This window comes from Neofelis nebulosa, chromosome 15, assembly GCF_028018385.1.
Source record: "Neofelis nebulosa isolate mNeoNeb1 chromosome 15, mNeoNeb1.pri, whole genome shotgun sequence".
Classification (NCBI taxonomy): Eukaryota; Metazoa; Chordata; class Mammalia; order Carnivora; family Felidae; genus Neofelis; species Neofelis nebulosa.
Genome location: NC_080796.1, coordinates 4,531,182 through 4,653,077, shown reverse-complemented (window position 1 = coordinate 4,653,077; position 121,896 = coordinate 4,531,182). Strand labels below are relative to the sequence as shown.

Here is a 121,896-nt window from a genome sequence, read left to right as displayed (position 1 = left end):
GAGAAACTAATAGCCTTATGAGGGTTCACTTGTAGTCACATAGTCTTTCCTCACTCTTTTTCATTCTTTTGACTTTGTTCTCTGCTGACTGGATAATCTGAGAGTTCCTGTCTTTCAATTCACATTTTTTTTTTTTGCTTGACCCATTTCCTGTCAGTGATCACTCTTGCTTTTTTCATCTCCTTCATTATACTCTTCAGCTCCAGGATTTTTGTTTAGTTAGCTTTTACTATTTCCAGCTCTTTGTTAAGCTTCTCATTTTATTCATAGAGTGTTTTTCTGATTTTATTGAATTGGCTTTTTGTGTTTTTCTTGTAACTCACTGAGTTTCCTTAAAACTGCTATTTTTGAATTCTCTTTTGATTAAATTACAGATCTCCCTGTGTTTCCGATTGATTACTGGAATATTATTGTGATCCTTTGATGGTATAACATTTCCTTGATATTTTATATTCTTTGCAGTTTTGCATTGCTGTCTTTGCATTTGAAGTAGCAGTCACCTCCTCCAATCTTTAATGACTACCTCTTCAGTGTGTCCAAACCTGATTTTTTTGCTCCGGTGGGATGCTGGAAATTCTCTGCAGGACACCTGGTTTTCCAAAAAGGCTCTCTCATCCACGGGTGATTATCTTAGAGAGTGTTTTCCAGGGAGGGGCTCACCGATGTGGCTGAGAGGGAGGGGCTGGAGGCGCTTTATGGGCTATTGCTAGGTCCACAGATTAGACTGTAGTATGTCTGCCTGTTACCTGATGCACGGGTAGGCAAGACTTGTCCTCGGTCCCTTGGAATACGGTGCTAGATCCCCACAGCTCCTGCAAAGGCAGTTTTGCCCGTGGGTGGATGAGATGCCAGTTTGTTGTAGGTGGGGAGACGCAACAACGTACATCTTGTTCAGCTATGATACTGATATCGCTCTGACATATGGGTATTTTATTTTTTTCTTTTTTTTTTTTTTTTTAAATTTTTTTTCAACGTTTTTTATTTATTTTTGGGACAGAGAGAGACAGAGCATGAACGGGGAAGGGGCAGAGAGAGAGGGAGACACACAGAATTGGAAACAGGCTCCAGGCTCCAGGCTCCGAGCCATCAGCCCAGAGCCTGACGCGGGGCTCGAACTCACAGACCGCGAGATCGTGACCTGGCTGAAGTCGGACGCTTAACCGACTGCGCCACCCAGGCGCCCCCATATGGGTATTTTAAAAGTAGTTTTCCCCCTAAGATATTTCCCTGATTTCTTCTTTCATGTTATATGGACCTCCTGCTACTTTAAAACTTTGTTGAAATTAAGCATTCTTATATTTAAAAGCAAAGCCCAAAATAGAGCACACATCTAGTTATTACTCCCATGTCTAAGAGTCACTGCCTTTAGGAAATGAACTCTAACTTTTTAGTGTAACCTTCAAGGTTCTTCAGAATTTCTTTCCTGACTGATCTCTTACTACTTGCTTCCATGTATTTTATGGTTTTTTTTCCAAGTTCCTATAAGCTTATACTTTTTCCTTTCAAGGCACCTAGATGCCATCTGTGTAATTTTTGTGCTCACATTCTAATCTCTAAGAAAATGGTTTTCTCCCGTTTCTTTCCCTGGCGACCTCTGCTGTTTATTTTCCCTCTTCAGTAAAGCCTTTCTCGTCCTCACTTACAGCTTTTCACATGTCAATTCTTACAAATCACATTGTATTCTAATTGTATATTTACCTGTGTTTGAAGCAACAGATGAGTATTTCCTTTTGTACGGTTGGTACTTCAGCACTGTTCTCTGAATTAATCAAATTAAGTCAGATGGGTAAAATTCAGAACTTGATGAAAATTGTCTTTTTATTCTTTATCAGTAAAATTATTAGAAAACATTGGCTTTTTTATGGCTTTTTAATGGCTTTGTTTTTTTTTTTTAAGGAGGGAACCTGGTTTACATGTGAAGAAGTTAAAGAAAGGTGAAAATGAAAAAGGGACATCAAAAGGATCTGTGATCACACCAGTGTTGCAGAAGGCAGATTCCCTAACTGGTGGTCCACTACAAAAGAATGATGGCAGCCATTTCAGTGAAAAGGATCAGCATGAAAGCAGGTAAAATCTATAGATTCTTTATGTGCCTGTGAAGGAATTTTAGCAGTGATTACCTTTTGTGGAAATAAAATGCTGTAGTGCAGGTAGGTCCAAGCTAAAGCAAGAAATACTCAACATATCAAACACACTGCTTGAAAAGTTGTGATGAGGGTAAATGACTTTGTCAAGGAGCAGTTTGAGTAGTCACCATGAAGCATGGAAGATGAGTAAGTGTAAACAACTCCTTACAGCATTTTAATAGGGAAAGGTAATAGAGAAATGGATGATAACTGAAAAAGAATGTGAATTGCAAAGGCATTTTCTTTCTCTTTTTATTTTAAGATGGGAGCTTTTAGAGAATGTATTCTGTTGGAAATGATCAATAGAGATAGACATGGTTAGTTAATTTAATTTTGTTTGCATTTGCAAACATTAGGAAGTTTGTTGATTGTATTACATTATCTTTTAAAAATTATAGTAATTGTCTTTATTACTCTTATTCATGTGATTTTGTGCAAGAAGTTGATTTATTCTGAATTGGTTCCACAATGGGGTATTCTCATACAATTGAATGTGCAGATTTAAAAATATATATGTATGTATCCAAGTATATATATATATATATATATATATATATATATATATTTGTATATATGTATATATATAAAATATATTAAATTAAATTAATTAATTTATTAAATTAATTAATTTAATTAAATAATTAAATAATTTAAAATAAGTAAATCAATTTAATTTAATAATTTAATTAATTAATTAATTAAATATATATTTATATATATGGCTGTATAATTTCTTATATGTATGTATATGTATATTTATTATATGTATATTATATGTATAATATACATATTATATTTTTATGTATATGCATATGCATAATATACAAATTATATGTATAATTTCTTATATATGTATATATAAGTATATGTGTATAAGTTCTATATGTATATATTTGTATACACACACACACTTATCATAAATGTATGCAAACACTGAGGCCATTCTGAATAAAACTAATCCTTCCTTGATGATTTTACATATCCAGTGCCTTTGATAGTATCACAAATAGCTATGATTGTGTTAGGGACTTTAAAGTATCTGGTTCTATTAAATTAATATTATTTACGTTCTGGGGAAAGGGGAAGATTTTGTTTATTTACAATTGGAAAAGAAACTAGTAATCCATAACAGATTATTCCTTTTGGACTAGAGAGCTCTAAATTACCAAAACCATGCTTCCTGTACCAACAGTGCCATTGACACAGATTGTATGCTCAATAAGTATGTGTTAAATGTGGAATTAAACAGTGGAATGAATGAATGAATGAATGAATGCCTGTTGAGGAACTTCTCTAGAAGAAGCAAATCTTTAGTTTACTGAAAGTAGATTTCTCATCTTGCCAAGTATAAAGTCTCTTAAAAAATGTGTAAGATTCAGAAATTGTTATGTATCACTATAGCTAGAAATCGAATCATAATATAGATTCATTTGCTGTCATATTAGTTAGAAACACTGGAGTATTACTTTAACCACATAGTATAAAACACATGCTTTGAAGGCACATTCCTGGGTTTGAATTCAGGGTCTGTTCTTGGCCAGCGACGAGGTCTTCTTGGGAAAGTCACTTCGACTTTCTGTGCCTCATTTTCTTCCTGTGTAAAATACCTAATATAATAACCTACTTCATAGGATTGTTGTGGGGCTTCAAATACCTTGAAGACATGTAAAGTGCTCATAGTAATGCCTAGAGAGTAGTTGCATAGTGAATCTTCAACACGTTAATATCATGATTGTTAAAAAGGGGTTCTTTCATATAGGGACTTAACTTGCACTTTCCAAGTAGGTTTTAGTGCCAGTAAAAGTTTATTTTTAGTAAAATGACAACAACACAAACAATGGTATCATTCCTATCAAATAATGCAAGTAGCATTAGGATTTTCCTTTGCTTTTGTTAGTTAGTACCTAACTTTAGTACTTTGTTGTGCTCGCTTCAGCAGCACATATACTACAACTGGATACACCTAATCCCTTGTTAATATTAGCAGTAGTATGTTTTCTATGTTGTTTAATGTTACTCTGTTGTTTAATCCCCTTTGTAGAAAATTAGATTCAAATGCAGAGATTTTATATCAGAAACAATAGGTTTAGATACGCTTTGTATTTTAAGTATTTAATATTTGCCTGAAAAGAATTGTTTTTTTTTTCAGACCTGCAAAGAAAATTTCTAAGAAAAAGAACAAGGTAAGCAAAAGAGACAATGTAATTTTATTTTATTTATTATTTGTTTTATTTTTATTTTATTATATTATTTTGATACATATTTGTTAGGAATATTGTTCAGTGGCAAAAAATTACTTTATGAAAGATGTAGTGAAAAAATAGAAAATCTTCCTTTGTTGTAGAGACATTTGCTGTGAAAAAGTTATTTAGAAATACTAGCTATGGATAACAGTGTCTTTTTGATAAAAATCCGTTCTTTTAAAAAGTCTCTATGGTTTTGCTTTTAAATGTTCATTCACTTATTTTTAAAATGTATTTTGAGAGAGAGCACGCACAAGTAGGGGAGGGGCTGAGGGAGAGGGGGAGAGAGAATCCCCAGCAGGCTCCATGCTGTCATTGTGGAGGTCAACGTGGGACTCAAACTCAGGAACCCTGAGGTCATGACCTGAGCCAAAATGGAGTCGGATGCTCAACCGATTGAGCCAGTCAGGTGCCCCTGTTTTTGCTTTTATAAAAAGATGGCTATTTATCACTTCTCTACAACTAGTATATTTTATAAATATTTGGGGGACATTTTGAAATGGTATTATTCATTGGTAGGTCAAAAAGCAAATTACTTCTATGGATGATCTTGTCGACTTCATTCAGTCATCTGAAGCAGCTTCAGAGCATTGTGAGTTGCCTTACTCTAAGAATTTCATGTTGCTGATTGAACAACTTGGCATGGATTGTAAAGGTACGTATATTGCTGTAGTAATATGTGCACACCTTGCCTACTACTGCACCATAGAACACTGCTGTATTATAGAGCTGCTCATCTCAGAAATATGTTTTATATTAAAATAAAAGCAGAACTATTGTATCCTCTCAGCCAAAGAGTCATCATTTCTACTGTACCTTTCTTAGAGGGAATGGCACATCTAATGTGTTTGTTAACTCTGCTTCTCTTCTGTGCCTTCACCCAGTTCAGGTCATTATTTTTCTCCTAGATGACTGAAATAACTTCAGGACTGTTTTCCCTGCTGTTCTACCTCCCAGGACCTTGGTCTACACTGCAACCATAATTAGTATATGTTTTAAAACAATGTGTCTTTCATCATGGTACCCCCTTGCTTAAAGCTTAGCTAGTACTTCTCATTGCTATTAGGTTAAAGGCCACAGTCCTCTGGCTTCATCTTGTATTGTTTTACATCCTTCTTTCCGTCTGTGTCTTATCCACTGTTTTAGACATTTCTTCCTGTGAAAGAGCTTTTCGTTTCCAACATTTTTAGTTCATATATGAAGTTTAGTTCATATATGAAGTGTGTCATTTGATAGTTTTGACATATGTTTACACGTATGAAACGATAACCATAATCCAGACAGTTAACATATTCATCACCCTTAAAAATCTCATGTCCCTTCATATTCCCTTATTATGAAGCTGCCAAATTGTTTTCTAAAGGAGTTGTACGGTTTTCCATTCCCAACAGCAGTCTGTGAGAGCACCAATTCCTACATACATATTCATGAACACTTAGTATTGTCAGCTTTTTGAATCCTAGCCATTCGGATGGATATTTAGTATATATCTCATTATGGTTTCAATATACATTTCCCTAATAACTGATGAGCATATTTTCATGTGCTTGTTTGCCATCTGTGTATCTTCTTTGAATTGTCCAAATCTTTGGTTGTTTTAAAAATTTGTTTGTTTGTTTTCTTACTTGTTGAGTTTTCAGAATTCTTTGTATATTCTAGACACAGTTCCTTATTTTGTTTTCTTTTTTTTGTGGTTGTTGTTGTTGTTGTTGTTTCCACTGAGGCATTTTATTTTCACATATGTATTACATCCCTAGAAAAAGAATCCCAGGATTTCCCCTTCTGTGTGTTTTCATCTTCCTTCTTCATGGTCCATGACTGTAGCTGAGGTGGTCAGTATAATGAAACCAAACTGAGCAGATTATTCTGCCATTTTTCTAGATCTTTGCATTTTCCATCAATTCTGGGGCCAGTCACTCCATGCTTGCTTAACCTGCCTGTGAGTTTCACAACAATTTACCCAACTCTTTTGATCATCAATGATTTTAAATTCACCAGTGTAACCATGCTTCATCATCACAGTTAGAAAGTGGACAATGTCTTTGGAGCATGGCCTAGTAAGAACCTGGCGTTTGCTTCTCTTTTCAGTATTGTTATGCTTTGGGAAGCATCTGCCACGACATTCACTTGCATCATGATGGTGGCACAGAAAGATGGTGGAAAGAGCTAGGTACAGTTCCTTTCTCACCTCTCTTTTTTTTGCAAGGTTTTTCTTCTCCCACTCTGTGACTTTTCCTTGTCTCAACAGTGTTCTTAAATTTTTTTTCAACGTTTTTTATTTATTTTTGGGACAGAGAGAGACAGAGCATGAATGGGGGAGGGGCAGAGAGAGAGGGAAACACAGAATCGGAAACAGGCTCCAGGCTCCGAGCCATCAGCCCAGAGCCTGACGCGGGGCTCGAACTCACGGACCGCGAGATCGTGACCTGGCTGAAGTCGGACGCTTAACCGACTGCGCCACCCAGGCGCCCCTCAACAGTGTTTTTAAAGAGCAGTTTTTCTTTTTGGTGAAGTCCAGTTTACACATTCATTTGTTCTTGTATGATTCTTGCTTTTGGTTTTCATATCTAAGAAATATTTGCATAGCACAAGGTCACAAAGCTTTTATCTCATGCTTTCTTTTAGAAGTTTTATAGTTTTTAGGTCTTACATTTAGATCTATGACCTATTTTATATTCTTTTTTTATTTGTGAAACAGAGTATGGATACAAGTTAATTCTTTTGCATATGGATATCTAGTTGTTCCAGCACCATTTATTGAAAAGGCTGTGTTTTCTCCACTTTATGCCATTGTTCCTTTGTCATAATAAGTTGGCCACATATGTGTGGCTTTATGTATGGGCTCTATTCTGTCTCATTGATCTCTTTGTCCATCTTTGTACCAATATTATGCTGTTTAAATCACTGCCAGTTTATAAGGATTTTTGAAATCAGGTAGTGTTTGTCGTCCTGCTCTGTTCTTTTCAGTGTTCTTCCGCTACTCTGGATCCTTTGCATTTCCACGTGAATTTTAGAATCAGTTTGTCTGTTTCTTAAAACAAACAAACAAACAAACAAACAAACAACAACTCTGGTGGTCTTCTGGAAATTAAGTTTAGATTATGTTGAATCTACAGATTTATTTGGGGAGAATTGGCTTCTTGACTCTATTGAATCTTTTAACCCCTGAACAGAGTATATATCTCTCCCTTGATATAGGTCTTTTAAAATTTTCTCAGTAATATTTTGTAGTGTTTAATGTATAGGTCTTTCTGTCTTTTATGATATTAACTGTGATTATTTTTTTATTTTAAGTGCAATTGTAAATAATACATCTTAAATTTAATTTTTTTTAATGCTTACTCTTGAGAGAGCGACAGAGCATGAGTTGGGGAGGGGCGGAGAGAGAGGTAGACAGAATCTGAAGCAGGCTCCAGGCTCCAAGCTATCAGTACAGAGCCCGACGTGGGGCTTGAAATCACCAACGGTGAGATCATGACCTGAGCCTGAGCCCAGTGCTTAACCAGCTGAGCCACCCAGATGCCCTGAAATTTTAATTTTTGATTCTTTATAGCTAATATATAGAAATACAGTTGATTTGTGTGTAATGATTCTGTATCCTCCAACCTTGATAAGTTTATATGTATGGATATATTTAATATTAGAGAGAATACATGAGCAGGGGAGAGGGGCAGAGAGAGAGAGAGAGAGAGAGAGAGAGAGAGAGAGAATCTTAAGCAGTCCCCATGCTCAGTGCGAGCCTGACATAGGGCTCCATCCCATGACTCTGGGATCATAGCCTGAGCTGAAATCAAGAGACAGACATTCAACCGACTGAGTCATCCATGTGCCATAATACATTCATTTATTAATTCTAGTAGCGTTTTTCTTAATCCTGTCAGATTTTCTACATAAGCAAAGGTCATAAAATTCATTTTTAACTAATATTTTACTAACAATGGTAAATATTGTAGACTTGTAGCCAATACATTCTCTGTCACAACTAATCAGCTTTTCCATTGTACTATAAGAGCAGCCAATAGATACTGCATAAATTAATGGACATGGCTGTATTTTGATAAAATTTAATTTACCAAAACAAGTAACATGGACCATAGGCTGGAGATTGCCAACTTCTATTTTGTGACCATGTCCTTGCTAGTAGAGACAGTTTCACTTCATTTTCTATCTGGATGTCCTTTGTTGCTTTATCTTGTTTGATTGCATTGGCTAGACCTGCTAGTATAGTGCTGAACAGAAGAAGTCATTCAGTGAATGTCATTCCTGTCTTCTTCCTGATCTTATAGGAAATGCATTCAGTTTTTCACCATTGTTTATAATGTTAGCTATAGAGTTATCATGACTTGTTTTGTTTTGTTTTAAATCATATTGAAGTTCCCTTGTATTCCAGGATTGCCAAAAGTTTTTATCTGGAATGGATGTTGAATTTTGACAAGGAACTTATTTTATCTACAGAGATAGATACGGTTTTTGAATCTTAAACCAACTCTGCATTTCTGGGATAAACCCCATTTGGTAATAACAAATTATCCCTTAGCGTATTGTTAGATTCCCCCCCCCCACAAACACACATGGCTGTAGTTTAATTAATTAATTAATTAAATATAATTTATTGTCAAGTTAGCTAACGTACAGTGTATACATCGTGCTCTTGGCTTTGGGAGTATATTCCCATGATTCATTACTTACATACCACACCCAGTGCTCATCACAACAAGTGCCCTCCTCAATGCCCATCACCTATTCTCCCCTTCCCCCACCCCTCCATGAACCTTCAGTTTGTTCTCTGTATTTAAGAGTTTCTTATGGTTTGCTTCCCTCTCTGTTTGAAACTATTTTCCTCCTTCTATTCCCCCATGTTCTTCTGTTAAGTTTCTCAAAATCCACATATGAGTGAAAACATATGATATCTGTTTTTCTCTGACTGACTTATTTCACTTCACATACTACCCTCCAGTTCCATCCATGTTGTTGCAAATGGCAAGATTTCATTCTTTCTCATTACCAAGTAATATCCATTGTATATATAAACCACATTTTCTTTTCCCATAAATCAGTTGATGGACATTTGTGTTCTTTCCATAATTTGGTGATTGTTGATAGTATAAATGTTGGGGTACATGTGCCCCTATGAATCAGCACTCCTGTATCCCTTGGATATATGCCTAGTAGTGCAATTGCTGGGTTGTTGGATAATTTTATTTTTAACTTTTTGAGGAACCTCCACTCTGTTTTCCGGAGCAGTGGCACCACCCATGCATTCCCACCGACAGTGCAAGAGAATTCCCATTTCTGCACATCCTCACCAATGTCTGTTGTTTCCTGTGTTGTTAATTTTATCTACCCTGACCGGTGTGAGGTGGTATCTCAATGTGGTTTTGATTTGTATTTCCCTGATGATGAGTGACGTTGAACATTCTTTCATGTGCCTGTTGGCCTTCTGGATGTCTTCTTTGGAAAAGTGTCTATTCATGTCTTCTGCCCATTTCTTCCCTGGATTATTTGTTTTTTGGGTGTTGAGTTTGGCCAATTCTTTCTAGAGTATGGATACTAATCCTTTATCCGATATGTCATGTGCAGATATCTTCTCCCATTCCGTTGGTACCTTTTAATTTTGTGGATCGTTTCCTTTGAAGTGCAGAAGCTTTCTACATTGATGAGGTCCCAATAGTCCAATTTTGCTTTTATTTCCCTTGCCTTCAGAGATGTGTTGAGTAGAATTTGCTGTAGCCAAGGTCAAAGAGGTTGTGGCCTGTGTTCTTCTCTAGGGTTTTGATGGTTTCCTCTCTCACATTGAGGTCTTTCATCCATTTTGAGTTTATGCACGGTGTAAGAAACTGGTCCTGTTTCATTCTTCTGCATGTTGCTGTCCAGCCCTCCCAGCACCATTTGCTAAAGAGCCTATCTTTTTTCCATTGGATACTCTTTCCTGCTTTGCCAAGGTTTAGTTGGCCATACATTTGTGGGTCCATTTCTGGATTCTCTATTCTATTCCATTCGCCTTTGTGTCTCTTTTTGTGCCAATAGTATACTCCCTTGATGATCGCAGCTTTGTAGTAGAGGCTAACGTCTGGGATTGTGATGCCTCCAGCTTTGGTTTTCTTTTTCAACATTATTTTGGTTATCTGGGATCTTGTGGTTACATACAAATTGTAGGATTGTTTGTTCTAGCTCTGAGAAGAATGCTGGTGCAACGTTGATTGGGATTGCACTGAATGTGTAGATTGCTTTGGGTCATTATCGACATTTTCACAATGTAGCTTCAATGCCAACTTCGTGAAAGCTTGTCTTATCTCTCTACTGCTTGCAGTCCTGGATACTCCAAGTAAACTGTAAACATCCAGATCTGTGCCCACTAAAATGGCCATATACACTATTAGGAAACAGAATGACCCTTTTCAGGTCCCGGACGTAGTCATTTTCATTGAACCAGACTCCCATTCTTTCTCTGATACAAGTTCTGATGAAAGTGAACATTCATATATACAGCTGGTTCCAACTGAGAGGATATGCAGGTTTGAGAACTTGTGTTCACGTTACTCCAAGAGCGAATCAAGCATCATGAAATTTTCTCCCAAAATGTCAATCTGTGTAGGCTCAGTAATCTCCACTTCCTCAGATCACAAAAGATATCAAAATACTTTGAGGAATCTAACCTTCTTAACATTCTGTTTCTCCTTTCTTCCTTTAATCCTAAATGTCTAAATCTTCTCCTTACCTGCGAATGGTCTCTGGCTCATTTCTAACTCCTTGTCATGCAGCCAAAACATACGTTTGTAAAGTATAGCGGTGGAGGTAACAAATATTCAGACTAAAATAAGCAACCAGAGGAAAATCGAGAACATATTGTCCAATACCACCATGGGACAAGTGGTTCTCCTAGGGGTCCTTCTCAGCGTGGGTGTGGTGGACTTGATCTGCGCCAAGCTTCAGGGCCAGGTAGAAACTGCCGGTAAATGCAATAGGAAGGATTTCTGGCTGCCATCAGCCCAGAATAGGATGTGGGGAGAGGGGAAGGATGGGGACATCCCATGAAAGAGAATGCTGGCATATGAAGTCTCTGGCAGGACTAGGGTGAAAAGAGCCTGAGTAACTGAAGCTTAAGTGAGAGAAAGGGTCGCAAGAAGCTGGGAAGCGAAGTCAGAAGAAGGCTGATGATGTAGGTAGTGAGAAAAAGGTGGGGAGCTAGAACACAAAACTCATAGCAGGGGCGGAGATGAAGGGAGGAGAGACAGGTGCACAGGCATTGGGATTTCCCTTCCAGAAGGCCATGCCTCTGCCACTGCCGCCGCCTCCCGCTCCAGCAGAGCCTGGGGCCCGGCCCATGCCCACCTCAGTCTAGGGGGGTCGCCTCCTACAGCTACTCCCCCACCTTCAATTCCCGGCAGGTGGCGGACCCCGCCCCCACAAGGCCAAGTGCCTGCTGTGAGCCTGTGAACAAAACACCTGCTCTCCAGCCACTGCCAGGGTGGGGCGGGGCAGGGCGGGGCACTTGGGAAGCTGGGGGAGGAGCCACAAAGGCAGCAAGGAGCACCGCACTTCCCTCTTCTTTTTTAATGTATACATTCAGTGCTATCAGTCTTCATGTGAGTGCTACTAGGGTAGCACTACAAATTCTACTATGTTTTCATTTTCATTCAGTTCAGAATCCTTTCTATTTTTTTTTCTTTTTTCATTACTTCTTTGACCCAGGGGATATTTCGAAGTGTTCTGTAGTTCACAAACAGTTGAGTATTTTCCAGAGATATTTTTGTGCTTGTTTTTGATTTGATTGTTTTGTGGTCAGGGAACACACTATTATGACTTCAGGCCTATTGACTTCTTCCTTTTATTAAGGCTTATTTTTGACCCAGAACATAGTCTTTTTTGGTAAGTGTTCCATAGATCCTTGAGAAGAATAGTGGTGGCCAAGTCTACTATGCCCTTGCTGATGTTGAGCCTATTGAAATATCAGACTATAATTGTGAATTTGCCTATTTCTATTTTCAGTTCTATCAATTTTTACTTCATGTACTTTGAAGCTATTAACAGATACATGAACATTTAAGATTGCTCTTAATTGACCCTTTTATGATTATATAATGACCTGTTTACTGCTGGTAATGATTTTTTTGCTTGAAACTGTTTTGTCTGCTATTCATATAGCCACTCTAGCTCAGCCTTCTTTGGTCAAGTGTTAGTGTGGCATATCATATTTCTATCTTTTGAACAAATTTCTGTCTTGACATTTAAAGTGCATTTTGTATAGGTGGCATATAGTTGAGTCTTCCTTTTTTATCCATTTTGACAGTCTGCGTTTTAGTTGAGGCTTTTAGACCGTTTTCATTTACTGTGATTTTTTTTCAATATATGAAATTTATTGTCAAATTAGTTTCCATACAACACCCAGTGCTCATCCCAAAAGGTGCCCTCCTCAATACCCATCACCCACCCTCCCCTCCCTCCCACCCCCCATCAACCCTCAGTTTGTTCTCAGTTTTTAAGAGTCTGTTATGCTTTGGCTCTCTCCCACTCTAACCTCTTTTTTTCTTTTTTCCTTCCCCTCCCCCATGGGTTTCTGTTAAGTTTCTCAGGATCCACATAAGAGTGAAAACATATGGTATCTGTCTTTCTCTGTATGGCTTATTTCACTTAGCATCACACTCTCCACTTCCATCCACGTTGCTACAAAGGGCCATTTACTGTGATTTTTGAGATAGTTGATTTGAATCTGTCATCATGCTGTTTGATTTGCATTTGTCTTATCTGCTCCTTGTTCCCGTTCTCTTCTTTTTCTGCTTTCTTTTAATCGAGTAATTTTTATGATTCAGTTTTATCCATTTATTTATTTATTCACGTATTCATTTATTCATGTATTCATTTTTTCACTTATTTATTTAGGCTTCCTAGCTAGAACTTTTCAGTTTTGCTGCTTTAGTTGTTGGTTTAGGGTTTATAGTCTATGGCTTCAGCATCACAGTCTCCCTTCCAGTAATGTTATACCACATCGTATATAGTTTAGGCAAATTACAAGAGTTGACTTCCATTTCTTCTTTCCTAGACAGATCCTTCCTGGGTCAGCGGGATTATAGTTTTCATGAAATTTAGGAAGATTTGGGCCATATTTTTTTCCTGTCCCTTTCCCCTGCCTCTTTGGGCAATTGTATATTTCCCAGTTGAAGTTTTCTCCCAGGTTTCCAATGTTAAACTTCAGTCTTTTGTTTTGTGATGTCTAATATGTGTTTATTCCTACCCATCGTATTGTTCATGGCTAACATAATTTACATCTCTGTAAGTGCTATTTGGTTTTTAAAACTATAGCTTCTATGCCTCTAGTTATCTTTTCATGCTTTGTTTGGAGATATAGTTAAGTTACTTACAAACAATTGGATCCTTTAATCTTGCTCTTACGAATTATTGGCTGAATCCAGAGTGGTGATCAGCCTAAGGCAAATTATGAGTTTTTCTATCTTAGCTAATGTGAATAGACACTGTCCCTCGTGCTGTGGGAGCACCAGGCAGTGTTTCCTCTACTCTTTTCAGATTTTTTTCCCTTGATGACTAGGAAGTAACAACCATGTATGCACTGGTTGTTACTCTGCTGAATAGCCAAAGGGGACCCTGTGCAGATGCCCAGGGTTCTTTCTGTGTCCTGCTTTCTCCTCTCCTGGATGCTGACCTGTCGTCTCTATCTGTCTTGACTTCACCACACTCTCAGTTTTGCCACCTTGACACAAGGAGTATGGTGAAATCTACTTAAATAATTTATGTCTCCTGTGTCGTAGCCTGAAAACTCTCTCAAGGGAATGAGTTTGGGCATACGTGTTAGGCTAACGTGTTTTGTTTTCAGGGATCATTGTCCTTCATTTTCTGAAGATCTGTGTCTTGAAAATCATGTTAAAATTGTATTTTGTCTGTTTTGTTTTTGCTTGCTTCAGGTAGGAAGATAGGAAGATCAATCAGTATGGGTTACCCCATCTTGTCCAGAAGTAGATTACAGTGGAACTTCAGCACATGCTCTAGACTGTCGAGAGTGCTTGTCTTCCTCCTTTGCTTAATTGCCTCCTGCTCCTCCTTCATTCCTCAGTATAGTTATCTCTTCCTCAGGGACATCTATCTTCCTTGGGCCCAATCTAGATCAAGTTATGATCACAGAACTCTGTCTTCTAATAGGAACTATCTGAATTTAGAATTACCGTTTGAGTTGTCTTTCTCCTTCACTAGACTTTAAGCTAATCAAGAGCCAGGGGTCTTCTCTATTGTATCTGTAGAGCTGAGTATAACATCTTCCAATGAAGGTATATATTTATTCAATGTTTGAATGAGTGAATTGAAGATGCACAGGCCTGTATATGCAAAAAGTACTCATCTATTTTATTTCTGTTTCTTCTCTGATGCAGATTATGCTGGCTTCTTGAAAATCCAAGATATACGTGTTTCCTATGAGAAATTAAGGAAACTTAACAAAAATCACTGTAAACTTCTTATGGGAAAAATGACAAAAATGGAAAAAATGGTTAGTGCACTACAAAACGAGCTACAAGAAACCAAAGACATGATATCACGGTTAGAGCATCAAAAAGTTGAATGGGAACGTGAATTCTGCAGTTTGAGGTACAGCATCTTGGCTTTAAGGAAATATTTCAACTGTTTCCTTTTTTTCCAAAGATGTGTAGAGGCAGTTTTGTAATTGCTGACTTACCTTATGGGATTTTTCTGGAAAGAATACTTGTTTAGTGTTGTGAGGTGTGCGATTCTTGGAAAAAACACAGCAAGTTCTTAACAGTGAATACTTCTAATACTTTAATGTATATTCCAAATCACAATTTTAATGGCCATATAAAAGTCCACCATAGTCCAAGAAACATCATTATTTAAGAGATTGAATTCTGCCTGTTTTTCATCTTTCTGTATTTTAATTAATGCTGTCAAGAATGTCTTTTATAGAAATCTGTTTCTACATGTCTGGTTACTTACTTGGAATCAATTCTTCAATATAATGTTATCTGGATAAGGTATAAAAATTTTAAAAAAGGTCTCTGATCCATATTTTTAAATTGTTCTCAGGAAAGTTTATATTACTTTCTGTACCTACCAACAGAGTATAAAATGGTCATTTTTCTCAAGACAGTAAAATTCCCCAAAATTGATTCCGTTTGCTTCTTAACATGCAGGGGTTAAAAGGTAAAGTGGGGGTGCCTGGGTGGCTCAGTTGGTTAAGCATCTGGCTTCGGCTCAGGTGATGATCTCGTGAGTTTGAGCCTTGCTTTGGGTGGGCTCGAGCCCGGCTTTGGGTGAGCACGAGCCCCGCTTCAGGTGAGCTCCTCTTCTCTCACTGTCTCTCCCTCTCGGTCTGCCCGTCATGGGATTCTGTCTCTCTTTCTCTCTCTCTGCCCTCGCTCACTTGCGTCATCTCTCTCTCAATAAAAAATTTAAACAAAGTAAAATGGGGGCGCCTGGGTGGCTCAGTCAGTCAAGCATCCGACTTTGGCTCAGGTCATGATCTCAGGGTTCGTGAGTTCGAGCCCCACATCGAGCTGTGTGTTGTCAGTGCAGAGCCCACTTTGGATTTTCTGCCTCCCTCTCTCTCTCTATGCCCCTCCTTTGTTTGCATGGGCTCTCCCTTTCTCAAAAATGAATAAACTAAAAAAAAGTAATACAGAAAGTGATTACTGATAAGTTTTTTCAACATCTCTGTCATAGGTAGATAAAATTAATTCAAAAGTGTATGCTGAAAGGTCATATTACTCTTTATTGTTTACTTAATTAATACGTATCCTGTCGTGTTCTAGAATGGATGTTTAAGTGATTCCTAAAGTAGGTATGCATCAACAAGGTAAGTTGCAAGTGTTGTGGAAGAAGAAACAAAAAGCATAGGCAACAGATATTAGACTAGTCAGCGTAGTCTTGGATGACAGTAATCTGCACATGTATGTTGTGTAAACAACATCCACAGATGCTCTCTTTCACTGCACATCATTTTTGGAGGTACCTGTAAGGTTTCATCAAGTGGAGATTTCATTTCCAGTGAGTTGATAAACTTGCTTATAAACAGCAACTTCTCTTTTTAATGAGAAACTGAATTATCTGTCCTATGGAGGAATAATTATACCTGTGGGAAAGGGGGTAATTTTCAACTCTAACTTTCCTGAATAATTTCAAACTTCCTTTCCTACAACATCTACCAGAGTTATTACTGACTGAAACTAACGAAGTTGCATAATGCTTTCTCCTGGCTTTTTTTCAACTGTATATATGGTTTGGAAGAGATTGAAGTGACAAATTAAAAACATGAGCCCTACAAGAAAAACAATCGGAAAACATAGAAATTTTTCATTTGGATAATAAGCCAACATTTGTGGAACCAGATCATCAAATGAACTTTTTATGTCTAACAAAGCAAATTTTAAAAGAAGCACATGTAATTGCAGATGTACCTTAAAACAAGAAGAAGAAGAAGAAGAAGAAGAAGAAGAAGAAGAAAGAAGAAATGCTGATATGTTATATGAAAATATTAGGGAAAAGTTAAGAAGAAAAGAAGACGAATATAAGAAAGAAGTTGAAACAAAACAACAAGTTGAACTCGCTCTTAGAACGCTAAACATGGAATTGAAGGCCACCAAAAATCAGGTAAATCAGTTTTTGATAAAAACTGTATTTCCAGCCATATTACATAGTGTAATATTATACATATATATTTTATAGTATCCCTTTGACTCAAGATATATTATTTAGGTTTAAAATAAATTAAAACATGGGATTATGTTCTTTTGAACATTTTTTTAAAGTTCTCCACTTCAGCTTTTGACCTTTTTTTTTTTTTAACGGTATGAGACCAGAATCACAATGAAATGTGTCTCCAGGTTGTAGAAGAGCGCAGTGACACTCAGTGGCAACTTTCTCCAGATCAGAAGGCCAGAGTCTTACAAGATGGAAGTCTAAACAATCACCTTTACAAGCAAAAGGAGCTAGAAATGGCTCATAAGAAAACTAGTTCTAAGGTATCTTCTTTAGTTATTTTGAAGTACATGTGTGTATGTATTTGTATATATTCTATTTTTTAGTTATTATTACTTTTTTCTCCGTGTGTGTATGTATATATATATGTATGTATGTATGTATGTATATATATATATCTATATATATGTGTGTGTGTGTGTGTGTTATGTATATATATGTGTACATATATATGTATGTATATATGAAACTGAACTGTGTTCATCATGGAAACTATAGAGGATTTTAAAAGCACATATATTTTGAGGAGGGTCATGGGGGATGGTGGCATTTTTGCTTCACTGGATAAAATAATATTCTTGATTAAATGCATTTGTCTGCAACAAATAGTGACATTCATAATGTCCTCATCCAAGGGAGAGGCTTTTATTACTTTCTGTAGGAATTGATGAGCTCTCCCTAATCTCAAAACTATTGCTACTAGCAACATGTGTTTTGGTTTTGAACAGTTACTTCACTGCCTTGATATATTACTAGGTTAGTTGAACACTTCCGCTAATGGACAGGAGGGCAAGTGTAGCCAGTTCACTGATCATATTTTCGGTATCAAGTCTCCTACTTTTGAGAAAAGTAACAGTTTTGCTTCAAGAAGCATCCTATTTCATTACAAGGAACTTTTGATAACAATGGTATGCTGTGGTATATACTTAATGATAATTTATTGATAGGTATTTTATTCCTAATAAAATAGCTGAGTGTATTTCCCCTCTTTTATATTTATTACTGTTTTCAACAAGAGGCAATACAAGTTATTGTAGCAGTAAATAATCTCATGGTATTCTAAGAGATGTATAAATTTCACCTTATTTCCTATGAGTATTTTGAAATACAAGACTTCTTTCGTACTTGTGTATTTACACTAGAGAAGTGGCAGTGGTTGGTGCAAGAGCACTTGTTGTGGAGTGAGAAGACCTGGGGAGAGTCCTACAGCTCACCATTTTAATCTCTCCATTCTAGAATTGTGATAACCAAATGAGTTCATTGATGTGTGTAGAAGTGTTTCTATTATAGTACAGTGCCTAGATTTTTCAGTTATCAATAGATATAATTCTTATAACTGACTATAGAAATGGTAGCAAAGTAGATACCTATGAAATATTCTCAGGAAAGAAGAATTTTAGGAAATTTAATCTGTCCGAGTATATGCAGAGCTAAGGATTTTACTGTGGGGTCTCTGTGTTCGATATCTACTGTAAATTCAATTTTTAAGTGTAGTCGGGTTTATTAATCTTTTATTTTAGGCCTTCTGGTTTGTTGTAAATCAGAGAAAGGCTTTTCCAATTCTGAGATTCTGAACACTTTTCTCACAAATTCTTTTTTACTTTCATGCCTTCATTTTCTACAGTTAAAGTTCTGAACTTTTTGGAACTTACGCTTGTATAAAATTTGAGATTTGGAGCCAACTTTATTTTTTTTCCAGTTGGATATTCACTTACTGTAATCTTCCTTCCTTCCTTCCTTCCTTCCTTCCTTCCTTCCTTCCTTCCTATGTTTCTTTATTCATTAGAGAGAGAGAGAGACAGAGAGAGAGAGAGAGAGAGAGAGAGAGAGAGAGAGAGAGAGAGAATGCAAGCAGGGGAGGGGCAGGGAGAGGGAGAGGGAGAGCGATAATCCTCAGCAGGCTCCTGACTGTCAGCACAGAGCCTGATGCAGGGCTTAAACCCACAGAATGTGAGATCATTCCCTGAGCCAAAATCAAGAGTCAGACACTCAACCAACTGAACCACCCTGGCACCCCCTGAAACCTTTTCATTGTTTAAACATAGATTATGCTTTCATTTAAAAGAAAATCATGATAATGCCATTTTATTGAGTGCTATCTGAAAATGTGCTTGGTTTTACTTAGCTTTCTGATAATCATGAGAAAACACAAGATCGGTTGCATAAAAACCACATGTTGCAGGATAAAATTGTCGTGCTGAGACTGGAAAGAGACACCATAAACAATCAGAAGTAGACAGGGAGATAACACCTTTAGTGTCTTTAACTGAATTCAGTGAACAGGAATGTGTATGTGTTACAAAAAGACGGTGAATTGATGTATGTGTTGATATTTCTCAAAGTACGTATGTGAGAGTTGTCTATTATTAACATAATTTAATAATAAGATGATTTAGAAAATCAGTAACAGAAATGTCTTATTAGGTAGTTGTGAGACAACTTCAACAAGAACTGGCTGATACTCTGAAGAAACAGTCTATGTCACATCTTCATCTGGAAGATGAAACACGGAATCTCAAGAAGAAATTAGGTCAAATCAGAAGTCAGGTATGTAGTAAATGTAACCTGTCAACAGCTAACTTATAGCTAGTTAAATAATATAAAGTGTTTTAGGATACCAATTTCCATGGACCGCTTTCTTTGGTATTTTCATTATAATTAATTTATTATGATTTTAGTATCTTTACAATGCATTTATTTCATAAACTTCTGCCTCTCCTTCTCCTATTTGTGTTATACATTGTTTTCTTATAATACTTACTTTTAGGAAAGTTGAGGCTTTTGTATCCTTCCTCAGAGAAATTGAGAGACTTTTTTCGTTCTTTCTTTAATTTAAATTTTTTTGACAGTTTATTTATTTATTTTGAGAGAGAAAGTGAGAGAGAGTGTGTGCATGCATGTTAACAGGGGAGGGGCAGACAGAGGAGAGAGAGAGAATCCCAAGCAGGCTCCATGCTGTCAGTTTAGAGCCAATGTGAGGCTCAGTCTCATGAACCGTGAGATCATGACCTGAGCTGAAAGCAAGAATTGGACGCTTAACTGACGTAGCCACCCAGGTGCCCCAAGAGACTTTGTCCCATACTAAACAATGTTTTTTAATGATATCTCTATTACCATGATGAGGCAAGCTGGATCAAATCAGAAGATAATGTTTAATGGAATGATTCAGATAATTATCTTAGTTCTCATCTTCACTTTTGAGAAGAATGTATATTGATTTCAGGATGACTTGTACAGAAAGATCACTTAACAAACCACTTGAACTTCGGCATTTCCTTCATTTTCTTTGCCTTTTAGACATATTGTCAAAGCACGGAAATATTCTGATCATGTGTAGTATGGACGCCCAAAAGCGAGAATTAAGAACATTCTCTGTGTCCTGCCATTGGGTTTTTTTTAAAGCTATTTTGAGGTACAATACACATACCATAAAAGTCACCCATTTGCCACGCACAGTTCACTGTCTCTGTGTACACTCGTGCAACCATCACTGCCATCAAGTAGAATGTTTTCCTCATCCTGAAAGGAAACCCTTCCCCGTTGCCCCCAGCCTCAGGCAACCACCAGTCTACTACTTGGTCTCTCAATGGAGTTGCCTCTTGTGAATATTTCATATAAATGGAGTCACACAACGTGTGGTCCCTTGGGACTAGCTAGCTTTACTTAATGTTTTCTGGGTTCATCTGTGTTGGTTACAGCTTATATCAGTGCTTCATTTCTTTTTATTGTCAAACAGTACTCCATTGTGGGCTAAGGCCCTTGTTCATTCATCAGTTGATGGACCTTTGGGTTGTGTCCACTTCTTGCCTATTAGTATGGCTGCTTATGAACATTTACGTAGTTCTTGTGTGGATATCCGTTTTTAATGTCTCTGCCATCAGATTTTATCCTCTGAGTTAATCGGGTTGATTTTACCATCTCTCAGCCGTTACTCATGCTGTCCTGTCTTTTTAGTTCTGTTCCTCTTGAGTAAACCTATGTTATTCAGACTTGGCTCACAGTCTCCTTTCCAATGAATTTTCTCTGACTGTTCTAACTCCCATTAGCTTTAACTCTCTTGACACTTGTCATCTAGCCTGTGCAGAACAATTTAGTCCTTTATTTGACATTGTTTTTATTTTTTTCATGACAGGTAATTTCATCTTCCTAAGTATAAATTTAAGGGATAGTAATATTTGACACGGGTGATACTTATCCTTGTATAAATTGAAAATACTTTAACTTAACAGTTTTTCCAATAAAATTAATTACTTTATACCGTATCAATAAATTCTTCTTGAAAACATTGGTATAGCAAAGCTTTTATTCTAAATGTATGCTAAGAAATGAAATACTAAATTGAGGGGTGCCTGGCTGGCTCCAGTCTGATTAGAGTCTGCCTTTGGCTCAGGTCATGATCTCCATGTTCTTGAGATGGAGCCCTGAATTGGGCTTTCTGCTGTCAGCAGAGCCTGCATTGGATTCGTTGTGTCCCTCACGTTCTGAGCCACTCAGACTCGTACTCTGTATCAAAAAATAAACGTTAAAAAATGTGTGTATATCTCTATACACACACACACACACACACACACACACACTTATATAAGTAAAACTATTAATGAAAGCACTTAATCAAATAGAGGAGAAATGTTCAATCAAATGTTTAGTTTTTTTTTTCCCTCTCACTATGAAAAAGCACGCTAAATTTGTCTTTCTTTCTTACACAGCCAGAACTGTGATTTACAGATTTGTATCACTTTACCAATGCAAATATCTGGGGACAGCTTTTCTGATATGCTTTTACCACAAACCCTTAATCTCTTCATCAGAGTACATGCTAAAGCAGCCTAACGTAAACAGTATGGACATGAAATGATGGAGGAACTTTAGTTTCACAAGTCTCGTTTATTTCCATGTCAGTGGCTTTCCCTTGCCTCTGATGGTCATGTAAAGGATCTACTACTGAGTCAAAGAGGTGCTATTTGTACCGTAGTCTGTGAGCATTGTCCACTCAGTGGTATAGAGAGGAAGTAAGTTAAAAGGATTATAAGTGGAAAAAAGTACTGTTGGCTAGTGGCATTGGCAAAGTTTTTTGAAGTACTGAGGAGAGATTCTGGGCCTCATGCTCCCCATTTGCTACCACTTGCGGTGGAATGAAGAATAACTTCAGTATAATTTGTATAGGGGAAAACTTGTATTGGCAAGCCACCTGCCTAAACTATCACATTGTATTGGAACACAAACTACAGCAACAGTAATCATGCTACATGCAGACACTTAGAGCTGACTATGTGCCACGTACCCTTCTAAGTTGTTCATCTATTATTTCCTAATTTAATCTTCACAACATCCCAGTGGGGTAGATACTATTATTATTTATTTTGAGATCACTTTTTTAAGGTCCTTTGTTTTGAGAGAGACAGAGAGAATGTGGGGAAGGGCATGTAGGGAGAGAGAGAAAAAGGGAGAGAGAGAGAGAAAGAGAGAGAGAGAGAGAGAGAGAGAGAGAGAGAGAGAGAGAGAATCCCAAGCAGGCTCCTCACTATCCATGCAGAGCTCGATGTGGGGCTCAATTACATGACCCTGTGATCATGTCCTGAGCTGAAATCAAGAGCCAGACACTGAACCAACTGAGCCAGTCAGGTGCCCCAGTAGGTGCTATTATTACCTTCATTTTACAGATGCAGAGATTGAGACATGGAAGTTTTAGGTAGTGTGCTCAAGGTCATACAGCTCATAATGAGCAGAACTGGGAAATCAGACCCAGGCATTCTGGCCCCTACTAGGATATTATTTCTCAAATTCTTCCATTAAATATCTTGTTGTCACTGAAAATAGCATGTTCAGTTTTATAATCATGAGAATAGCAACGTCATTCACCTATGTGAATATGTAAAATCATAGTTGATGTGGTGCTTGGAATATGAAAATAGAAATGTTTACCATGAGGTAAATTCTTATATTTCCTCCATTTGACCAATAGATACATTTGTACATTTATGTGATCATATATAATTTAAAAACATTAACAATGTTATGTTTTTGTAGGAGAGTAAGGTTGGTAAACTATTCTGTAAGAGTATTGAAACATTTCATCTTTGTAAGCCATAGTCTCTGTTGTAGAAGCTGAACGCTTTTGTTATGACCTCAAAGTAGCCATCAATCAGCATGTAGAGGAGAGAGTGGCTGGCTCCAAAAATATTTTACTTACAGCGGCGCTTGGGCGGGTTAGTTGGCTGAGGTCCTGACTCTTAATTTCCACCCAGGTCATGATCCCAAATCCCACATCATGAGACCAGTCATGAGACAGAGCCCCACATCAGGCTTCGCCCTGAGCTTGCAGCCTGCTTACCATTTTCTCTGTCTCTCCCTCTGTCTCTTTTCCCCACTTCTGCATGCTCTCTCTCTCTCTCTCTCTCTAGTCAAAAAAATTAAAGAAACAGGTGATAGTGTTCTACTAGATTTTCAGTGGTTAAAATTATTTTTTCTCTATTTTAGTTGCAAGAAGAACAGGAACGACATGCAGAGGCCGTAAGATATGCTGAGGAGATGAAAGATCATGTGCAAAAGTATAATTTAAGCCTCACAGAAAATAACTTGTTTATTTATAAAGCAGATAAACAGTGTAGTATGGGAAATGTATTAGTTATGCCAGTATATCATTGTTAAGATGGATACAAATTCCAGCTTTGAGCTATTTTTAAATGCAGAATTGTGGCATATTATCTCTCAATTTTGCACCTTATCCACAAAACACGATGAGAAAAATGGCACAATTCCGAAATCTTCCTCTTGACAAAATTTTAAGGATTTCTGTAATACCCTCATTTGTTCAGAAAGTATGTGTTGTTGTTTTAAATTTATGTGTGAGAATAATTACCTTAAGATCTGCATTTTAGGCTACAGGTTAAAAATGCCATGCAAGAAGCAACCATCAAACATCAAGTGGCCCAGATTCAAGATCTTGAGAGCAACGTGATAAAGACACGTTTGGTAAGTCGGTCTCTTAATGTCTGTCCTACTGAAAAGGAATCCGTATTTCACTAGTAGTAGTACATAAGAATGTTTTGGACCATATGGAAAATCTCACTGCTGCAAAGGTTTGGTTGATATTGTTCCTACTTGCTACTAGTGATGTAATTCTTCTATATAGATGAAGTTGATTGAATTCATAAAGTAATGACCTTTATAGTGAGATTTTCATAAAAAACATTGTGAGAATCTAAAAAAAGCAACATTTTATATATACCACATTGAGCATCTGTTTTAGTCCACCTTTGGCTACTGTTAATAATGATGCTGTGAACATTGGCATACAGATGTGTGAGTCCCTGCTAATATTTTTCAGCGTGATTCAAACATCCCCAATCTTTGAGTGGTCATTTGATCTTGAATACTGACATTCTCTTGTAATCTCATCCCTTCAGTGAGAGTTTGAGAACGGGTTATTTTAATGATGATTTGTTGTAATTTGTAATTATAAGTTTGCAATTTATTATCTTCATTAACAATGACCGGCAGATCATTATGCAAACGTCCTTCTCAAAGGAATGGACTTTTCTCCTTGTTGGATTTTGTAAAGGAAAAGAAATGCCAGTGAAAAAGGAGAAATGGCTGCTCTGTCAGGGCCTTACCTAGTAACATAGTGCTCCTACCATTGCAAGTTCAGACTCAATTTTTTTTCCATTCACTTCAGTTAGTCAGACTTTCAGAGATTTCACAATTCAATCTCAGAAAAGACTAATGTGCATTCAGGATTCTCATTTATTGATATGTAGTGAAACCCCAACTGTTTTCCAACCAGAACAGTTAATGTCCTCACACTCTCACCCTCCTTTGTAGGATTCTCATTGTAAATCCTAAGTGGGAGCAATGAGGTAGATACGCTGACCAACTCGTTTCTGTCAGTCACAAAAGCTATATAATATACATCCAAGTTTCATTAGACAGCTATACCCGTCAGGGGAACTAGAACATTCTGTTGACTGGTCCTTTTTGTGGCTGAAGAGACATTGAAAATTACTTCCTTTTCTAGACGTCTTATTAATGAGTCACATTGTATTAGGGAACTTTTCATGCGAGTAACATGATACTCAGTTGATCAGTCTTCTATGAATGAGAGTGCTAGGCATTGTCTTGCTACTGTGTCCTGAAGAAATCTTTAAGGTCTCAAAAACTAAAATTTGTAAGAATATCCGAAACTGGTGAAGCTTATTAAAGAATAATGAGGGATTTAGTGTAGATACCTATAGGAAGGAATTAGGGTTATGGCATGAAATTACCTGCCACTTTAAGGTGTTCCCTGTGGGAAAAAAAAAAAAAAAACTTAGATAGCTTTCAGCCAACTCAGTCCATAGCTCTGACTTCTCTAGAAGGTCCTTATCTCCTGAATCCCCAAACCAGGGGCTACCTGGGTGAAGATATTTGATGCACACAATTTCAATTTTGAGGTGAAGAATCTGGATTGGGAAGAAGAGGTAGCTCTAGCCAACTTAACCTTCCTAACAATATAGTCAAGTATGCATCTGAAAGGAACTTCAGAAGACTTCCATAAGTTGAAATCTCTATGGACGAAGAAGTTACTCAAAAGGAAACAAAGGCAAGCCAGTGATCATCCAGCCCTTGTGATAAATGTCGTGTTATAAAGAAAAGCGAGACAAAGTATGCTGGTCAGCATCCTAAGGGTAAGGGTGCCCCCTAAGACTCAATAAGAAAAACACACTCAAAGTACCACAGAAAAGAGTCCAAATAAAATGTACACGATTAGCTGTCTACAAAGGTACTCCATGTCAAGTAATGATTTTTGAGTGTGCGGTTGAGGATGTTGTCTATGAGCACCTACATGGAAGAGTGAAAAGTACACATGGCCTAGGTAAAGGGGCCAAAGCTAGAAATGTGAATTAGAGAATCTGGTTGTGAAGGCTTAAGAGCAATTCAAAACACAGATAGCAAGGGGCAAGGACTTAATGTCAGGGGTTGCCGTCCTTCAGAATTACAGTGTGGTTAAAAGAGAAGAGGGAGGGCATGGTCATTTTTCTCAGCTGCTGCTGAAAAGTGAAGCAGGATAGAGACCTTAATAAAATAAAAAAAAAGAGGTTCTTGATGACCCTCAAAATGTCTTAGTGGAATGATAGGAGTGAAAGTTAGATTTTAGTGTAAAAGAAGGAAATAAGTGAAGAAAAGTTGATTCTGTGGATGAGACAATACATTAAAGAATGCTCGAGTCCACTGCAAGGGGAGAAGCAGCGTGATAGGTGGACAAATCTTCAAAAGTTAAGCAAATGGTTACTAGAAACGGAGAAATTGAAATCTTTCTTCCTTATGCAGCCAGTGCTGGAATTTACAGATTTGTAGCACTTTACTAACTGCAAAGCTCTGAGGCCAGCTTTTCTGATATGTTGTTACCACAAAGCCTTAATCTCTTCATCAGAGTACCTGCTAAAGCAGCCTAATGTAAACAGTATGGACATGAAATGATTGAGGAACTTTGGTTTAGCAAGACTCGTTTATTTCCATGTCAGTGGTTTTCCCTTGCCTCTGATGGTGATGTAAAGCATCTCTTACTCAGTCTAAGATGTGCTTTTTGTACCGTGGTCTGTGAGTATTGTCCACTGAGTAGTATAGAGAGGGAGTTAGTTAAAAGTATTATAAGTGGGGGGAAAAAAAAGTACTGTTTGCTAGTGGCATTGGCGAAAGTTGTGTGAAGTACTGAGGAGAGATTCTGGGCCTCATGCTCCCCATTTGCTCCCACTTGCGGTGGTATGAAGAATGACTTCAGTATAATTTGTATAGGGGACCACTTGTATTGGCATGCCACCTGCCTTAACTATCTCATTGTATTGGAACGCAAAATACAGCAACAGTAATCATGCTAAATGCATACACTTAGAGCTGACTATGTACCATGTACCCTTCTAAGATGTTCATGTATTATTTCCTAATTTTATATTCCCAAGATCCCAGTGAAGTAAATCCTATTATTATTTATGTTTCAGATCACTTTTATAAGATTCTTCATTTTGAGAGAGAGAGAGAGAGAGAGAGAGAGAGAGAGAGAGAGAGAGATTGTGGGAAGAGCAGGTAGGGAGAGAGAGAGAGGGAGGGAGAGAGAGAGAGATTGTGGGAAGAGCAGGTAGGGAGAGAGAGAGAGGGAGGGAGAGAGAGAGAGAATGCCAAGCAGGCTCCTCACTACCCACCCAGAGCTGGATGTGGGTCTCAATCACGTGACCCTGAGATCATGTCCTGAGCCGAAATCAAGAGCCAGACGCTGACCCGACTGAGTCACCTAGGTACCCCAGTAGGTGCTGTCATTACCTTCATTTTACAGATGCAGAGACTGAGACACAGAAGTTTTAGGTAGTGTACTTAAGGTCATACAGCTCATAACCAGCAGAATTGGGAATTCAGACCCAGGCTTTCTGGCTCCTACTAGGATTCTGCTTGTCAAACTCTTCCATGAAATATCTCGATGTCACTGAAAATAGCATGTTCAGTTTCATAATCACGAGAACAGCAATGTCATTCACCTATGTGAATATTGAAAATCATAGTTGATATGGTGCTTGGAATATGAAAACTGAAATGTTTACTATAAGGTAATTTCCTATATTTCCTCCATTTGACCATTAGATACATTTGTATGTTTATCTAATCATATATAATTTAAAAATATTAACAACGTTATGTTTTTGTAGGAGAGTAAGATTGGTAAACTATTCTGTACCAGTATTGAAATGTTTTCGGCTTTGTAGGCCATAGTCTCTGTTGTACATGCTGAGCTCTTTTGTTATGACCTAAAAGTAGCCATCAATCAGCATGTAGAGGAAAGTGTGGCTGGGTCCAATAAGATTTTAGTTACAGGAGTGCTTAGGCTGCTTAGTTGGTTGAGCGTCCTGACTCTTAATTTCCACTCAGGTCATGATCCCAAACCCCACATCATGAGACCGGTCATGAGACCGAGCCCCACATCAGACTTCGCCCTGAGCTTGCAGCCTGCTTGCCTTTTTCTCTGTCTCTCCCTCTGACTCCCTTCCCACTTGTGTGTGCTCTCTCCCTCTCTGTCTCTCTTTCAAGTACAAAAAAACAAGAAACAAAAACATTTAGTTACAGAAACAGGTAATGGTGTTCAACTAGATTGTCAGTATTTAAAATTATTATTTTTTCTTTATTTTAGTTACAAGAAGCACAGAAACGACATGCAGAGGCCGTAAGATATGCTGAGAAGATTAAAGATCATATGCTAAAGTATAATTTAAACCTCACAGAAAATAACTTGTTTATTTATAAAGCAGATAAGCAGTGTACTATGAGAAATGTATTAGTTATGCGAGTATATCATTGTTAAGCTGGATACAAATTCCAGCTTTGAGCTATTTTGAAATGCAAAATTTTGGCATCTTATCTCTCAATTTTGCACCATTACCACAAAACACAACTAGAAACTTGGCACAATTGCCAAATCATCTTCTTGATACAATTTTAAGAATTTCTGTAATACCCTCACTTGTTCAGAAATTACACGATACAGTTTTAAAATTATGTGTGAGAATAATTATCTTAAGATCTGCATTTTAGGATAAAGGTTAAAAATGCCAGGCAAGAAGAAACCATCAAACATCAAGCGGCCCAAATTCAAGGTCTTCAGAGCAACTTGCTAAAGGCAAGTTTGGTAAGTCGATCTCTTAATGACTGTCCTACTGAAAAGGAATCCTTATGTCACTAGTAGAAGTACATAAGAATGTTTTGGACCATATGGAAAATTTCACTGATCAAAATATTTGGTTGATATTGTTCCTGCTTGCCAGTAGTGATGTAATTCTTCTATATAGGTGAAGTTGATTGAATTCATAAAGTAATGATGTTTGTAGTGAGATTTAAATAAAAATATTGTGAGAATCTAAGAAGAGCAACATTTTATATATACCACAGTGAGCATTTGGTTTAGTCCTCCTTTTGGCTATTGTATATAAAGGTGCTGTGAACATTGGCATACAGATGTGTGAGTCCCTGCTAATATTTTCCAGTGTATTTCAAATGTCCCCAGTCTTTGAGTGATCATTTCATCTTGCATTCTATCTTTCTGTTGTAAACCCAACCCTTTAGTGAGAGTTTCAGAAAGGTTCTTTTAATGATGATATGTTGTAATTTAAAATTACAAATTTGCCACATATTCTCTTCATCAACAATGACTAGCAGGTCATTATGCAAACGTCCTTCCCAAAGAATAGAGTTTTCTCTTTGTTGGATTTTGTAAAGGAAAAGAAATGCCAGTAAAAAAGTGGAAATGGCTGCTCGGGCAGGGCCTTACCTAGTAACATAGTGCTCCTACCATTGCAAGTTCAGAAACTCATTTTTTTTTCCATTCAGTTGAGTTAATCAGCCTTTCAGAGACTTCACAATTCAATTTCAGAAAAGACTAATGTGCCATTCAAGATTATAATTTATAGATATGTAGTGAAACCCCAACTGTTTCCAACCAGAACAGTTAATGTCCTCACACTCTCACCCTCCTTTGTAGGATTCTCATTGTAAATCCTAAGTGGGAGCAATGAGGGAGATACACTGACCAACTCGTTTCTGTCAGTCACAAAAGCTATATAATATACATGCAAGTTTCATTTGACAGCTATATACGTCAGGGGAACTAGAACATTCTGTTGACTAGTCCTTTTTATGACTGAAGGGACATTGAAAATTACTTTCTTTTCTATACGTCTTATTAATGAGTCACACTGTAATAGGGAACTTTTCATGCGAGTAATATGACACTCTGTTGATCAGTCTTCTATGAATGAGAGTGCTAGGCATTGTCCTGCTACTGTGTCCTAAAGAAATCATTAAGGTCTCAAAAACTAAAATTTGTAAGGATATCCGAAATTGATGAAGCTTATTAAAGAATAACGAGCGATTTTCTGTACATCACTATAGAAAGGAATTAGGGTTATGGCATGAAATTACCTGCCACTTTAAGGTCTTCTCTGCGAATCAAAAACTTAAGATTGCATTAGGCCAACTCAGTCCATAGCTCTGACTTCTCTAGAAGGTCCTTATCTCCTGAATCCCCAAACCAGGGGCTACCTGGGTGAAGATATTTGATGCACACAATTTTGAGGTGAAGAATCTGGATTGGGAAGAAGAGGTAGCTCTAGCCAACTTAACCTTCCTAACAATATAGTCAAGTATGCGTCTGAAAGGAACTTCAGAAGACTTCCATAAGTTGAAATCTCTATGGACTAAGAAATTACTCAAAAGGAAACAAAGGCAAGCCAGTGATCATCCAGCCCTTGTGATAAATGTCGTGTTATAAAGAAAAGCGAGACAAAGTATGCTGGTCAGCATCCTAAGGGTAAGGGTGCCCCCTAAGACTCAATAAGAAAAACACACTCAAAGTAACACCGAAAAGAGTCCAAATAAAATGTACACGATTAGCTGTCTACAAAGGTACTCCATGTCAAGTAATGATTTTTGAGTGTGCGGTTGAGGATGTTGTCTATGAGCACCTACATGGAAGAGCGAAAAGGACACATGGCCTAGGTAAAAGGGCCAAAGCTGGAAATGTGAATTAGAGAATCTGGTTGTGAAGCCTTAAGAGCAATTCAAAACACAGAGAGCAAGGGGCAAGGATTTAATGTCAGGGGTTGCCCTCCTTCATAAATAAGGTGGGGTTAGAAGCGCAGAGGGAGGGCATGGCATTTTTCTCAGCTGCTGCTGAGAAGGGAAGCAGGATAAATACCTTAATATTTTTTTTTTAAAAAGGTCCTATATGACCCTCAAATTTTCTTAGTGGAATGATTGGAGTGAAAGTTAGATTTTAGTGTAAAAGAAGGAAATAAGTGAAGAAAACTTGAATCTGTGGATGAGATGATACATTAAAGAATTTTCGAGTCCACTGCAAGGGGAGAAGCAGCGTGATAGATGGACAAAGTTTCAAACTTAAGCAAATGGTTAATAGAAAAGGAGAAATTGAAATCTCTCTTCCTTATGCAGCCAGTGCTGGGATTTACAGATTTGTAGCACTTTACCAACTGCAAAGCTCTGGGGACAGCTTTTCTGATATACTGTTAGAACAAAGCCCTAATCTCTTCACCAGAGTACCTGCTAAAGCAGCCTAACGTAAACAGTATGGGCATGAAATGATTGAGGAACTTTAGTTTAGCAAGACTTCATTATTTCCATATCAGTGGCTTTCCCTTGCCTCTGATGGTCATATAAAGCATCTACTTCTCAGTCTAGGCGGTGTTATTTGTACTGTACTCTGTGAGCATTGTCCTCTGAGTAGTATAGAGAGGATGTAAGTTAAAAGTATTATAAGAGGGGAAAAAAAAGTACTGTTGGCTAGTGGCATTGGCGAAAGTTGTGTGAAGTACTGAAGAGAGATTCTGGGCCTCATCCTCCCCATTTGCTGCCACTTGCGGTGATATGAAGAATAACTTCAGTATAATTTGTACACAGGGCCACTTGTATTGGCATGCCACCTGCCTAAACTATATCATTGTATTGGAATGCAAAACACATCAACAGTAATCATGGTAAATGCATACACTTAGAGCTGACTATGTGCCACGTACCCTTCTAAGTTGTTCCTGTATTATTTCCTAAATTTATATTACCAAGATCCCAGTTATGTAGATACTATTATTATTTATTTTGAGATCACTTTTTTAAGGTTCCTTAATTTGAGAGGGAGAGAGAGAGAGATAGAGTGAGAGAGAGACAGACTGTGGGGAAGGGAAGGTAGGGAGAGTGAGAAAGAGGGAGAGAGGCAGAGAGAGAGAAAGACAGAATTCCAAGCAGACTCCTTGCTGTCCACGCAGAGCCCAATGTGGGGCTTAATCACGTGACCCTGAGATCATGTCCTGAGCAGAAATCAAGAGCAACACGCTGACCCGACTGAGCCACTCAGGTGCCCCAGTAGGTGCTGTCATTACCTTCATTTTACAGATGCAGAGACTGAGACATGGAAGTTTTAGGTAGTGTGCTCAAGGTCATACAGCTCATAACCAGCAGAATTGGGAATTCAGACCCAAGCTTTCTGGCTCCTACTAGGATACTGCTTGTCAAACTCTTCCATGAAATATCTCATTGTCACTGAAAATAGCATGTTCAGTTTCAATCACGAGAATAGAAGTGTCATTCACCTATGTGAATATTTAAAATCATAGTTGATGCAGTGCTTGTAATGTGAAAACAGAAATGTTTACCATAAGGTAATTTTCTATATTTCCTCCATTTGACCAGTAGATACATTTGTATGTTTATCTGATCATATATAATTTATAAATATTAACAACGTTATGTTTTTGTAAGAGAGTAAGTTTGGTAAACTATTCTGGAAGAATATTGAAACATTTTCAGCTTTGTAGGCCACAGTCTGTGTTGTAGCAGGTCCACCCTGCTGTTTTGACCTAAAAGTAGCCATCAATCAGCATGTAGGGGAGAGTGTGGCTGGGTCCAAAAAGATTTCAGTTACAAGGGCACTTGGGTGGCTTTGTTGGTTGAGCGTCCTGACTCTTAATTTCTGCTCATGTCATGATCCCAAACGCCACATCATGAGAGCGGTCATGAGACTGAGACCCACATCAGGCTTCACCCTGAGCTTGGAGCCTGCTTACTAGTATCTCTGTCTCTTCCCTTGACTCCCTTCCCCATTTGGGCATTCTCTCTCTCTCTCTCTGCCTCACTAAGTCAAAAAAAAATTACATTTGGTTACAATAACAGGTGATGGTGTTTTACTAGATTGTCAGTAGTTAAAATTATTTTTTTCTTTATTCTAGTTGCAAGAAGCAAAGGATCGAGAGGCAGAGGCCATAAGATATGCGGAGAAGACGTAAGATCATATGCAAAAGTATAATTTAAACCTCACAGAAAATACCTTGATTATTTATACAGCAGATAAGCAGTGTAGTACGAGAAATATACTTGTTATGCCAGTATATTATTGTTAAGCTGGATACAAATTCCAGCTTTGAGCTATTTTGAAATGCAAAATTGTGGATATTATATCTCAATTTTGCACCTTATCCACAAAACACGAGAAAAATGGCACAATTCCCAAATCTTCCTCTTGATACAATTTAAAGAATTTCTGTAAGACCCTCATTTGTTCAGATATTATATGGTATTGTTTTACATTTATGTGTAAGAATAATTATCCTAAGATCTGCATTTTAGGCTAGAAGTGCAAAATGCCAGACAGGAAGAAACCATCAAACATCAAGCGGCCCAAATTCAAGATCTTCAGAGCAACTTGTTAAAGACAAGTTTGGTAAGTCGGTCTCTTAATGTCTGTCCTACTGAAAAGGAATCCGTATTTCACTAGTAGTAGTACATAAGAATGTTTTGGATCACATGGAAAGGCTCACTGATCCAAATATTTGGTTGATATTGTTGCTATTTGCTATTAGCGATGGAATTCTTCAATAGAGATGAAGTTGATTGAACTCATAAAGTAATTACTTTCATAGTGAGATTTTCATAAAAACTTTGTGAGAGTCTAAAAAAGCAACATTTTTATATATACCACAGTGAGCGTTTGGTTTAGTCCACCTTTTGGCTACTGTTAATAATGCGGCTGTAAACGCTGGCATACAGATGTGTGAGAGTCCCTGCTAATATTTTTCAGCGTGTTTCAAACTTCCGCACGCTTTGAGTGATCATGTCATCTTGAATTCTGACTTTCTCTTGTAGTCTCAACCCTTCAGTGAGAGTTTGAGAACGGGTTATTTTAATGATGATTTGTTGTAATTTGTAATTACAAGTTTGCAACTTATTCTCTTCATCAACAATGACTAGCAGGTCGTTATGCAAACGTCCTTCTCAAAGGAATGGACTTTTCTCTTTGTTGGATTTTGTAAAGGAAAAGAAATGCCAGTGAAAAAGGAGAAATGGCTGCTCTGTCAGGGCCTTACCTAGTAACATAGTGCTCCTACCATTGCAAGTTCAGAAACTCATTATCTTTTTCCACTCACTTGAGTTAATCAGCCTTTCACAGATTTCACAATTCAATCTCAGAAAAAACTAATGTGCCACTCAGGATTCTCATTTATTGATATGTAGTGAAACCCCAACTGTTTTCCAAGCAGAACAGTTAATGTCCTTGAACACACACCCTCCTTTGTAGGATTCTCATTGTAAATCCTAAGTGGGAGCAATGAGGGAGATACACTGACCAACTCGTTTCTGTCAGTCGCAAAAGCTATATAATATACATGCAAGTTTCATTAGACAGCTATACCCATCAGGGGAATTAGAACATTCTCTTGACTGGTCCTTTTTGTTGCTGAAGAGGCATTGAAAATTATTTTCTTTTCTAGACGTCTTATAAATGAGTCACATAGTAATAGGGGACTTTTCATGCGAGTAACATGACACTCTGTTTTCAGTCTTCTATGAATGAGAGTGCAAGGCATTGTCCTGCTACTGTGTCCTGAAGAAATCATTAAGGTCTCAAAAACTAAAATTTGTAAGGATATCTGAAACTGATGAAGCTTATTAAAGAATAACGAGGGATTTAGTGTAGATCCGTAAAGAAAGGAATTTAGATTATGGCATGAAATTGTCTGCCACTTTAAGGTCTTCCCTGTGAAACAAAAACTTAGTTATCTTTCAGGCAACTCAGTCCATAGCTCTGACTTCTCCAGAAGGTCCTTATCTCCTGAATCCCCAAACCAGGGGCTACCTGGGTGAAGGCATTTGATGCACACAATTTTGAGGTGAAGAATCTGGATTGGGAAGAAGAGGTAGCTCTAGCCAACTTAACCTTCCTAACAATATAGTCAAGTATGCATCTGAAAGGAACTTCAGAAGACTTCCATAAGTTGAAATCTCTATGGACGAAGAAGTTACTCAAAAGGAAACAAAGGCAAGCCAGTGATCATCCAGCCCTTGTGATAAATGTCGTGTTACAAAGAAAAGTGAGACAAAGTATGCTGGTCAGTATCCTAAGGGTAAGGGTGCTCCCTAAGACTCAATAAGAAAAACACACTCAAAGTAACACAGAAAAGAGTCCAAATAAAATGTACACGATTAGCTGTCTACAAAGGTACTCCATGTCAAGTAATGATTTTTGAGTGTGCGGTTGAGGATGTTGTCTATGAGCACCTACATGGAAGAGCGAAAAGGACACATGGCCTAGGTAAAAGGGCCTAGGTAAAGGTGTGGTTAAAAGAGCAGAGGGAGGGCATGGTCATTTTTCTCAGCTGCTGCTGAAAAGTGAAGCAGGATAGAGACCTTAATAAAATTTTTAAAATTTTTTTTTCAACGTTTTTTATTTATTTTTGGGACAGAGAGAGACAGAGCATGAACGGGGGAGGGGCAGAGAGAGAGGGAGACACAGAATCGGAAACAGGCTCCAGGCTCCGAGCCATCAGCCCAGAGCCTGACGCGGGGCTCAAACTCACGGACCGCGAGAACGTGACCTGGCTGAAGTCGGACGCTCAACCGACTGCGCCACCCAGGCGCCCCAATAAAATTTTTTTAAAAAGTGGTTCTTGATGACCCTCAAAATGTCTTAGTGGAATGATAGGAGTGAAAGTTAGATTTTAGTGTAAAAGAAGGAAATAAGTGAAGAAAAGTTGATTCTGTGGATGAGACGATACATTAAAGAATGTTCGAGTCCACTGCAAGGGGAGAAGCAGCGTGATAGATGGACAGAGCTTCAAAAGTTAAGCAAATGGTTACTAGAAAAGGAGAAATTGAAATCTTTTTTTCCTTATGCACCCAGTGCTAGGATTTACAGATTTATAGCACTTTACCAACTGTAAAGCTCTGGGGCCAGCTTTTCTGTTATGCTGTTACCACAAAGCCTTAATCTCCTCATCAGAGTACCCAGTAAAGCAGCCTAACATAAACAGTATGGGCATGAAATGATTGAGGAACTTTGGTTTAGCAAGACTCCATTATATTCATGTCAGTGGCTTTCCCCTGCCTCTGATGGTCATGTAAATCATCTATTACTCAATCTAAGAGGTGCTATTTGTACTGTAGTCCGTGAGTATTGTCCACTGAGTAGTATAGAGAGGGAGTTAGTTAAAAGTATTATAAGTGGGGGAAAAAAAAGTACTGTTTGCTAGTAGCATTGGCGAAAGTTGTGTGAAGTACTGAGGAGAGATTCTGGGCCTCATGGTCCCCATTTGCTGCCACTTGCAGTGGTATGAAGAATGACTTCAGTATAATTTGTATAGGGGACCACTTGTATTGGCATGCCACCTGCCTTAACTATCTCAATGTATTGGAATGCAAAATACAGCAAAAGTAATCTTGCTAAATGCATACACTTAGAGCTCACTATGTGCCACGTACCCTTCTAAGTTTTTCACCTGTTATTTCCTAATTTAAGCTTCCCAACATCCCAGTGGGGTAGATACTATTATTATTTATTTTGAAATAACTTTTTAAAGGTTCTTTATTTTGAGAGAGAGAGCGAGATTGTGGGAAGGGCAGATAGGGAGAGAGAGAGAGAGAGAGGGACAGAGAGAGAGAGAGAGAGAGAGAATCCCAAGCAGTCTCCTCGCTGTCCACGCAGAGCCTGATGTGGGGCTCAATCACATGACCCTGAGATCATGTTCTGAGCCGAAATCAAGAGCCAGACGCTCAACCAACTGAGCCACCCATGTGCCCCAGTAGGTGCTGTCATTAACTTCATTTTACAGATGCAGAGATTGAGACACGGAAGTTTTAGGTAGTGTGCTCAAGGTCATACAGCTCATAACGAGCAGAATTGGGAATTCATACCCAGGCTTTCTGACTCCTACTAGGATGCTGCTTCTCAAACTCTTCCATGAAATATCTTGTTGTCACTGAATACAGCATGTTCAGTTTTATCATCACAAGAATAGAAATGTCATTCACCTATGTGAATATGTAAAATCATAGTTGATGCAGTGTTTGTAATATGAAAACAGAAATGTTTACCATAAGGTTAATTCCTATATTTCCTCCATTTCACCAGTAGATACATTTGTACATTTATCTGCTCATATATAATTAAATAAATTTAAAAACGTTCTGATTTTGTAGCAGAGTAAGGTTGGTACATTATTCTAGAAGAGTATTGAAACATTTTCAGCTTTGTAGGCCATAGTCTCTGTTGCAGCAGCTCAACTTTATTGTTACGATCTAACAGTAGCCATCAATCAGCATGTAGCGGAGAGCCTGGCTGGGTCCAATAAGATTTAATTACAGGCGCACTTGGGCGGCTAGGTGGTTGAGTGTCCTGACCCTTAATTTCCACTCAGGTCATGATCCTAAACCCCACATCATGAAAGCGGTCATGAAACCGAGCCCCACATCAGGCTTCACCCTGAGCTTGGAGCCTGCCTACAATTTTCTCTGTCTCTACCTCTGCCTCTATTCCCCACTTGTGTGTGTTCTCTCTCTCTCTCTCAAGTAAAAAAATAAAAACATTTAGTTACAGAAACAGGTGATTGTTTCTACTAGATTGTCAGTAGTTAAAATTATATTGTTTTCTTTATTTTAGTTGCAAGAAGCAAAGGATCAACATGCAGAGGCCATAAGATATGCTGAGAAGATGTAAGATCATATGGAAAAGTATAATTTAATCCTCAAAGAAAATAGCTTGATTTTTATAAAACAGATAAGCAATGTAGTATGAGAAATGTATTCATTATGCCAGTATATCCTTGTTAAACTGGATACAAATTCCAGCTTTTAGTTATTTTGAAATGCAGAATTGTGGCACATTATATCTCAATTTTGCACCTTATCCACAAAAGACAATGAGAAAAATGGCTCAATTGCCAAATCTTCCTCTTGACACAATTTTAAGAATTTCTGTAATCCCCTCATTTGTCAGAAATTATATGGTATTTTTGTAAATTTATTTGTGAGAATAATTACCTTAAGATCTGCATTTTAGGCTAGAAGTGCAACATGCCAGGCCAGAAGGAACCATCAAACAGCAAGCGGCCCCAATTCACAATCTTCCGAGCAACTTGTTAAGGACAAGTTTAGTAAGTCAGTCTCTTGATGTCTGTCCTACTGAAAAGGAATCCTTATTTCAATAGGTGTAGTACATAAGAATGTTTTGGATCATATGGAAAAATCTCACTGATCAAAATGTTAGGTTGATATTGTTCCTACTTGCTATTAGCGATGGAATTTTTCTATAGAGATGAAGTTGATTGAACTCATAAAGTAATGATGTTTATAGTGACATTTTCATAAAAACATTGTGAGTCTAAAAAAGCAACATTTTATATATACCACAGTGAGCGTTTGGTTTAGTCCACCTTTTGGCTACTGTTAATAATGCTGCTGTGAACGTTGGCATACAGATGTGTGAGAGTCCCTGCTAATATTTTTCAGCGTGTTTCAAACTTCCGCACGCTTTGAGTGATCATGTCATCTTGAATTCTGACTTTCTCTTGTAGTCTCAACCCTTCAGTGAGAGTTTGAGAACGGGTTATTTTAATGATGATTTGTTGTAATTTGTAATTACAAGTTTGCAACTTATTCTCTTCATCAACAATGACTAGCAGGTCGTTATGCAAACGTCCTTCTCAAAGGAATGGACTTTTCTCTTTGTTGGATTTTGTAAAGGAAAAGAAATGCCAGTGAAAAAGGAGAAATGGCTGCTCTGTCAGGGCCTTACCTAGTAACATAGTGCTCCTACCATTGCAAGTTCAGAAACTCATTATCTTTTTCCACTCACTTGAGTTAATCAGCCTTTCACAGATTTCACAATTCAATCTCAGAAAAGACTAATGTGCCATTCAGGATTCTCATTTATTGATATGTAGTGAAACCCCAACTGTTTTCCAAGCAGAACAGTTAATGTCCTCGAACACACACCCTCCTTTGTAGGATTCTCATTGTAAATCCTAAGTGGGAGCAATGAGGGAGATACACTGACCAACTCGTTTCTGTCAGTCGCAAAAGCTATATAATATACATGCAAGTTTCATTAGACAGCTATACCCGTCAGAGGAATTAGAACATTCTCTTGACTGGTCCTTTTTGTTGCTGAAGAGGCATTGAAAATTATTTTCTTTTCTAGACGTCTTATAAATGAGTCACATAGTAATAGGGAACTTTTCATGCGAGTAACATGACTCTCTGTTGATCAGTCTTCTATGAATGAGAGTGCTAGGCATTGTCCTGCTACTGTGTCCTAAAGAAATCTTTAAAGTCTCAAAAACTAAAATTTGTAAGAATATCCGAAACTGGTGAAGCTTATTAAAGAATAACGAGGGATTTTCTGTGTATCCCTTTAGAAAGGAATTTAGATTATGGCATGAAATTGTCTGCCACTTTAAGGTCTTCCCTGTGAAACAAAAACTTAGATAGCTTTCAGCCAACTCAGTCCATAGCTCTGACTTCTCTAGAAGGTCCTTATCTCCTGAATCCCCAACCAGAGGCTTCCTGGGTTGAAAAATTGTGTGTGTGTGTGTGTGGGGGGGCGTTACTCTTTTGTTGTATCTTTAGTTTTATTTTTTTTTAATTCGCATCCCAATTAGTAAGCATTTAGTGAAGCAATGATTTCAGGAGTAGATTCCTTAATGCCCCTTGCCCATTTAGCACATCCCCCATCCCACAACCCCTCCAGCAACCCTCAGTTTTTTCTCCATATTTATGAGTCTCCTGTGTTTATCCTCCTCCCTGTTTTTATATTATTTTTGTTTCCCTTCCCTTTTGTTCATCTGTTTTGTCTCTTAAAGTCCTCATACTAGGGAAGTCCTATGAGTTTTGTCTTTCTCCGACTAATTTCACTTAGCATAATACGCTCCAGTTCCATCCATGTAGTTGCAAATGGCAAGATTTCCTTCTTTTTGATTGCCGAGTAATACTCCATGGAATGAATATATATATATATATATATATATATATATATATATATATATATATATATCACATCTTTTTTTTTTAATTTTTTTAACGTTTTACTCATTTTTGAGACGGGGAGACAGAGCGTGAACAGGGGAGGGTCAGAGAGAGGGAGACACAGAATCTGAAACAGGCTCCAGGCTCCCAGCTGTCAGCACAGAGCCCGATGCGGGGCTCAAACCCATGAACCGTGAGATCGTGACCTGAGCCCAAGTCAGAAGCTTAACTGACTGAGCCACCCAGGCACCCCGAACATCTCCCTTTTAACGTGATTATTATCCATTTCTGTATCGTCTTTAAAGAACTAATCCATTCTTTTGCCCGTTATTATATTGGATTGTCTTTTCATTATTGGAAGAGTTATTTAAATATCCTACATGCAAATCCCTTAGCAGATATGGGATTTTCAGGTATTTTCTCCAATTTAGTCACTTGCCTTTTCACTTTCTTGATGGTGATATTTGAAACATAGTAGTTTTTAATTTTGATGAAATAAACTTAATCTGCTTTTGTCTTTTGGTGTCATGTCTAAGAAATCATTGTCAAATCCAGTCACAAACACATACACGTAAGCTTTTTTCCAAGAGTTTTATCATTTTAGCTCTTAGATTTTAAGTTAATTTTCTATATATGCTATGGGGTAGAGGTCTGATTTTATTGCTTTGCATGTGGATATCCATTTGTCCCAGTACCGTTTGTTACAAAGACTAGTCTTATTCCATTTAATTGTCTGGCACCCTTGTGGAAAATCAGTTCACTATAATGTGAGAGTTTATGTTTAGATTCTCAATGTTAATACATTGATCTATATGTCTGTCCTTATGCCAGTACCATATCAAATTTTATGAAAACTTTTTCCGTGTTATCTTGCAAATTACCAGTCACTTATGTAATAATAAAAAGTCAATGTAGTAGAACTTAACTTTGCTCCTATAGAGATTTTTGTTTCTTGAAGGACCCTTTCGCCAGCCTATGCCTTGCTGACCCCATGACTCGATGTGAAGTCAGGCTCAAAAACATAAAATGCTCTTTCTTTAGTGTGTTCAGACTTTTATTTATTTATTTATTTATTTATATTTATATATTTTTTAGAGCGTGCACAAGCAGGACGAGGGGCTGTGTAGGGAAAGAGAGAGAGAGACAGAGAGAGAAGAGAGGAGAGAGAATTTTTAGCAGGCTTCACGCTTAGTGTGGAGGCTGACAGGGGTCTTGATCCCATGACCCTGGGATCATGACCTGAGAGGTTGAGGTTCAACTGACTGAGCCACCCAGGTTCCCCGCCTGTGCAAACTTTTAGTGTCTCAGTCAGTGCTGCCCACTTTCATTTCCATCATATCTTGGCCATAGGATCTCTTGACTCAGTCTACCGTTTACTTCATTATGTTTTATTATCTCATTATAATGCATAGACTCATCCATAGTTTTCACCATCTAGGAAGGAAAAGATTAACTCTGGGCTATTCCTCTTTCCTGTTAAGCAATCTTGCTAACCCATCATCTTACAATTCACAATGAGATCCTCTTTTGACCTAGTTCTTGTGTGTAACACTGGTGTTAATCCTGTTCTTGGCACAGAACCTACATTCTTGGAAAACACGGTAGCCTGTTTCCCCTTCTTTCACTTAAGTAGAAAGATATGCATAGCTATATGTTTTAGCTCAGTGTATAATTAATGGAATAAACATTACATCATTCAAATAATACAGCTGTACAAAGTGAGGTAGTATTAAGTTGATTTATCAGAGACAAATAGTAGATTGGTAATTTGAATGACAACAAACTTTTGAAGCCAACTTGTATGATATGGAGAAGCATTGTGGGACAACACAAAGATGAAGTGATCTTACCTCCCCACACAAAGAAGGTTGGAGTAAGGTAAAGGAGAATATGCAGTTAATTTAAGTAGTGCTAAAGGACAGTGCATTTGTTTTGCTACTGAAAAGATGAAAAATGATTCCATAATATTCTCTTTATTTCCTCACTGAGGAAAGGAGAATGAAGATTGAGCATTCAATGGTTTAAAAAATACTCAAAACTGCCTATTTCCTTTAATTTAAATCAGATCAAAGGCCCAATTTTGGTTATCAAATTGACTCTTTCTAGTTTTTCAACTATTGTGCTTCAAATCGTATGTCTCTGTGTTTCTACCTTAACTTGAGGGGACATTCTAAAGAGGCATTCCTTCCTACTTGTAAGAATTGTTGGAATTGAAGGGAATCTTAGAAAAAGATCTTAGAGATAGGAAGAAGGCAGAGGAGTAGGAGGACTCTAGGCTTGCCTCATCCCACGAATACAACTAGATAACAATCAGCTCACCCTAAATACCCCAGAAATTGACCTGAAGACTGACAGAACAAACTCCACAACAAAAGGGAGAGAAGAGGCCACATCAAAGAAGGTCCTTGATGCAGAAATGTCGTCTAGAAGAGAAACAGATCCTGGCTTCTGCAGAGGGGAGGGAGTTGAGGTTGTGGGTAAGGGTGAGAGAGAGGAACGCACAAGGGAATGCACAAAGAGAACATTTCCCCATAGCCACTGGCTTGGAAAAATTTCGTGAGTTCTTGCAACCAGTAGTGCGTAAAGTCTGGAGTTTTAAAGGGAATCCGGTTTAGCTGGTTTAGAGCCCTGAGGTACTGCACTGCTCATGGACAGAGGGCAGGCAAACAACATGGGAGCATATAGCATGGGTAGAGTGGTCTGAAGAGTGCCTGGGGCACACAGTGGGGAGATTATTTGCTCTTCTCAGAGCACGCCCCTCAGAGGCAAAGTTCAGAGAGACCTGTCTGTAGGAACAAAGCCGCTGGCTGGCACCATCTCCTTCTCCTGCCCCTCACCACAAACATAAAGCCACTTGTAAGAAGCAGTGCATTGCTAACACTGGGTACCTAACTTGCTTACACCAAACGCCACCCCCTTGCACTCTGGTGGAACTACCTTTCTCAATCACTCTTGCTTGGGTTCCAGCACAGCTACCCCTCCCCCAGAAGACAAGGACAAATGCCTGCCCACACCACATCTCCCAACCAGAGAGTTTCCCTTGGCCTCAGTTCCAGGAGAGGTGGTGACAGGTCTCATTTCCTAAGCAGACCAGAGCACACCTAGTTAAAACTCGCTATGTTCAGGCCAGGGACCAAACACTCACCAGACCAGGCAAAGAGAGCCTCTGCAGATGACTGGCCTGAAGGATAGCATAGCCAGAACACAACAGCAGACCGCATGCAGCACACACTGGTGACACTCCCTGAAGTGCTAGACCCTGGGCATTACATGACGTCTTTTTCCTAAGTCCATTACTTTCGGGAGCAGGTGACATAACTGGCTTCTCTAACACACAGAAGCTGGCAGATATTTAGACAAAATGAAAAGACAGAGGCATTTATCCCAAATGAAAGGACAGGATAAGGCCATGGCCAGAGACCTAAATGGGACAGATGTAAATAACACGCCTAATGGAGAATTTAAAACCATGATCATAAGGATATTCACTGGACTTGAGGAAAGAATGGAAGACATCCGAGAGACCCTTACCACAGACATAAAAGAGTTCAAGTATCAGAGATGAAGAGGGCAGTAAAAATGAACAGCAAGCTGGAAGAATCAGAGGAACAAATTAATGACCTAGAAGACAAAGTAATGGAAAGCAGTGAAGCTGAAGAAGACAAAGACGAATTATCCAATGCAAGAATAGACTTAAGACACTCGATGACTCCGTCAAATGTAAAAACATTCATATGATAGGAGTCCCAGAAGAAGAAGACAGAAAGAAGGGGACAGATAATTGATTTGAAGACACAATAACTGAATAATTCCCTAATGTGGAGAAGAAAACAGACATACACATCCAGAAGGCACAGAGAACTTCCATCAAAATCAACACCCAAGACATGTTGTAATTAAATTTGCAAAATATACTGCTAACATCTTTTTTTTTAGTGTTTTGTTTTTTGCTTTTTTTTTTTTTAATTTCCGTGACAGAACGCAGACACAAGCATGGGAGGGGTAGAGACAGAGAATCCCAAGCACTCTCTGTGCTGTCAATGAAGAGCCCACTGGAGGGCTTAAACCCACGAACTGCGAGGTCACGACTTGAGCTAAGATCAAGTCATGCTTCACCGACTGAGCCACGCAGGCGCCCCACTGCTACAAATCTTAAAAGCAGCAAAACAAGTCATTCAATTCCAAGGGAAAACCCACAAGGCTAGCAGGAGATTTTTCAACAGAAACTTTGCAAGGCAGAAGGAAATGGCATGATATATTCAAAGTGCTGAATGAGAAAAATCTGCAGCCAAATATACTCTATCCAGTAAGGCTATCATTCATAATAGAAGGAGAGATAAAGAATTCCTCAAACAAAAATGGAAGGAGTTTGTGACCACTAAATCAGCCTGTAAGAAATATTATCGGGGACTCTGAGTGGAAAGGAGAGATCAAAAGTGACAGTATAAAGGAAGGAAATGTAAAAGCAGTAAAAATGTATATTTCTGTAAAAAAAAATATCAAGGAATGCCCCCCAAAAGGATATACAATATAATAGCTTATCAAAACATGGGGAGGAGAAAAAAAATGAGCTCTAACTTAAGTGACCATCAACTTAATATAGACTGCTACACGCAGAAGAGGTGATATACAAATTAATGCTTATCATATACCAAAACCCACTAATAACCATGCAAAGAATAAAGAGAAAGAAATCCAAATATATCATTAAAGCAAATTAGAAAGACATCAAAGGGAGAAAAACAATAAAGGATTTGAGAAAATCTCCAGAAACAACCACAAAACAAGTAGTAAAATGACAATAAATACATACCTGTCAATAATTACTTTGGACATAGATGGAATAAACACTCCCAACCAAAAGACCTAGGGTGACAGGATGGATTAAAAAGACCCATCTGTATGCTGCCTATAAAAACCTCATTTTAGACATAAAGACACCTGCAGATTGAAAGTGAGGGGATGCTTGCACTGTTGGTGGTAATGCAAACTGGTGCAGCCGCTCTGGAAAACAGTGCGTAGGTTCCTCAAAACAATTGAAAATCGAACTACCCGACGACCCCTCTATAGCACTACTGGGAGTTTATGCAAAGGATACAGGAATGCTGATTTATAGGGGCACATGTACTCCAATGTCTATAGCAGTGCTGTCAACAATAGCCAAATTCTGGAAAGAGCCTAAATGCCCATCAACTGATAAATGGATAAAGAGATGTGGTTTATATATACACTGAAATACTCCCTGGCAAGGAGAAAGAGTGAAATCGTGCTATCTCTTGCAATATAGATGGAACTAGAAGGTATTATGCTACATGAAATAAGTCACAGAAAGACAGATATCATATGTTTTTGCTCCTATGTGGAACTTGAGAAACTTAACAGAAGACCGTGGGGGAAGGGAAGGGGAAAAATAGTTACAAACAGAGCAGGAGAGGGGCAAACCATAGGAGACTCTTGAATGCAGAGAACAAAGAGAGGGTTGATGGGGGCGGTGGGTAAGAAGGGAAAGTGGGTGGTGGGCATTGAGGAGGGCACTTGTTGGGATGAGCCCTGGGTGTTGTCTATAAGTGATGAACCACGGGAATCTACTCCCAAAACCAAGAGCACACTATACACAGTGTATGTTAGCCAAGTTGACAATAAATTCTATTAAAAAAAAATGAAAGCGAGGGGATGAAGAAAAATTTATCACGTTAAAAGAAAAAAAATAGCGATACTTTTGTTAGACAAAAGAGTCCTTAAAACAAAGACTGTGGGGCACCTGGGTGCCTCAGTCATTTGAGCAACTGACTAGGTCTTGGCTCAGGTAATGATCTTATGGCTGGTGGCTTTGAGCCCCATGTTGGGCTCCAGGCTGACAGCATGGAGGCTGCTTGAAATTTTCTCTCCCCCTTTCTATGTCCTTCCCCAACTCTGTCTCTCTCAAAATAAATAAACAACCAAAAACAAAGACCGCAGCAAGAGCCAAAGAATGCTACTATATCATAATAAAGGGTACAATCCAATAAGAAGATCTAACAAATGTAAACATTTATGCACCCACCACAAGAGCACTCAAGTACATAAAACAATAACCAACATAAAGGAACTAATTGATAATAAGACAGTAATAGGGTACTTTAACACCCCATTTACATCAACAGATCTTAACAACCAAAGAAACAATGGCTTTGAGCCATACAGAGAAAGACAGATATCATATGTGTTCACTCTTATGTGGATCCTGAGAAACTTAACAGGAATCCATGGGGGAGGGGAAGGAAAAAAAAAGAGGTTAGAGTGGAAGAGAGCCAAAGGATAAGACACTCTTAAATAAAACTGAGAACAAATTGAGGGCTGATGGGGGGTGGGAGGGAGTGGAGGGCGGGTGATGGGTATTGAGGAGGGCACCTGTTGAGATGAGCACTGGGTGTTGTATGGAAACCAATTTGACAATAAATTTCATATATTTAATAAAAAAAAAAAAAAAAAGAAAAAGAAACAATGGCTTTGAATGACAGAGTGGCCCAGATTGGACTTAAGAGATTTTTTCAGAACGTTCCATCTTGAAACAGAATACACGTTGTTTTCAAGTGTCCATGGAATATTCTCAAGAATGGATCACAAACAAAAAACAGGCCTTAATTATTAAAAACAATACATGCAGGTTAAATAACATGCTACTACACTGGAATGGGTTAAGCAAGAGATACAAGAAGAAACTTAAAAAATTACGTGTATACAAATGGAAATTAAAAAAAAAAAACAAAAACAACAAAAAAAAAACAATGGTCTGAAACCTTTGACATGCTGCAAACGTGGTCCTAAGAGGGAAGTACATAGCAATATAAGCCTACTTCAAGAAGCAAGAAAAAATTCAACCAACCTAACCTTATACCTAAAGGAGCTAGAAAAAGAACAACAAATGAAGCCTGAAGCCAGCAGAAGAAAGCAAGTAATAATGATCAGAACAGGGGCCCTTGGGTGGCTTATCTGGTTAAGTGTCTGACTCTCGATTTTGGCTCAGGCCATGATCTCACAGTTGTGAGATCGAGCCCCGTGTTAGGCTCTCTGCTGGCAGCATGGAACCTGTCTGGGATTGTCTCTTTTGCTTTCTCTCTCTCTCTCTCTCTCTCTGCCCATCCCCCACTCATGTGTGGTGTCTCTCAAAATAAAATTTAAAAAAAGAGATTAAAGCAGAAATGAATGATAGACAAACAGAAAACAGAAAATACTAGAACAGATCAATGAAACCTAGAGCTGGTTCTTTGTAAAAATTAAAACTGATAAGGTGTTAGCCAGAGTAATCAACAAGAAAATAGAAAAGACCAAAATAAAACCACAAATGTGAGAGTAGAAATAAGAACCAACACCACAGAAATACAAACATTTATGAGAGAATATTGTGAAAAAATGTATGCCAACAAGTTGGACAACTTAGAAGAAATGAATAAATTCCTGGAAATATATAACTTACCAAAGTAAGACAAGAAGAAATAGAAAATTTGAAAAAAAAATCAATAACCAGCAAGGAAACTGAATCAAGAATCAAAAAACTCTCAACAAACACAAGTCTAGGACCAGATGCCTTCAGACGTAAATTTTAACATGTAAAGAAGAGCTAATACAAAAAAAAAAAAAAAAAAAAAAAATTTAACCTGTTCTTTTCAAATTGTTCCAGAAAAACATAAAAGGAAGGGAAACTTCCAAATTCATTCTATGCCAGCTTTACCCTGATACCAAAACCAGATAAAGACGCCACAGAGAGAATTACAGGCCAGCATCTCTGATGAACATGCAAAAATCTTCAACAAAATAAGCAAACTGAATCCAACAATACATTAAAAAATCATTCACCGGGGGCAGAAGCAGCTGGGTGGCTTAGTCAGGTAAGCATCCAACATCAGCTCAGGTTATGATCTCATGGTCCATCGGTTTGAGCCCAGTGTCAGGCTCTGTTGACAGCTTGGACCCCGGAACCTATTTCAGATTCTGTGTTTCCCTCTCTCTCTGTCCCTCCCCTGCTTGTGATCCTTCTCAAAAATAAACATTAAAAAAATCATTCCTTTGCTGTGCAGAAGCTTTTTATCTTCATAAGGTCCCAGTAATTCACTTTTGCTTTTAATTCCCTTGCCTTTGGGGATGTGCCGAGTAAGAGATTGCTACGGCTGAGGTCAGAGAGGTCTTTTCCTGCTTTCTCCTCTAAGGTTTTGATGGTTTCCTGTCTCACATTCAGGTCCTTTATCCATTTTGAGTTTATTTTTGTGAATGGTGTGAGAAAGTGGTCTAGTTTCAACCTTCTGCATGTTGGGCACTTGTACCCCAATGTTTATAGCAGCACTCTCAACAATCGCCAAATTATGGAAAGAGCCTAAATGTCCATCAACTGATGAATGGATAAAGAAATTGTGGTTTATATACACAATGGAATACTACGTGGCAATGAGAAAAAATGAAATATGGCCTTTTGTAGCAACATGGATGGAACTGGAGAGTGTGATGCTAAGTGAAATAAGCCATACAGAGAAAGACAGATACCATATGGTTTCACTCTTATGTGGATCCTGAGAAACGTAACAGAAACCCATGGGGGAGGGGAAGGGAAAAAAAAAAAAGAGGTTAGAGTGGGAGAGAGCCAAAGCATAATAGACTGTTAAAAACTGAGAACAAACTGAGGGTTGATGGGGGGTGGGAGGGAGGGCAGGGTGGGTGATGGGTATTGAGGAGGGCACCTTTTGGGATGAGCACTGGGTGTTGTATGGAAACCAATTTGACAGTAAATTTCATATATTAAAAAATAAATAAAATAAAAAAATAAAATAAAAAATAAAATAAAATAAAATAAAAAAATCATTCAATCACTCACTATAACCAAATGGGATTTATCCCTGGTTTGCAGGGGTGGTTCAATATTTGCAAATCAATGAATGTGATATCTCATATTAATTTTCAAAAAAGCATAAAGTCATATCATTGCAATAGATGCAGAAAAAGAATTTGACAAACTATAACATCCATTCATGATACAAACCTCAACAAAGTAGGCTTAGAGGAACCATACCTCAACATAATAAAGGCCATATATGGAAAATGAACAGCTAATATGATCCTAGCTGGGGAAAAACTGAGAGAAAAATTTCTTAGATCTTGCTTCTAGTTATCTGCTTCTCATGAGCACCATTGGTTGTTAATAAATTAATCTTAACATTTATTATATCCTACTTTAATGGAGACCAATTTCTCCTATACAAGTTTATGTGTCTTATATCTTTTTTTTCATCCACTTTTCAATTTATCATTTTTGTTTTTTTCTTAACAAACTCCCCAAAGGTTAGATTTATTTTGTTCACAAATCTGTTAGGAAAAGTGTGGCCAGGACAGGTAGTCTCTGCCCTGCTCAGCTTCAGGTGGGGCAACTGAAAGGTTTGGGGCTGGATCCATTTGAAGATTTGTTCACTAACGTCTGGTGGTTGATGCTGGCTGTTGCCTGGGACTTCAGGAGGCAGCAGAAACAAACTGACACACCTAGACCCTCTTTGTGGCCTAGGATTCCTCACTAGATGGGGAGCTAGATTCCAAGTAAGCAGCCTGAGATACAGAGCAAGGCAGAAGCTGTATCGCCTTTTGTCATCTAGGCTTGGAATACACACAGGATCATAGTCACATATTCTGTTCATTAGGAGCAAGTCACTAAGGTTGTTCCATGGCCTTTTTTTTAAATGGAATTAATATTTAAAACCTATGGACACCTTTAAAAAGTAGTATAATTTACCCGCTGGCCACAAATGTTTGTATTCTTCCCACCTGAAAAATACATTCACTCCCCTCCCCCTCGAATACCTCCTGCAAGTCTCAGTTATCATGGCATCAGCTTCAGGGCTTGAGTCCAAGATCTTACCATCTTAATCAGGTGCAGTGGGGATAAGCTGCCTGGGTTATGGTATCTCAAGTATAGCCCCTTGATTGCAAGGGTTCTCAATATGAGGACTTGAGAACGAAAGAGACAGTTATTTACCACTCACAAATGGAACATTCTAGTCAACTGCTGAAGACTCTCCCATTCAGAAAAAGAAGATGGGAAGCACCATAGTCCATAAGAGTTTTGAAATATAGCCTGATGCATGCTGTCAGTTCTTAAGTTAGGACTTAGTCCTAACCACGGGAATACTTCCTCCATGTCTCTTCCCTTTCTTTACTCTTTAAACTCTTGGTTCCTTCCTTTTCATAAGGAATGACTTGTATTTGCAGCTGTTTTTTCATCCTGCTTCCTCCCTGTGGGACTTCTAAGACCCAAAGGCCTCTTTTCATTTTACACTATTTGGCCCCTTTTAGTCCAAGGTAGCAAATAGTATGTTTGCTACTATAAATCTCTTACCTTTTTTAGTTTTCTGTAAATATTACTGGATTTCATGTCGTGTTTTAGCAAAGCGACCCTCGCAAGTCCTTTTGAGATAAGCTTTTCGCTTCAGTTTCCTGTGAAGCTCTTATAGGAAAATGCCTTTAAAATTCGTCTACTCTTGGGGCTCCTGGCTGGCTCAGTTGGTAGAGCATGTGACACTTGATCTCTGGGTGCTGAGTTTATGCTAATTCCACACCCATGTCGGGTGTGGAACCTACTTTAAAAAAAAATCTTACACTCTTAAGATCCTTAAAGAAATTGGAGGCATACCTTAAATCTTCCTGTTTTCCTGGTAGCACCCTGGATTTTTTCTTAACCCAAAAGCCATTTCTTTATTTTAGCATTATTTGACAGTTCAACATGTAGAGAGGCTGTAAAGGAGAAACAGATACTTGAACCCTGTAAGTCCTGGTTCCTTTCAGTTGCATAGTCTTTCTTTAGTTTCTCTTTCCTATCCGTTTCACTTTCAGGTATTTTGTAGCATGACTTTCCTTTCCTCCAGTGTCATTTTCTTCACTTGCTTAGAGACCCTTGCTGTCAGCCTCTTCATAGGCCTTCAGGGTTCCACTAAGAGTCTTGTGGAGGCCATTTTTGGGTCTCATCCTTACGCTTTTCTACATCTTTCCACTTCCACCTACTCTTGGTTCAAAGGAAGTTTACTTTTAGGGTTTTTTGAATAGCAGCACACCATTTTTAGTATCAGTATCTGTGGTAGCAATTTACTGCCGCATAATAAGCCACCTCAAAACCTAGTAGTTCAAAACAGCATTTCTCTTGTTCACCAATCTTATTTTAGGCAAAGCAGAGTAGGGCAACTCATTTCTTCTTCATTTGGCATCAGCTGGCATAACTGGAAGCTGGAGACTAGAATCATCTAAAGGCTTGTTCACGCACGTGTTTGGCTGTTGAGGCTGGCCTTTGGCTAGGACGTTGGCTAGTCTCAGCTGGAGTATCTACACGAAGACTCACTAGGTAGCCTGGGATTCCTCACAACGTGGTGGCTGGGTTCTAAGGGTGAGCTTCCCTAGAGAAAGAAAGTCAGATGGAAGCTGTATCACATTTTCTAAACTGGCCTTAAAAATCACAGCAGTTGGGGCGCCTGGGTGGCTCAGTCGGTTAAGCGTCCGACATCAGCTCAGGTCACGATCTCGCGGTCCACGAGTTCGAGCCCCGCATCGGGCTCTGGGCTGATGGCTCAGAGCCTGGAGCCTGCTTCCGATTCTGTGTCTCCCTCTCTCTCTGCCCCTCCCCCGTTCATGCTCTGTCTCTCTCTGTCCCAAAAATAAATAAATGTTAAAAAAAAATTTAAAAAAAATCCCAGCAGTTCTGCATATTCTGTTCACTAGAAACCAGTTACTGAAGCCAGCATATATTTAAGGGGAGGAATTTTCACAGAAGTATCAACGAATTTATTAAACCACCACATCCATTCACCTTGTCTTACCAATCATATAGAATGGATGGAAGTCCTTCCCAACTCAGCATCACTGAAACTCCACCAGTTTTGTTGTTGTGGTTGTTTTTGTTTAGTATGATCTCTTATTTTCTGGAAAGTAACAACGGATTACAAGATAACAGTATTGAATTAAATATTTTTTTGCTTCAAAAAATATGTGGATCATCCAATTAATGTTTTATACTGGGAGATGTGATTTCTTAACACATCCTGGAGAATCATTTCTCCTGTGAATGCACTTCAAATTAGCATAAAACATTTGCAGTTCAGAAACAGACCATGGTGTTAGAGTCATTACTTATAGATTCATGAATTAGAGTCTTATTTCCAGAGTCTTATCTTGGGACGTATTTTTTGACGTGGGCATACATAAGTCAATATGATATTGCTAAAACTTCTTTAAAAGTTATGGAGTGTTAAGATGGGGGAAGGGCCAAGAGACTTTCTCCTAAGAGGGGACTTATGAAAGAAAGATATGAAAAAATCATAGAAAGTAAAAGTATAGAATTGAGTGCAAATGTTGTGTAGTAAAGAGAATGATAGCAAAGATCTATTTCAGTAACACCTGATGGCTTTAACTTGGCTCTTGATTTTCTGAGTTGTTTAAGGTTCCACATTCTAAGACAGGTAACATTTTATTGCAAATGAGTTTATTTATAATTTGAGTGCCTGGCTGGCTCAGTTACTCTTGATCTTGAGATTGTGAGTTCAAGCATCACACTGGGCATAGAGATTACTTAAAATCTGAAAAAAAAATTTTTTTTCATAGTAGTTTTGAGTTAGACTCTTTTCACTCCCTTCCAAACTATAGTGTTTTATTCATGCAGGCTGATGTCCTTACAACAGAACTGGAAACTACATCTTCAAAATGTCTACACCTGGATGCAAAAAATCAAGTTCTTCAACAAGAGTTATTATCAATGAAATCTTTCGAAGAAGAACGTGAAAAACTAGAGAGCAATAACAAGAAGTTACAGCAAGAAGTAGTAAAATTGAAACAATTTATGGAAATGAATATGGTAGAACGCAGTCAAGTGGAACAGTATAAACGGGAGATTGAAGAAAGAGCACGACTGGACATAGAAGAAAAATTACACGAAGTCAACCTGTTTTTACAGGTTAATTGATTGATCTGTAATGTGCTGTAATTCATTTCACTGCAAATTACATTTTGGATAGATGTATTGTAGGGGTTTCCTCTACTTGCTTTATGGTAATTTGTAGATTTCTGGAGGCATTTGTTCCCCCCTTTAAAGATTTCAGTTTTCATCATTATTCCTACTAAATCGAGAGGATAAGAAAAAATGATGATTTAAACAACTAGTCTCACTATGAAGAGGAAAAGAAAAATGATTTAAAAATTGCACTGTACTTGGATTATTCTTAAGTTTATTGTTGACTTTTAAAATTTTGTCATTGATTCTACTATTTGAATTATCAGATTGTGTGAATACTAATACAAGAATGATTCAACTTTAATTTTATAAATCATATGATAAATATGATATGATATTTATGATATGATAAATATTTTACATTTGAGCTTTTTTTCATTTAAAATTGCTCTCTGAATCATTGACTCCGAACTAAAGGAAACAGGTATAATTAGTTATTCAGTTTATAGCTATTTTAAAACTATCCTGTTAATTTGCTTTAGGCACAAGCAGCAGCTCAAGAAGACTTGGACCAGTTAAGAGAAAATGCTCATGCTTCAACGAGAAGTCAAATGGAACTTAGAATTAGAGATCTGGAATCTCAGGTCTCTACAATGAAGACTTCTCAAGAAGATTCGACTAAAACAGAGTTGGAAACCTACAGGCAACTCTACCTAGAAGAATTAAAAGTTAGAAAGTCCTTGAGAAATAAGCTGAACAGGTAAGTCAAAACAGAATCATAGACAAGAAATTTAGCTTATTAATTTGCTTCTAAAGCATAATTTCTGTGGAGCCAAGATCATGAGATGAGTAGGAAGTGAAAGCCAACTAGATCGTGTCATTTTGAGAAATGATGTTTCTAAGTGAACTTACCTTTGAAATGTTAGTCCAGGACAGTTTCAATCCCTCCTCTTTTTTTCGGTTTTACAGACCTCTTCCCCCACCCCCTCCCACACCCCCCGCCCTGTATATTTTCCATTGATCGGATCTGCTAGTCTTTAAGTGCATTGTTTGAAGCTTTCTCATTTAGAAGCATATTAGTATAAAATTGATTGTCAGAATTACCCTAAATAGAAATGTCGATGAGTTTCTTTTTGGAAGATTACATCTTTAACCTAAAAGGTCAAGTACTACTACTATTCATCCTGGCAGCTTGGTACATTTATTCTCTTGATTGTGATCTTTGGTATGATTACTAGAGTGGGCCTTGAGAAAAACTATCCTTTATGCTTTTTCTACATTACATAAAGGCATACAGGTGAAATACAGAAAGACTCACACAGGGCTGAAGGGTAGTATAATTCCCAAAATGGCTAAAAAGAGCACCATGGTGGAAGGGAGATATGTGGAAGACTGAAGACAGAAAGGGCAGATTCTGCCTCCAGTGCCTTGGTAACTGTTATAAGCTAATTGCCTCTGTAGCTGTTTTAGTTCTTTCTGATCACACGTCTGTCATCTACTATCTCCCCTAGAGATTGTTGGTCTCATGATTCCTCAGTGTCAAATGCTCAGTTTCTTTGAGATAATAAGTGAAATGTACAAGAGTGGTGAAAGAAAATGCTTGAAAATGTCTTTGAGGGATGGTTTAGTTTTATATCTGTAAACAGGTTTACTAAATATAAGTGTGTATATATAATGGTATCCTGAAGCATCCTGTCAGTACAGCCATCCCAGAAGACAGCAAGTATTATTTGTTAAGCCATGTACATCACTGATAGCCACTTATTTCCCTTCCCTAATTTGAATTGTTAGGAATCCCCCTGGAAACAAAAGTATTTCTTTAGAACAGTTTTAAAAGTACAATTTTAGATAGTAGGTGTGCTCTGTCACATGTTCAGTGCTAAAACACTGTTCAATGGCAAATGCTATTTACTATTATGGAAACTTAAAAAAATGTATGTCATTTAGGAATGATTTAGGGAAAAAGAAAATGTATTTGTGTTTTTTAATCTTCACAGGAGTAATGAGAGACTGTCAGAGAGCAATACAAAACTTCTTGTGGAGAGACAGCAGCACCAAACTTTACTCAGGACCCTTACTATGAGCCCAGGCCTGGAACCACCTTATTGTGGACATTTTGAAAATAATTTAGTGCTCAATGGAAACTTTACTCCAGGAGGAAACTTAGTGATTCCTACCTTGAACCCACGGCCGTCATATGACTACTGAGAGACTTCCTTGTGGAAGGTTAGTTATATTATCTGTTTTACTTTGGGTTTCAGATATCTGATATAATAGTTACTTTTATTTTGGTGAAATTCTGAGTTGTTTAAGTAACTAATACATACGAAGTAAAAGTCATAATTATATGTGCTAAGAAAGAACTGAGGTAAAATTATATATATATATAATATAATATATATAATATATTATATATATAATATTAATATAATGTATATAATATATATTATAATATAATATATAATATATATAATATTAGTCCCTTGATCTCTCATTTCTAAGAGATACTTATTTTTATTTTATTTTACTGAGAGAATGAGTGAGTGCATGCAGGGGAGGGGCAAAAGGAGAGGAAGAAAGAGAATCCCAAGCAGGTTTCATGCTCAGCACAGAGCCGAATGTGGGGCTCGGTCTCAAAACCATGAGATCATGGCCTGAGTCAAAATGAAGATTTGGACACTAAAAACAACTGAGCCACACAGATGCACCACAAGAGACACCTAGTATTAACTGTATTCAGTAAATACAACTAAACTGACCCATGTAAAATTTCCTGAAAAGCTTTCATTTAAATTTGATTTTAGAAAGTAAATGTGATTGCCTGCTAACCATAGGTACACTTAGATGCTTGGACTTATTTTCAGTTGGCAGTGGTTCATAAACATTTGAACGTTTTGTTATAATCCAGTTTTTGCACCCCTGTATGTCAGTGAATGTTCGTCCTCCAAACACTTAACGACATGAATGTTTACTATTTAAAAGAATCCATGGGGGTGCCTGGGTGGCTCAGTCAGTTCAGCGTCTAACTCTTGATCTCAGCTTAGGTTTTGATCTCAGGGTCATGAGTCCAAGTCCTGCATTGGGCTCTACGCTAAGCATGGAGGCTACTTAAAAAAAAAAAAAAAGAATCCATGGTAAGTCCTTTTTATGAATTAAATCAACTTGTAACACTAAAAAGATTAATTTCTCTTTTAAGTTAAAATTTTGCTATTTTCTTACACGAGAATACATCTTTAATTGCTTTCTTATTTATGGCACTCTTTTTTCTTTTTCCTTTTTTTTGACTTATACCACCTTTGTTTCTATTTTTATAAAATATCTTGATGAGTGATTGTAGAGCATTTTATAAATAGCTAAATCAAGCAAATATTTGAATTTTTAAAATGAAACCTTTTTTTCTTCAAATGAGTTCTTTGCCCCTTTCTCTTTTCTTTTTCTGGAAGCCCTTGAATGCAAGTATTATTACACTGGATGTTGTCACACAGGTCCCTTAACCTAGCCTCATTTTAATTTTTTTTTTAATTTTTTATTTTTGGCTTGGATGATTTCTACTACCCTGTCTTGCAAATTGTTGATCTGTTCTTCTGCATCTTCTTATCTGCTGTTGATTCCCTCTAGTGTATTTGTCATTTCTGTTATTGTATCCTTCAGATCTGATTGGTTCTTTTTTATATTTTCTGTCTCTTTGTTGATGTTATCACTGGATCCATTCATTCTTCTCCCAAGTTCACTGAGCATCTTTATGACCGTTACCTTGAACTCTTTATGAGGTACATTACTTATCTCTGTTTCACTTAGTTGTTTTCTTAGGTTTTCTCATGTTCTTTCATTTGGAATGTACTCCTCTGTGTCCTCAGTTTGTCTGACTTTCCATGTTTGTTCCTAAAATGGTTCCTATCAACTTTTTCTCTCTTTCGAGTGGGCGTTGCTTTTGAACAATGTACGTTAGTTATGAAGTCAAGGAAGAAGAGAATGTTTCTGTAAGTGTTGTCTAGTCATTTTTCTTGGTGGAGCTGTGACAGGTGACACTGGGTAGGTGGCAAGTAACCCTGGTCTTTTCTTTCTAAATTCAGAACACAGGAGACAGGGAGATGGAGATAAACTTAGTAGCTTTATTACTAATACACACTAACAAATTGGAGGATATGATTTAGGTTATGTTAGCCACATTGGGCTTCCTCCCAAATTGGGCACTTCCCCACACAGTTGTAAATTGAGGAAACAAATGCTTGACACCCACCCCGGGGGCAGGGTGCTTACCACAGAGCTGAGAGCAGACCCAAATTCATGTTACTGTGGGCAGGCACATCTTTTCAAAGAGGAGATTCAGAAACACATCAGCACTGCTTAGCTCCTTCTCCCAAATTCACCTGTTAGGTAAGTCTCCTTTCCCGTCGGGAGGGAGAGAGAGATAAGTCCACATGTGAGAAGTGAAGATTCACCTATAATTTCCGACTGGATTTAAATTATTAATAAAGTCAATTGTGTCTTTTGTACATACCAACGAATGATGAGAGGTTAGGCAGAAGCATGCTAGATGGGAAAGAGAAATCTGTGTTGGGTTTCAAATTTTGCTATAAATAACCACACCATGGGTTCACTCATTGGTTGATTGATGTTGATAAACCAAATTTTCTTTGGAAAGAATAAATAATGCTTTCAGGAAGAATTTCCTCAGTTTCAGCTTGCTTGCTTCACCTAAAGATTTTCTCTTTCAAGTTCTCTGTCCTGTGGTTTAAAAAAGTTGTGCTTGGCGTGCCTGGGTGGCTCAGTCGGTTAAGCGGCCAACTTCGGCTCAGGTAATGATCTCGCGGTCTGTGAGTTCGAGCCCCGCATCGGGCTCTGTGCTGACAGCTCAGAGCCTGGAGCCTGTTTCAGATTCTGTGTCTCCCTCTCTCTGACCCTCCCCCATTCATGCTCTGTCTCTCTCTGTCTCAAAAGTAAATAAACATTAAAAAAAATTAAAGAAAAGTTGTGCTTAAAAATTGACTGCTACTAAAAGAAGTTAACATAATTTCTGTTCCTTTATTTTCATTCATGACTTTAAAATTTGTAATTTAGTTAGAGAGCTACTATTGTGTACCTCATACCTAAGCATTACTGAACCACATGACAAAGTTTTATGTATTCATTTTCTCTGAGTCATACTTAAAATACACGTATTTTTCCTGACTATGAGGAAGTAACTGGCATAGAACTCTAGGCTTGGTAAGACCACAAGTGTATTCCTGGTCTGCATCTAGTTGGTTTCATGACCTCAGGCAAAGTACACTCTCTCTGAGCCCTATTTGTCTATTACGCAAAATTCGGGATTTTGACTAAATTAGTGACTTTTATACCTTCAAAATAATTTTTTTCAAAGAATAGAACGTTGTTTTTTGCTTTTTGCATTAAACTGTATTGTGTAAAACAGAGAGAAGTAGAGCTGTCTAACTAAAGGAGAGATGGAGACTACGGCTGTGACTTCCTTGTCCCTCAATCCTGCAGTGTCCCCAACCGAACCTTAGATTTCTATGGGCCATATTTGAATGTTAACAGTTAATGAGAAAATCCTTCTAATTAAAAATCCTTTAAAAATGTTCTTTGAATTAAAATTTGCTGATATATAGTTTTTCTGTGTATAATTTTCTCACCCTCTTATATTTCTGATCAATGGAAAGGTATACATAAAAGTACACATGTGTTCTTATTCATGGACTTGAAAGCTATTTTCACCATCGAAACACAGTTTTTACTTAGATAAAAATATAAAGGTCACAAAGGTAAATATTTAGGAAAAAAGCTTTTGGGGAAAAGATGCAACATTACCTTGGTAGCTCCTTAAGTCATGTCATATAGAAAACGAGGTTTATATTTTATATCGTATTTATTAATGGTAATATAAAATTGTTTGAATAAAGCCTTCTCCCATCATCTGGTATTGAGTTATTAATTTTATAAGTCTGGTATAGTCATGTTGTCCCATTCATTTTATAAGGCCTGAATATAATGCTACTGTCAAAAAAGTGTTATGGTTCCTCAAAAACTTAAAAATAGATATTCATTAATTCCACTGCTGCGTATTTACCCAAAGAAAATGAAAACACTAATTTGAAAAGTTGTATGCATCCCTATGTTTATGGAAACATTGTTTGCGATAACCAAAATAGGGAAGCAACCTAAGTGTCCATGGACAGATGAATGGATAAAGACAATGTGTAATATGCATACAATGAAATATAGCTCAGCTATCAAAAAGAATGAGATCTTGCCATTTGTGACAACATTGATAGACCTAGAGGGTATTATGCTAGGTGAAATAATTCGGAGAGAGACAAATAAATACTATCTTATTTCACTTACATGTGGAGTACAAAAAAAAAAAACAAAACAAGTGAACAAACAGAATCATAACTACAGAGGACAAATTGGTGGTTGCTAAAGGGGAGGTGGGTAGAGAGGTATGGGCAAAATAGGTGAAGGGGAGTAAGAGGTACAAATTCCAGTTATAAAGTAAATAAGTCACAGGAATGAAGAATACAGCATATGGAATATCCTCAATAATATTGTATTAATGTTGTATGGTGACAGAGGGTAACTACACGTATGGTAGCAAGCTTAGCATAGTGTATACAATTGTCCAATCTGAATTTGTATACTGAAAAACTAGTGTAACATTGTATGTCAACTATACTTCAATTATAAAAAAGGTATTAGGGAAAACAGTCTTTGAAAATATTGGGAAATATGTCAGCCAAAACATTTGTCTTCACACCTAAATTTGTAAAGACATTGGAATCTTTATCACCACAGTGTTGACTATGTCCTGTACACTATTTTGGAGCCTGTTTGGGGCATTCAGGGAGAGGCTACCTTGTCTAAGAAAGATCTAAATAAGAACATTCTAGACAGGAACAGTTGTAATATACAGTTGACCCTTGACCAACATGGTTTTGCACTGTGCGGGTCTACTTTACTTACACATGGATTATTTTTGGATACTGTACAGTACTGTAAGTGTATTTCCTCTTCCTTCCATTTTTCTTAATGTCATTTTTTGCCCTAGCTTATTCTACTGTACGAAACATGTATGAACCGGCTGTTTATGTTACCGGTAATGCTTCCAGTCAACAGTAGGCTATTAGTAATTAAGTTTTGGGGGATGAAAAATTATATACAGGTTTTTGACTGTACCCCACCCCTGTGTTATTCAAGGGTCACCTATAGTTTTAAATATTCGTACACATTTCATAAGTGGATAACCATAACTTTAATAAGTCAAGTGTTTCAAAACTTGGTCCTAATTTGGAGAAAGGAAACAAAGTTACAATTGAAAATTGTATATTGTTTTCCTTATCTCTAATGGAGAAAGTTATACATCAGAAGCTAACTTTGAAAACTGTTGTAACCCTCTATTTTTCCTTTCTTCAAAGAGATTTTCTGAAATCTTTGTGTGCATATGAAAATAAATAAGTGTTTTAGTCATAATACAGATAGCAAAATATTTTTACTCAATTTTTTGCCAGTAGAATTTCCACATGACAGTAAGACAGTCCCACTTTTTTCATTTTATATGTATTTAAGAGTCAGTCCTGAAAAATTAATAGCAAAAAGCATTCCTTCAAATTTTGTTTTTCTAAAAGTGAAAAAATGGAAAGCCCATTTTAAGGAACTATTCATTAAGGTAAAAAACTGATTAAACTTTCATAAATGGCAGTTTTTCTAATCATTTCCAAGTAATAATTCAGTATACAATATGATTCTTGTTTAAACTTTTTGTACCAGTAAGACCAAACATCACGTTTCAGAGATTATACACATTCAATAGATCAATATTGATTGTGCTTTTTATCACATTCACTTAAATAGTATTATATATATATGTATATATACATATATATATAATATGCACATATTATATGTATTAGTATAATACACATAATGTATTATATATATAATATACACATATTATATATATGTATACAAACACACGTGTATATGTATACATATATATAATACATATGTATTATACATACATATACACGTGTATACATATACACGTGTGTGTGTGTGTGTGTGTGTGTGTGTGTGTGTGTATGTATCTGTTCTCCGTTATCTAAAACTAAAATAAAATAGGTAGGAATTTATTTTATTCATGTGATAGTTTTTCTATTTAAGCAATCCCTAACTTTGGTTTAATCTCTACAAGTATTATTTCAAGACCACATGTCGTAAGCTATATATAATTCTTACCATGTCTTGTTTACCTTACACATTCTAAATAATATTTGGCTTATTTCAGATGCAGCGGGAGTTGGAAAAAGAATAACCAGAGCACTAGAAGAAGGTATGTTGCCAAAATGTATGAAGTTATATATCATTGATTTCTGAACTAAACTATAAATAGTAAATGTCATCCCTTTCCATTGTTTGGATAATAGATACTACATTCACATTTTTTGTACATATCTAATAAAAAATGTAAAAGCATGAGCATAATGAAGAACACAATTCCTCCTCATTTAGTCCTCATGTTTCATAGCTCTTTTAAAATCTCCCACAAGTCTAGGGGCACCCAGGTGGCTCAGTCGGTTGGGCGACTGATGTCAGCTCAGGTGGGTTCAGGCCCCACAGAGGGCTCTGTGCTGAAAGCTCGGAGCCTTGAGCCTGCTTCAGATTCTGTGTCTCCCTCTCTCTGTGCCCCTGCCCGCTTGTGGTTTGTCTCTCTCTCAAAAATAAACGTTAAAGAAGTTTTTTCAATCTCCCTAAGTCTATATATCTGTTATTATTCCTGGCGACAATCTTCCTTCACTGGTGCCATCCCTGTGGAACTGTCAACCTGCACAAGTCTCAGAAAAGGTGTGCTTTATCAAATTGTTGTTTCTGCTAGTGATAGAAGACCCAAAAATCCAAAGTCGTCTTAGTAATGCTTGGTTAAGTAATTAGAGGTCATATAGCTGTCACTTGACAGGTAACGGGTTTCAATCTTCACTCATTGACTTTGTCATTGCTTTTGCCCTCGGGTAAAACTTCAAATTCCTTAGCATGGAATGAAAACACCCAAATCAGTTTGCTTCTTGCCAGATGATTCAGCCTTGTCTCTCACTATTTGCCCTACTCTGCTGCTTTGCTCTAGCACCTTGTCAAACTAAACTACTCATAATTGCACAAGTGTTCTTCCTCACTTCTAGCTCTTTGTATGTGCTTCTTCCCTCTACCTAGCATACTTTTTCCTTGTCCTTCAGGTATCAGCTGACATATCACCTTCACCAAAGAGCAGACAATATTGACACAAAACTGGGATGTCCCTTCCGTATGTTCCAGTAGTGCTGTGTTTTATACCTGTCACTTACATCTGTTTACTTGGCTCTGTTTGGAAATGCCTGTTTGATTTTTCAGTTTATAGTTTATGATTGTTCAGGGTGGACTGTGTCCTCATCTTGTAATTTCACCTTGTAATGAAAAAACCAGAAACTCTGATATGTATCCACAATAGCAATTAATTCAGTGTGCAACCCTGAGCAAAATATATTTAATACTAATCTTGGGTTTCATATTGCAGTTGTACATAGGTATTTTTCATTTTTCTTAACATCATAAAGGCCCCAACTTTCTTTTTGTCTTTTTCTTTTTTTTTTCTTTTCTTCTTCTTTTTTTTTTTTTAATCACTTGTAGTTGAAAATTATTTTGGAGAAAGAAAATAATTCTTTCTTTTCCTTTTCAGCTGCTACCGAATTTGAATGAGGATCCTGTAGAAATCCTTTAGTATCTACTGATGATTCAATTCTAAATCAAGATCCAGTATGGAAAGCGCCACGAGAATATGTACAGATTTTGAACAAAAATTATACAATTTGAAAAATAAATAGAAAAAATTTACTGGATGCTTACAAAACATTTTCATTGCTTCCCAATTGAACACACTATACGGCAAAATCTTGATTAAAGGAAAAAGTTTTTGTTTCATATGTGTGTAATGAAAATCTTTATAATATTTCAAACTATGTTTCTTGGCATCCCATTAACTTTTAAGCACATTTTGTACGTGGAAACCAGCACTAGAGGGTTTTACATACATCAGACCGCTCCACTACCAGCGGTTTGAACAGCACCCAAACAACCAAGTTGTCATTAATACTTCAGTAGTGTTCATGGATGGCTTTTTGTATTTTCCAATTTTTATGACTATATGTGGGCCTAAAGATTTAGACATTATTTTGATGTATTCCTGCTGTGGCTATTGACAATGTTTGTACATATTACATTTTTTTTATAGTGCCATAAAACCTATCTATGATTTTAATTGTAAACACTGATTCGTAGCTCTTTCCACATGGAGAAATAAGATTTGCCAAAGGCTTTTCACCTTTTCTAGTTATTTATTTATTTATTTTTGATTTGCTTTTTAGAAACAAAGTTAGAGAAAATAAAAATTAGAGAAAAAAAAAGAACTCCCCCCCCCCCCCGCCCCAAAGCCATTTGCAAGTAAATTGCTAATGGGATGCCTGATTCCTGTAGCATTTAAATCCTACAAGTCAGTACATTCCACATAACTACCATACAACCTTCACAATCAGAACATTAACTCTAATACACTGGATGCTTGAACAATGGGGTTAAGGGCTCTGACCCCACCCTCCACAGTCAAAAAGCCATGAACAACTTTTGACCCCCAAAGACTTAACCACTACTACTACCAATAATCTTTTGTATATGTATCATACTCTATTCTTAAAATAAACCTACAGAAAAAAATACCATGAAGAAAATTATAAAAGAAAATACATTTCCAGTACTGAAAAAAATATCTGTGTGCAGTCAGTGCACCCATTAAAACTGTTTTGTCCAAGGGTTAAGTATAATTCTATCATTTATTCCTCATAATTCTTTTTTTTTTTTTAACGTTTATTTATTTTTGAGACAGAGTGAGACAGAGCATGAACGGGGGAGGGGCAGAGAGAGAGGGAGACACAGAATCAGAAGCAGGCTCCAGGCTCTGAGCCATCAGCCCAGAGCCCGACGCGGGGCTCGAACTCACGGACCGTGAGATCGTGACCTGGGCTGAAGTCGGACGTCTAACCCACTGAGCCACCCAGGCGCCCCCTCATAATTCTTTTTAAGTTTGGTCACTTATCTGTAGTATACGTTATACCAAGGAAGGTCCTGTTCAGAGCCATGTATTGAATTCAGTTGTATGTCTTAGTCTCTTTCACTCTAGAACAGTTCCTTTGTCTTTCCTTGACTTTCATGACTTTTAACCTTTTGACGAGTAAATTCCAGTAATGTGGAATGTCTTTCAACGTGGATTTTTCTTAGGTTTCCTTATGGTAAAATTCAGACCATACATGTTTAGCAAGAGTATCACTACAACCTACTCTTTGCATCCTATCATGTGACCTACAATTTTGAATTGTCCCCATACTGGTGATGTTAATGTTGGCCACCGGAGGTAGTATCTGCCAGGTTTCTCGCCTGGAATGTTAACTTTCCACTTTCCAATTATTTAGTATTTTATGGGGAAGTACTTTGAGATACGTAAATATCTCCTTTCTCAGACACCCTGTGCCAGGCTACGTCTTCTGCAGATGATTTGCCCCCTGCAGGTTCTGAAAACCCACACTGGGCTATTCTTCCCCTGTGCAGATGCCTCCCTACCCTGTTGAGTCTGTGATACTTCATTATTCTATACCATTCACTTTTCAGGGATGCTGTCACTTGAGCTCCAACACGGTGCAGGGTGACCTTACCGCACGTAATGCCTTCCCATTCTAAGCTCCAACACCTCACTCTGGACCCCAACTCCATGCCTCTGTTTCTAGGACTGGGAACTAAAGTGTTGGGGATGAGAAAGAAGAAAGGAAGGAAGGGCTCCACAGGTCTTTTATAATCAACTTGGCAAGCTCTCCAAAGCTGTTTCTCATTGGAATTGCATCGAATCGGTCAACAGTTTGTAAGGAAAGACATTTCTTATACTGATTTTTCCAAACACTTAGTCTTTTAATTGTCTAAGCTTATTCCCCACAATATATTGTTTCTTACTCGAGTGTTTTATCTGCAGATTCCTTTGTATTTGGTACATGCAGCGACATATAATCTATAAATAGTGGCATTTTTGTTTCCAATTCCTAGAGCTTTCATTTTTTTTTTGTTTCCTACTATAAGAATGATGTTGAGTAAATGTGAGGATAGTGAGTGTTCATGTCTTCTTGAAATTGCAACATGTAAAAGTAGTTTCCTATAACTATGTAGATAGTGGGGTTTTTAAAAGTTTATGTCTTATTAGTCTCTTAGTTTGCTCTTGCCGTTTACAACAGATCACCATCAACACAGCGCCTTAAAGCCACACACATTTATCTCACATTTTTATGGGCCAGAAGCTAAGCAATGGCTTAGCTGGGTCCTTTGTTCAGGTTCTCACAAGGCTGTAGCCAAGGTGTCTGCTAGACTACGCTTCCCCATTTGGGTGCTTCAATGGGGAAGAATCTGCTTCCAAGCCCATTGAGTTTGTTTTTAAGAGAATTTCCTTGTGACTGTATGACTGGACTCATTTCCACAGCTCTTTGCTAGTTGGAGGCTAGTTGGAGGCTTAGGTCCTAAGCGTTCCCAGACACTTGTCTTAGTCCTTTTGGCTGCTCTAACAAAATGCCATAGGATTATGAAAAAGAAAGTTTTATTTCCACCCTTCTGGAGGCTGGGAAGTACAAAATTAAGGCACTGGCAGATTCAGTGTACAGTGACGGCCTGCTTCCTGGTTCATGGACTCTGGTCTTCCTGCTTGGCGCAGGGCCAAGGGAGCTCTCACAGCCCTCCTTCATAAGGGCACTAATCCCATTCAGGAGGGCTCCACCTTCGTGACTTCATCATTTCCCAAATCCCCCACTTCTAAATACTATCACGATGAACATTAAGAGTTAACACATGTATTCGGGTGAGTGGGGACACAAATATTCAGCCTAGAGCAAGGCTGTTCCTTGTTCTTGGCCACGTAGACTTCCTCAATACAGCCACTTAGTTTAGGAGGCCAGCAAGGAGAATGTCACTTCAGAGAAGGCTCAGTCCTCCTTGGAGGGTGTTCACGTGATTAGATCAGGTTTGCCTAGCATAATCCTCTTTTGACTGACTCTGAATTAACTGAATTATGTCTGCAACCTTCCTTTACATTTGCCATATTCTAAATTTTTTTTCAACGTTTTTTATTTATTTTTGGGACAGAGAGAGACAGAGCATGAACGTGGGAGGGGCAGAGAGAGAGGGAGACACAGAATCGGAAACAGGCTCCAGGCTCCAAGCCATCAGCCCAGAGCCTGACGCGGGGCTCGAACTCACGGACTGCGAGATCGTGACCTGGCTGAAGTCGAACGCTTAACCGACTGCGCCACCCAGGCGCCCCTACATTTGCCATATTCTAATAGCTAGAGTCAAGTCACAGATCTTAAGAGAAAAGAATTATAAAGAAAAGGTGACAACACTAAAGGACAGATATTATGGGGTCACTTAGGGTCTTTCTGCTACAAGTATATTAAGCAAGTTCCCTTATAATACTAGTTTTCTAAGTTCTGTCATGAATGAATATGGAATGTTAAAAGATGTTTATTTCACATCTATTGAGATAATTATTTTTAACTGTTTATTTTTAAGAGAGACCAAGGAAGCCAGCAGGGCAGGGGCAGAGAGAGAGGGAGAAAGGATCTGAAGCAAGCTCTGCACTGACAGTGGTGAACCTAATGCGAACAACACGTGGGGCTTAAACTCATATACTGTGAGATCATGACCTGAGCCTAAGTTGGATGCTTAACCGACTGAGCTACTCAGGCACCCTGAGATAAGTTTTTAAAATATTTGTGTTGGGGCGCCTGGGTGGCGCAGTCAGTTAAGCGTCTGACTTCAGCCAGGTCACGATCTCACGGTCCGTGAGTTCGAGCCCCACGTCAGGCTCCGGGCTGACGGCTCGGAGCCTGGAGCCTGTTTCTGATCTGTGTCTCTCTCTCTCTCTGCCCCTCCCTCGTTCATGCTCTGTCTCTCTCTGTCCCAAAAATAAATAAAAAAAAAAATAAATAAAATAAAATAAAATATTTGTGAATGGGGGGAGAGGCCAAGATGGCGGAACAGCATGGAAGTTTTGTGTGTGTCTCCCATCCATGAAATACAACCAGGCCAACACGAAACCATCCTACACACCTAGAACACTGATTGGAGGACTAACACAACAGTCTGCACAACCCAAACCACAGAATTCAGTAGGAATTTACCCCAAAAGAAAGAGCATGAATAAACGACAGCCAGGGATTTAACCAACACAGGTACAAGCAAGATGTCTGAACCAGAATTTAAATTCACGATAATAAGAATATTAGCTGGGGTCGAAAATAGATTAGAATCCCTTTCTGCAGAGATAAAAGAAGTAAAAAATAGCTAGAATGAAATTAAAAATACTATAACTGAGCTGCAATCACGGATGGATTCAGTGGTGGCAAGGATGGACAAGGCAGAACAGAGAATCCGCGATATAGAGGACAAAATTATAAAGAATAACGAAGCAGAAAAAAAAGAGGGAGCTTAAGGCAAAAGAGCACAATTTAATCAGAGAAACCAGTGACTCATTAAAAAGGAACAACATCAGAATCATAGGGGTCCCAGAAGTGGAAGAGAGAGATATAGGGGTATTAGGTTTATGTGCGCAAATCATAGCGGAAAACATTTACGAAACCTGGGGAAAGACACAGACATCAAAATCCAGGAAGCATAGAGGACCCCCATTAGATTCAACAAAACCGACCATCAACAAGGCTTATCATAGTCAAATTCACAAAATACTCAGGCTAGGTGAGAATCATGAAAGCAGCAAGGGAAAAAAAAATGTTCCCTGACCTGAAAGGGAAGACATATCAGGTTTGCAGCAGACCTATCCACAGAAACTTGGCAGGCCATAAAGCAGTGGCGGGATATATTCAGGGTGCTGAATCAGAAAAATATGCAGGGGGACCTGGGTGGCTCAGTCAGTTAGGCATCCGATTTCAGCTCTGGTCATGATCTCGTGGTCTGTGAGTCCGAGCCCCGTGAAGGGATCTGTGCTGACAGCTCAGAGCCTGGAGCCTGCTTCGGATTCTGTGTCTCCCTCTCTCTCTGCCCCTCCTCTGCTCATGCTCTGTCTCTGTCTCTCTCTCTCTCTCTCTGCAAAAATAAACATTAAACAAATAAAATAAAAAAATAAATGCAGCCAAGAATTCTTTATCCAACAAGGCTGTCACTCAAAATAGGAGAGAGAAAAAGTTTCCCAGACAAACAAAAATTAAAGGAATTTGTGACCACTAAACCAGCCCTGCAAGAAATTTTAAGGGGGACTTTCTGAGGGAAGAAAAGTTGAAAAAATATATACATACATACATACATATATATGCATATATATATATATATATATATATATATATATATATATATATATATCTCAAAAGCAACAAAGATTAGAAAGGAGCAGAGAACACCACAGAAACTCCAAGTGTACAAGCATCATAATGGCAATAAATTCATATCTTTCAGTACTCACTCTAAATGTCAGTGGCCTCAATGCTCCAATCAAAAAGCATGGGGTAACAGAATGGATAAGAAAACAAGGTCCATCTATATGCTCTTTACAGGAGACCTAGTTTAGACCTAAAGACACCTTCAGATTGAAAATAAGGGGATGAAGAACCATTTATCATGCTAATGGTCAACCAAAGAAAGCTAGAGTAGCCATACTTATATCAGACAATCTAGACTTTAAAATAAAGACTGTATCAAGAGATGCAGAAGGGCATTATGTCATAATCAAGGTGTCTATCCACCAAGAAGACCTAACAATTGTAAACATTTATGCGCCAAATGTGACAGCACCCAAGTGTGTAAATCCATTAATCACAAACATAAAAAAACCCATCGATAGTAATACCATAATAGTAGGAAACTTCAACAGCCCACTCACAGCAATGGACAGGTCATCTAATCAAAAAAAAAAATCAACAAGGGAACAATGGCTTTGAATGACACACTGGACCAGATGGACTTAACAGATATATTCAGAACATTTCATCCTAAACAAGCAGAATATACTTTCTTCTCCAGTGCACATGGAACATTCTCCAGAATAGACCATATACTGGGACATAAATCAGTCCTAAGTAAGTACAAAAAGATTGAGATCATATCGTGCATATTTTCAGACCACAACATTATGAAACTCGAAATCAACCACAAGAAAATATTGGGAAAGGTAACACATACTTGGAGACTGAAGAACATCCTACTAAAGAATGAATGAGCCAACCAAGCAGTTAAAGAGGAAATTGAAAAGTATATGGAAGTCAATGAAAGGGATAACACCACAACCCAAAGCCATTGGGACACAACAAAGGTGGTTATAAGAGGAAAATATATAGCAATCCAGGCCTTCCTAAAGAAGGAAGAAAGATCTTAGATACACAACCTAACCTTACGCCTTAAGGAGCGGGAAAAAGAACAGCAAATAAAACCCCAAACCAGCAGAAGACAGGAAATACTAAAGATTACAGCAGAAATTAATGCTATCAAAACAAACAAACAAACAAACAAACAAAAAACAGAAAAATACCAGTAGAACAGATCAATCAAGCCAGAATCTGGTGCCTTGAAAGAATTAACAAAATTGATAAACCACTAGCAAGTCTGGTCAAAAAAGAAAAAAAGGAAAGGGTCAAAATAAATAAAATCAAGAATGAAAGAGGAGAGATCACAACCAACACAGCAGAAATAAAAACAATAACAAGAGAATAGTATGAGCAATTATATGCCAATGAAATGGGCAATCTGGAAGAAATGGACAAATTCCTAGAAACATATACACTACCAACACTGAAACAGGAAGAAATAGAAAATTTGAACAGACCAATAACCAGTAAGGAAATTGAATTAGTAATCACAAATCTGCCAAAAAACAAGAGTCCAGGGCCAGATGGCTTTCCAGGGGGATATTCTACCAAACATTTAAGGAAGAGTTAGCACCTATTCTCTTGAAACTGTTCCAAAACATAGAAATGGAAGGAAAACTTGCAAACTCTTTCTATGAAGCCAGCACTACCTTGATTCCAAAACCAGTCAGAGACCCCACTAAAAAGGAGAACTATAGACAACGTTCCCTGAGGAACATGGATGCAAAAATTCTCAACAAGATATTAGCTAACTGGATCCAACAATACATGAAAAGTATTACTCACCACGACCAAGCGGGATTTATACCTGGGATGCGGGGCTGGTTCCATATCTGCAAAACAATTAATGTGATTCATCACATCAACAAAAGAAAGGGCAAGAACCATATGACCCTCTCAATAGATGCAGAGAAAGCATTTGAAAAAATACAGCATCCTTTCTTGATAAAAACCCTCAAGAAAGGAGGGAGAGAAGGAGCCTACCTCGAGATCATAAAAGCCATATATTAACAACCCAATGCTAATATCATCCTCAGTGGGGAAAAATGGGAGTTTCCCCTCTAAGGTCGGAACAAGAGAGGGATGTCCGCTCTCGCCACTGTTACTCAACATAGTATTGGGAGTCTTAGCCTCTGCAATCAGACAACACAAAGAAATAAAAGGTATCCAAAACAGCCGGGAGGAGGTCAAACTTTCCCTCTTCGCAGATGATACGATACTCTATATGGAAAACCCCAAAGATGCCACCAAAAAACTGCTAGAATGGATTCCTGAATTCGGCAAAGTTGCAGGATATGAAATCAATGCGCAGAAATCGGTTGCATTCCTATACACCAACAATGAAGCAACAGAAAGAGAAATCAAGGAATCGGTCCCACTTACAGTTGCACAAAAAGCCACAAAATACCTAGGAATACATCTAACCAAATAGGTGAAAAATGTATATACTGAAAACCATAGAAAGCTTATGAAAGAAATTGAAGAAGACACAAAAAAAAATGGAAAAAAAAAGATTCCATGCTCCTGGATATGAAGAACAAATATTGTTAAAATGTCGATACCACCCAAAGCCATCTACATATTCAATGCAATCCCTATCAAAGTAACACCAGCATTCTTCACAGTGCTAGAACATATAATCCTAAAATGTGTATGGAACCAGAAAAGGCCTCGAAGAGCCAAAGAAATCTTGAAAAAGAAAACTAAAGCAGGAGGCATCACAATCCCAGACTTCAACCTATACTACAAAGCTGTAATCATCAAGACAATATGGTACCGGCACTTGAACAGACAGTCAGAACAATGGAACAGAATAGAGAACCCAGACATGGACCCACAAACGTATGGCCAACTAATCTTTCACAGAGCAGGGAAGAATATCTAGTGGCATAAAGACAGTCTCTTGAGCAAGTGGTGCTGGGAAACTGGACAGCGACATACAGAAGAATGAACCTGGACCACTTTCTTACACCTTTCTTACACAAAAATAAACTCAAAATGGATGGAAGACCTCAATGCAAGACAGGAAGCCATCAAAATCCTCAAGGAGAAAGCAGGCAAAAACCTCTTTGATCTTGGTCGCAGCAAATTCTTATTCAATACGTCCCTGGAGGCAAGGGAAACAAAAGCAAAAATGAACTAATGGGACCTCATCACACAAAAAGGCTTCTGCACAGAGAAGGAAACAATCAGCAAAACGAAAAGGCAACTGACAGAATGGGAGAAGGTATTTGCAAATGACATATCAGATAAAGGGTTAGTATCCAAAATCTGCAAAGAACTTGTCAAACTCAACCACCCAAACAACAAATAATCCAGTGAAGAAATGGGCAAAAGACATGAATAGACACTTCTCCAAAGAAGACATCCAGATGGCCAACTGACACATGAAAAAATGCTCCACATCACTCATCATCAGGGAAATAAAGATCAAAACCACACTGAGCTACCCCCTTATGCCTGTCAGAATGGCTCACATGAACAACTCAGGCAACAACAGATGTTGGAGAGGATGTGGAGGAGGATCTCTTTTGCACTGTTGGAGGCAATGCAAGCTTGTGCAGCCACTCTGGAAAACAGTATGGAGTTTCCTCAAAAAACTAAAAATAGAACTACCCTACGACCCAGCAATTGCACTACTAAGCATTTATCCACAAGATACAGGTGTGCTGTTTCGACGGGACACATGCACCCCATGTCTATAGCAGCACTATCAACAATAGCCAAAGTATGCTAAGGAGCCCAAATGTCCATCGATCGATGAATGGATAAAGATGTGGTATCTAGATACAATGGAATATTACTCGGCAATCAAAAAGAATGAAATCTTGCCATTTGCAACTACATGGATGGAACTGGAGGGTATTATGCTAAGTGAAATTAGTCAGTCATAGAATGACAAAAATCATATGACTTCACTCGTATGAGGACTGTAAGAGACAAAACAGATGAACATAAGGGAAAGGAAACAAACATAATATAAAAACAGGGAGGGGGACAAAACAGAAGAGACTCACAAATATGGAGAACAAACTGAGGGTTGCTGGAGGGGTAGTGGGAGGGGGGATGGGCTAAATGGGCAAGGGCACTAAGGAATCTACTCCTGAAATCATTGTTTCACTCTATGCTAACTAATTGGGATGTAAATTCTGAAAAATAAAAAAATAAATTTAAAAAGTAAAAATAAAAAAATAAAAGAAAGTATTTGTTAATGTGTGGAATTACATTATTTGCTCATGTTAAACCAACTTTGCATTTCTCAGATTAACTGAATATAGTTGTGATTTCATTCATTTTTTTTTCTTTTCATGATTTTATATTTTTATGTTTATTTTTGAGAGAGAGAGAGACCGAGTGTGAGCAGGGGAGGGGCAGAGAGAGAGGGAAACACGGAATTTGAAGCAGGCTCCAGGCTCTGAGCTGTCAGCACAGAGCCTGACGCAGAGCTCAAACTCATGAACTTCGATATCATGACCTGAGCTGAAGTGGTCAACCAAGTGAGCCACCCAGGTGCCTCTAGTTTATTTTATTTGGGAGAAAGAGAGAGAGAGAGAGAGAGAGAGAGAGAGAGAGCGCACACAAGAGTGGAGGGGGGCAAAGGGAGAGAGAGAGAGAATCTTAAGCAAGCTCCAGTCTCAATGCGGAGCCAGACGCAGGGCTCAATCCCATAACCCTGGACTCCTGACCTGAGCAGAAATCAAGAGTCGTATGCTTAAACCACTGAGACACCCAGGCACCCCTCAGGGCCTACATTTTCATTTGGCACTGGGCCCCACAAATTTATCACTGCAAAGTTCCCACCAGGGCACATCCCCCCTCCCCCCACCCCACCCAACCTCCTCCCACAAGACCCTCCCCTCGACCCCACTGCACACTAGTCTCCCTCAGAATGAAATCCAACCTCCTCTCTGGGCCCACAGACCCCACCAATCTGGTCCTCAAATCTTTGCTGCCCTCGCCGCCCTCGTCCACTCGGCTCCAGTCACAGTCTCCACCTTTCCGTCTCAGTGTCCTCCCACTGGCTGCTCCTTGGCCTGGAATGTGGCTGCCTGCTCAGAGGGGCCCTCCTGGCCCTCCAGCTACAGCGGCTGTCCCCTGCCCAGGTCTTCTGCTCCCCAGCACTCACAGCGGAAGCTAGCAGTCTCCTTGTTTACCTGTTCGTGGTCTGTCTCCTCCACCCACACCCTGGCGCTCAGAGTGTCAACAGAACAGGGTCATCTTAAGCCTGCCAGCCTCAGTCAGCGGTCACCGGTCACAGTGGAGCCCCACCCCCTAGAACAAAGCCTGGCCCCGAGCAGACACTCCCTAAACAACTGGTGTCTGAAGACACACCTTGCCTGAGAAGTGATGACAAGTACCATCTAGTGTGGGGTGGCAGGCCCGGCCAGTGCGAGCCCATACATGGCAGGGTGTTCTCCCCTGATCCCAGCCCCAGAGAACCCGCACCCCCCACTCACCGCACTCCCCATCTGGATCCGCACTGCCACTGAGATCAGCACAGGGTGTCTGGCAGTGCCAGCCCCTCCCACCAGGCTCCCCCATCCTCCAGGGGGACAATGTGCAAAGGGCCACTTCAGCACGGAGCTTCAACTCCATCTCTAGCCCACAGGCCTGAGGTGGGAGAGGGGAGGGGAGGGTGGGCCCCAGCCCTCTTCTGTCCTCTTGGAGCCTGCTCCAGCACAGGGCCAGGAGGGTGACAGATTCAAGCTGTAGTGCGGAGAGGCTTTGTTCCAGGAGCTGAGCCTTGCGGCCTGGGGGAGATGCCCTTGCACAGCGAGTGGATGAGACACATCAATGCACAGGGTCAGCGTGCTGGGGCAGAGGACAGTCCCTGTGTACCCAGGCAGCAGGAGTGGAGTGGCGCTCGCCCATGTGTACAGGGCACAGTTGTGAAGTGCAGCCATGCACTCAAGAGGCTAAAGTGCCTGTAGGGTGAAGGGAGAGAGAGGAGCAGACCAGGCGGGGTCTGGGCCAAGCTGGAGGGCAGAGGCCTGGGCTCAGAGTCGGCTCCCATCCTGCCTGGGACCCTCCGCCGCAAAACCAGGCACAAAGAACTCGCTCAAATACTGTTTCCCAAAACCTGAGCTGATAACCCGAGATGTGACCATCCACCCAGTCTCCCAGGCCAGGAGCCCGGCAGTCATCCTGAATCTGGCTTCTCGTTGACCTCGAGCTCCCCATCGCCAGGCACATCTCTTCGATGCCCAGGTACTTGTCATCCCACCCGGCCCCCTGTGCCACTGTCCCATGCTGCCTGCGCCACCATCCCCGCTCACCTGGACAACAGCAGGAGCCTTGCCAGGGAAGGGGCTCCTGGCTTCAGCCCCAGGAGCCAAGCAAAAGCCACATCTGATGTTGTCCCTCTCAGCTTGGAACACCTGCTCCCAGGATAAAGTCCAAATCCTCTAGGAGGCTCCAAGTTTCTGTGTAATCTTTCACTCCCTGCCCAGGTAGGCTCAGCTGAACTGCAATTCCCCGACTGACGAAGGACTGAGCTCCCTCACCCCTGGCCTGCACATCAGGGCTCCTCACCCTAAACTGTACAGTGCTGACCAACTCTCCTGGGGCCCCAGGACAGACCCTGATACAAAGGAGGTGCTGACGACAGCCCCCCCTCCGCCCCCAAATCCACATACCTGCACCTGCAGTCAGTGCTGCTGGGCTCTCACAACTGGTCGGGGGTTGTAAAAAGTCTAGTCCTGCCTGGGCAAGGCACACCCCGATGAGGTGGCTCATGTACAGGAACTCGACAGGTCCCCCACAATGGGAGGGAAGTGGTGGAGAGCGGAGACATGGGGAAGGGCTCCAGCCTTCAAAGCGCTCTGAGCAGGACGGCTGATGGTCCGGAGGAGACCGGCAAGGAAGGAGGGGAAACAGGAAGGGATCTCAGTTCACCTCTGGGTGCTCAGTTCACCCCTGGTTCACCCCATCAGTGCCTGGCACCATGCCCGGCTGCTGCTGGCTCAAAGGATGGGCTGGGACCCTTGCTCTGCCCCCCGCCCCCAACTCTGGAATCCTACTCTCTTGGAGGCAGAAAAGCGGGGGCTGGTAATGCCGCCTCACGGGGATCTGGGGAAGTGACCAGGCTGCTCCTGGCCCAGATCCTACAGCTCCGGCTCTCTGGGAGCCCGATCAAGGTATTCCACCTCCTTCAGGAGAGGTGGCCTGGAGCAGGTGCGCCTGGGGAGCCTCCGTGTAGCTGGAACAATGAGCCCTTTCTCTTTTCCCTTCCCAATGCACCTCTGCCCACCCCTGCCTTCGAGGGTCCGTGGTGCCCTCGGCTCAGGACCCGACTGTCTCCACCGGGGGACACTCAAGAAGCCCTCACCAAATGGCACAGGGCACCATGCAGGGCTGTAGGCACCGGGCCCCTGCTCCTTCATATGGAGCCGTCAGTCTGTTCTTGCTCCTCTGATTAGTCTTTTCCCTCTGCTAGATCCCGAGAGCATTCCAGAAAAGGGCCGCAAGTGCCCAAATGTCCCACTGAGTGTGAGAAAGAAGAGAAAGGAACAGCAGTGACCAGACCATCACCACAAGGGGACAGAGTCATTCAGGAGTCAAGTGGCCAGGGTCCAGGCCTTAGCAATGCCACTAAGCTTGCCGGGAGAGCCTGAGCACCAGGTGAAGTGCTCCATCTTGTCTCACCATCACGTGACCATTTCACAGAGGGGGAAACTGAGGTTTTCAGAGGGGACAGGACTCGCACCAGGTCAGGCAGCAGCGAGCTGTGGAGAGGTCCTGGCTCAGCAGAGACCACGTGCATGCCACTGCAGCTCACCAATGCTCAAGACCTCCCCGTTCTTGCCAGACCTCAGTTTCCCCCACTGACCATCAGGGGCACAGACTGGATCTTCCAGCTTCTGGCTGACTTGAGTGTTCCAGGTTCTAGAAGGCCCACATTCTAGGTCTGCTGCTCCATCTTCCTCCTCTGAGTTCCGTGATCCCGCTTCTCTGGTCTGGATCATGGGGTTCTACTTTCCAGGTGCTGTGTTCTGGTGCCTGGTCCCCAAGTTCGCCTCTCAGAAAGGTCTGCAGCCCAGGCAGTTTCTCCAGCCCACATGCTTCATTTTCATTCCCTGTATTCTCTCCCAGCCCCCAGCAGTCGGGGCCCACAGGTCACCACCTGAAGCTCCAGTTCCGTCGGCCTTCAGGGCTGCTTTAGGGCATGAAAATAGCTGGGGAGGCCTGTCCCAGGCCCCAGGTCACTGGGCTGAAGGGGATACTGGAGATCATACTCACAGCTGGGCAGGAACACTCTTCCCCACTCTTCCCTGTGTCTCCAGGACCACGTTTCTGACCACCCCCAGCCCTGCTGGCTTCTGCCCCCACGAGTCCGCACGGCGACAGCCCCCAAGATGGCACTTCCCGAGGACAGAGACCTTGGGTCATTTTTCTTTGGGGTCAGAGCCTGGTACTTCCTTAGTGGGTGTCTGTTAAACACTTGCAGAATGAATTAACCAGGTGTGCCCAGAGTCCCAGCAGGATTACACACTGTCACAGCCTCAAAGACAAGAGTTCACATATGACAGAGATGCTCACGCTGTGTGTGCGTGCAGGTGATGTGCACAAAACACGTGCTCAAAAACACAGACACGTCACATCCTCAAGTTAGCAGATCTGTGCCCCTGGCACCTAGCCTGGGCCCTGGCACTTGGCTGAATAATAGCTGATCGAATGAATGGGTGCTCTGTACTAGGTATATGGGGGAGATGGAGATCGAATCCTCACCCAGGATCAAGGCTCAGCTGTGATTCCAAAGACCATTTCCACGAGGTCGAACTTGACTACATTGTAGGAAGACCCCCTGGAAAGGCACTTCGGGGCCGGAGTCAGTAAGGAAGGCAGTCAACAGTGCTACACACCCACCTGGGCACCCAGATGGAGGTGAAGCAAATAGCCTTAGGGCCACCTCTGGCTGGGAGGGGCAGAGGGCAGCCTGGGGTGGGGTGGCTTTCCAGGTGGAGGTGGGAAGGCGAGGGCCCTGAGGCCTAACCCACACGACAGAAAGGACAGCAGAGGTTTGAATGGAATTCTGGGTGTGCTACATCCCAGTAGTCCCAGGTCTGGACTCTCTCTGACCCCAATCCCGAGAAAGAGAGACACATAGGCTAAGCTGTCTGCCCCAGGCACGCCTGTTCTGGGGGATGGGCCCGGGGCCAGGGTCCCTCTGGAAGCCACTGACACTTGGTGACCCCAGAGTCTCATGAATGGGGAGCTGGCTGCTCTCAGGGCACCTTTTCTTAGACCTCTCTCCTTTACATGGTAACTTCATTTTTCTGGCTATAAAGGTTTCACCTACAACCTAGGAAATGTGAAAATCACAGCGAAAGAAGGGTAATATCACCCACCATCCCTGGCCTAACATTTGGGCCTAAGTTCTCACAGGCTTTTTTTCCCGTGCACCTTCTTGCTAGAATGAGCTATCGATGTGGATTTCCTGCCAGCTTTTGGACAGCAAGCCTTTTCTCTAAGGAGCTTTGTCCTCCACATGGGAAGACCTAGTGCAGACCTGAGCCCTGGGGACTTTGCTCTCCTGGGCTTCTTCCCATCCCCCTCAGACCTGACCTGGATCCTGCAGACAAATGTTCCAGCCGGGGACCGGAGTGGGGGAGGGGTACGGCCACATAGCCCTGGGCTCTCCTCTTACAAGCCACAAAGGGACTACCAACCACTCCCCAGGGTGCTCTGGGTCAGTCCCAAGCACCTCGGGCCTTCAATGTTTCCTCTGTGAAATGGACGTGTTTGGCTAGCTCCCCAGCGTGGTCTCCTCTCTGGGCTGCAGGGACAGTTGCCTGAACTGGGCTGCGCCTTACAGCTGTTTTCCCTGTCCACTCCACTGGCATCTCAGACCAGGCCCTCAAGGTTCTCAGCATCTTGTGGAGCAGCCAGATGGAAATCCTGTCAGGGTGGGTCAGCCTGGCCCTTGGGGTTGGAGTCAGGCAGGGCTTCCTGGTGGGGTCTTAAAGGATGATCCAGCACCTGCCAGGAGAGGAGGGGAAGGCCACTGCAGACAGAGGGATAGCAACTGCAAAAGCCCAGCGGCAGGGCGGGGCGGGGCGGGGCGGGGGTGGCGGAGGTGTGTGTGGGGGAAGCCAGCACCTGGATTCTAGTCTGGATGGGGTGCTGGTGCATTTCACCCTCCCCACATGCCAGTGCCTGGAGGCAGACCACAGAGTCTGTTACATCCCCCACTGGTGGCTGTAGGACCACTGCCCCTACTCAGGTATGGCCCTGAACTTCCGTGACAGCAATAATATGCCAGGCCCCACAGCAGTCCTGGACACCCCTGAGAGGGGGTTTGCCTGGGGGCCCTTTGGGGCCAGGCTCTGTGGTTTAATGGCTCTGACAGAGGTCATCCCGCACACACAGAATGCCCCTGCCCCATTCCCTGGACCTCTCCGCCTTGGTGGAGGAGCCTCACACCCTCTGCTCTAGTCCTTATGGCAGGTATAACCTTGGACCCGTCATCCACACCCTGTGGGCCTTGGCTCAAAGACTGGAGACTGATCTGGGCTGTTCCAAGGTCCAGATGGGACCAGAGCTGGCTCTGCCTGAACTGACCACAGGGATTCCCAAACACCTACTATGTGCCAGAGCCCTCAACACTGCCTCTTTGTTTCTCTCTCCTGCCAGCCCGGAGGCAGGATCTCTTCCCACCACCACAGACACAGAAGGCCCCTGGATGCAGGTTTTCTGACCCTGGGATGTGGGCATAGGTGAAAATGTAGAGCCACACCTCCAAGCCACAGCTAGAACCAACTGAGATAATGTGTTACTGCTTCAGAAACTGTAGAGTGCAGACTCATTTATTTTTTTTTTCACACAATGGGCAAGGCTCCGTTCTGCAGGACCCCTCCCAGCTGTGTGACCCTACTAAGTCACCTGTCTAGGGCTCAGTTTCCATTGAACGAAATAAGGATTACATCAGCACCCCCTCCCAGGGCTCCTGAGATACTGAAATGAAATCAAGCAAGAAAGCACCAGCCCCTCACTCCCATCCAAGCCATAAATGAGTTCGGACCATTAATATTCACGGTCCTCAGAGATGGCCCGGAAGGCACCTTCTCCATCTTTTGCCTAAACCGGCCAATCTGCACTGCTTCTGGAAGTGGCCCTCACCTGTCACACGACCCAGCACCATTCATTAAGCAGTTAAGAAACAGTCATCAAATGCCTTTTGCATGTTAGGCAACGTGCCGGCCCCCAGAGAGTGCCTGTGTGCCCAGCCTAGAAGCCCCACGTGTCATGGGCAGCCCTCCCTTGTTCCGCCTTCCCCGGCCACCATCGCTCACCCACCATGATTCCCCCATGCTGTGTGCCAGGCCCGGGTTAGCAAGAGTGGGGCCACGATCGACCTGCCCAGAGTATTTTTTTTTTTTTAAATTTTTTTTTTTCAACATTTTTTATTTATTTTTGGGACAGAGAGAGACAGAGCATGAACGGGGGAGGGGCAGAGAGAGAGGGAGACACAGAATCGGAAACAGGCTCCAGGCTCCGAGCCATCGGCCCAGAGCCTGACGCGGGGCTCGAACCCACGGACCGTGAGATCGTGACCTGGCTGAAGTCGGACGCTTAACCGACTGCGCCACCCAGGCGCCCCCGACCTGCCCAGAGTATTAAACAAGCTCTGTGGGGTCTGTGGCCAGCTGCGACCTGTTTCCAGAAGGGAACAGCAGCAGGTGCCTGGATAAAGGCAAATTGGGGCGTGGGGGGTCAGTGTGGTGTGGTGTGTGCAGAGCTGGGTTAGGGTAGCAGGGGGCAGAGGCTGAGAACACAAGCGGGGGCAGGGTCATACGGATCTGGGTTAAGGGCAAGGGAGTCTCTTAAAGCAGCCTGAACTCCACTGGGCCGGGCAGTGGTTCTGGGAGTCTGCAAGCCTCTGTATCCCCAGGACAACATTTTAAAATCTGGGTTTCCAGCCCCCTCTCCCGTAGTGGGACTCTGACTCAGCGGGGTGTGGCAGGGCCTAGGAAGTCTGTATTTTCCCCCAGGCCACCCAGGTGAGGCCACATGGGGCTTCCATAGACAGAGCCCAGGACTATGGGGAAGAAAGGAGTGGCAATCAGGGCCACAAGGAGGGTGGCCTGGAGGCCAGGACACCAGTGACGTGGTTGTCTTGGGCGTCCAGGCTTCAGAGACCGTTCCCTTTTGAGTGACTGAGGCGCCTATCCAAGGGGCCCCATCGGGCTATGGGGGTCCTTTAGGCTGGATACAATCCCAGCCCCACCACTTCCCGGCCCTGTGCCCCGGGCCCCAGGCACACTCAAACTGCCAAAAGGGGAGAATAATAGTACCTGCTTCAAGGGAAGTTAGCAGGCATAGCTGAAATGATGCCGACAAAGTGCTTGGCCCAGCGCCGAGCACATAGTAAGTGCTCGATAAATAGCAGCAAATTATTATGACTCAGAGGTTGAGCCTGGGAAGTCATCCTTTATGGGCCCCAGTCAACCAGAATCCTGGAGTCTGCCTCTGGCCACCCTCCCTTGCTCAGACCCCCATCTGGGCTGCTGCTTCTGGGAAGTTCCCAGCCTGCTAGGAGAGGGCAACTGGAGGGCAGACCCCGAGGAGGCCCCAGCGTCAGAGCAAGCTCTGGTCTCCTGCCTTGGCCCTCACCCTGCCCCTCCCAGGGGATTCCTCCTTCAGCAGGAGCCAAAGTCTAGAGCCAAACAGGCTCTAAATTCGTAAAGCAATGGAGTAATTAGGGTGTGTGAATGATTGTTTCCAACTTTATTTTTCTAGATAAAACAAAAATAAGTGGGCCAACAGGGGAATTTCCACATGGGGCGGTGCAAGAAAAAGTATTTTGGGACCCCGTTAACTTCCTGGGTTACAGGCAGTGCTGTGGGCCCATGTCAGCCCCACTCTAGACCACAGGAGGGTGGTCCACTACCCTTCTACCATGCCTGCTTTCAGCCCCGCCCAAAGCCTCACTTCCCCTTCCCTTCTGGCAGGTGTGGCTAAGCAGGGTCCCTGTGACCATCCCTCCATGGTGTCAGGATGCCCTCTGGAGGGTCAGTCTCCTCCCACAGGGATGGAAAGGGAGGAGGAATGGGTAAAAGAACAGGGATGCTCCCTGGGGCTGAAAGTCATTCACTCATTCATTCATTCTTTCATTCATTCAAGCTCCTATAGGATAGGGAACTCACGGTCTAGTGGAACACGCCACAGCAAACACACTGAAGAAAGAGAAGTGGTGCTCTGCCCAGCCCACAGCAAGGAGCCTCTCTGCACAACGAATGGATGCTCAAGCCGAGAGGCAAAGGATGGGTGGTCGATAACAAGACAGAGCCTCCATTGCCCCATCTGCAAAAGGGATTATCACAGTACCTCTATCACAGGTTGTTGTCCAGATGCAATGTTAGCTACTAATATTTTTATGGGCAGGCAGGGTGCACAAGAGAGGGGCTGTAAGGCCAGAGAAACAGCAGAAGGGGAGGAGGGTCTGTGGGATTTGGGGTGGAGGCTTTTGAAGGGTGACAGAGTTTCAGGGCACATAGGAAGAAGTGGGTGGAACAGACATTCAGGCAGAGGGAACAGCATAAGCAAGGGAATAGAATCTGACATTTGAGACCCGTCTGGACCCTTTCTCAGAGCTCTGTCAGGTTAATGTTTGGGATCCAGTTAGGTCATGCTGTGCAGACAGCCCAAACCAGGCTAAGGTCAAGAGGATCCAGCACAGAAGTGACGCAGGGTCAGAGGTGCAGAGGTTCCCAGGAAGGGAGGCCACCAGTCCTCCTTCCCCTCTGCCCTCCATCTCACCATGGGTTACTTATTCAGAGTGGTCTCTTTTCCTGGCCTCAGCCTGTCGGATGCCTCCCTCTCTCAGCTACAGTATGGCCTGGCAGCTCTCCAAGTCTCTGGAGCCTTCTCTCCTTATTCAACCATCATTTATTAAGCACCTACTGAATGCCTGGGTGCTAAAGCTGGCATGGACCAGCTCCCACTGCGAGATGGTTAAGCTGTTGGTAACCTCAAATAGGCCTTGCTGGAAGATTTACACCATGGAAACCTGCCAACGCTGTTTATCAGGTACCTTTTTCTCCCAGAGGGCCTGTTGCCAGCACACCATTGCCCCCTGCCCAAGCAACGGACACAGAAAGGCAGGCCCCCGCCTATAGGGACTCACACACAAGAGGGAGATGATAGCCTACTGGAGCAGGCTGTGTAATCTTCCTGGACGCAGGGGTGAACTGGGAGACCCATTCTGGAAGAGGGGGCATAAATGCCCACTAGAAACAGAACCAAGCTGTTCAAATAGCACTAGTGTGCCTTGTTCCCATTTTACAGGCAAGGAAATAGAGGCACTGAGAGGCAGAGTCACCAGTCCACATTCACACAGTAAGAAGTAGCAGAGTTGAGATTTGAACCTGGGCCACTGGATCTGGAGTCCTTGCTTTTAACTTCTGCCCTTGACTGTCCCATGGTGCAATTATTGCAACGCCCAGTCCCCCATCCCCCCAATCCCGGCCCCCCACACACACCCCTAAGCAGCCAGCACAGGGCCACGCAAGACCATGGAGGCCCGACTGGTTTTGCTGCCCAAATAGATTCCATTCTCCTGGGGCTAAGGTCTGTGTCCTCTCCACCCGGCTGCCCATGACAGTGCCCCTCGCAGGAAGATATTGTGTTTGTTGGTCTCAGTGTCTGAAGATCCTTCTGGAAGGGAGCTCTGGTCCCCCATGTGCAGGCCTAGGGCTGACTAGGAGGAAGGGGTGCATCGTGCAACATGGAGAAAAAAGAGGCTTTGGCCTTGGGGAACACAGCAGGGTCCATTGAATGCCATGGCTAAGGTGCCTATAGGGGCACAAGGAGGGCCACCCCACCCCGGTCGCCGCCCACTGCTTCTCTCTTCTTCCAGAATAGCATGAGCACACGGACTTACAGTGCCCCCAGCCCTGGCTTCCCTGGATCACATCCAGCCCTCACAGGATCCTCATCGCCACAGGGTAAATTGAGACTGGCCCACCAGCTGACATCAATGCCCCCATTTTCCAGGTAAACATACTGGCACAGCGGCCAAGGATTTCCCGAGGCCTTCTCAGGGGCTGGGCTCCCTACACTCATCACCTCATGCAGATCTCCCCACAACCCTGTGGAGGAGTCTCCCCGTTTGACAGATGTGGACACTGAGACTCAGAAAGCAGACTTGCTTGGGGTGGTCCAGCCACCAGCAGATGTGGGCCAAGCAGCCCTGACTACAGCAGGGACCCTGGGCAGACTCCAGAGGGGCTGCTGAGCCAGATGGCAGCACTGCCGCCCCATCAGTTCCTCGCTGTCCTTGGGAGCTTGCTTGTGCCAGATCGCTGGGATGGCCTGACACCTCACCTCCACTTGGCCCTCCTTCCCTTCGTTCACATGGGTCACTCCCATACCTGACTAGCCCCCCCTTCCACAACTCCACCCCGACCAGGCGCTCACATCTCACAGCCTCTGTTCCAGCCATTCCCTCTACCTAGAGTGCCCTTCCCTTTAGTTCTGAGCAAGCCAACTCTTCCAGCAACTTCTCTCTCCTCCCTGGGCTGGCAGAACCTCTTCCAAACTTTCCCAAGACCCTGTGCCTATCTCCTCAGCACCTGGAGGCCTGGATCTTCAGTACCTGCCCTGCCCGGGGAGGTGACCCGCCAGTATCCACAGCTCCTCATCAAGGCAGGTCAGGACTGGTGTCCCAGGAGTGGCAAGGAGTGCTATGGGGATGGGGCAGTGCCAGTTCTGGGGGGCCATGGAGGGGTCTCTCTGGGGTAGTATTCCTGCCCACAGGCCTTCTAGGGAGTCTTCCAGAGCCAGGAGAGTCACGTGACCTCCAGCTACTAGGGCTGGCTGAGACTCACCTCTGCTTCTCATGGCACTCCAGCTCAGGTGTCATCATTCTGACTTACATCCAAGCTTCCCTCCCCAACTCAGCTTCCAGAACTCACTATTTGCAGATATTGATAGAGCCCTCCTCCGGCCAGGTTCCCTTCCCCACCCTTTGCAGTGCAGTGAAAAGCAACTGAGCCTCGCCACGCCCCCCCAACCCCAACGAAAGGACTAAGGGTGCTCTCCCCACGCCCCTCTGCCTGGTACAGACGAGCAGCCACAGTCCCAGCCTCCGCCTCGCCCTGTTCCACGACCCCCAAGCTGGAGGCTTGGGGAGTGGGGGGCACAGCTCACAAAGAGCCTTTTGAGCCCAGCGCCTAGGGGACGCCCCTGCCCAGGCCTAGGGAGGGGATCTAAGGCATGAGGCTTTGCCCTCCAGGGCCTGGGAAAGGTCCTAGGGCCAGCCTGGTTGGGTGAGGGGGCATCAGAGCCCAGTAGTCTCCCTGGAATCCCGCCCCCACATCTTTGTCTCTATGCCCCCAATCCCTGTTTCTGGGGATCCCATTCCCTCCCATAGGGTGACGCTCAGGGAGGGAGTGGGCTGTGTGAGCCCTGAGGGCTTGGCGGGGTGGGGGTTGGGCCGGGGGCCCAGAGATGGAGGCGGAAGGCCAGGAGTGCGGGGATGGAGGGACTGCGGCTAGGGTTACACTGGACACCAGGGTCAACTCACCCATCTCCAGCCTGGTCTCGGCAGCGGAGGCAACAGCAGCAGCGTCGGCGATGGCTGCGCGGCACTGGAGGCCCCAGCGGGGAGATACTGGCGTCTGCTACAGCCTCTCACCCCATCTCGAGCTCCTGCAGAGTCTGGGGCGAGCGCAGGGCATCGTGGGCCTTGAGGCCCCGCGCCCGGCCCACATCCCCGCCTCACGCCCCCACCTCCACCACTTCCGCCTTCCAGGCACTGCCGCCAGGCTGCACCCTGGGACGCGGCGCGGGGGAGGGGCCCCCCCCCGGGAAGGGTGTGTGGGGCGAGAGGGGTGCCAAAGGGAGGCCGGAGCTAGGCGAGAAGAGGTGCCAGCTCCTGCCAGGCTCCCCGGCTCCGGACCCCACCCCATTAGCCCACCGGAGCCCCCTGCCTTTTGTTCGCAGTTCCCCTGTAGGCCCGGGGCCCTATAGTCTCCCTGGCATCCAATAGTCTCCCTGGCATCCGACCCTCACCTTTCTGTCTCCACGCCCGCAACCCCCGGGCCCGGGGCTCCCACTCCTGCCCCAAGGGTCACGCTCAGGGAGGGAGTGGGCTGTGGGAGCCCTGACGCTGTGGGAGGGTGGTTGTGCCGGGAGCGCGGAGATGGAGGCTGAGGGCCAGGAGGAGGGCATGGATGGAGGGGCTGCGGAGCGGGTTCCCTGGGATGCCAGGGTCAACTCACCCATCTCCAGCCTGGTCTCAGCAGCGCAGGCAACAGCGGCGGCGGCGGCGGCGGCGGCGATGGCTGCGCGGACCTCGAGGCCCCCGCGGGGAGATGCTGGCGTCTGCTGCAGCCTCTGACCCCATCCCGGGCTCGGGCGGAGGCTGAGGCATGCGCCCGGCATCGCGGGCATCGCGGCCCCGCGCCCGGCCCATAGCCCCGCGTCCCGGCCCCACCTCCACCCCTTCCCGCAGTCCAGGCACGTCGGACAGGCTGCACCCTGGGACGCGGCGCGGGGAAGGGGCCACCTGGGATGGGCGTATGTGGCGAGAGGGGTGCCAAAGGCAGGCCTCAGCGCGGCGAGCAGAGGTGCCAGCTCCCGCCTGGCTTGGCAGCTCCGGACCCTGCCCCACCACCCACCGGAGCCCCCCCCCCTCCGTTCACAGTGCCACGCTGGGCCTGGGCGTGGGAGTGGGAGCCCAATAGTCTCCCTGGCATCCGACCCCCACCTCCCTGTATCGAAGCCCCCAACCCCCGGGCCCGGGGTTCCCGCTCCCGCCCCTAGGGTCATGCTCAGGGAGGGAGGGGGCTGTGGGAGCCCTGAAAGCGTGGGGGGGGGGATTGTGCCGTCAGCGCGGAGTTCAAGGCGGAGGGCTAGGAGTGCGTGGATGGAGGGGCTGTGGCGCGGGTCCCCCGTGACGCCAGTGTCAACTCACCCATCTCCAGCCTGGTCTCAGCAGCGGAGGCAACAGCGGCGGTGGCGGCGGCGGTGGCGGCGGCGTTGGCTCCGCGGCCCCCGGAGCCCCAGGCTGGGAGATGCTGGCTTCCGCCGCAGTCTCTCGTCCCATCCCGGGATCCGGTGGCGGCTGCAGCGGGCTCCAGGCTTCGCGGGCGTCGCGGCCCCGGCCCGGCCCCTATCCCCGCCTCACGCCCCACCTCCACCCCTTCCCACGGTGCAGGCATGGCCGCCTGGCTGCACCCTGGGCTGCGGCGCGGGGAAGGGGCCCCTCGGGAGGCGCGCGTGGGGCGAGAAGGGTGCCGAGGCGAGACCCGAGCGTGGCGAGCAGAGGTGCTGGCTCCCGCTGGGTTCCGCGGCTTTGGACCCCGCCCCACCCCCCACCGGAGCCCCCTCCTCTCTGTTCGCTGCGCGGCCCTGGGCCTGGGGGGGGGGTGGGGGGCATCGGAGCTTTGGTTACCGTTGACAGTTAGGCCTCTGTGCGCATGCGCAGTGGATGCCTCTTCTGAAGTGCGCAAGCGCGCTTGTGTCTGGCGGTATTGCTTGTTGCCGGTTACTGAGAAGTGGCAGCTACCAAAAGGCGGATCCTCACTGCTGGGGTGTTGTGGCCAGGCGGGTTTGGCCTGTCTCCGGCGCTAGTGTTGGGCTCGGGAGGTAGTGGAAAGGGAGGGCGGGGTGAAGTCTCTGTGGAGCCCGCAGGCTTCACAATGAAGAGGAATTGGGGGTTCGGGAGGGAGAAGGGCATGTCGCCCTTGGGCTCCGCTTCTGGCTTGCAGAGGCAGGGCAGGGGCGTTGGGCAGAAGAACAATGGAATTGACAACTTGCTGCTGGGTTACCATGTCCAAGACAGAGATCTCAGAAAGATCCACAAGGCTGCCTGTGTGGGCAACGCAGCGCAAGTGCAGCAGATTCTGTTCTTCGCGGAAAATGGCGTGGATGATAGAGACAAAATGAACAGGTAATAGGGGCTTGGAGGCTGGCAGGGAGGAGGCGGGACGGACCTGGGAGAAGAGCACACCTGGCCTAGCTCTACCTGTGCATCCGAGCCCTCCCTCGGGGAGCTGGGTTCTCTTCCCTCCTGAGGTCCCGCTGCCCCTCGGTCGTGGGAACCCTATGTGGTCTAGCACCAGGCCAACAGCGTGAGCGGCAAAAACAGAGTCTTCAGCTGCCCTGGCACGTACCCCGTAATTCCTGAATAGACCACTTGACTCTCAAATTTGACATGATTTACCCAAATTTCAATAGTAATACACACGAAATTAAGTGTCGACAACATGTTGTTTGTAATGGACTCATTTTCATACCATAACGTCACAGAAAAGTGCATAATGGGAGAAATAATTCCTGTAATCAACTTCTGGGCTAGAAATTCTTGGGACAAAATCCAGTATCCAGTTTATGTCTGTGTACACTTAGGTGCTATTTCCTGAGGGACCTTGGAAGGACATTTTGAAGTGGAAGATGGCTCTGAATAGGAGGACTCCTTTTTCTCAAAATGTGTGCCCTTCCTGTATTTGTCAGTGTTAGGTAAAGCAAATGAAAGCATCCTGGTTTTAAGAATTTTGAGCTACACATGCTCTTCTTGTGATGTCATTAAGGAAAGTTTTGGACTCACTATCTTGTACATCTGAAATTTATAGAACACTGTATGTTAACAAACTGGAATTAACCTAAGAACTTATGTTTTTATATAGGAGGTAGATTTGCCCTTCCAGATATCAAAATATACCTGAAATTTCCTCAAATTATTCATTTACACACAGCTGAAAAGACAGATAAAGGAGTGGTGCAGTGTAGAACATGACCAACGCTCAAATATACATAAGACTTTAGAATTTCATACTGGTGACATTTCATATTAGTAGGAAAAGGTGAACTATTCGTAAGTAGTGGAGAAACAGCCGATTTGGAGAAAACTTGTTAGAATTTTATCTCCCTAAATTAAGTTCCAGATGGGATGTCAATTTAAAAATTTTAATTGGCAAAATAAGAAAAGTAACAGAAAAAAATCCTACAAATGCCTATTTACCCATCCTAAGAATGACTTGAAAAGCAAGACTTTTGGGGGGTGCCTGGGTGGCTCAGTCAGTTAAGCCTCTGACTCTTGATTTCGGCTCAGGTCATAATCTCAGGTGTTCGTGTGTTCAAGTCCTTCGACGGGCTCCCTGCTGTCAATGTGGAGCATGCTTGGGATTCTGTGTTGCCTCTCTCTCTCTCTCTCTCTCTCTCTCTCTCTCTCAAAAAAAAAAAAAATGGGGCCCCTGGGTGGCTCAGTCAGTTAAGTGGTCTGACTTTGGGAGTCATGATCCCGTGCTTTGTGGGTTCGAGCCCCGCTTCAGGCTCTGTGCTGACAGCTCAGATTCTGTGTCTCCCTCTCTCTCTGCCCCTCCCTTGCTTGCACGCTGTGTCTCTGTCTCCCAAAAATACATAAATATTAAAAAATATTTTTTTATATCAAGAATTCTGGAGATTGATTTAGCAACATAAAAAACTAAAAGCCTCTATCAGAAAATAATATTATTAAAATAAAAGACAATGCACTTGCAAATATTTACAACATATTTGTATCAGACAACAGAATCTATCTTCGTTTTACAGAGAAGTCTTTGAAATCAAAATGAACAAAAACCTGTAATTTGAAATCGTGCAAAGTATTTCTTTGCATATCTACAAGGGACCAGTGGACATAGGGAAATATAGTGTCCCTGGGAAAAAAGAAATTTAAGTGAAAAAGCGACTGAAATACAGTTTTCCATCTACAACCTTTGTGAAAATAGAGTGATGGTGCTTATACTGCCGCTAAAGTTTAAGTTGTTTTCAACTTTCCAATAGACAATTTCGTGTAAGTACCACATTTAAAAAATATGTATTCCTTTTACCCATCAATTTTATTTCTACTAAAATATCTTTAGGAAATCACTAGAGATAAATGACATACATTTTGCTTTTCTCAGCACTATTTAAAATAGCAATGTATTAAGAAGAACTCGTATAATGGCTTTTATAAGTAAATGTCATTACATCCATAAGATGGATATGTGATCATTGAAAGTGGCATAGATAATAGATATACACAGAGATGCAGAGCTGTGCTTTAGTTGATCATTAAGTGAGAACAAAAATCAGTGTGATCATAGGTACACACAAGCAGACTACGGTTTTATGTTAAGCCCAAATATGCACAAAATGGGATGACATTTGTTATTTCTGAGCCTTTGTATTTACATGCATTTTTCTTTGCCTTCAAAGAAAATCTGTGCTTTCTACAGGAAAAGGTGTATAAAGGTCCTATTAAAAGTTTATTATCAACAGAAAGGGTTTATTGTCGTTGAAGTAATCCTGGAGAAGAGCAAGAATATTGATCTTATATACATAAAAATAATTTCTCACTTTGTGTTAAAAAATATTTTTGGATGTAAAATAAGAAAAGTGAGTTAATTAAAATGATTTTTGAGGATTGGCATATTTGGACAACTTTTGGCCTCTTCAGAAGTAAAGGGAGTATTTTTATTTGCACTTGTAGATTTTATTATGCATATATTAAGCATATACATATGTTTTCTGTTATAGGTAGCTTTATTACGAGTAATAGGTAAATGGTTTATATTAATCATGAAAATAAAATATATTAGTTGTGTGCTTATGAAAAAAATAAGACAGCAGATATAAGTGATTATTTACTGTTTCAGAAGTATGCTTTCCTTTATATACCTTTTCTTTAAAAATATTGAACTCTCCAAATGTATTTATCCACTCTTTCCATCCATTTATTTATCACCTAGAACCTGCACATATATTATTTAGCGGACATACTCTACCCAAGATCCTTTTGTTCACAAAGACTTCATTTTGCACAGTATGAGCAAGATGAGGAATTTTATTTATTTATTTTCTAAAGATTTTATTTTTTTAAGTTTATTTATTTATTTTTTGAGAAAGATGGGGTGGGGGTGGGGATGGGGACAATGGAAGGACAGAGAGAGAATCCCAAGCAGGCCCCGTGCTGAAAGCAGGAACTTTTCCAATACACTTTTCCAAGAGTCCCAGCATGGGGCTTGAGCCAGTGAACATGAGATCGTGACTTGAGCCCGATCAAGAGCTGCACGCTTAACAGACTGAGCCACCCAGGTGCCCCAGCTTTTATCTTGTTTACTTTATGTTTTAAGTGTTATTTATTGTTGAGGGTGAAAGCATGAGCAGGGGGAGGGGGAAAAGGAGAGGAGGGACAGAGCATCTAAAGCAGGCTCTGCACCAGATTTTATTTTTAAGTAATCTCTATACCCATCGTGGGGCTCAAATTTACAACCCTGAGATCAAGGTCCTATGCGCTACTGACTGAGCCGGCAAGGCACCCCTAAGATGAGAAATTTTACATTGAAGTATTAGGATTTACTCTCAATGGGAAGTTTTCCTCTTTCCTGTCAAAGTTTCTGAAGATAGGAAATTGTAAAAGATAACCTTTACCTGCCCTTCTGAAATTTACGATAGTAGTAGGTACTAATATTGATCACTGGAAATACTTGATTTTCGTACAATCTGTAGACCTCAATACTTAATAAAATGAGCTGTTCCTAGTCATTGGAATCCTGAGTTTCCTGTGGCTTAAACTTTCTTGAGAAGCAAAGTAAGGAGTCCTTAAAAAATGTTTTCCTTTTGTTAATTTAGTCCTCTTTTCCTATAATGCTTTTCAGAACTAAAATTTATTTAAGTGCCAATCATATGACTAGAACTGCAATAGACCTATTGTATATACCATCATTTCACATAATGGAAGGCACCAAGATTCTATGGTGTCCCACTATTTTATATGCCAATTATTTTTTTAAAGTCCTGCCATTTACAGTTGTAAGACATTTTGAGTTATAAATTGCATTCCAATATCAGAGATATTAAAATGTGACAAAATGAGCATCTTAGAATCATTGAAACGCAGTATTCTTGCTAATCCTTAAAACATATCTGCAAAGTAGGTGTAATTGTATCAAGGTACCTAATTGAAGTGTTGTTTATGTAAAGCAGTAGTAATGGTAAAAATTATATTATCCAACAACTATTGAGATGTTATTTAATTATATTATCCAACAACTATTGAGATGTTATTTGTGCTAGGAAATGTTCTAAATACTTGCATAGATCCTCATTTAAGCATCACAACGAGGTCTTGTGAGATAACTACTCAGTATTTCATTTCATTTCATTTCATTTCATTTTATTATCTTTTTTTTTTTTTTACTAATCTCTGCACCTACGTGGGGCTTCAAACTCACGACCCTGAGATCAAGAGTTACATGCTTTTCAGACTGAGCTAGCCAGATGACACGAGACAACTACTATTGTTATCCCCTTTTGTTGAGGACATTGAGGATAAGTCTAAGCAATAACTAGTGAGTGACAGAGTTAAACTAGGATTCAAACCCAAGTGGAGCTGAATCCCCAGGTCATGCTCTTTCTCTTCAAACAGGCCACTCTTTTATTAGTGTGATGAGTAATCACTACTAAATATTGTACTTTCTCCAGAGGAAAACTGAATCTTTGTTTTGGAGGCATAGGAATAACATGCTACTTAATGTTTACAATTTCCTGAATTAACTGCAAGTTTTGAGAGAGTGCACTATCATTTCCTAAAAAGTCCTCTCACTTTTTTAGGACTGCTCTCCATTTGGCCTGTGCCAATGGCCATCCAGAAGTGGTGAGCCTCCTAGTAGAGAGGAAATGTCATCTTAACCTCTGTGATCATGAAAACAGGACAGCTCTCATGAAGGTATGTAGTACCAGCTATGTCTGCCTGAGATAGATTTGATGTCATTACTTAGAATGAAAATGAAATTATTGCCTTGAAACAAAACGAATTGGTGAAACCTGTGGCATGCTTACTTTAAATTCTCAGAATTTACACTCTGTTTCTTGGCATATCACTGACAGGCCGTACAGTGCCAGGAAGAGAAATGTGTAAACATACTATTGGAAAATGGTGCCGATCCAAATATTAGGGATGTGAGTGGCAACACTGCTCTCCACTATGCGGCCTTTGGTGATAATATATCCATAATAGAGAAGCTGCTGCTATACAATGCGAATACTGAAGCAAGAAATAAGGTAAAGAACTAATTTATACATTATTTGAAATTTTATATATACACGTGAATATTTTAGCCACAAAATGTTTTATTTCACACACACACACACGCATGCACGCATGCACACACATACTCACTCACTGAATTCTATATATCAGGCCCTTTCATCATGGAAATAACTCCAATGCCAAGTCAGGGAGGGCTAGAAAAAAGTAGTGCCCACAGAAAGGGCAAAGTTGTATCTCCAAGCCACCCTTCCACCCCAGAAAGAAAATGTTTCCATTAGTGCCTACAAGTGGATGGTAGTCTCAGAGCCCATAAAGGACTAAAGGTCTAGAGGGGAGTGAGGCGACGATGGAGGCTGGGTGCTATGCAGGGGCTTAGGCAAGGGGTGCTGCTGGGGATAGGTGGGAGGAGGAATGGAGACCCAGACCCAGCAGGGAGAGCTTGGATGTGTGCAAGCGGGAGGAGAAAGCAACAGGTTGCAGGTGCTGGGCACTGCAGGCCCCGGTGCTCTGAAGATGAGGACATTGGGGTCAGGTCATGTCTGGACATCCAGCAAAGGCATCTACTTGTGTTGGTAGCCACTCGGCCAGCCATGTACCATGTTGGGGTGTCCCACTTCAGAGAGTAGCTCCTGCTCAACCTTGTGTAGCTCCTCAGCAGGGTTGTAGCTGTACATGGGGAGTAGATGATGGCCACACTTGCTGGCCCACCTTCCTTTTCTTTGACATGCATTACCTCTCACTGCTGAAGCCCCTAGAGGAACACCCTTGGTTGACATGGGCAGGGTCAATTTTACGTATTCGGAAGTTCAAGGGTTCCCTGAATGAAAATATTTGGCAGTAACATATTTATCTAAGATTTCTTTCTTTCTTTCTTTCTTTCTTCCTATTATTTTTTATTTATTTTTGAGAGAGAGAGAGAGAGAGAGAGAGAGAGAGAGAGAGAGAGAGAACAAGAGGGGGAGAGGGGCAGAGAGAGAGAGGGAGACTCAGAATCTGAAGCAGGCTCCAGGCTCCCAGCTGTCAGCACAGAGCCCAATGCAGGGCATGAACTCATGAGCCATGAGATTAAGACCTGAGCCAAAGTTGGATGCTCTACCAACTGAGCCACCTAGGCACCCCTACGATTTCATTTTAAATAAGGATACTTCTAAAGAAACAGAGAATACTGCTTTGTTTTATGTATTTATGGCAAATATTTATGAAAACAATATATTTGTTAAAGGTAAAACTTATTTTTTTTCAAATATTTTTCCCATCCAATTTTTTTTATTAGTGAAAAACAACACAGGAAAGCAAAATTTGCCCTAGGCTTTGTCTTAAAACTCAAAGAAAAGAAATGCATTTTACAATAAAAAATATTGCTGCTGTTGACAAGTTCCTATTTGATAAAAAAGTGATTTATAAAAATGGGATTTATCTTTTATTGGCCAAGGCTTAAGAGAAAAAAGGGGAAAGGAGGGAGCAGTCAGAACTAAGTGGGCCAATTTGGAAATTTGACAAGTGAGAGAAAATATCAAGAAGAGGTTGTTTGTTTTATTGTTTTTTTTTCCCCTTCAGTTTATACGTTTAGTCAAGGAGTCTTCAATGTTTGAGGGGAATAATTGTTACTTAGGGAAAGAGTGAGTTGCAAACCTGCCTAGAGACCAAGTGTAGGAGGACTCAGAGGAAATCAGATTGGCAGTGAACAGGTGGTTGATTAAGTGGTCAAGGAGAAAAAAGAACAAATAATTCACTGTCATATAATCCTATTCTGGCAGAAACAGCCACTTAGGTAAGAGTCTAAACTCTGCTCTGAAATCTAGAATATCTTGATTGGAAGTAAGAAGTTTAAAAGTAATGCAATCAAGTTGCATTTGGACTTTACATTTAGTCCCTGTTCTACCTCTGCTCAGGGAAATTAAATGCAGTTTTGATAAGTCATTTTTTTGGCTAAATATTTAAATGATAGAGGGAGTTGGCCACATAGATGAGACTGATGTGATTGTCTGCTGCACCACCTCTCAGCTAGAATTGTGGTGGTGAATCCCCGTGCCCTGGGGAAGTTTCAATTTTTTTTTAACAAGCCTAAACTCTCCCCTGAAGAGTTTGAGTAAATCTAGTAACATGTATACATAGACATGGATATTTAGAAATATTTTTTTTGAGACTGTGCTACAACTCTTGGTTAAGAACTACTGGGGTGTGTGGGTGGCTCAGTCGGTTAAGTGTCTGACTTCAGGCTCAGGCATCATCTCACAGTTCACAAGTTCTAGCCCCGTGTTGGGCTCTGTGCTGACAGCTTAGACAAAGCGTGGAGCCTGCTTCATATTCTGTAGTCTCCCTCTCTTTTTGCCCCTCCCCTGCTCGTGCTCTTTCTCTCTCTTCCACAAAAAGTGCACATTTAAAAAAAATTAAAAAAAGCTAACTATTGAATGCAGGGGTACACAGGTTTTTCGGTTGATTAAGTGACCGACTTCCACTCAGGTTGTGATCTCATGGTTTGTGAGTTTGAGCCCCACATTGGGCTCTGCACTGATGGTGCAGAGACACATGAGAATCTCTCTCCCTGCCCCTCCCCCACTCGCTCATGCTTGCTCTCTCTCTCTCTCTCTCTCTCTCTCATATTCATAGCCATTTGGTTATTACAAGCAGTGTTTTCCTGATTGCAATAGGATAAAATCTTCAATCTTCTTTATTAGTTGAAGCTATGTGACCGACTGTCTTATGATGTCTGTTAAATTCATATTGCCCTGGTATAATCCAAATGGTAGTTTTAAACATGGAAATGTAGTTAGTGACAATGCAGTTGGGAATTGTTTTCATAATTTAGTTTTGGCATAGTTGTGAACTAATTTGTCTATTTGATTAACAGTCTGGGAGAATTAAACACAGATAGATTGCGGTTTTAAGAAGCGTTGGAAAAATTCTTAAAGTGGGTGTTACGAGTCTTTTTGTTGTGATTCTTTTAGACAGAGAGAGTGTGAGTGGGGGAGAAGGGCAGAGGGAGAGAGGGAGAACCTCAAGCAGGCTCCAAGCTCAGTGCCAAGCTTGATGCAGAACTCAGTCCCACAACTCTGGGATCATGACCTGAGCTGAAGTCAAGCGTCAGATGCTCAAGTGACTAAGCCACCCAGGCTCCCCTCTTATGAGTCTTTTTTTTTCTTGTTTTTTAAAATATTTTTTTAACATTTATTTATTTTTGAGACAGAGAGGGACAGAGCATGAATGGGGGAGGGGCAGAGAGAGAGGGAGACACAGAATTGGAAGCAGGCTCCAGGCTCTGAGCCATCATCCCAGAGCCTGACGCGGGGCTCGAACTCATGGACTGTGAGATCGTGACCTGAGCCGAAGTCGGACGCTCAACCGACTGAACCACCCAGGCTCCCCTACCCTCTTATGAGTCTTAATAGCAATTTTTATTACATGTCGGGGCCTAAGTTTTTGCTAAAATGTGATACTGATACTTCAGGAAAGATTTACATACAAATATTTGCTTTATGCACAACCAAAATACCCGTGGGCTATTGACTAAATTTGTCCCCTGGATGTGTTTCGTTTCCTCCATAAATTGAGTCAACATTTAAAATTATGACACTCATGCAGAAATCTGGATCAGACACTTCTTATAGAATCATACCTGGTACTTTGAGCCCATACTACTGTTTGGTATGCATTTCAGCGGCTGACCTTTTTATATGAGGTATGTGTGTCTCCAGTTTGCTACTGTCCCCACTTAGGTTCTTCACTTACTCAAGTCACCTACTTTGCCTCCATAAGCAATGCGTTTACAATTACTGTTTTATTATATATATGTATATATATATGTATATATATATATGTATATATATATACACATATATATCATATATTTCTGTGATATACACAAAAACATACACACATATATTTATACATATACATATATATATATATATATATATATATATATATATATATATATATTAGACTGTGCTAATCAGATCTCTTTTGGACACAAAGAAATCTTGGTAATTTTTTTTAAAGTTAATTTTGAGAAAGAGAGAGACAATCCCTAGGAGGCACTGGGTTTGAACTCATGAATCATGAGACCATGTCTTGAGCCAAAGTCAGGAGTCATATGCTTAACTGACTGAGCTACCCAGTCGCCTCTGTTTTATGGTCTATTTTGATAAAGATTTCAAGGGTTTCAAGGCAATCCATATTAATTTATAATATATATTTTGTATTTTATGTTAGTGTCTTCGGAATAGGATTGAATTTTCCAGGTTAGACTTTCTAAGTTGTTTTTGTATTCTATTCATTTTTTTTAATGTTTATTGATTTTTCAAAGAGAGAGAGCACGTGCATGAGTGGGGGAGGGGCAGAGAGAAAGGGAGACACAGAATCCCAAGCAGGCTCCAGGCTGAGCTGTCAGCATAGAGCCCAATGCAGGGCTTGAACTCACAAACCATGACATCATGACCTGAACCGAAGTCGGCCTTTTAACTGACTGAGCCACCCAGGTGCCCCATAAGTTAGTTTGAAAACAAGACACTTTTTCCTTCTGTATACTATAAATAATCGTATTCCTGGGGCGCCTGGGTGGCTCAGTCGGTTGAGCGTCCGACTTCGGCTCAGGTCATGATCTCGCTGTCTGCGAGTTTGAGCCCCGTGTGGGGCTCTGTGCTGACAGCTCAGAGACTGTAGCCTGCTTCGGATTCTGTGTCTCCCTCTCTCTCTGCCCCTCGCCAGCTCATGCTCTGTCTCTCTCTGTCAAAAATAAATAAGCATTAAAAGAAACAAAATTTGAATAATCATATTCCTATTGGAATATTTGCAAACTGTATTAGATTAATCATGGTTACAGTTGAATAGGTTATGCCTATTGCAGACAATATTCTCTTTCTCCTCAGCATTGTTCCCTAAAAATGCAAATAATGTAGTCACTTTCATTATGCTAAAAATGATCTGTATAAATCAGTGTTTGAATTTTTATTGATAAGCCATTACATTTTTATTTCTAATTTATATTTTGCCTAAAATATAAAGTAAGTAGCTATTCCAGTGGAAACTGGAATACAACTAGAATACAAACAATTTTTTTTAGAAGTAGATACATATTAGGGTCCAGGATTATTATAATTGACAATAAAAATTTCATATGGAGCTTCCTAACAGTTAAGATAAAAATTTAGCATTTTATAATAGGAGAAAGACCATGGGCTATTTAATATTAAGTAATCAAAGTTCATTTGAGGCTTAACTCTTGGAGTTCTGAGCCCATCTCCTTAGTGACCCATTTGGAGCAGTGATGCCTTATGTTGACATCTCGGATGTCAGTGGATCCTGATACCACTGACAGAAGACAAGCAAGTTTGTTATAACTTGGGGAAAAGCTTCACCTTTATCGGAAATCTCTCCAAACTATATCCCTGAAACTCTGATTCCTCAAATGTGAATGTTTGCCACAAAAAGGATTGTCAAATGGGGACTGAGCAGATTTACATGGATTTCTGTAATGCCAGACATATAATGCAGTTTTATAATATTTCTCAAACATAGATGATCATGAAATATTTCCATTGGGACATAGTACTTACCTTCTGGCAAAGTAGGTATTCTTTGGAAGATAATTTAAGAAACACTACTCAGAAGATGATCATTTAGGTTATTAATTCAGTAAAAGTACTTAAATCATATACTGCTGTGTTTTGGAGTTTGGAGATACAGAGATAAGAAATAGCCCCCTGCTCTCAAGAAGCTCTTGGTTTAGATAGGGAATAATACAGTATACCATGATAAGTACTGTGATAGAAGCAACAGTCTTGGAACCAGTGAGTGTTTGAAGTGAGTTTAAGAGAATGACTTCATATGATCTGTTGAAGAAGGTGGAGGAAGGGCTATTTTATTAAAAACAATTTTTAATGTGTATTTCTTTTTTTTTTTCAACATTTTTTATTATTTTTGGGACACAGAGAGACAGAGCATGAACGGGGAGGGGCAGAGAGAGAGGGAGACACAGAATCGGAAACAGGCTCCAGGCTCCGAGCCATCAGCCCAGAGCTGACGCGGGGCTCGAACTCACGGACCGCGAGATCGTGACCTGGCTGAAGTCGGACGCTTAACCGACTGCGGCCACCCAGGCGCCCCTAATGTGTATTTCTTTTTGAGAGAGAGAGAGAGAGAGAGACAGAATCTGGAACAGGCTCCAGGCTGTGCGCTGCCAGCATAGAGCACAATGCAGGGATCGAACTCACAAACCCTGAGCTCATGACCTGAGCTGCAGTTTGGTCACTTAACCAACTGAGCCACCCAGGTGCCCCAGTGGAGGAGGGCTATTTTAAAGAGAAGCAGCAGCAGGTGAAAGCACAGTGGTGGGGAAGGAAGAGGCCATTTTTTATTTACTTTTTGTATTATATGTTTCAGTTAGAGGATCTTTTGTATGTTTTAAAATTCCGTATGGAAAGGTGTAATTTTGTAAATTCTAAATTGTTTTTGCTCTTTTACAGGATAACATCACACCACTTCTAGTTGCCATAAATGAAAACAAACAGCAAATAGTGGAAGTTCTGGTAGAAAAGGCAGCAAATATACATGCAGAGGATAAATTAAAAAGGTGCAGTAGGTTTTCTTTTCAACCTTAGTATGGTTCTACAGCGGTAATAATTATTCAAGTCAGGAAGACTAACTTCAGAAGAAGAAGATTAATTTATAATTATATAGTGAAAAAATGTCAACACATCACCAGTTAGGTAGAAAGCAATTATTCTGACTGGGGCAACATGAAGAACAGGGTTATAGCAGAATTCATATTCCTTGATGATGTTGACTCATGTCATTTGCAGTGTTTATTTTTAAGTAGGTTCCATGTTCGGCGTAGAGTCCAATGCTGGGCCTGAACTCATGACTCTGAGATCAAGACCTGAGCTGAGGTCAAGAGTCTGATGCTTAAACAACTGAGTCACCCAGTTGCTCCTGCAATGTTTTTTGTGTGTTTGTTTGTTTGTTTGTTTTCTGCCACATGATTTTGTGTTAACTAAAGGGATTTCATTTTAGTTTTATAAAGGGTGGACTCTCAGCTCTTAATTTACTTAATGGCACACTATTGGCCTTCTTAACCCTTTATGGGTATTTTTTAAACTTCTACTTCATAGAGGGACCTGGGTGGCTCAGTTGGTTAAGCATCCAACTTTGGCTCAGGTGATCATCTCATGGTTCATGGGTTAAACCCCACAATCAGGCTCTGTTGCTGACAGTGCAGAGCCTGCTTCGGATTCTCTCTCTCTCTCTCTCTCTCTCTCTCTCTCTCTCTCTCTCTCTCTCTCTCGGTGTCTCTGCCCCTTGCCCACAGTCTGGTGTGCACTCTCTCTCTTTCTCAAAATAAATCGTAAATAAACTTAAAAAAAAAGAATTTCTACTTCATATACATTTTTCCTTCAAAGATGTTTATTGGGGTGCCTAGGTGTCTCAGTTGGTTAAGTCTATGACTTTGGCTGTGGACATGATGTCATGGTTCGTGGGTTCGAGCCCCACGCCGGGCTCTGTGCTGACAGCTCAGAGCCTGGAGTTGCTTTGGATTCTGTGTATCCCGCTCTCTCTCCCTTTCCTTGTTTGAGCTCTGTCTCTCAAAAGCAAATAAATGTTAAAAAAAGATGCATATTAAACATAAAATAGGAGTTGTTGTGTCTTTTGGATGACACTTTTCTTTAAATTGCTTTTTTTTTTTTGAGTAATACTGATGTCGTTAGGTGATCTCTAAATGATGATTACTATTACCAAGTCTCATCAGGTTTTATCCTTTTTCATGTACAGTATATGTATTTTTGATTTTATTTTTCAATTGGTAGGAGTAGAAAGATGAAAAATAACTTTAACCGTATAGATTTTTCCTTAATGAGGATAAGTTATAGGTGGGTGATAAAGAAGGAAGAGCTGTGCTTTAGATTCACACAAGACTAGGTTGATTCATAGCTTTCCTACTGGCTAGGTGTTGTGACCTTGGGAGTGTTATGTATCATCACTAAATATGTTTCCTGATATGAAAAGGAGGATAATAATATATCCTTCAAGGGTGGTTGTGTGTAAATCATATTTTATATATATAGCATTTAATTTAGTGCCTACCATATGCTTATCAGCATCGTTAACTATAATTATGCCTGTTTTGTTAGCATTTGCATTAAAATATTATCATTTCAAGCCTGCAGATAGTTTTTATACTTACTCGACCTCTAGATGGCTTTGAAGTGCACTGTATCAGATTAAGGAAAACGTGGGGAATTATTTTTTTTAAATCTTTATCTATTCAGATAAGTGACCTAGCATAGTTTTTTGTTTATCAAAAGACTTTAAATTAACAACTCTATAATACATTACCCAGGTGGGACAAGAAGCTTCCTTTTTGTCCCTTCATTTTAGTCTTGGAGTCATTTACATAGATGAACACTGAAACATGTAAATGGTCGATTCTGAACAGATAGGCAAGATATTAACCTGATAAAGTATATCAAATTAGCTGTTGAAATAACTCTAAATTCCTAAGAATGAAGTCATCTCTGTTATTTTAGAACAGCCTTCATGCTTGCTGTAAATTATGACTCAACAAATGTAGTCAGGCTTGTTCTTCAGCAAGGTATTGACCCCTTTCCTCAAGATGTATATGGATGGGCTGCAGATGAATATGCTTATATTAGGGGTTTTAATCTGTAAGTGTTTGTACTAAAATGCTAGTTATTACTAAACTGAGGTTTAAAATAATTTAACTGTTAACTTCGTATGTAACAGATGGGATTTCGTAGTTTGGTCAGGCAGTTTTGGAATGGCAGTCAGTTAGTCCACAACATTAGCCAGAAATCAAGCAAAGGACTAGGCTAGTTGGAAGTAGGAATGTGTGCAGGATTCTTTATCTCAGGACTTTTGAGACCTTTATCCTCCAGGAGCCTAACCTTATCCATTTCATTTCAAGTATAACCCCTCTGCATGGGACACAAATAATGTTACATCTGTGTTTTCTAACTAGTAACTTGGGTCTTGAAATGTTCAGTTTTGTAGAAGACCCTCTACTTTCCTTTGAGGGCTATCTCCTGTACTCTGTCCCTTGAATTTTCCAAGAACCTAAGGAGCACCCTAAGACCAAAGAGTCCTCTTTCACAAGTCATTTGGAGGGGGAAAAAAGGACATCCTGATCATTCTACAGTTTCCTTTGATTCTGTTGTTGCGGCATTGCTGTTGAAGCTGGTGCTGCAGTCAGGTCGTGATTGACCTTTACTCCCAGGATTCCCTTGCTGATCCAGAGTTTACAGTCTTCATGGTGTTCCACACTTAGATTTCAAAGCTACAAAGTTTCTTTGTTCACTGCACATGCACATATGCTCAGCAGCTATCCCAAAGCACCAGCACCCTGTTTGGGCAGCTGGGCCTCCTGGCTTTTGCCATACACCCCTGTCCCTCCGCACTCAAAGACCTTATGTGGAACCCATATCTTAGCCTAGACTTTCCTTATGAGTTACCCTTTGAGGATCTTGTTGGTCTTTTTTTTTTTTTTTTTTTTTGCCAGAAGATGTTAGTTGGGACCATTCTAAGCTGTCAGAGAGGTTCAAATGATGCTGCAGGAAGAGATCGGACTTCTCTTTCCCCTTTGTTAGCATATCTGTACCCCTGCCTTTTTTAAAGTAGGCTCCATGCCCAGCATGGATTCCATCATGGGGCTTGAACTCACGAGCCTGAGATCAAGACCCAAGCTGAGATCAAGAGTTGGATGCCCAATGGACTGAGCCACCCAGGTGCCCCTGGACCACTGCTTTAAATCCTGTGGAGCATCTTTTCTGAAGTCAGGGAAGGTCTCATCTTGCCCTTCCCAGAGTAATGAGCATCACCTAAGAGGCGGCCTGAGAGGCCATCTTTTGGGTATAATATCTCATTAAATCCTCTTATCAACCTTGTAAAATAAGGCAGTAATTTCCCTTCTTTTATATAGGGAGATTTTGAGCCAAAGAGAAGTGGCTTCTCCAAGAACAAATAGCTATAGGTTATAGAGCTAGAACTTCTGAGTTCCAAACACTTTCCATTCTGGCAAGCGAATTCTAATTATTCTCATTTCTATTTGATGTGTATTTACTTTTGATAGAGAGAGACGGAGTACGAGCTGGGGTGGGGGGTGGTTGCAGAGAGAGAGGGAGACACAGAATCCGAAGCAGGCTCCAGGCTCTGTGCTATCAGCACAGAGCCCGACGTGGAGCTCAAAGCCATAAACCGTGAGATCATGACCTGAGCTAAAGTTGGACGCTTAACTACCCAGGTGCCCCTGGCAAGCTAGTTCTAATTTACTAAGCTACAATGCCCTCAATTCATGACTGGTTCATCTTCCTGTTTTTTTCTTCTTTAAGTACAGACTTAATGAAAAGCTTCTAGAACGTACAAACTTGAAGTATATGGGGTAATTCAAGTTTTCATATTTGCTCTGTTATTATTTGAAATACTCTAAGAATTTGATGTATTTGGTAAATGTTTTTCATATCAGCGTTAAAATAGTAATATTATTTATCACCCTTTTTTATACATTGCAGTTACGAAATAATTTGTCGACATAAAGGAGAAATCATGCTTAAAAATTCTTTGCAAAACAGCAATCCTGGTAAGACTTTACATAGTGAATTGCTCTTGGTCGTCCTAACATAAGTAAAGTCAGAGTAAGGGTGTTTTGATAATGAAAGAACAATGAAGAAAAGAACACCAATGTGTAAATTGCATGTATATTTTTTCTTTCTTAATTTCTTTCTTTATAGTCTAATGTTCAGAATTATTTAAGAAGTTAACTGTAGGTAATTGAAAATAAGAGGCAGTATTATCTGAAAAGAAATTCATTATTTTAGTCATGACCCCTAAAATACCATGTGACATCTTTGTGTAATAAATACGAAAATGCTTTGTTAACTGTTTATTTAATTTTGAGAGAGAGACAGAGAGAGAGAGAGAGCGAGCAGGAGAGGGACAGAGGAAGGTAGACAGAGGATCCAAAGCAGGCTCCACCGCTGACAGCAGAGAGCCCAATGTGGGGCTCGAACTCGTGAGCTGCGAGATCACGACCTGAGCCAAGGTCAGATGCTTCACCAACTGAGCCATGCAGGTGCCCAGAGGAAAAAAAGATTTTTAAGTTAGCATGTTTTATGTTTCCTCCATAAACATATTATAACAAATTGCACTTGTTATAAAAATGGATCTTTTATAAAATGTTTACAAATGGATTATATTTAGAAAATATTGTTACCTAGCGATTTGTCTCATTAAAAAATGAAAACAGCCCTAAAACTGGGAATTCTACAGTACTTTCCTGGTACCATAAACAAATGGCGAATAATAAGAACTGAAAATCTTAGCTAGTGTGCAGCACTCCCAAGGAGATTGTTTTTTTATAGATAGCTTCCAGGAGTACCGAAGAAAAGCACTGCCTTGTTGAGAGGCATAGGTTATTTCACATATTGTCTCAACAAGGTCTCATCATTATCAACTTCACTCCTCATAAATCAAGACAGAATGAGAGGGGCGCTTGGGTGGCTGCGTCAGTTAAGTGTCCAACTCTTGATTTCAGCTCAGGTCATCATCATCTCACAGTTGGTGAGTTGGAGTCCTGTGTCAGACTTCTCTGTCGGGCTCTTTGCTGACAGCTCAGAGCCTGTGTGGCATTTTCCCTTTTCCTTCTCTCTCTGCCCCTCCCCTGTACATGCATGCTCTGTATCTCTCAAAAAAAATAAACATTTAAAAACAACAACAACAACAACAAATCCAGAATGAGATATGTTGACTTCATTAGAACAATGTTTTCTTCTGTTTGTTGGAGAATTGTCATGACACTGTAATTTTGTTAGAATAAGATACTCTGTTGCCATTAGTCAAAATTTTATCTTCACAAGTATTCAAATAGGGCAACTTGGGCTCCAGAAATTATAATAACAGCACAAAGATGTTTCACAATCACACACACACACACACAAAATGCTACTGTTGCTCCCTAGTTGTGGGACCCAGTGCACTGTACAATCTGAAAAGTAGGAAGAAAGCTTTAACTTGGTAGACTGTTACCAAAGGACTTCTGTAGGTTAGTTTTGGAAGTTACAGGAAAGACAGAGATCGAGCAGACAGTGTTTGGATCATTAAGGTGCTCATAACAGAATAGAGCTGTCCCTGCGGTTTTTGAAACAGAAAAGTTTCTGTGGTTTTTAAAAATAATTTTCAAAGGAATCATTTTTATTCATGTCCATTTGTTCACTTCACAAGTAACTCTTAAGTGCCTGTTAGCTACTAAGTGTTATCCTGTTGTTGTAGAATACAAACATTCAAAAACCAGTCTCTGCACCCCAGGACTTTGTTGTTACCACTGCCATTTGTATTATTTACTCTATTTAGTGCTTACTGGGTGCCAGAGTCTCATAGTGCTTATAATTATCATTGTTATTTTGTATTGGCATTTGTTCCAGTTACCGTAAGTTCCCGGTGAGGAATCCGAGTTTTCAAGAACTGGGTAGAATCTATGGTAAGCATGCAGAGTGAAGAGTTCAGTTTGCCAGGTAGAGAGGCAGAAGGACCAACATTTGTATGTTTGACAATGTTTGTAAACTATCACGATTACGTGTTTGGCGGAGTACACAGCAGTGCAGAGGCGAAGGTGTACGAGTGAACTTAGCAGGATTTAGGAGCAGTTGGGTTTTGCTGGTAGAAAACGTGTGCTATGGGAATGGTTGGAAATGAGGTGAATACCTAGGTAAGACAAGCTTATGGAAGTTTGTTAGTGCTATAGAAAGGAGTAGATCTTACCCGATAGGCCTTGGGAAATTTCTTCTGTAGAATGCTTTTAGCGGCAAATAATAGGTGACTTCTAACAGTGACTAAAACAGTAGGAACCAGAAATGTTTTGATGGTTCAGTGATGTCATCAGGATCCCAGTCATCTCTTGTCCAGTTTTGGAGTTGCTTGTATTTTTATTTCTCCTTTCCGGGGTGGCTAATTAGCAACAGCTCCAGGTATCATATTCTCACATGGCAACATCCAGTGGGTGGGAAGGACTGCTTTTCTTTAGGTGTTTCTTTTCACTAGGAAGAGGCTTGCAGTAGACTTCCTCTAACATTTTTTTTTTCAATGTTTTTTATTTATTTTTGGGACAGAGAGAGACAAGCATGAACGGGGGAGGGGCAGAGAGAGAGGGAGACACAGAATCGGAAACAGGCTCCAGGCTCTGAGCCATCAGCCCAGAGCCTGACGCGGGGCTCGAACTCACGGACCGCGAGATCGTGACCTGGCTGAAGTCGGACGCTTAACCGACTGCGCCACCCAGGCGCCCCTAACATTTTAAAGACTAGGTTATGTCACATACTCATTCCTAAACTGGTCCCTGGTAAATCAGGTACTGTGATTAGCTTAGAATAATCCTTTCTCTTTTTGAAGCCAGGGTGAGGCCACCTTCTCTGTGTATGGAGACAATAAATATCCAAATAAAGTTATGATTCTCTAGCAAGAATGAAGAATATGGAATGGCTCTTAGGGAGGGAACCAGCAGTATTTGATGCAGGGATTTTGGAGAATTTGAAGCAGAAGACCAGTAAGATTAGATTTGAGTTAGGACACTCTGGTTATGGCATAAAATACAGATCACCAAGCCTTTTTCCTAAAGAGCCAGTGAATAATTTAGGTGATGTGGTTTCTCAGCTCTGCCCTTGTGAAAGCAGCCATAGCAATATGTAAGTGAAGACATGGGGCTATGCCCCAATAAAATGTTATTTACAGAACCAGATGGCAGGTTGGATTTGACCAGTGGCCGTAGCTTGCTGAACCCTCATATGAAGGATAGGTTATAGGAAACCACATAAAGAGACTGGGAGGCAAAGGAAGCTCTTGTTTTCTTAGCCTGGTATTAGTCCATTGTGAAACTTTCAGCTGTGTAGTTTGAAAACGTCAGGGGGTTCAATTTATTCCATTAATTTTTTTTTCAGGGCCTTGTGTCTTTCTCATTTGTTTTGCTTATTTTTTTTATTCATTTAAGAAATAACAGGGGCGCCTGGGTGGCGCAGTCGGTTAAGCGTCCGACTTCAGCCAGGTCACGATCTCGCGGTCTGTGAGTTCGAGCCCCGCGTCAGGCTCTGGGCTGATGGCTCGGAGCCTGGAGCCTGTTTCCGACTCTGTGTCTCCCTCTCTCTCTGCCCCTCCCCTGTTCATGCTCTGTCCCTCTCTGTCCCAGAAATAAAAAAAAAAAAAAAAAAAAAAAACGTTGAAAAAAAAAAGAAATAACAATAATATTTTGTGGCTTTTTTTTTTCCCTGCGAAAATTATCAGTTAAGAATTCATGTTTGACTAGGGCAATGGCAGGGAAAAGATAAAGCAGAGACCGAAACTGTATAGTTAATACGAATCTGTGATTCCTGAATATGAAAAGTTAGGGGGTGAGAGAGAACTCTCAGAAGATTCAGAAGTTTCCAGGTTGTGTGCCAGCATGTAAATTGGACATGAAAAATGTGTAGGACTTTATCAGATGAACAGAGGAGAGCAGCAGGAATGAGGGCACAGTAATTATGACTTTTTGATTATTTTGGCAATGACTGCCTTTAATAGGTGAAGTATATTTTTAATTTTCTAAGAATTAAGGAAAGGAAAGAAACAAAAAACTATAATCAGTAGTATGTTTTTATACTGGGTCTGATAGTTCTGTTTTTTCTAGAACAATCCCTGTTACTTCTTTTCATTCCTATCTGCCAGAAAAATGAACTAAGTCCTAGTTAGTTGGAAAAATTAACTGATTTTTCATATTTGAGAGGAACTTGTGTATGGTAGAACATAGTGGCAACCACCAGGATTCTCTCTCTTTTTTTTTTTCTGAGTAAAATAGGATTGTTGCTTGTTTCACACTTTGTGACATCATGATTTCATCTATTCCTTTTAAACCTTTCTTCAAATGGATATATAGGAATGTAGGAATTTTCCGGGAAAATACCAAGAAAAAGAGATTCCAGGAAAGGTATTCTGTGACATAACTTTCTGACTGTAACCACGTGTATGACATCAACCCAAATAATAAAATTTCATATAATGCAGTTGTGATAGAGGCACCCCAACGACACCCAGATTTGATTATTCACTGGAAGATCTCACAGAACTCAGCATATAGTTGTTGCCTATGGTTTGTTATGGGGACAGGCTAGAAAGGCCAATCAGCACAGACAAAAGGTGCATGGGGTGAAGTCCAGAGTAGACCAAGCACAGGCTTCCAGGAATCCTATCTTTATGGAGTTATCAGGATGTGCTTAACTCCTCCAGCATCAAATTAGGACAGCACAAGTGAAATGTAGTCTGCCAGTACGAGGCTTATGGATACTCAGTGCCCGAGGTTTTCATCAAATGCTAATCACATAGGCATCTTCTCCTTAGCATGTCCCAAAATTCCAGGTTTCCATAAAGAAATCAAGTGTACGGCGTTAATCACACTGATTTTACAAACACTTAGGCACAGTGAGCTTCTATTACCGAGCTAGGGAATGGTGGAAACCTTCCTTAAATCCAAGATCCCAGGGAACAACCAAGGGCCAGTCATTCAAGTAGGATATTCTGAGGGTAGCCATCTTCGGCCTGCTGGATGAAACCTTTTCTGCATAGAGATTACAGCGCTCAATTCATTTTTGGTGGTGTCTTACATTTTTATTTTAATAGCAAGTAAAATGATGGTTAACATGGTACTGGTTTCAGTTTCATTATCCATATGTAGTAGGTATTTGTACAAAAAAGACTAGGGCAATATAAGGTCATTATAATCTTTTTTTATGTGATTAAGCTTTCATTATGATTCTTAGATACGATCAGCATAATGATTTTTGATTTAAAATTAGAATAAAATCTCAATTATATGGAAAACCCAGGTTTGATTCATATAGTGCTGAATCCCTGTTTATAGTTATATTTGGTCATATTCATCAATTGTTTTCTTGCCTAAATATACAAATAACTTGTATTTTTGTATTTTGCTTTATGTATTTTCATATACTTCCATATGGGAGACAGTACCCCTATTATGTTACTTTGATCTCTATGTATACAGTTCAAGGTGACTGTATCATGGTTAATATATGCTAAGAGTAGCTTCAATGGATACCATGTTTGGTTGTTGTACTTTGTTTGATTGTTTTTTACATTTAATGAGCCTTATTTTTTCAGCAGTTTTAAGTAAACAGAAAAATATAATAGAAAGTACAGAGAGTCTCCATATACCATACCATGCACCCGTACACGCCTAGCCTCCCCTGTTGTTAACATCTTGCACGACAGTGGTCCATTTTTAGTAGGAATTATTTTTCAGTTCCTTTGTTTAGTTTTGAGTGAGAGAGCATGCATGCGTGTGAGCAGCCAAGGGGCAGAGGGAGAAGGGAGAAAGAATCCTGTGCTGTCAGCACAGAGCCTGATGCAGGACTTGATCCCATGAACTGTGAGATCATGACCTGATCTCAGATCCAGACATGGACGCTGAAACAATTGGGCCACCGAGGCACCCTGACAAGAGTGGTGCATTTTATATGGACACTAACTCATAATTTTCAGGCAAAGTCTCTAATTTGCATTAGTGTTCAGCCTTGGTGTTATACATTCTAAGAGTTTTAACAAATGTGTAATGATGTGAATCCACCTTTGTGGTATCGTGTGAAAGAGTTTCACTGCCTTAAAAGTCCTCTGTGCTTGGGCGCCTGGGTGGCTCAGTTGGTTAAGTGTCCGACTTTGGCTCAAGTCATGATCTCGTGGTTCCCGAGTTCGAGCCCCGTGTCAGGCTCTGGAATGACAGATCGGAACCTGGAGCCTGCTTCCGATTATGTGTCTCCCTCTCTCTCTGACCCTCCCCCCATTCATGTTCTGTCTCTAAAATAAATAAACGTTAAAAAAATTTAAAAAAATAGTCCTCGGGGGTGTGCCCCTTTTTCCCTACATTCACCCCAACCCTTACCTCCATAGTCTTGCTCTTTAAAGAGTGTCATATAGTAACAACCATACAGTGGATATCGTTGAATGTTTAGAACATTAAAATTCCCCACTAATTGAATGTAGGCATTCAAGATATTCTTTGCACTTTGTTTTGTTTTGTTGCTCATCAGTAGAGGATCTGATGACATATGCCTTCCATGAAAAAAAGCATGATTTTTCTAGATGTGTGTCACCTAATGGGGAGGGTTGAGAAAAATGACATCATGAGCCGCTACATAGCACTGACATTGGGATCATCCTCTGTGATGTTCATTGGGTCTAGATCTCTAGCAATGGAAGGAGACAGTCTCGAGAAGTTAGAACTTTATCAAATTGGAATGCCACATCCTTCCTACTTACCTTGTCATTGGAAATAAGGCCAGGGAGAGTCTGTTTGCTATGGTTTGGCCATGATTCAAAGTACAATAGCTATGGAGCACATTTGTGAGGTGTTGTTTCATCCTAAAACTGAACAGTCTCTACTAAACGGCTGGGGAAGTTCTGCTGTGTTACAGCAAAAAACAAACAAACAAAAAAAACAAAAAAACAAAACTCTCCTTTAACTTCTATAGCAGTGGAAGTCCAGAAAAATCATGCTAGTTTCAGTTTGACATTGTCAGCTTGTGATAATCATTCTCCTAACGACACCATTTTCCACTAGTGTCACAGAGTCAGTCAGCGATGGCCATTGTAAACATAAGTTCACCTGTAGGTGTCAAATTTTGATAAAACCCATTCTTTCTTTTGGTCAACATAGAGGAGAAAGTAAGATTTCTTAGTGCTTTAAGCCTACGAATGGTATAATTACCATTCAGTGTAGTGTGGTTTCCAGGTGTGGTCCGAAAGCAATATTTTTGACAAATCATAAGCCGTACACTTGTAATTTTCCTCTATTTTTCGATTGTTGATTTAACATGTATTTTGCTTTCTTCTTTAGGAGCAGATAAGAATGCTGAGGAAGATTCTAGAGCCAGGTAGGATTTTTATGGATTTGTAAAAATGACATTTGCTGGGGCACCCGGGTGGCTCAGTCGGTTAAGGGTGTGACTCTTGATTTCAACTCAGGTTTGCGAGTTCAAGCCCCACGTCGGGTTTTGCGCTGACAGCCTCCTTGGGATATCTTTCCCGATTTCTGTGGGCACTCACTCTCAAAGTATAAAGGAATGAAATGAAATGAAACGGATAATGAAAGGAAAGGAAAGGGAATGAATGAACTGAAAATTATGTGTCTCCTAAGGGAACACAGAGAACAAAAGCAGTTGTTGCGTGTTCTACACTGGACCAGACACTATATCCTATGGGTAACATCTGTTCCGTTATATAGTCATTGCATAGCTTTGCCAAGTAGCTGTGCTATTGTAGCCTACGTTTTATTCCTTTGTCAACTGTGGTTCATGGAGGTTGATGACTCGACCATGATTCCATAGTTCACGGGTTGCTGAGGGGCTTTGCCCATCAGCCCGTGAAGCTTCCACATCTATGCCCTGGTTCCTCAGCAGCACCGAGATGAAGATACAGATCCTAGGGCAGATCAACTCAGAATGTCAAAGGTAATGATGTCGGAACACTAATTTAGGGTTTGCTTAAGAACCCAGGTTAGTCCAAGCATTTGGCCTCATATATTTGACCACTAGTGCCAACAAAAGTCATTAGTGCAGTGGTAACTAGTCCCTTGTTTTTACCATCCGAGATTTTAGGGTGGATGTCAGCTATGGCCATGGTGTCAAGGCTTTTACATAAAAAGCAAGATGTCGTCAGGCAACTCCTTAGATGCAGTGATATCCCCTCTTCTTGAGACAAATGAGTTTTCTGTAAGGGAAGGATATCTAGTTGTAGACCATGTTACATTAATTAAACTCACTCTCTATTTCGAGGATATTGCATTATGATTCTCTGTTGCCTAAGTTCCCAGGCTGGTTTCCCTTTGGGCTAGTATCCTTGTCTAGTTCTAGGAAGCTTTTTGGTTTTTTTGGAGTTGTTTTTTTTTTTTTTTCCAATGACTTTTTGTACTGTGTTTTTGCCTTTTGACTTTGTTCTCTTTTTTTCCTTGGTATTTCTTCTTCTTTTTTTTTCCAATAATTTCCCCACTTCTTCCAGCTAAGGACTCTCCATTTTTCCAGAGGCCAAATCAAAAGCACTTAGAGTCTCCAGATGTAGGGATCCTCAGAGATTAATTCTTCAAAACACCCTCTGGTGTGTCAACCTATGTTTAACCTCCTTGCCCAATGGTTGTTTCCCTGGAGAATTTGAAACTCAAAAGAGATTGAAGTGACCTATTTGGATATGATAAGTGACAGAAATGCGACTTAAATTCTGGTTTTCTTTCTTTCTTTCTTTCTTTCTTTCTTTCTTTCTTTCTTTCTTTCTTTCTTTCTTTCTTTCTTTCTTTCTTCCTTTCCTTCCTTCTTTTTTTGTCTTGATCTTGCAGGCAACTGTTTTAATAATAGAAGCCTGGGGAGTGGGTCTAATGAATACAATGAAGGAGGGTAAGAATCGAATTAGCAGAGGAGACCAGGTTTCCAGGAGAACTACACTGAGTTGGTTAGGAATACGAGTTTGAGAAAAGATGTCAGAATATGGGGGGTTATGCCAAGTGAGATAAAGGTGAATGACAGGAATGAAGGACCCAGGATAAGGGGAGTTGTTTAGAAAGACATATTCAAATAGAGAGTTCAAGAGGGTCGTGACCAAGTTTCTGCTTTTGCGTGTGTTGGTTTCATTGAAGGTGCGAGCATACCTCAGATTTTCTGATGAGAGAGATTAAAAATCATTTGAGCTTCTGGGCAGAGTCTGTTTACAGCAGATAGAAATATGATATCCCCTACTTCCACCCCAACTGAGGGAGGATAGCTTAGATCCTCTCAAGGAATTGGGGGTGGGGGTGGAGATTCCGAACATCAGAGATGTATGGCCCAAGGCAAGCTGTCTCCTCACTCCACCTCTTTTCCTCAATCTGTGATGCCCTTCCCATGTACTTGTAGGGCTGGGCAGGGGTGGGTCTGACTTGTCAAATCAGTAAGGGAGCTTCATCTGGATCGGTGATAACATGCCTCTGTTGAGGTGACTGTGTGGATGAGTGAGACTCCCAATTCGCTTGTTCTCCAGGAGCAGGACATGGTTCCTACCCTCGGTCATTGGAGCCCATCCTTGTTGTAGGAGTGTATGGCTTCATAGGCTAAAGATTGAAAGGTTGGGGAATGCCACACAACCGTGCCGAAGAGTGATGTAGGAGTGGGAGCTCATAGGGAAGAAAATATTCAGGCAGCGTATAGAGAAATAGAGGCACAACTACCAGGACCATTTTGATCACAATCTCCCTCCTTGGGTAGCTGAATGCCCCTGAAGGCTTGGAGTGTCTTGCTAGTTATTATGGACCTAAATAAGGCAAGACCAGTGTGGGAACAAAGTTGGCCTTGGGAACTTTGAGTCTGTCAATCTCTAGTTAGTACTACCACTCATAACATAGAAGCCAAAACTTTGATACGTTTACTTAAACGGAGGTCTACGTGACACACAATGTAATATGTGATGCAACAACTCTGGATGTTTCACCGTGATCGCCATAAGCGTAGCTCCCATCTGTCAATGTATGAGGCTATTAGGATACCACTGACTAGATTCCCTATGCTGTACCTTTGAGCCTTGTGATTTATTCATTCTATAACTGGAACCCTGAACTTCCCTCTCCCCTTCCCCCATTTTGTCCATCCCCCCACCTCCCCTCCCTTCTGGCAAGAGTCAAATCTCTGCATTTATGGTTCTGTTTCTGCTTTTGCTCTGTTTGTTCATTTATTCCCCTTTTTACATTCTGCACAGAAGTGAAATCATATAGGATTTGTGTTTCTCTGTCTGACTTATTTCACTTACCCTCATGCCATCTAGGTACATCCATGATGTTGCAGATGGCAGGATCTCATTCTCATTTAGAGCTGCATAATATTTCATTGTGTGTGTGTGTGTGTGTGTGTGTGTGTGTGTGGTCTCTTCATGTATTGGTGGACACTTGGGTTGCTTCCATATCTTGTCTATTGTAAATAATGCTATAATAAAGATAGGGGTGCGTATATCTTTTCAAATTAGTATTTCCATTTCCCTTGGGTAAATAAAAACCCAGTAGTGGAATCACTGGATCCTATGGTATTTGTGTTTTTAATTTGTTGAGGCCCCTCCATACTGGCTTTCACTGCGGCGATACCAATTTACATCCCATGACCGGTGCACAAGGGTTGTTTTTTCTCCACACCCTGAGCCACCCTTGTTGTTTCCTGTGTGTGGAAACTGAGCCATTCTGACAGATGTGAGGTGAGAAGTCATTGTGGTAACGTTTACACATTTAATTTTCAACCATTTCAGAGCATTCCCTGCCTGTCATATTTGGTTATGGAAACTGAGACTGGGTCTTTCCTGGAGATTTCACAGGTTAGGAGAGGTCGAGGCCAAATAGAGAACAGAAAGCTTTTTTAAAAACAGGGTCCAAATTGTGAAAGACCTGTACTCTGGAAACTGTAAAACACTGATGAAGGAAATTGAAAGTGACGGAAAGAAAGAGACATCCGATGCTCACAGATGGGAAGAATACATATTTTTAAAGTGTCTACACTACCCAAAGCCATCGACAGATGTCATGCAATCCCTGTCAACATACCAACAGCATTTGTCACAGAGCTAGACAAACAATCCTAAATGTTGTATAGAACCACAAAAGACGTTGAATGGCCAAAGCAATATTGAAAACGAAGAAACCTGGAGGTATCACAATCTCAGCTTTCAAGTTCTATTCCAAAGCTGTAGTATTCCAAACAGTATGGTGGGTACTGGCGTACAAAATAGCCTCATCGCTCAGTGGAATAGGACCGCAAAGCCAGACATAAATCCACCACTGTATGGTCAGTTCATCTTCCACAAACAGGAAAGACTATCCAGTGGGGAAAAGGCAGTCTCTTCACCAAATGGTGTGGGGACAACTGGACAAGCCACATGCCAAAGAATGAACCTGGACCAATTTCTCTACCATACCCACAAATAAACTCAAAATGAATTAAAGACCTAAGTGTGAGACTTGAAACCATAAAAAAAAAATCCTTGACGAGAACACAGGCCGTCATTTCTCAAAGTTTGGCTGTAGCCACATTTTACTAGTTATGTCTCTTGAGCCAAGGGAAATAAAGCAAGAATAAAATTTGGGGACTATATCAACCTACAAAGCTTTTGCACAGTGAAGGAAACAGTCAAACCTGAAAGGCAACCTCTGGAATGGGAGAACAAATTTGGAAATATTTGGCAAATCCAGTAAAGGGTTAGTATCCACAATGTCTAAAAACTTGACACATGTCAACATCACCCCCCTCCAAAAAAGCCCAGTTTACCAATGAGCAGTACACATAACCAGACACTTTTCCAACGACAACATACAGATGGTCAACAGACACATGAAAAGATGCTCCCCCAAACTACAACGAGATACCACGTCACACCTGTCAGAATGGCTACACTCCAAGACACAAGAAGCTAGTGTTCGCGAGGATGTGGAGACAAAGGAAACCTCTTGCACCGTTGGTGGAAATGCAAATGGGTGCGGCCCCTGTGGAAAACAGTATGCAGGTTCCTCAAAAAATTAAAAACAGAACTCTCCTATGATCCAGTAATTGCACTACTGGATACTACCCAAGAGAATACAAAAACATGAATTCCACGGGACACACGCACTCCTGTGTTTATTGCGGCATTATTTCCAACAGCCAGCGCAAGCGTCCATTGACAGCTGAGTGAACGAAGAAGAAGCCCTATATGAATGTATGTGTGTGTGTATATGTATATCCATACACACACACACACGCACACACGCACACACACGCACACACACATGCACACACACACACTGTAATATTACTCAATCATAAAACAATGAAATCTTGCCGTTTGCAATCACCTGGTTGGAGCCTGAGGGTAGTATGGTAAGCAAAGTCAGGGAAAGACAAATACCATATGATTTTACTCATGTAGCACTTAAGAAACAACAAACGAGCAAAGGGAGGAAACAAAAGGGGAGACAAACCAAGAAATAGGCTCTTAACTGCAGAGAAGAAACGGATGGTTGTGGAGAGGAGGTGAGTGGTGGGAAAGGTGAAAGAGATGATGGGGATGAAGGAGTGCCCTTGTCATGATGAGCACGGGGTGAGTATGGAGTTGGTGAATCACTATATTGTACAACTTAAACTACTATAACTCTGGATGTTTCTATTACTGGAATTAAAATAAAACTTAATGACAAAACCAGAGGCCAACTTTTCATTATACCAAGAAACTTCGTGGAATAAACAGATAGGTGACCTTTCCCTTAACTTTTTTAAATTTTGTTTTTAAATGAATGAACATGTTTTTGTTGTATTTTTTTGCTCTAAAGGCTTTCTGACAAACCTGGTCCTGACGATTCATGGTCTACCTCATCTAGCGAAGACTTAGATTTTGGTACCAAGGTAAAGTACCCTCCCGTGAAACTCACTTTCCTGCTCTGAATTGAGTTTTCTCCCTTATTCACTCTGAAAATTTAAGAGGAGCCTGTGTATCATCATTTTATGTGTGTCATGGAAAGTTAGCAAGGACAAACCACGTTACAGATACATGACGCGTTGAATGTTTTGTTTTGTTGTGTTGTACTTTGGTAAATCCTACAGGTGGAGGCTGATAAATGAATGGGCTGGAAAATATATAATGACCGTCAAATTATATTGGGAAAAGCTTTCCCACAATGGAGGCAATATGACGTTTGCTTAAGGATAAGGATTCTTACTGTGATCATAACATGACTGATAATACTCATGCCTAAATGAAACCTGATTGGGTCCAAGTATCTATTGTAGGTTGCCCCCCGCCCCGGGCACGTTTTATTTTGGTGAGATACAGCATTTTCCTTTGGCTCTATCCTTTGTTCTCCATTTAGAATAAAATCATATTAGAAAATGTAGAAATTTAGATGTTTACATTATTTCTCAACATTTACCTTACAAAGGTGTTCCCCTGTAGTTTTGAAATAACTCCATGAAGAGTAAGTTAAAATTGTGCATCTCCCCGAAGAATACGTATTTTGCTGAAAAGAGTAGCTCTATGGGCAGAGGCTCTTCATAGCCAAGGTGTCAAATTTCTAATTTCAGAAATCTTGCCCATTCTAGCTTTGAACACTATCTCCTCCTAGTCCTTGTGTCAGATTCTAAAATTTAAGGTTTCAGACATCTGATATTTGTTTCAGTATTCATTTCAAAGCCCCTAAATCATGATAAGCTCCTGGAGGTTAGGGAACGCACTGGTTTGGCTCCTGGAGCTCCTAAAATAAAGTCTTGCTTGGAAGAAGCAATGTCATGGTTTTTGAATGTGAACAAATGAGTAGGGAAATGGAATTCCGTAGAATGGAGTTTGAAAAGTAACCAAATACGCATGATATATCACAATTAAATATGTGAATTTAAAAAGTCAGGCTTCAGTTTATATTCCGTTTTAGTGTTTAACATGTATACACGCAAATGAATTCTATTGAGGAAATCAGGAGTTACATAAGAAAGAAGGTTACAGTCTATTTTTAGTATCCTCCCATTGTGAGCTTAGAATTGCAGAGAAAAAGTCCTCAGCCTTTGTTTGTTTAACCCCATCTGTGTCCCATTACCTACATCCTTTAAAGGTTCCCATTTCTTCCTAGAATTCTCATTCCCAATTCTTTCTCCATAGTGGATGTTGACGTGTTAGGAACCTCTCTTTTTCTGTTCTTTTGTTAGTCTAGTAATAATTTCTAGCTTTTCGGAAGCGAAAGATGCCAGGAATTGAACAATGTATTTATAGTGAAAAAAATTAAATTCTTTATTACAGTATTTATAACCAGATAACTGTAGAGTGATAAGAGTCAGTATTATTAGGGATATACTGTGAGTCAAAGTCTCTCTTTTACATAAATATTATATAGACAGATACATAGGTAGATGGATATGGATATAGATAGGTAGATAGATAGATAGATATAGATAGATATAGGTAGAGATATATATAATATACACATATATACACATATATATTTACACATATATAAATACACACTTATATGTATACATATTTATGTACACCTAAACGTACACACACACACACACACACACACATATATATATATATATATATATATATATATATATATCACATATATAAAGACATATATTTTTAAAAGGTTTATTATTTATTTATTTATTTATTTATTTATTTATTTTGTTAATATATGAAATTTACTGTCAAATTGGTTTCCATACAACGCCCAGTGCTCATCTCAAAAGGTGCCCTCAATACCCATCACCCACCCTGCCCTCCCTCCCACCCCCCATCCACCCTCAGTTTGTTCTCAGTTTTTTTTTTTTTTTTTTTTTTAAATTTATTTTTGGGACAGAGAGAGACAGAGCATGAACGGGGGAGGGGCAGAGAGAGAGGGAGACACAGAATCGGAAACAGGCTCCAGGCTCGGAGCCATCAGCCCAGAGCCTGACGCGGGGCTCGAACTCACGGACCGCGAGATCGTGACCTGGCTGAAGTCGGACGCTTAACCGACTGCGCCACCCAGGCGCCCCTGTTCTCAGTTTTTAACAGTCTCTTATGCTTTGGCTTTCTCCCACTCTAACCTCTTTTTTTTTTTTCCCTTCCCCTCCCCCATGGGTTTCTGTTACGTTTCTCAGGATCCACATAAGAGTGAAACCATATGGTATCTGTCTTTCTCTGTATGGCTTATTTCACTTAGCATCACACTCTCCATTTCCATCCACGTTGCTACAAAAGGCCATATTTCATTTTTTCTCATTGCCACGTAGTATTCCATTGTGTATATAAACCACAATTTCTTTATCCATTCATCAGTTGATGGACATTTATGCTCTTTCCATAATTTGGCTATTGTTGAGAGTGCTGCTATAAACATTGGGGTACAAGTGCCCCTATGCATCAGTACTCCTGTATCCCTTGGATAAATTCCTAGCAGTGCTATTGCTGGGTCATAGGGTAGGTCTATTTTTAATTTTCTGAGGAACCTCCACACTGCTTTCCAGAGCGGCTGCACCAATTTGCATTCCCACCAACAGTGCAAGAGGGTTCCCGTCTCTCCACATCCTCTCCAGCATCTATAGTCTCCTGATTTCTTCATTTTGGCCACTCTGACTGGCATGAGGTGGTATCTGAGTGTGGTTTTGATTTGTATTTCCCTGATGAGGAGCGACGTTGAACATCTTTTCATGTGCCTGTTGGCCATCCGAATGTCTTCTTTAGAGAAGTGTCTATTCATGTTTTCTGCCCATTTCTTCACTGGGTTATTTGTTTTTCGGGTGTGGAGTTTGATGAGCTCTTTATAGATTTTGGATACTAGCCCTTTGTCCGATGTGTCATTTGCAAATATCTTTTCCCATTCCGTTGGTTGCCTTTTAGTTTTGTTGATTGTTTCCTTTGCTGTGCAGAAGCTTTTTATCTTCATAAGGTCCCAGTAATTCACTTTTGCTTTTAATTCCCTTGCCTTTGGGCATGTGCCGAGTAAGAGATTGCTACGGCTGAGGTCAGAGAGGTCTTTTCCTGCTTTCTCCTCTAAGGTTTTGATGGTTTCCTGTCTCACATTCAGGTCCTTTATCCATTTTGAGTTTATTTTTGTGAATGGTGTGAGAAAGTGGTCTAGTTTCAACCTTCTGCATGTTGCTGTCCAGTTCTCCCAGCACCATTTGTTAAAGAGACTGTCTTTTTTCCATTGGATGTTCTTTCCTGCTTTGTCAAAAATGAGTTGGCCATACGTTTGTGGGTCTAGTTCTGGGGTTTCTATTCGATTCCATTGGTCTATGTGTCTGTTTTTATGCCAATACCATGCTGTCTTGATGATGACAGCTTTGTAGTAGAGGCTAAAGTCTGGGATTGTGATGCCTCCTGCTTTGGTCTTCTTCTTCAAAATTACTTTGGCTATTCGGGGCCTTTTGTGGTTCCATATGAATTTTAGGATTGCTTGTTCTAGTTTCGAGAAGAATGCTGGTGCAATTTTGATTGGGATTGCATTGAATGTGTAGATAGCTTTGGGTAGTATTGACATTTTGACAATATTTATTCTTCCAATCCATGAGCAGGGAATGTCTTTCCATTTCTTTATATCTTCTTCAATTACCTGCATAAGCTTTCTATAGTTTTCAGCATACAGATCTTTTACATCTTTGGTTAGATTTATTCCTAGGTATTTTATGCTTCTTGGTGCAATTGTGAATGGGATCAGTTTCTTTATTTGTCTTTCTGTTGCTTCATTGTTAGTGTATAAGAATGCAACTGATTTCTGTACATTGATTTTGTATCCGGCAACTTTGCTGAATTCATGTATCAGTTCTAGCAGACTTTTGGTGGAGTGTATCGGATTTTCCATGTATAATATCATGTCATCTGCAAAAAGCGAAAGCTTGACTTCATCTTTGCCAATCTGGATGCCTTTGATTTCCTTTTGTTGTCTGATTGCTGATGCTAGAACTTCCAGCACTATATTAAACAGCAGCGGTGAGAGTGGGCATCCCTGTCGTGTTCCTGATCTCAGGGAAAAAGCTCTCAGTTTTTCCCCATTGAGGATGATGTTAGCTGTGGGCTTTTCATAAATGGCTTTTATGATCTTTAAGTATGTTCCTTCTATCCCGACTTTCTCAAGGGTTTTTATTAAGAAAGGGTGCTGGATTTTGTCAAAGGCCTTTTCTGCATCGATTGACAGGATCATATGGTTCTTCTCTTTTTTTTTTTGTTAATGTGATGTATCACGTTGATCGATTTGCGAATGTTGAACCAGCCCTGCATCCCAGGAATGAATCCCACTTGATCATGGTGAATAATTCTTTTTATATGCTGTTGAATTCGATTTGCTAGTATCTTATTGAGAATTTTTGCATCCATATTCATCAGGGATATTGGCCTGTAGTTCTCTTTTTTTACTGGGTCTCTGTCTGGTTTAGGAATCAAAGTAATACTGGCTTCATAGAATGAGTCTGGAAGTTTTCCTTCCCTTTCTATTTCTTGGAATAGCTTGAGAAGGATAGGTATTATCTCTGCTTTAAACGTCTGATAGAACTCCCCTGGGAAGCCATCTGGTCCTGGACTCTTATTTGTTGGGAGATTTTTGATAACCGATTCAATTTCTTCGCTGGTTATGGGTCTGTTCAAGCTTTCTATTTCCTCCTGATTGAGTTTTGGAAGAGTGTGGGTGTTTAGGAATTTGTCCATTTCTTCCAGGTTGTCCAATTTGTTGGCATATAATTTTTCATAGTATTCCCTGATAATTGTTTGTATCTCTGAGGGATTGGTTGTAATAATTCCATTTTCATTCATGATTTTATCTATTTGGATCATCTCCCTTTTCTTTTTGAGAAGCCTGGCTAGAGGTTTGTCAATTTTGTTTATTTTTTCAAAAAACCAACTCTTGGTTTCGTTGATCTGCTCTACAGTTTTTTTAGATTCTATATTGTTTATTTCTGCTCTGATCTTTATGATTTCTCTTCTTCTGCTGGGTTTAGGCTGCCTTTGCTGTTCTGCTTCTATTTCCTTTAGGTGTGCTGTTAGATTTTGTATTTGGGATTTTTCTTGTTTCTTGAGATAGGCCTGGATTGCAATGTATTTTCCTCTCAGGACTGCCTTCGCTGCGTCCCAAAGCGTTTGGATTGTTGTATTTTCATTTTCGTTTGTTTCCATATATTTTTTAATTTCTTCTCTAATTACCTGGTTGACCCACTCATTCGTTAGTAGGGTGTTCTTTAACCTCCATGCTTTTGGAGGTTTTCCAGACTTTTTCCTGTGGTTGATTTCAAGCTTCATAGCATTGTGGTCTGAAAGTATGCATGGTATAATTTCAATTCTTGTAAACTTATGAAGGGCTGTTTTGTGACCCAGTATATGATCTATCTTGGAGAATGTTCCATGTGCACTCGAGAAGAAAGTATATTCTGTTGCTTTGGGATGCAGAGTTCTAAATATATCTGTCAAGTCCATCTGATCCAATGTATCATTCAGGGCCCTTGTTTCTTTATTGACTGTGTGTCTAGATGATCTATCCATTTCTGTAAGTGGGGTGTTAAAGTCCCCTGCAATGATCACATTCTTATCAATAAGGTTGTTTATGTTTATGAGTAACTGTTTTATATATCTGGGGGCTCCGGTATTTGGCGCATAGACATTTATAATTGTTAGCTCTTCCTGATGGATAGACCCTGTAATTATTATATAATGCCCTTCTTCATCTCTTGTTACAGCCTTTAATTTAAAGTCTAGTTTGTCTGATATAAGTATGGCTACTCCAGCTTTCTTTTGGCTTCCAGTAGCATGATAAATAGTTCTCCATCCCCTCACTCTCAATCTAAAGGTGTCCTCAGATCTCAAATGAGTCTCTTGTAGACAGCAAATAGATGGGTCTTGTTTTTTTATCCATTCTGATACCCTATGTCTTTTGGTTGGCGCATTTAATCCATTTACATTCAGTGTTATTATAGAAAGATACGGGTTTAGAGTCATTGTGATGTCTGTATGTTTTATGCTTGTAGTGATGTCTCTGGTACTTTGTCTCACAGGATCCCCCTTAGGATCTCTTGTAGGGCTGGTTTCGTGGTGACAAATTCCTTCAGTTTTTGTTTGTTTGGGAAGACCT

At 40.9% G+C, this 121,896-nt stretch overlaps 2 protein-coding genes and 2 long non-coding RNA genes across 4 annotated transcripts; 3 read left to right on the top strand and 1 right to left on the bottom strand.

The window, feature by feature from the left end:
* Positions 1-731: 731 nt before the first annotated feature.
* Positions 732-53,638, top strand: LOC131496463 (coiled-coil domain-containing protein 144A-like). Its single transcript, XM_058702022.1, has 17 exons — positions 732-757; positions 1,897-2,067; positions 4,276-4,309; positions 4,889-5,024; positions 14,749-14,962; positions 16,780-16,978; positions 17,212-17,349; positions 19,511-19,633; positions 23,564-23,634; positions 23,965-24,058; positions 28,239-28,403; positions 28,549-28,604; positions 28,661-28,733; positions 32,839-32,891; positions 33,236-33,329; positions 52,566-52,856; positions 53,396-53,638. The coding sequence occupies exons 1-17, from the start codon at positions 732-734 to the stop codon at positions 53,615-53,617; spliced, it is 2,160 nt and encodes a 719-aa protein (XP_058558005.1). The 3' UTR covers positions 53,618-53,638.
* Positions 41,272-41,476, bottom strand: LOC131495998 (uncharacterized). Its single transcript, XR_009254253.1, has 2 exons — positions 41,437-41,476; positions 41,272-41,338 (listed from the first exon to the last, which is right to left on the bottom strand). It is a non-coding gene; the product is annotated as an uncharacterized LOC131495998 (long non-coding RNA).
* Positions 53,639-54,859: 1,221 nt separating the features above from the next.
* On the top strand, positions 54,860-62,643 carry LOC131495949 (uncharacterized). The gene is made up of 3 exons (XR_009254195.1): positions 54,860-55,079; positions 61,135-61,179; positions 62,557-62,643. It is a non-coding gene; the product is annotated as an uncharacterized LOC131495949 (long non-coding RNA).
* A 24,063-nt stretch (positions 62,644-86,706) lies between these two features.
* LOC131496462 (ankyrin repeat domain-containing protein 26-like) lies at positions 86,707-101,577 on the top strand. Its single transcript, XM_058702021.1, has 5 exons — positions 86,707-87,170; positions 91,859-91,973; positions 92,135-92,308; positions 98,762-98,868; positions 101,487-101,577. The coding sequence occupies exons 1-5, from the start codon at positions 86,920-86,922 to the stop codon at positions 101,575-101,577; spliced, it is 738 nt and encodes a 245-aa protein (XP_058558004.1). The 5' UTR covers positions 86,707-86,919.
* The last annotated feature ends 20,319 nt before the right edge of the window (positions 101,578-121,896 follow it).

Coding starts and splice junctions, on each gene's coding strand:
- LOC131496463 (XM_058702022.1), top strand. CDS start 732: ATGTCTGCCTGTTACCTGATGCACGG. Junction 16,979..17,211: donor TGAAGGCCACCAAAAATCAG/GTAAATCAGTTT, acceptor ATGTGTCTCCAG/GTTGTAGAAGAGCGCAGTGA. Junction 52,857..53,395: donor AAGTCAACCTGTTTTTACAG/GTTAATTGATTG, acceptor AATTTGCTTTAG/GCACAAGCAGCAGCTCAAGA.
- LOC131496462 (XM_058702021.1), top strand. CDS start 86,920: ATGAAGAGGAATTGGGGGTTCGGGAGGGAGAAGGGCATGTCGCCCTTG. Junction 87,171..91,858: donor GATAGAGACAAAATGAACAG/GTAATAGGGGCT, acceptor TCACTTTTTTAG/GACTGCTCTCCATTTGGCCT. Junction 92,309..98,761: donor ATACTGAAGCAAGAAATAAG/GTAAAGAACTAA, acceptor GCTCTTTTACAG/GATAACATCACACCACTTCT.